We start from the raw sequence: 135381 nt of genomic DNA on the forward strand, positions 1-135381 counted from the left end.
ACCATGGCAATGCATTCCATGCGCCAACAGCTCTCTTTGTGAACAAATATTCCCCGAACCACGCTGAGCATTCTTTTACTGACAATTTTTAAACTAAAAACTCCTCCTCACTGACTTTCTAATCAGGGGAAATAATCTTTCACCAGTCACCCCGTCAAATTCCTTCCTCATCTGAAGCATTGCAATTAAATTAAAGGGTAGTCCCAATATCTCATCATTTTTCAGACATTAATATAGTTCAAGGCAAGCGGTCCTACAATCTCATTCAGTGGCCAATCCAACCCTCGGTGCATTCCTAATGCCATATTAAAGATCATTTAAGTTTTATTTATTTCCGTCCCACTAGTGGGAGGTGTTGCGATGAACTGGCAGCCACCAGATTGTGTGGTTGAGACTTAAAGCGAAGACTTATTGTGCAACAGATTATCCTTCCCACCTCTGGCTCCAACCTTTCTCAACCAGCAGCTTCCTTCTATTTTATTGATGCTACAACGGTCACTGCTCCTCTGACCTTTCCCCTCGTTCCTCCTAAACTCCGACTACATTGTGCTGTACGCCCTGCTGTACCCCAACCCAACCAAACCCCCGTGCTTAAAGTGAAGGAGCTGTCACCCGCCCGAGACCTGCGCTCGTGCTGCTGGATTCCTGATGTGCAGGTCTTGTGCACGCGGATCATTGCTTTCGGGCATTAGGTGTGGCGCAGTGCGGAGCACCCTCGCATCCAAGTCCGAAGGTTTTGGGTACAAGCACCACTCCAGCGATGTGAGCAGATAATCTGGGCCAGCATTCCGGTGCAGTATTGTGGGACTGCTGCGTTGCCGGCTTTTGAATGAGAGGTTAAATTGCGGTCCCGTCTGCCCTCGCGGGTGGTTGTAAAAGATCCCGTGGCACTGCTCAGTATTTTTCTCTCAACCAATGTCACTAAAACTGGTGATCTGGTCATTTATTTAATTGCGGTTTGCGAGACCTTGCTGTGTGCAAAATGGCTACAATTTGTCATTGACATGCAGTCACTGCTGGAAGATACTTCATTGGCTGTGAAACGCTTTGGGACATCCTCAGGCCATGAAATGCATTATATAAATGCAAGTTCTTTCTCTGTGGCGCTGGCTCAAGTTAAATATAAAACGACAAGGAGTCACGCAGACTGGCTGCAGGGAGGGCCTATTTTGAGTGGTCTTTACGAGTCCTAATCATTTGATGCTTTGTGCCTAACAACCCTGGGGCACTGGAGCAATAAAAACCCTTTGTGGCTCAATGCACTGTCTCTTACTTTCTTTCCAACTCATTCTTTCCCAGGATCTCAAAATAGCGGATCTTTAGCTGCCTTATATAATCTTCGTGCTTCTTTAAAAATAACCTTTGTACTGTATTGAACCAGCATTGTAGCCCATGTATAATCTGACCTAAGTTGTACACTGTGAGAACAATGACCACTAGGTGGTGAACTTGTGGGAGACACTCCTAACCTGGACCTTCAGATATAAAAGGGGAAGCTCCACCCACTTCCATCACTTGAGTGCTAAGGAATAAAGGACAGGTCACAGACTGACCTTCTCTCAAGCATGGGCCTCGTGTGCATTTATACTGTGTAGTAAGGATGTATCAATGGCGACGAGAAACTGGGATTTAAACCACGCGAGCATGGCCACGAGCAGAACAGACGAGAGGTACTGTGTTAAGGAATGGTTGGGACAGAGATTCAACATTGTTAAAGCAGCATACAGTTCTCCAGGCAGACAAGGGCAGTCAGGCATGCCCCAACATGTAATCGAACCCAGAGGGGGAGTTCGACAGAGACAATGGCAAGCTGAACAGCGATTCACGCCATTGCAAGGGACAATGCGGCCAGTAATGGGGCCATCAACACCTGTTAATGGTGCACTCAGGGACAATAACAGGGGCAGTCAGGGACGATCGACTGGCAAGGGACCTTTTGTTTCAAACAGCAGTTCATGTTGGGGGCGTGGAGTCACACACTCAGCCGGAGTTTGCAGAGATGAGCAAAATACCTGCAGAAATTGCAGAAATGAATGCTGGGGGAAATCGCTGGAAGCTGAAGTTCAGCGAGTTCGTGTGGAGCACGTATGCAGTTCATACACCAGGACACCACCGATAATGATGAAAGTGCTCCTCAATGGCATCCCAGTATCAATGGAGCTAGACACGGGGGCCAGCCAGTCCCTGATGGGTATCAAACAGTTCGAAAAATTGTGGGCGTCCAAGGCCAGGAGGCCAAAATTATCGCCGATTGACGCACAGCTACAGACTTACACAAAGCAGATCATTCCGGTGCTAGGCAGCGCCACGGTAGTCGTGACCCACAAAGATTCGGAGAACAGGGGTTGCCACTCTGGATTGTCCCAGGGGACGGTCCCGCACTACTGGGGAGGAGTTGGCTTGCTGTCATGAACTGGAAATGGGCCGATGTCAATGCAATTTCTTCTGTGGAGCAAGTATCCTGCTCACAGATCCTGGACAAATTTGACTCATTATTTCAACCCGGCATTGGCACTTTCATGGGGGCCAAGGTGGTGATTCACATAAACCTGGACGCCAGGCCAGTACACCACAAGGCCAGAGCGGTGCCGTACGTGATGTGGGAAAAGATAGAAGGCGAATTAGACCGCCTGTTGAGGGAAGGCATCATCTCGCCAGTCGAATTCAGTGACTGGGCGAGCCCGATTGTGCCGGTGCTCAAGGCGGATGGGTCGGTCAGGATATAGAAACATAGAAACATAGAAAATAGGTGCAGGAGCAGGCCATTCAGCCCTTCTAGCCTGCACCGCCATTCTATGAGTTCATGGCTGAACATGAAACTTCAGTACCCCCTTCCTGCTTTCTCGCCATAACCCTTGATCCCCCGAGTAGTAAGGACTTCATCTAACTCCCTTTTGAATATATTTAGTGAATTGGCCTCAACTACTTTCTGTGGTAGAGAATTCCACAGGTTCACCACTCTCTGGGTGAAGAAGTTTCTCCTCATCTCGGTCCTAAATGGCTTACCCCTTATCCTCAGACTGTGACCCCTGGTTCTGTACTTCCCCAACATTGGGAACATTCTTCCTGCATCTAACCTGTCTAAATCCGTCAGAATTTTAAACGTTTCCATGAGGTCCCCTCTCATTCTTCTGAACTCCAGTGAATACAAGTCCAGTTGATCCAGTCTTTCTTGATAGGTCAGTCCTGCCATCCCGGGAATCAGTCTGGTGAATCTTCGCTGCACTCCCTCAATAGCAAGAATGTCCTTCCTCGTGTTAGGAGACCAAAACTGTACACAATACTCCAGGTGTGGCCTCACCAAGGCCCTGTACAACTATAGCAACACCTCCCTGCCCCTGTACTCAAATCCCCTCGCTATGAAGGCCAACATGCCATTTGCTTTCTTAACCGCCTGCTGTACCTGCATGCTAACCTTCAATGACTGATGTACCATGACACCCAGGTCTCGTTGCACCTTCCCTTTTCCTAATCTGTCACCATTCAGATAATAGTCTGTCTCTCTGTTTTTAACCACCAAAGTGGATAACCTCACATTTATCCACATTATACTTCATCTGCCATGCATTTGCCCACTCACCTAACCTATCCAAGTCACTCTGCAGCCGAATAGCATCCTCCTCGCAGCTCACACTGCCACCTTAGTGTCATCCGCAAATTTGGAGATACTGCATTTAACCCCCTCGTCTAAATCATTAATGTACAATGTAAACAGCTGGGGCCCCAGCACAGAACCTTGCGGCACCCCACTAGTCACTGCCTGCCATTCTGAAAAGTACCCGTTTACTCCTACTCTTTGCTTCCTGTCTGACAACCAATTCTCAATCCACGTCAGCACACTACCCCCAATCCCATGTGCTTTAACTTTGCACATTAATCTCTTGCGTGGGACCTTGTCGAAAGCCTTCTGAAAGTCCAAATATACCACATCAACTGGTTCTCCTTTGTCCACTTTACTGGAGACATCCTCAAAAAATTCCAGAAGATTTGTCAAGCATATGATTTCCCTTTCACAAATCCATGCTGACTTGGACCTATCATGTCACCATTTTCCAGATGCACTGCTATGACATCCTTAATAATTGATTCCATCATTTTACCCACTACTGAGGTCAGGCTGACCGGTCTATAATTCCCTGTTTTCTCTCTCCCTCCTTTTTTAAAAAGTGGGGTTACATTGGCTACCCTCCACTCCATAGGAACTGATCCAGAGTCAATGGAATGTTGGAAAATGACTGTCAATGCATCCGCTATTTCTAAGGCCACCTCCTTAAGTACTCTGGGATGCAGTCCATCAGGCCCTGGGGATTTATCGGCCTTCAATCCCATCAATTTCCCCAACACAATTTCCCGACTAATAAAGATTTCCCTCAGTTCCCCCTCCTTACTAGACCCTCTGACCCCTTTTATATCCGGAAGATTGTTTGTATCCTCCTTAGTGAATACCGAACCAAAGTACTTGTTCAATTGGTCTGCCATTTCTTTGTTCCCCGTTATGACTTCCCCTGATTCTGACTGCAGGGGACCTACGTTTGTCTTTACTAACCTTTTTCTCTTTACATACCTATAGAAACTTTTGCAATCCGTCTTAATGTTCCCTGCAAGCTTCTTCTCGTACTCCATTTTCCCTGCCCTAATCAAACCCTTTGTCCTCCTCTGCTGAGTTCTAAATTTCTCCCAGTCCCCGGGTTCGCTGCTATTTCTGGCCAATTTGTATGCCACTTCCTTGGCTTTAATACTATCCCTGATTTCCCTAGATAGCCACGGTTGAGCCACCTTCCCTTTTTTATTTTTACGCCAGACAGGAATGTACAATTGTTGTAATTCATCCATGCGGTCTCTAAATGTCTGCCATTGCCCATCCACAGTCAACCCCCTAAGTGTCATTCGCCAATCTATCCTAGCCAATTCACGCCTCATACCTTCAAAGTTACCCTTCTTTAAGTTTTGGACCATGGTCTCTGAATTTACTGTTTCATTCTCCATCCTAATGCAGAATTCCACCATATTATGGTCACTCTTCCCCAAGGAGCCTCGCACAATGAGATTGCTAATTAATCCTCTCTCATTACACAACACCCAGTCTAAGATGGCCTCCCCCCTAGTTGGTTCCTCAACATATTGGTCTAGAAAACCATCCCTTATGCACTCCAGGAAATCCTCCTCCACCGTATTGCTTCCAGTTTGGCTAGCCCAATCTATGTGCATATTAAAGTCACCCATTATAACTGCTACACCTTTATAGCATGCACCCCTAATTTCCTGTTTGATGCCCTCCCCAACATCCCTACTACTGTTTGGAGGTCTGTACACAACTCCTACTAACGTTTTTTGCCCTTTGGTGTTCTGCAGCTCTACCCATATAGATTCCACATCATCCAAGCTAATGTCTTTCCTAACTATTGCATTATGTGGCGATTACAAGGCCACTATCAATCGGGTGTCACTCCAAGACCAGTACCCGCTACCGAGAGCGGAGGACCTCTTTGCGACGCTATCCGGTGGCAAACTTTTTTCAAAATTGGACTTGACCTCAGCTTACATGACCCAGGAGCTGGCGAGTGAGTCGAAGAAGCTGACCACCATCACGACACACAAGGGGTTGTTTGAGTACAACAGATGTCCTTTCGGGATTCGCTCGGCTGCCGCGATCTTCCAACGAAATATGGAAAGCCTCCTCAAGTCGATTCTAGGGACGGTGGTTTTTCAGGACGACATCCTCATCACGGGTTACGATACTGAAGAACACCTCCACAACCTGGACGATTTGTTACGCAGACTGGACCGGGTAGGGCTGCGACTGAAAAAGGCGAAGTGCGTCTTCCTAGCTCCAGAGGTAGAATTCCTGTGGATGAGGGTAGCAGCAGACGGGATCAGCCCTACTGCGTCCAAAACGGAAGTGATCCAGCGAGCACCCAGACCCCGTAACACGACGGAGCTGCGTTCATTCCTGGCGCTCCTGAACTATTTTGGTAGCTTTTTTCCCAAATTGAGCACGCTGCTAGAGCCGCTACACATGCTCCTACGCAAAGGTCGTGATTGGGTCTGGGGGGACAGCCAGGAAAGGGCTTTTAATAGAGCACGCAATTTGTTATGTTCCAACAACCTGTTAACGCTATATGACCCATGTAAGAAACTTGTGTTAACGTGCGATGCGTCGTCCTATGGTGTCGGGTGTGTGTTGCAGCATGTCAGTGCCAAGGGTCAGTTACAGCTGGTAGCTTATGCCTCCAGAAGTCTGTCCCAGGCAGAAAGGGGCTACGGGATGGTAGAAAAGGAGGCGCTCGCATGTGTATATGCGGTAAAGAAAATGCACCAGTACCTGTTTGGCAGGAAATTTGAGCTGGAGACCGACCACAAACCCCGAACGTCCCTTTTGGCCGACAACAAGGCCATAAATGCAAACGCATCGGCCCGCATACAGAGGTGGGCACTCACGTTAGCCGCCTATGACTACACTATTCGGCACAAACCGGGCACCGAAAACTGCGCCGATGCATTCAGCAGGCTCCCACTAGCCACCACTGAGGGGGCTACCGAGCATGCTGCTGAGATGGTCATGGCTGTTGAAGCTTTCGGAAGCGAAGGCTCACCCGTGACAGCCCATCAGATTAAAGTCTGGACAAATAGAGACCCTCTATTGTCTCTAGTCAAGAAATGTGTCCTGAATGGGGACTGGGCAGCCACGTACAGGGCATGCCCTGAGGAATTTAAACCATTTCACAGGCGCAAGGATGAACTCTCGATTCAGGTCGATTGCCTACTGTGGGGAAACCACGTAGTCATGCCCCAGATGGGCAGAGAGGTGTTCATCAGAGAACTCCACAAGGAGCATCCGGGCATTGTCACGATGAAGGCAATTGCCAGGTCACACGTTTGGTGGCCAGGGATAGACGCAGATCTGGAACTATTTGTTCGCAGGTGCAACACGTGTGCCCAGCTGGGCAATGTGCCCAGGGAAGCCCCCCTTAGCCCCTGGCCCGCCAAGCCTTGGTCACGCATCCATGTGGACTACGCAGGTCCTTTCATGGGAAAAATGTTTTTGGTTGTAGTAGATGCCTACTCCAAATGGTTCGTGTGTGACATTTTAAATTCAAGCACATCCTCTGCCACGGTAGAAAGTCTACAGGCAATGTTCGCCGCCCACGGTCTACCGGACATCTTGGTCAGCGACAATGGCCCGTGCTTCACAAGCACTGAATTCCAGGACTTCATGGCAGGCAATGGAATTAACCATGTTAGAACGGCACCGTTCAAGCCAGCCTCAAACGACCAGGTAGAACGAGCAGTGCAGATAATCAAACAGGGGATGCTCAGAATCCAAGGGGGTTCCCTACAATGCCGCTTATCACGCCTCCTGTTGGCCTACAGATCTCGACCACACTTGCTCACAGGGGTTCCACCCGCAGAGCTACTAATGAAAAGGACGCTCAAAACCCGGTTATCCCTTATACACCCCACCATGAAAGAAATTGTCGAGAGCAGGCGCCAGTCACAATATGACTACCATGACAGGAATGCGAGGGCGCGATGTATTGATGTAAATGATCCTGTTTTTGTCCTCAACTACGCTGCAGGGCCCAAATGGCTCACAGGCACTGTGGTTGCCAAAGAGGGAAATAGGATTCTGGTAGTTAAACTTACCAATGGACAAATCTGCCGCAAACATGTGGATCAAACAAAAAGGAGGTTCAGCAACCCCATAGAAGAAGCAGAGGAAGAACACGATGTAGAGTTCACTCCACCACAGGTGACCGAATACAGGAACCAAAGGGAGGAGAGCTCAGTCACTGTGGCAAGTCCGGACAGGCCTGAGGCACCGCAAACAGCAGACACTCAGGCCAGCGCCCAACAACCGGAGCCCCAACTCAGGCGCTCTACAAGGGAGCGTAAACCACCAGAGAGACTCAACCTGTGATCCCAATAAGACTTTGGGGGGGAGGTGATGTCATGTATTCAACCAGCATTGTAACCCATGTATAATCTGACCTAAGTTGTACACTGTGAGAACAATGACCACTAGGTGGTGAACTTGTGGGAGACACTCCTAACCTGGACATTCAGATATAAAAGGGGAAGCTCCACCCACTTCCTTCACTTGAGTGCTATGAAATAAAGGACAGGTCACAGACTGACCAAGCATGGGCCTCGTGTGCATTTATACTGTGTAGTAAGGACGTATCAACCTTGATGTTGCATAACCACTACTTGTTGATGCAACCTAGTTTTCCCTCAGATTCTTTGAGCACGTTGGGCGTTGACCTTTCACCTAGATTGCTCCATTAAAACAAACCCAGGGGTGGAAGAATGCCCAATCCCCCTCTGGAATAGAGGAGTGTTCCCAAGCAACTCAAATCTAAAGTGGCACACTGCTGTTTCACTGATGTTATTGTAAAATGACACAGAGCTTCATTTTGTTATTTAATTCAGTGCATTCAGTTATTTTATTTTTATAAATTGTTAATGAATTCATCTGGATTCACATACACATCAATTATTGAACTACAGTGAGACAGATGCAGTAAATTTTAATTATTGAGAGCAGATGCTCTCCTGCTGCTATAACCACACAGGTTTACTCTTGTTTATGTTTTGAAACGTTCAGCTTTCGCCCCAACTCCTCTCCGGAGGTTGCTGGCTCGGGCTGGGATATGGTTCCACGGACACCAGCAGCCCCTTCAGTACCTCGCCCCAACTGACCGTGCTTCATGTGGGACCCTGGCCAGGGGGTTGTCAGCTGGCTTTGCGACTTTAAGGAGCAGTAAAGCCAAGCTCAAGACCCACACCTACACGCACTTTCCAGCAGGGATGGAGACCCTTGCTGTTCTCCCCGGTCTAGCCCAGGGGTATGGAGTCGAATTGGAGGCCCCTGCTAGTGCACCAGTTGACTCAGCAGACCAGCGGTCGAGTGCCTGCAGCGTCTGTTCTGTTCAGCTCACAGGGGGACAGCTGATCTGTTCAATCTTCAGTGGAGATCGTAACTGCACGCAAACCACAAATACACAGCAACTTCCTTGCAAACAATTCTTGTCGTTTGAACATAAGCTTGGAGAGGCAAGCTTAACGACACGAGTTTGATCATTTCATTGCTTTCTATAAAATGTCTGGAGCAGGTTGACACTTCAGACTATTCCATGAATACAGTCACAATACAGTAGATGAAACATTATTTATGTTTTTTTTTAAATGTACAGGAAAGATGGGTTTCAAACTGCTCTCGTCTGGTGCTGAAGCTGTGAATGGGGAACACGGAGCAAGGGCTGGGAGTCACTTAGTCTTTTGCCTTCTGTCGTGGTCAGGCTGGAATTTCAAGAATGATGTAGCTTACTCGGTTTCAACTGGTATTGTCATGATCATCTCCAATGAGTTTGCGATGCTGGGATTTGCGGTGGATTCTGACACTGAAATACAGACGTGAACCAGTGATTCAAGGGAGAGGCATTAGATCAAGGGGCATTCTGGGCACTGCAGATCATCAGCTGCTCACCAATTGCTTTTTATACGTTACTCCAAACCAGCAAGCAGATAACCTCACAGCTAGTTCTACCGTCAAGCTCATGTATGTGGACATATAGGTCCCAAAGGACGTTTTAAATATATTGATTTGTAGAACATTCCTTATAAGAATATATTACACTCCCCTTGACAGCTGAAATATACACATATTTACAAGATGCTTTGCAATATGTCATCTGAACGTTCATTGAAATATAAATTAAAAAATGCTTTAAAAATGTAACGGAGATAAGTCTGGTGCAGCAGTGGTTTGACGGGGGGGACAGGGGATAACACTCAGGTGTCTATCCGAAAGGCCAACAGCTTCTCTGAGTGCATGTTGTTCAAAGTGCGGAGGTCTGGCAGTTTCAGGAGCAGTTTGGTGAAGCGTGAGGCCTCGTTGGGGTAGTTCTTCATGATCAGTGCTCTCAGTACTCGGATTAGTGTCTCTTGGAGCTGTTCCACAGAGTTGATGTTTTCAATTCCAGAACGATCTACAAACAGAGAGAGCGGGATGGTGAGCTCGACACAAACAGCATTTAAAACGGTGGGTTTGAAAATGATTGGTCAACAGCTGAGCTCACCGTGCATTCACTAATCTGACAGCATCATTATTTTTTTTAATGTTCTCTTCCTCTGAAGGCTGATGGGGGGAGGGGTGGAGGAGGGCCGAACAGCCCAATCCTGTCCTCATTGGACAACTGCTGTTTAGTCAGCAAAACAACACAATTTGGAGGCGATTTTAACCCTACTCGCTCAGCAGAAACCTGGCGGGCGGGCAGTTAAAATCGCCCTGGCTCTTACCTGTCGGAAAGCCACCATGATCGCAACATCTGCAATTTTAAGCAGCTCTCCTGAGCAGGTAGCAAGGACACCTGCCCAGAGCCAACAGGGTCCTTCTTTACATAGGCATGTTGCAGCCTGATGACATCATCGAGACCCAATTCTGGCCCAAACGGGGAATCCACCTGGGGTTAAAATCGGGGCAATTGTGTCGATAAAGTCTGATATCTAGTCAATGATCTGTGTGTTAAGCCTAGTTGACAGGAACAGGGGCTACTGGTCTTCAGGTAGAATCAGTAAATTATGGAGAGTAAACCTGCTAACAACAGTCATGTTTTCTATATGGTCTGGGATCAGGTGTACACCAGATGTCGGAGATCCCCATCCAGTTGTTATTTCCAGGCGGGCTGACACAAAATTACTGTTGGCATAGAATGAGGTGACAACACATCAACAGAGAGCTTGCCTGGATGCCCGAGGGGGACACGCACCCATGGTGTGCGGCTGAACTACACACATCACGTTTGATTCTAGGTCGGCACTGAATCAGCTGAGGCACCAATGGAGCCACTGCAATTGGCTTCAGCGGCTGTATCCAAGGGATGTAAAATCAGCCAGGATTCATGACGGAGTGCTGATCATTAGGACGGGAAGCTCAGTTCCCCCAGCCCTCACCTGCAGAGACCAGCACGACGGCAGTGAAAAGGCCCAGCTCTTCTTCGCTGAGGTGCAAGGAGCTCAGCTTCTCGCTGAAGTCGAACATGGAGTTGAGCAGGTCTCCCATCCCCATTCCCCGCAGCTCTTCGATGGAGTACGTGGTCCCGCTGATGAAAGTGACAGTCTGCTCCTTCATGTTGAACAGTGACGCAAACCTCACCATCAGGACCTGCCGCACAATGGGACAAAGCAATCATGTGTCAATCCCTTTCAGAAGTGGGCTTTTCCTGCAGAAGATACATACTGTTCTTAGTGAAAACACAACCTTTGGGTATTTTGTCTTCCTCCCGCTGTTATGGTTTAGGTCGTCTAAAATTTGTTTCTTCTGATTGAGAAACGGCTTCTCACTGACATCAAAATGTGTTTTGTTAATATTTATTTGGATTCTTGCTGTAACTGTTTTGTCGCTCACCTTTCTTTATGCCACCCATCCGCGGTTTCCCACTGGCGAGAGTGGGTAGCAGAGTGTCCAGGCTTTGACTGGAGCTCCAGTGCCCTCCTTCCCCATTGGGGAAGTTCCTGGAACCTCACCAGATGGGGAGTGGCGGTCCCGATCCCATGCCCTAGTGCTCTATGGCCCGTGTGTTCATAAACAGTGCCATCAGGGCACGCGGGAACTGAGTTACCATAGTGATGCATCTTCGTAGCTTATGCAAACCAGATCTGAGGCAAGCTGTCCTTGCAGTCCAGCATACGGCCACCCACTTTACACGGTGTATTGCCTGACACAAGTACAGGCAATGCAGGTTGAGAGTGATTCCAATCCACAGCAATTTGGATAGTACGTTCACCCAAAAGAACAAATTATTTAAATTAAAACTCCAGCGCAAGCAGGCATTACTGAATGGACTCAAAAGTTGACGCTGCTAAATTTCTGCCCTTGATTCACTCCACTCAAAAGTACAGACTGCACATGTCCAAGTTTGCCTTGTAATAGGTTGAGTAAGCCAATTAACATTTGCTATCCCAAGTTGTAGTAATTAACTTTTGCTTCGGTTATGGAATTAACCGAATTTTTGGTCATTAACTTTTCACAAGATGAATTACAACACTGTTTGTTGCATTTGCCACAGAAGTAGATCATGGAATCCCATTACTTACCTCAAAGGTGCCAGCTTTCAACAGAGTGACCTGGTCATGCTGGGACAGATCCTTGAAACCCGGAATAAGTTTTGCAAACTCCACCACTTCTTTGACAGCCGGTGTGAAACTCAAGGAAAAATCCTCCCAGATCTGATGCACTGATCGACTGCCATCCACATGTGGCCGTATGTTCATTGGGCAGGCCTGCAGAGAGCAAAACAAATGGGACATGTATTTTATATATTTTTTTTAAAAACGATCACTTGCACTCACTTTTTTTGCCTGCTCGCTCATCAGGGGAGGGCAAGAAGTTGACCAATAAACAGCGACTTTGCTCCGTGGTCATGCCGAGAAAAGAAGGTGAGCTTACAACAAAGGTAGCAGAACAGCATGTATTATGTTGCTCAGAAGTGGGTTACCCTTTCTCCATGCTGTATATTTATTAGTTGTCGAGCTGACTGCACACAGCTAATGGGAGAATTGACCACCGCTGGGAATCTGCCCCGAGAGTTCAGAAAAATGAAGCCAGTTCAGTGAGCGCTCTCCTGCTGATCTGATACAAAGTTACCTTATTCATGAATAATTAATAAAATGCAGGTTGTTCTCTCTCATACGCCTTGCAATTCCTGAAAGGGTTCTTGTGCAACTGGGCCACATGAAAAAAATGACACATTCCAGGAGACACGAGTAACAGAGTAATGCCATTCAAACATCTTTACAATCTTGTATATTTTAGATGTTAATAGCAATGTTTATATGATAATGCTAAAATCATCAAATTTAAAAAAAAATCAAACTCAACAAATGAGCAATTGTCACACAATGACAATTTGTATTAAATAATCTTAAATCCAAATAATTGTGATTTTTTTTTAAGCTCTTCTTATTTTTCAAAACCACCTTTATGCTTTAGAAATTCGGTATTCTACCCGATATCAGAGTGTAAGAGGGCAATTGCTGGGGTATTTGGCATCCAGCTCGTGTAACAACAGCAGTGAACTATGATTTATGGTGACCTTGTATTTTCTACAGATTGGGCCAACGAGAATGAATTGAAACTGTGTGAATAAGCTAAAATTGTATTTTATTCATCAGAGCTTCTGAAAGGAATGCCTCAACATTCTTTTCATATTCGTTAGATGAAAGAAAGTTTTGATATATTTGAAATGGATGGATTTCACATTCATCTTCTCCACAGGAAGAATATACAAAATTAAAATATTTGCTTTTTCAGATGAAGAAAATCAAAATTGTGAATTGTACAGTAATTATAGAACAAATAAAATTATTGAAGGAGATAATTTGATGGGTAGGGGGAGGGGGGATGGGATATATCACCAAAGTAAGACTTCTGAAGTGTTTCCAAATGAATGTTAAGTACTCTTGTAACAATATCAGGTTCTTACTCAAACCATCGTGCAGTGTAGACGTTTTAAGTTTGTTAGCAGGATGGGAAAGAATTTCAGTGGCTCGATCGTCCTTTAAAAGAGGGTCTATACTGTAGGAAAGTTAACTGAAGTGGGCATTATCAATTGGTTCATTGGGAAAATAGATGTTGCTGGTGAAAGGATTTGTGGATATGGTGCAAATACAACTAGATAGGTAGATGGAGTTGATCTATGAAAAAAGGATGGGCTTGTGGATTAGTCCTGTCCTGTTAAAAATTCTTATGTTCTTTCAAAAAACTATTTCTGTTGTAGATTTATAGTTAAAATAAACATCCTCATCAATTATGAGGAATGTTCAGTTTTAGTACACATGATCGTGTCTCCATGGAGATCTCAATTGCTTGGTTTATCAGTATTTTATAGGGAGAACAATTTACTCTCTACAAACATATTTATAATGACTTGTGCTCATCCTGTTCAAATGTCCACCATGTTTCATAAATCATGCACACATTGGGCAGTATCTTACCAGAATGACACTGTGTGTTCCTCTCCATGGGCAAGCCCCCCCATTGTCAATCTCGATCTCACCATTGGCACTATACGAGTTTCTAGTGTGCAATTTGTGGCCGTTGGTCTGATTCTGGTAATGTTCACTGATGTGCCCGTTGGAGAGGGAAGATGGGTAACACATGTTCTTCAGTCCACTGCTACTGGTCTTGTGGAAGATGTTGTTCTCTTGATGATAGATGGTGTTCATGCCATTGATGTGATACCCGTTCAGGCAACAATTGGCATTGTGGTTCATCAACTCTGTGTTGTGCTGGCAGACTGCTGTGGTTTGCTTTAACTTGTCATGGGCATAGGTGAAGGTCTCTTTGTGTGCTCTGGAAATGGAGTAGATGACCTCTTCCATTGAAGCTTCGCTGCTGGGGCAGTACAATTGCTGCTGTTGAGGGTGGAGACTGGGGGATGACTGCTCCTGATGTGGTGGTTGGGCAGGAGCTGTCAGTGGAGGCTGGAGTTGCCAGTTTTGCTGCTGGGGCTGGATTTCACTCTGCAGCTCCCCATTGAGCTGGTTGTTCACCATATTATTCATGGCACTTTGCATTTCTGCCAACATGCGCTGCTTCTCTCGCTTTGGAATGCGCCCAAAACGCACAGCTGCAAGAAAAATAAGGTAACACAGGTCATACTTTATTCAAGTTGTTTCTTCGCTGTTCATGCTAATTGGGACACCACCACATACTGGGCACTTCTGTTGCCTGGGTTTAATCCAGCCAGCCCAGCACTGTGACTCAAAGGTTTCCATCCAGTACATTAGGTGGGCCACGAGATACAATCTAGTGGTGAACTCCACTCCTTTAAAAAGAGTCAATCTTGCAGCCAATAAGAACAATTTTGAGCAATAAAGGAATAAAGGGTTATGGGGAGTGGGTGGGGAAGTGGAGCTGAGTCCATGATCAGATCAGCCATGATCGTATTGAATGGCGGAGCAGGCTCAAGGGGCCAAATGGCCTAATCCTGCTCCTATTTCTTATGTTCTTAAGTCCTTCAGCTTGGGAGCATTACTGAGGTGTAGTGTATTTGTAGGAGCAACTAGGAGGCGATAATGTGCACGTAAGTGACTGTAATGGAAGGGGAACAGTGCTATAAAAGTTAAAATAAAGTAAATGCTTTGGCTACTCTTGTCAGAGGGTGCTTTCTCACCACTCATTCTTCAAATCCACACAAATACCGGGAACAGGAGATAGCCGTTCCTGGTGGTGGTTTGTAGTGGGGAAATGAGAAGACAAGCAGGAGGGAATCAGAAAAAGGGAATACTATTGAATCTCAGGAGGTTGTGGGTAGCATTCATATGACTGGCCCAGGGGTAAAAGAAGAGAATGATATGGCTGCACTTGTACCAAGTGTATACATTTAGCATCAATGTCACAGAGAAGATTATGTCTCATGGATCCAACCTTCAGACTGAAGGAGGGGACACACCTATCCAGGAGAAAATACAGAGAAATATATGTTATTCAGAGAGAAAAGCAGGCAGACCATCAATTTATGTTATGTTCCAGCACTGCTAGTCACTTTAGCAATGAGCTTTATTGGTTCTCAACTTGAACCATAACAGATCGCTTGTTGAAAGTGGGATGTTCCAATATGGGAGAAACGAGAGAGAAAAGAATAAAACTGAAGGCAAAAGAACGAACTTGCATTTATATAGCACCTGTCACACATCCCAAATTGCTTTACAGTCAATTAAATAGTTTTTGAAGTGTAGTCACTGTTGCTTGTAGGTAAACGCAACAGCAATTCGTGCACAGCAAGCTCCCACAAACAGCAATTAGACAAATGACCAGGCAAATTGTGTTAGATGGGTATTGATTGAGGGATAAATGTTGGCAGGAGACCAAGGGAACTCCCCTGCTCTTCTTCAAATAATGCCATGAGATCTTTCACTCCAATGAGGGGCCAACAGGGCCATAGTTTAACACCTCATCTGAAAGACAGCACCTCTGACAATGCAGTATTCCCTCAGTACTGCATTGCAGTGTCAGCCTAGATTATGCGCTTAAGTCCTGCAGTGGGACTTGAACCCATGGCCTCCTGACTCAGTTGGAAGAGTGCTACCACTGGACCAAGGCTGACACAAAGGATAGCGTCTGTCCGCACTACTAGTGAGGCCCCAGTCAAGCAAGTACCGAATGGGATTGGCCACCTATATTTCCACTGCTTCACCCATGGGCTCAAGAGGCTGCATAAAAACAAGATGATACATGAATCAGTATCTATTTTCTTAAAAAAAAATACATCAGATAGGAAATAGAAAGGACAAAAAGAGAGACTCACCATCTCTGGACATGCCAACAGCAAGACACTTCTTAAAGCGGCATTGCTGACAGCGATTCCTGTTGATTCGCATAATGGTGCAGTTCTCATTCTTGAGGCACTTCTTGTACTGGATGTTCTGCTGAATGCTTCTCCTGAAGAAGCCCTGCAGGAGAAAAATGCCATGTGACACAAATTCAAAAATAAAATTACATTTTTAGCTGACTAGGAAGAGGTCGAGAGAATTTTCTTTTATTAAGCAACCTTGAAGGGTCAATGCCCAAATTGCCGGATACCACCAAGAAAAAAAAAAAGGACTTGCATTTATATAGCGCCTTACACGACCTCTGGACGTCCCAAAATACTTTATAGCCAAAGTAGTACTTTAGAAGTGTACTCACTGTTGTAATGTAGGAAACAGCAACCAATTTGCGCACATCAAGTTCCCACAAACAGCAATATGATAATGATCAGATAATCTGTTTTAGTGATGTTGATTGAGGAATAAATATTGGCCAGGATACTGGGGAGTACTCCCCCGCTCTTCTTCGAAATAGTAACATGGGATCTTTTATGTCCACCAGAGAGAGCAGACGGGGCCTCGGTTTAATGTCTCACCTGTAATATGGCACCTCCCACAGTGCAGCGCTCCCTCAGCACGGCACTGGAGTGTCAGGCTGGATTTTTGTGCTCAAGTCCCTGGAGTGGGAACTGAACCCACAAGGACGAGCAAGGGAGAAGACACATTAAATCAAGAAGCACTGGTTAAGTGACAGCACGCTTGGATTTGAAAGATGATGAAAGCATCACAGCAGGAAGCAGCCACCACCTTCATGGCCATTAATGGGCCCTCCAAAAATCAGACTAAGATTGTGATTTCTGTGCTTGTGTTGTCATCCGATCGGGCAAATAAAAATGGCTGGCGAATGAAACATCCTTCAATTATTCCCAATCAATACAGAGTCTTTGTCTAACTTGGCAATTTGGCTCAACACCAACCAGTCCAGCCTATACCAGTGACAGTTCATTCTTTTCTTTCTCAATCTCTGGCTTCTTGTAGCTGGGACGATCATACACATGAAAGCTGAGTTCAAGTAGGCTCAATTATTTGCTTAGCCTACTAGTTGGTCAACTTGTTTAGCAATTAAACTGAAACATTCTACTGCCTTGTATATGATGGTGTGTGTGTGCATGTAAATAAGCATTAAACATGAATACAGACTTGGATGCATATATGTACACATTTATCCATGTCTATGTGTTTGTATATATGCTGTATATGTGCACACACCCCTCCCCTAATCCTGTTCCTTCTTCTGAAAGTAGTGACTAATACCAGGGAATAGATTCAAAACAGCAGCACATCTCTGATGTCTTGTCCAAGTGGCCATTCTTCATGTTTGAGTCTAGGCATTGAGTGTTATCAGGCTATTCAGCTGTGAGAGCAATCACATTCAAGCAACCAACCCTGAAGTCGCCTGAAATCCACACATGAACATTTTCAGCAGTGTTCAGTGAGTAGAGATGGAAACTGGCAGATTTTACCCTTTGATCCTAGGGACCCTGAAGCCAATAGTAATATCCTGCAACCCCCCCCCGCTGAGATTGGCTACCTCAGTGATTAAAGCTGGAAACCTCTGAATGGTTGTGTTGCATCTCACACAATGCCTCTGCTAACTAAGCCTATTATATGTATGGGTATCCACAGGCACGTGTCTGTATATATGCATGGTTATGTTAACCGTAGTTGCATATTTGGATGCATATTGGGATGGTTTTCTCTTGTACAAATGGATGCAACTTACCTTGCAACCTTCACAGGCGTGCACTCCATAGTGGAAACCAGAGGCCACATCCCCACACACTTTACACAGCAGAATCATTCCACTGATTTCTAAGTGAAAGGGAAACAAATAGAAATGACGAGCGATTTCTTCAAAATTTAAATAGATTCCAATGGTTTATTATACAATCATCGTTGAATTGGAAATGGCTGATGCCTTTAGTATTGGACTGAAGCAGGGCCAATGAGAGAATGGGAGCCAGCCATAAAGATATGACTTCACTCTCCCGACACCGTACAGTGAGGAACTTGGCCACGGGGGCCAAGAATGAGGACCAGGATGGAGTCCCTGGTCTGCACTCTTAGCTGATCTCAGGTGGACTAGCTGTAGGGTTATTACAATTGGCCACAATTACTACCAGATTAGGGAAAGATAAATCAGCCAGGGTTCCTTCTCCTGATTGCTATCCAGTGACCTCTACTGGAAAATGTACATTTGTGAGCAGGATGGAGTTCATCCATTGACTCCTCCCCTCCTAGGTTAAAAGGCTTGCCATCCAGGCTTGTACATTTAAGCATGACCACTTGGGCAAGGTACAGGGGGAGGCCAGCATCCTTGGAAGAGTGCCCAGCATAGGTCAGCATTTGCTGGGGGGATGGGGATATTAAAAAAAAAAGATATGGCTCCCTTGTAAATAATCAACCATTCTATCTTTAAAGGAGCAAATGTCACCATCAGATAATGGAGATGAATTAACGCTAATTCAGCAAACAGTCATTAACACGAAGTGCTTCAACTTCTGCTGTGCATGTTAATGCATCTCTCCCATACTGTTAGGGGGATGGGCTTCCAAACTAAATGACTAACCCTACAAATGTTTGAAAGATAATTTTCCAAGTTGCCAAGAGTTGGAAATCAACATCATCAGGTCTCCCAGCTGGAAAAGAGCTTTCGGGATGGTGTGTCCAGTGAATTTCTCTGGATGGATCCCATTATGTTAAGCAAGGAGAGGCATTCACTGTCCTTCACCCACATGCTCCTTTCCAGCAGGAAGACACAAAATGGTGGATCTCTAACAGGGAGTTTCCGGACCCTGGACATATTTGGGAATTCTTCTCTGAGGCAAGAGAAATTTGGAAACTATTGTTCTCCAAAAAATATTTTAAGATTTGACTTCAGAGGGCATATCAGGAGAAGCAACGTGTCTCTAATGAAGAGATTTAGCTATTCAGTTCCGGTCTTTGATAAACCGGAGTTACGTTTTTTTTTACAACTTGCATGTTAACCAAGACGCAAGCTTGAAATTATACAACACCCTTCATGTAAAAGAATGTCTCAGAACACTTTACAAGATGGAGAAGAGGAGACTAAGGTATGAGACAGGAGAGATTAAGGGAGGAAACTGAAAGCATGTTTGAAGAGATAGATGGTTTTGGAGAAAAGGAGAGAGGTAGAAAAGCCATCTGGTTTTGGGAGAGCTTCCAAAAAAAGAGAGCATGAAATGCCATTCTTTATTATTGTCAGGCCAAATAAGAGTTTTTTTAAAGTGAGGAAAGGAGGAGCCATTTCACTTTAATTACACTCAGCGATATCAAAGAGAAGGAGGAAAAGATACTGGGATTACTTACTGGTGATTCCAGAGCTGCTTTTAGTGGTGGAAATTGTGTTTCCATCGTCCATGGAAAGCTTCAGGTTGCTGAAGGACCCAATGGTTGGACAATCCTCTCCGGATCCTGAAGAGCTACTTCTGTAGTGTTTGGCATCCTGGGAGCCGGAGCTGTTGGGAGATGGTGGCAACGAGGAACACGACTGGGACACAGACTGGAAACTACTGTTGGAGTTGTCACTGTACAACAGCACTGGGCTTGAAGAGGTACTGTTTGGTCCGATATAGGTGATTACTCCACCTGTAATGGGAGGACAGGAAGATAAACATATACAGTAGAGTTCATGGAATTAAGAGTTTGTAAAGCATTATAGCACTGCCTCAATGGCTCAGCTCCACTAGGGTAGAGAAAGGAAAATCAGTCAGATTTCATGCTCTAGCCATCAAATGATAGTATCAGGCTCATCTGTGATGCTCCAGTGACCGAATAGCCTTCCACCACTCCTTATAAAGGCTCACATGTGATTATATTTAGTGCTCCTGTAGTTTGATCACAAGAACCCACATCTACAGATTGGCTGACCCACACTTACATGACTAAAACTGGTTCCTTTATCCCCATTAAAATATCACGGCAAGGTTTCTGTGGGTCTACGAACCTACTGGTGGATGAGGCAGCCAGATGTAGCAGTGGAAGGGCGGGGAGCCAGCAAACAGACGTTGGTCTCCCGGGACCTGAATTACAGAAGCACTAAATATAAAAGCGCCAAATAATGGCCCTGTGGGCAAGGTAGCAGAGAATGCCCATCGCCTGGGGAACTATACCCTACCAAGGAGACAACACACTCAGGAGAGGAGAGAAGGAACAAAAGTTGGAGGAAAAAAATTGAAAATCACAACAGCAGACTTCAATTCATTGAAAGAAGGGCAGGGACACGGAGGCCTTGAAATTCGTGTCAGGCAGTGGCGCAAAGCGGGCGATAGCGGACTGGCCGCCCGTTATATCATGCGCTGCGTATAATGGGCGGCCAATCTGGTAGCATTCATTTTGTGATAAATTCCTGGGCTAGGATCTTGCCCCAGGAAAAGTGGCATAGAACAAGATTTGCATGTATACTCCCTTTTAATGGAATAGTCGTCGTGTATTGGCAATCAAATCGCTTACGCTATCAAGATTTTTTGTTTAAAAATATCAACACTACCAAGAAGCAGCTATTAGTCATCTCTGGCTGCACAGTGCCCTGTTATTATTCTGCCTAAATTGAAGAAAAAAAAAATCGGCGTTGACTCAGATGTAATACAGATACTGGAAATCTGAAAGCAAACACAGGAAAAGCTGCAATTATTCATCAGGTCAAGTAGCATCTGTGGAGACACAGAAGTCAGTCAGTTGACGCATCGGACCTGACTGGCTTGTTTGTCCACAGATGCTGCCTGACTCGCTTTGTGTTTCCAGCCGTTTCTGTTGACGGAGATGGGGTTTTGGGGACCCCACGCACTATTGCAGGATTTTGCTGATCTCTGTCCTTATTGCAACATTCCAGCCTGAATCAGAACATTATACCTCTGGCACCCTGTGGCTGAGCTAGAGTTTTATGATGTTTGGCCGTGCCAAGGCTTACATTACATGTTTACAGTTTCACCAATGGGATCGCTGCCAACTGTTTGAGGCTTGTTTGCTGCAAAACAAAAGTGCAGCAAAACATTTTATGGGGCACATCATAAAACTGTGTTTGGCTGCAAACCTTGTGTATTTGAGGTTTGTGCAGACCTCAGTGCATCTGCTGCTGAAAACCTCATCCAAGCCTTTTGTTACCTCGCTACTCAATTATTCCAATGAACCCCTGGCCGACCTCCCACCTTGCACCCTCTGTAAACTTGAGCTCATCCAAACTCTGCTACCTGTATTCTAACTCGCACCAAGTCCCATTCACCCATTACCCCATGTGCTCGCTGACCTACATTTGCTCCAAGTCTGGCAACGCCTCAATTTGAAAATTCTCAGCCTTGTTTTTATATTCCTCCATGGCCTCGCCTCTTACTATATCTGTAACCCGCTCCAGCCCTACATCCTTCAATTCTGGCCTCTTGTGTAGCCACGATTTTCATCATTCCACCTCTGGCGGCTGTGCCTCCAGCTGCCTAAGTTCTGGAATTCCCTCCCTAAAGCTCTCTGCCTCTCTACCTCTCCTTTAAGACGCTCCTTAAAACCTACCACTTTGACCAAGCTTTTGGTCACCTGTCCTAATATCTCGTGTGGCTCAGTATCAAATGTTGTTTGATAACGTTCCTGTGAAGTAGCTTGGGATGGTTTATTATGTTAAAAGATGGTATATAAATTCAAGTTGTTGTTTGTATAAATGGGGTTGACTATTCTGTACCACCAAGTGATTTCCTTTTACATAGAACGTAATGGCCAACCGGTAGCATAATCCCCTTTCCCCATCAAAGGGATTCAGTAGTCGGGGACATTATGAAATATCTCTTGCTGTGCTTTGGGGTGACTGGAAAGATTAACATATTGGGGTACCAACACATGTGAAGAACAGATTTGTATCCATAACTTCCCACATGCTGATATCCTAGTCTCATTACGCCTTAAAATGGGTTAAATAAATTGGCTATGGCTTGGAGTCTAGAGCCAGTGTAAATAGCTGAGACAGTTGGCCACTACCCTGAACAAAACCTCACCCAACCTACCCTTCACTAGTCAGGAAATGGCAAGTACAACAATGACTGAATCCAGCCCAGACTATTTAAATTCAAATCTTCTCTTTTGACATAATGCTAAGAAAAATGACTTTGGACAATATCAATCCTGTTGTCATATGAGGAGAGAGTGAGTAGAATGGGCCTATACTTTCTGGAGTTTAGAAGATACTGAGAGGGAATTGACAGGGTAGATGCTGAGAGGTTGTTCCCCAGGCTAGAGAGTCTAGAACTAGGGAGCACAGTCTCAGGGTAAGGGGTCAGCCATTTAAGACTGAGATGAGGAGGAATTTCTTCACTCAGTGTTGTGAACCTTTGGAATTCTCTGCCCCAAAGGGCTAAATCAATGTGCATATTCAAGGCTGAGGTATAGATTTTTGGACTCTAGGGGAATCAACAGATATGGAGATCGGGCAGGAAAGTGGAGTTGAGCTTGAAGATCAACTGTGATCTTATTGAATGTCAAAGCTGGCTTGTTGGGTTGTATAGCTTATTCCTGTTCCTAATTCTATTGTTCTTATGTTCCTACTGAGTTCAGACCATAGCACGAAAGTGTGCATTACACTAATTTGACAACAGCACTCAAACGGTTATAAGAACAGAAACAGAAAATGCTGGAAATCTCAGGTAAGGCAGCATCTGTAGAGAGGAAGCAGAATTAATGTTTTGGGCCGATGACCCTTCGTTACAAGAACAGCTCGTGTTAAAAGCAGAAATGTCACAATGGAATGGTCGAGATGGCTCGCCCTTCTCTGTTGCTAACCCTATGCTGGAGTATGGTTCCATGGGTGCAAACAAGCCTCTGGTACCTTGCCTACATAGTCATTTGTCATATGTGAGCTTAAATAGGAGTGTCAGTGGGCTATTTGACCACAGGAATGGGGTACTGAAGTTGCATGTTCAGCCATGAACTCATTGAATGGCGGTGCAGGCTCGAAGGGCCGAATGGCCTACTCCTGCACCTATTTTCTATGTTTCTATGTTTCTATAAGAGACATAGCAGCCAAGGCCAATCCCATTTTAATCCAATGTCCACACATGGCCACTTGCCAGTCAGCATCATGGATAGGAGTGATTGTTTTTCTGCTCCGAAGTCATCTGCATCACTCTCACCGAGTACAGCACTTCAAAAGCCCGCTGTTGTTGCTTTACGCCTTATGTAGCCTGTACTATACCCGAATTGGCAATACATAATGCCATAACAGTGAAAAAATATTCTATTCCTACCACTGACATTTCTTGCCTTCAATGCCACAAAATTCATCAAAGTTGAATTGCAGAACCAAAAATGGAAAATCATAGAAATTTACAGCCATCGACCCATTGTGTCTGTGCCGGGTGAATGTGTGCAAATGGTTAGGGGGATGGGGTTCAGTTACTGAGATTGGGAAATCAGGATGTAGGAATTCAGGGCACCACACTGTATCCTATCATAACCCCGCACCCCACCAAAAATTAAATGCTGAGTATAATGTTACACTCTTGAATCTCCTATTTAGAGATTAAATGTTGTGCACATGGAGACAATCTGCAGATCACACTGACACGGAATAAAGCACACGTTTGCAGCAAGCTGGTATCATTGAAAGCCTGTGTTTATCTCATTTCAGTTTCCATTGCTCTTCCCGACCAGCCGGCAGGGCGCGGTAAAAGGGCAAGCAAACAAGAAATCACGTTACTGCGCTTTCCAGTACCCAGTGAATGAAGGTTATTCCTGAGGCTTGGGTATTAATAGAATTGTGGAGGTTGAGTCACGGGCTGATCCACGTGTTGGCCGCAACTCGTGTGTCTCAGCAACCGAACCGTGCCGCCTCCAGAGGGCACGTGTTGGGCAAGTGGAGGAGGGCAAGAGCTGGGTCACCTCCCAGTGACAGATGTTGTTGCAAGCATCACGTGTACTCGGATAGGAAATGTATCTGTGTCTCTCAAACTGGAACGAGCGTTGAGTAACAATTATTTGTGGTTGAAATCTTAACTCCTCAGTCACAAACCCCCCCAAAAAAAACATCTTTGCAGTCACAGCCACTTAGTTTCATGGCACAGACACGCCTTTCCGCCCAGTGCAGAGTACCAGCACTTTGCCCGCCCCCTTGACCTGGATTGTGTGTGTGTGTGTGTGTGTGTAACGACAAGGACTGCAGCAAGCGGCTCGCTGCGGCTCGGCGATCCGACACTGCCAGCGCACAACCGCGGGGCGCTAGACGTGCATTCCGACCGAGACAAGACTGAGCCTCAGCACAAAGCTGGAAATAACACTGGCACAGCACATTCCCCGCCTCCTGACCTGGATTACTGCTGCATCACAGGCTGTTTACCCCCCGAGCAAACACGTTCCTACAGTGCCATTAACTGTTCAGGCGCTGGACGCTCGGAATTGGGCGTTTGTCTCAAACATGTTCCTTATGTGCTTCAATACTTGGGGCGAGGTGCAGTGCGGCGCAACAAGACTATTCTGCGCCCTCCCAGGATTACTACAAGCATCACATTTTTTTAACATTTAAGTGAACTGGAACTCCTATGCTGAACATAAAAGTGAATTTTAAAACTTGCATACTTAAATAATCAAATTGAGTGTATTTTACTGAGTTTTTAATTTTTTCCAAGGATTTTTAAAACACTGACAGTGGCTGTTTTGTCAAGTTATTCATCCAAAGCGGTACTCAGATAGCACCCAACACATCTGGTGGCGAGCACGGGCGGGGGTTTCCATGAAATGAATGGCGCTTTTGCATGTTTTCAGAGTGTAAGGTCAATATGAATCAGAAAAGTACTTTGACCTAAACCAATGGGTCTGCAACTAAATACTATTAGCCTGATTTTTATATTTTCCAGCAGTGGGCAAGTTCATTGAAAATATCATTTCTGTGAATGCCCCGAGCTAATTTTATTGATGTCTCTGGCATGCTGTGGAGAAAGAAATTTTAATTCATTTTCTATATCGCACAAGTTAAAAAATACGTGTATTGAATCAAATTCCATTGGTGTAAACCCAAATTGGAAATGCAATGATTTAGTTGTTTATTTGACCGTATAATATATATATATATTAAAAGGTATCGAGTAGATCCATGCAAATACTGCATGGCCACTCCATGTGTTCAATACTTCTCAATCTCTGCACCGACAGGAGAAAAGGGCATCGCAAGCCTCACAGGAACATTTAAAGCTATGCGTATTTTGGAAGAGTGGGGCAGAAAGAAATGAGCACATCTGGGTTTCCTTCTCTTTAGTTGGACATTACGTCATTCTCACTATGGGGAGGGGGTGCGGGTAGTGGTCTGACTCCGAGTCAGTCGGTACTTACTTGCCTTGGCCCTTTCTCACATCTCTATGTAGAATTGTGTAATTGAATGGGCGGGAAGAGGAGGAGCATAGACACAAGGTGCACATGGCTAAGGAGCAAAGTCCATGTGAGTTTCTGCAAAATAACTCGCACCTTACTCACACCGTGACCTACTTTATGGCACTTGGAAAAATCAACAAGGGGAAAAACACGGCTCACTACATCAACATCCCAGTCACACCAACACCGAGCTGTCACGGTCTTAAAATATGATATCAATCACAAAATAAGGGAGCGATCGTGGAGGACAGACACACTACACTACAATAATATCCCAGTAACACTAACACAGAAACGTCAGTCAGAAGCACACGTATCATGTATTATTCTGCGACATTAGAGAATATAAAATGTGACATCCTTATTAATAGCTGATCCTGCCAGCATAATGCAGTCCGGTTATCTCTAAATAGTACAGCCAATTCTTCAAGTAGTAATTCTAATGTAGAATTCGGACAAGATATAATGTAGGCCAACACAACTGTTTATATCTGTATGCACAGATATCGAGGAATGTAACCATAGAGACCACAGTTTAAACTACAAGCAAATTGTAAATATTAATCCTCATCTGCCACAGTCACCGCCGTCATTTGCTTAAACATAGTAATCAGGTTATCGTATCACGTTATACAGCAAGCTCTAGTTTAATGATATGGTATCAAAACACATACATTGCCTGTGTCAACATGGTGCTTTAAAACACAATTATTTCCAGTAAGTACCGTCAGACTTACTTCAGTAACATGACAATCAGGAGTTAAATATCTTTGACACACACTTTAAAAGTAAAGCTATTTTTTTTAAAGGAGTATTTTTTTCCTTACCTGTGTTGTTGGAATCCATAACTGTCCTCCTTCAGGATTTCTGTTCTCCCCACTGGCAAACTATTTCTAACCTGCGTGCTGACTGCTGGACAATTTGCCTGCAGCCTTTTGGTTTTGTTTTTGACTGCCAGCTCGGTGTTGGGAAGGAGTTGGCGAGTTGCTGTCTTGAGTCAGGAGTTTCTGCTTGTCAGTGCAGGCTTTTTTCTTGCACAGCTCCTACCGAAGGCACCGAAATCCTCCTGCGAGGACAATCTCTCAGCCCAGTAGCAGTTAAGACAACCTCTCTGGTTGGTTGGCCCTGTCAAATCTCCCTGACGGGGCAGGAAGAGGTTTCTTTAAGACAACCTCTCCCAGATTGGTCCTCTGCAAAACAAAACTACAGCACGGGAAGAGGTTCTTATTTCTTGCAAATCCCCTCCAACAGGGCAGCCAGCGTCGGTTGCTACTGAAACTAACGTGCACTGGCACAACAGGAAGAGAGACTTACTTGTAGCGAGAGTCACACTGCGGTGGAGCAGGCCGAGCAGCAGATGAGACAAGCTCTCTGATTGGTGGCAGTTATTGTTTCCAATACTTTGATTGAAAGCCAAAGATCAGGCAGAGTACAGAGTGTTGTGATTGGCTAATCTTTAGCTTTCATCGAATAGTATGTTCAGTAGCATTGCTGTAGGTAGAGTAGAGGTAAATAAGACTTGTTTAACCATAATATGCCTAATCTTTGAGATATAATTGATTTGTATATTTTTTTACCATAAATGGTTATGGGCCCACACTTAAATTTTATCCTGGGTCAAAACCGGACATATACAATGAAAAAAAACTTATTTTATATGACAGATAATACAGAAACGGTACTGCATGAAAAAAACTTGGTGTCAGCCGTGCCTCAGTGGGTAGCATTCTAGCATCTGAGTCAGAAGGTTGTGGGTTCATAGTCCTGCTCCAGAGACTTGAGCACAAAATTCTAGGCTGACACTCCAGTGCAATGCTGATCCTAAAAGATCCCATGGCACTATTTCAAAGTGTACGGGAGCTACCCCCGGTGTTCTGACCAATATTTATCCCTCAATCAACATAACAGAAACAGATTATCTGGTCATTATCACAATGATGTTTGTGGAAGCTTGCTGTGCGCAAATTAGCTTTTCTGTTAAGTCATCCTCGATACGAGGGACCACCTAAGAAGAGACACTTCAAAAAGTACTTCTTTGGCTGTAAATCGCTTTAGGATATCTGGTGATTGTGATAGGCGCTATATAAATGCAATTCTATCTTTCTAAAAAGATTTTGAGCTCATTCCTACAGGTAAATTTGAACTCTGACAGTTGTTTAAAACATCCTGGAATACAATTATAGATTTTGCCCTTCAAACTAACTTGTACCAGGAGATAGCATCTTGACCTGGATAACACTGTTGATGGTAGTGTAGGGGTTATTTGAAGCAATGAATTAAGAACAGTACTCAAGAAATGTGTTATGTATGTAAACTTTACTAGTGTGTAAGACTTGCCACCAGGGGGGTCACCTGTTGGAGACCCAAGGGTCACATGCACACCCCGGGCAAACAGGTATAAAAGGCAGTCTACCATGCTGCTTCCTCACTCTGGAGTTACATTAAAGAGAGCAAGGTCACAACAGTTTAAGCTTACAGTATACAGTCTTGTGGAGTTATTCTGAACATAACAAAATGTACTTTCATACTAAATCATCTTGGCTCAAGTGTGCTTTTCCCTGCAGTGTATTAGTACCAGTACTCTCAACACTGGGAATAATCTTCACTAAATTATACTAGGAGAGGAAACTTTGTTATAATGTCCCAATAGGAATATGCTTGTTACATTGTACTCAGAAGGAAATTCATGTTACATTGTCCTGTTGGGAAGTGACTATTACAACTCCCATCAGTAAAATGCGTGTTGTTAAAGAAATATTGGAATTATTACATTGTTCCTGATACTGAAATCCTTGTTACATTGTAGTCAGAGGCAACTACTTGTTATATTGTCCCACAAGGAAAATAGCTGATAGCCTTACAGGAAAAACCATGTAATGTTGTTATGAATGGGATGCATGTGTTACTTATACCAAAAGTCATGATGTTTTATCAACAGAATATAGAAGTTATTAATTTCAGCAGTGGTCCAATTAATTTATTATACCTTTAAGGTTTTAGTAGAAGGCAACCTCCCTTATTCAGGCTCAGGAAAATCTCTATTTAAGTCAATGATATCAGCCAGTGGAAAGACCCATCTTTATCCAATTGGGACTTTTCCAACCCAGGAAAATGGAAGTAGTTAGTCTCTACGAGACTGCTTTATCTCTGAATGAAACAACAAATATCTTCTGTCAGGGAGGAGACATGCATTGGACCTCTCTCCACCCACTCGTCCCATCGCAGTGTTTGTGAGCTGAGAGCTTTAGATTGAAAGAACACCCGCTCACTGGAGGACTGTTCACCATTAAAGTCTGAAAGTGAAAATATCTTGCAGGGTCTTCATTTGACTGAATATTTGGAACCTGAGCTTGATTTATTGGAGAAAAATTGAAAGAATGGAAGAACTCTGGGCCAAGATTATTTTTTCTCCATTTGATTAGAAGAAATAGAATATATCAGAAATGCAGAAGACCTGAGAACCATGATTCATCTTCTGTAAACCTGTCGATCACTGCCGTGCCTGAATGTCATTTCAAGTGTTATTGGAATGTTCAAACATTCTGCTTCTCACTTAGCAACACTTAAGCTAGTCTGTCTATATGACCTACATTAATCTGAAGGAATAAAATTGTTGCGATTTCTCCCACTTATGTCAACTAAACCGTTACTGTCAATTTATGATACCATCCAAATTTATTTTGAAAGGCATTACATGGGTAGAAACATTCAAATGTGTCTGAGAAGCATTGCTGCCTGACATTTAGTGATAGTAGGTCACTTTGCTGGAGTTTGATCCCTTGCCAAAAAATTCCGAGCAATGATGCAGCCGAGATATATTTATATGGGTGATCCTTTTACTTGTTCCTCCTAGTTCTACTCTGATTTCATGCTTACGGTGGCTTGGAAGAGTTTGATATAAAATGTTAAATGCAGTAGTTTTAAACTTGATGCAATAATTTTGATTGTTACAGATAAGAAAGCCTGGAATGGGAAGAGACCACCCGTCTCCTGGAGCCATTCCTTCTACAGTTCATGATCTCCCTTTCCCCCAGTCCCATATACAAGCTCTCAGCATTGCAGAGTATAATTGTATTTTATATACAGTGATGATTAGAAGTGACCATAAACATAGGATTCAACTGCCTTCTGTGAATTCCAACCGTGCACTGTCATCTTCCAGAACATTTTTGTAACTTTTTTGTTATTGGTTATGAAATGAAACTTCTGAAAAACATCTGAAGCCATATGATATGAGAACCATGGTTCACCTTCTGTAAACCTGATGGTACAAATGTGTCGATCTCTGTCATGCCTGAGTGTCATTTCAAGTGTTATTGGAATGTTCAAACATTCTGCTTCTCATTCAACAACACTTAAGAAAGTCTGCCTATATGGTAGCATAGTGGTTGTGTTGCTGGACTAGTAATCCAGAGTCTTGACTGATAATCCAGAGATGTGAGTTCAAATCTCACCATGGCAGCTGGGGAATTTAAATTCAGTTAATTAAATAAACCTGGAATTAAAAAGCTAGTATCAGTAATAATGACCATGCAATGTGAGGATTGTCAGAAAAACACAACTAGTTCACTAATGTCCTTTAGGGAAGAAAATCTGCCATCCTGGTCTGATATGTGACTCCAGACCCACAGATATGTGGTTGACCCTTAACTGCCCTCTAACATGGCCTAGCAAGCCACTCAGTTGTACCAAACTGCTACAAAGTCAGCACTGTGGGAGTACCTCCACCACACATCACTGCAGTGGTTCAAGGAGGTGGCTCACCATCACCTTCTCAAGGGCAATTTGGGCTGGGCAATAAATGCCGGTGTTGCCAGCGATGCCCACATCCTGTGAACAAATTTTTTAAAAGAACATTTGTGATTGAACCCGTCTGCCTGTTATCACATCTTGACTTTTCCATCCTCTGACCAATTATTCCACAGAAATGATCATATCAATTACAGATCTTTATTATGAAACCTGAATTCATTCGGGTTGTGTTCCTCTTGATGGCTGCTGTTCTACTTTGGTGTATTTACACAATAATATGTGTAAACAGATGTGTCACACATTTTTCACCAGTCTGATGTTCATAGCAGCATCTTAAAAGAATTATATTATATCCTGTTCAAAAATTGGATAATATATACAGAACAACTTGCATTTATATAGCGCCTTTAACGTAGACAAACATCCCAAAGTGCTTCATAGGAGTGTAATCAGACAAAAATTGACACCAAGACAAAGATGGAGATATTAGATGGGGTGGCTAAAAGCTTGGTCAAACAGATAGGTTTTAAGGAGGTTCTTAACAGAGATGGCAAGGCGGAGAAGTTTAGGGAGGGAATTTCCAAGCTCAGGGCCTGGACAGTTGAAGGCATGTCCACCAATGTTTGAGGCAAAGGGAATTTGTACGAGGCCAGAATTGAAGGAATGCAGAGTTTTCAGAGGGTTGTAGGGATGGAGAAGATTACAGAGATAGGACAGGTGAGGAGATGGAGGGATTTGAACACAATGAGAATTTAAAATTTGAGCTGTTGGTAGACCCAAAGTCAATGTAGGGCAGCAAACAATAGGGTGACTTGGAGCGGGACTTGGTGCAGGTTAGGCAAAGTTTGGATGAGATTGCAGAGTGTGAAGATAGGCAGCCAGCAAGGAGAGCATTGGAATAGTGGCATCCGGAGGTAACAAAAGCATGGATGATGGGGGCCGGTAGAGAACAATGATTTTAAAAGAGAGCGAGATGAGATGCTTAAATGAGGAGAAGGTGCCAAAGTAGCCATGGTGAGATTTGGTGATCATGGTCAGCCTGCCACTCTGTTGGTTTGGATGGGACAGGTGGTGCAAGATATAGCCAGACGGGGAGGCTTCAGTAAGGAGCAAGGTGCCATTATCCGTGATCCAAATTTCTATCAAAGCCACGGTGTCAATGCAACCATCATAAGGTCATGGCTGGCAAGGGCCTTGTCTGCAAGTGTACGTAATTCTGGAGGGAAATGCGAAGGAGGTCATCTGCTGGCACAGTCAAAGAGGTCAGTGGGATGATTGAGTGTGATGGGAAGGAGATTGACAAGATCAGCACCTAATGGATGCGCTGGATGGGAATGTTAGCAAGAGAGTAGGGTGGGGATGTTGAGGTTGTTGCACGTAAGGAGGCAGCGATGTGCCTCGATGGGCCCTTCGGAGAATGCCAAGAGAGGTACAGAGGGAAGCTGTTGGCTGGTCCAAAAGGGAGTCAAGCCTGGAATGGTGGCAGAAGAGTAGGAAGGTAGAGGAATAGTAAAGGGTTGTGGTAAGGATTTGGAGGAACAAAGTACCAAAAAACGGAAAACTGAAATCAGGTATGATTTTTGTTTTTATTTATTCATTCACGGGATGTAGGCATCACTGGCAAGGCCAGCTTTTATTGCCCAACCCAAATTGCCCTCGAGAAGGTGGTGGTGAGCTACCTTCTTGAACCGCGGTGGTCCTTGTGGTGAAGGTTCTTACACACAGATGTTTGGTAGTGAGTTCCAGGATTTTGACCCAATGATGATGAAGAAACAGCGATATATTTCCAAGTCAGGATGGTGTGTGACTAGGAAGGCAACTTGGAGTGCTGATGCCCTTGCCCTTCTAGGTGGTAGAGGTCACGGGTTTGGGAGGTGCTGTCGAAGAAGGCTTGGCCAATTGCTGCAGTGCATCTTGTGAATAGTACACACTGCAGCCACAGTACGCCGGTGGTGGAGGGAGTGAATGTTGAGGGTGATAGATGGGGGACCAATCAAGTGGCTGCTTTGTCCTGGATGGTGTTCACCTTCTGCAGCATTGTTGGAGCTGCACTCATCCAGGCAAGTGGAGAGTATTCCATCAAACTCCTGACCTTTGCCTTGTCGATAGTGGAAAGTCTTTAGGAAGTTGGGCTGGATCACTTGCCACTGAATACCCAGCCTCTGACCTGCTCTTGTAGCCACAGTATTTATGTAGCTGGTCCGGTTAAGTTACTGGTCAATGGTAACACCCAGGATATTGATGGGGGATTTGATGGTGTAATGTCATTGAATGTCAAGGGGATGTGATTCAACTCTCTCTTGTTGGAGATGGTCATTGCCTTGGTAACAGGAAGGGGAAGAGCCAGTAGAGAAGGATGCAAATGGGGTAAAAAGAAAAGAAAGGAAAAGGGAAGATAGAAGTAATGGGCTCAGGTCCGGAATAGCAGCCAAAATGCGCACACGGAGGTGGTCATAAAGGAAATTCAGGTTAAATATTTATGGCACAGGTAAGGATAGATATGACCTGATTGTAAACAGAAATTAGGGAGGAGACAGTAAGAGAGAGGCCAAAGTTAAAGTTAGAGGGTGCAGTCAGCTTGGAGCACTGACAAACTAATGTCAGAGATAGGAATAGAGGGTGAGTGAGTCCAGCAGCTGTTTGAGGGGCAGAGTATCAGAGTATCAGTGGACGCACTGCTAGAGGCTATCCCATCGAAAATGGAGAGGTGTGGAGAAGCGTCAATAAGCCAGCATAGGTTGATCCAGGGTTTCGGTGGAGCTGAGTAGCAGCCTCGGTAATTAGTAGTGCACACCAATGGATCCGGCATGCCACCAGAGGGAATGAATGGAGTCAACAGCAGCGGGAAGCAGGCGGAAAGTGGGAGAGCAAAGCTGGGCGATGGTATGAAGGCATGAAGATGCTACCTTAAACTTGAAGCGACTAAGTAGCAGAGCAGAATCATAGCAGCCGAATCTTAGTCTAGTAGATATGTGTAGTCTTGATAACAGCAGAATCCACGAGTCAAAATTAAATTTGAGCAGAGTTCCATAGAAACATAGAAAATAGGTGCAGGAGTAGGCCATTCGGCCTTTCAAGCCTGCACCACCATTCAATATGATCATGGCTGATCATGCAACTTTAGTACCCCATTCCTGCTTTCTCTCCATACCTCTTGACCCCTTTAGCTGTAAGGACCACATCTAACTCCCTTTTGAATATATCTAATGAACTGGCCTCAACAACTTTCTGTGATAGAGAATTGCACAGGTTCACAATTCTCAGTGAAGAAGTTTCTCCTCATCTCGGTCCTAAATGGCTTACCCCTTACCAGCCATTGAAAAGAACACAGTGAAAACAAGAACATGCAGGGTCGGGCGATAGGAAGGGGGTTCTGCAGAGGTAGCTTTAAACTTGTGTCTTGAACTTGAAGTTTGGGCTAAATTACACTCACTATAAAAGCGGGGGGATCTTAAGCAGTAGAAGAGAGGAAATGAAGGGGAGAAAAAGCAAAGGATGTCAAAGGTTAGAGTTCAAAGGAGAGGAACTCATTAAGGAGCTGCCCAGGACCCATCTTTGGAAAACCCCATATCAAATGGAATAAACTTTTCTGACAGTTCCCCATAGATCGCTCCATGATTTCTGATAGAGCACATTGCAGCTTACATTAGTAATGGAGGTATTTCACATACAGTTTTGCTGTAAATCTACCTCCATGGTTTGGTTGTATATATGTAACCTCAGACTGGTACTTAAGTATCCCTTTAATCTGTATTTATTAGGATAATTGTTGTGGACTATGTAACTTAGGGGCTAAATTCCAAACAAATATTTGGTTCAACTCACTTCTAAAGAACCTCGAATCTGTTTACCCACCAGTCTAATAACTACACTTTTATGGACTCTGGTCCCAAAGGTCAAATATGAAGCTCTTGTTTACACTCACCAGATGTGTTTATACTTCCAGTAATATGTGTTAGATCATTATCATTATAATTTATACACCTCAATAAAGAATTTAATTTAAAAAATCCCCGAGTTTATTATTATTTGTTTTGAACTACTATCTAGATAATATCATGTTTCTTCCCTCACAAATTTACCCTGCCCCTCTTGAAGGTTATGGTTCATACTAGGTTATGGTTCCACAGGTGGCAGGCAGCCAATGGTACAGCCAAGCGGCTATAATTCATGTGTTAGCCTTGAGAGGGAATGTTGGTAGCTTATTTAATTTGCAGAGGCTTTCAATGACAGCAACCTTCAGTTTAATTGGTAGGATAGCCTTAAAAATACAAGTATACAAAAAGAGCCGTTGTTTGTACATTATTCCACAGTTTTAATTGGATAGCTCCTGCAAAGAGCTGGCACAGGCACGATGGGATGAATAGCTTTGTTCTATGCTGTATGATTCTATGATTCTAGTTTCTGAAATGTTTCATCGCCTATTTTAAGGCACCCAGTCTCCTTTCTCTGTGTTAGGAATTATTTTGCCACATCAGATCTCAAAGCTATATTATAGTACTAAATTCATAATTTAACTGGACGTAGAGTGCCATATTATGGGAGTACACAGTCTACTCCTGATAATTCAAATGAAGACATAGGGAGAAAGTAACAGAGACACAGGGCGAGAGTAACAGAGACATAAAGAGAGAATAACAGAGTCAAAGGGAAAAAGAGACTGTGCATAGGGTAAGGAGTCATGAGAGAGAGATCATTCTATTGAGATCAACAACTGGGATTGAGGTTGTGCTCCATCCAGACCTCAATAAGATCAATTAATGAGATAGATGGATCTACTCTTGATATAATAGGGGACCCCTGCCATTTGTGTTCCTAGTTTATGTCTCTGTGCAGAATTTGTTTTTCAACTTGGCCATTGTGTGGGGAACAGCTGAAGAAATCTGGTATTTGAGGGGGAAAAAAATCCTTAAACTTTTAAATCATATAGAAACACTTTACATCTGTGACACATTTGTACAAATGTTTCAATATGTTTTTATTTCTAAATAAATTGATGCCTAAACACTGCATCTTTGTACCTGCAAAGTGTTTCCAGGTGCTTGGAAACCCTGTCACTGTCATCATCATAGGCGGTACCTTGAAACGAGGAAGACTTGCTACCACGCCAAAAAAAAGGATGAGTTCACAGATGTTTCAATGAAGGACCCGAACTACATTCTGAAGGGTGGTAGATGCCTGTGTGTGAATTTTTTTAACGTGGGGTGACCGTTGCACACCAGCCACCACACGTGCTTGACAGAGCTAGTTCTTGGTCCAGTGGTAAGGATTACCCAAGACGACTGGAGACCAGCTCTGCTGCAGGGACCTAGTGCGCACACGTATCGCAGTGTGGGCTGGCCCGTGCTGTCCCTGGGCCCCTGGCCCAGAACCCGCACCTCCCCTGGGCCCCGATCACATCCCTCAACAATCTCTCGCCGCTTCTTCACCCCGACCTCGCCGCTCCTGCTGTATCTACCCACGCTCCAATTACCGACCTGGATCTTGATGACGTCACTCTTCACAGCCGTCGTTCTCCTGCACCAACTCACTGATGTTCCCTCTCAGGTCGGGGCCTCCATGCTGCCCATGGCCGCTGCTCGCCGCTTCTTTTGTGGCCCTGACCTGTCACTGTATACAGACATCAGGCAGAGACTGCTATCTGTAGTGTAACAATACTCAAGGAACATCATTGAGTGCATTTACATGGAGCACAGTGAACTGTGAACAAATCATGCTCAGGTTTGCTGCTAGTTTAGATAAACGATTTACACCGGTCCCTCCAAATCCATTCTCATTTCCTCTTTTTGAAACTAATTTTCAAGGTCTGTTATATAGAATTATATTCAAATTAAAAGATGGAAAAATGCCATTTGGACCAACCAGTCTGGTTGATGTTTATCCTCCACAGGAGCAGTTCTAATCCCATGTGCCTGCCCTGTTTCCATATACCTTTATCCCCCTTTTCTTCAACTAGTTAAGAACATAAGAAATAGGAGCAGGAGTGGGCCATTTGGCTCTTCGCATCTGCTCCGCCATTCAATAAGATTATGGTTGATCTTCTACCTCAACACTAAGTTCCCGCACTATCCTGATGTCCCATAATTCCCTTAATTATCCCAAAATCTATCGATCCCTGTCTTGAATATACTCAATGACTGAGCTTCCACAGCCCTCTGGGGTAGAGAATTCCAAAGATTCACACCCACCGAGTGAAGAAATTTCTCCTCATATCAATCCTAAATGTTTGACCCCTTATTCTGAGACTGCAACCCCTGGTTCTCGACTCCCCAGCCAGGGCAAACAACCTCCCATCATCTACCTTGTCAAGCCCCTTAAAAATTTTATATGTTTCAATGAGATCACCTCTCATTCTTCTAAACTCTAGGGTAATGTAGGCCTAGTCTACTCAATCTCACCTCATAGGATAATCCCCCATCTCAGTAATCAATCTAGTGAATCTTCGCTGCAACTATCTCTCTGGCAAGTATCCTTCCTTAGATAAAGAGACCAAAACTGTGCAGAGTACTCCAAGAGTGGTCTCACCAATGCCCCATATTATTGTAATAAGATGTCTATTCTTATGCTCCAAACCTTTTATAATAAAGGCCAACATATCATTTGCTTTCTTAATTGCTTGCTGTACCTGCATGTTAACTTTCAGTGATTTGTGTACAAGGACACCCAGGTCCCTCTGAACACCAACATTTCCCAATCTCTCACCATTTTAAAAATACTCTGCTTTTCTATTTTTCCTACCAAAGTGAATTAACCTCATTTCTCCACATTATATTCAATCTGCCATGTTCTTGCCCACCATATCCCTTTGCAGACTCTTTGTGTCCTCCTCACAGCTTATTTTCCCACCTAGCTTTGCATTGTCAGTAAACTTGGATACATTACACTCGGTCCCCTCATCTAAGTCATTGATATAGATTGTAAATAGCTGAGGCCCAAGCACTGATCCTTGCGGTACCCCACCAATTACAGCCTGCCAACCCAAAAATGAACCATTCCTACTCTCTGTTTTCTGTCCGTTAACCAATCCTCAATCCATGTATATTAACCATCAATATTACCTCCAATCCCATGAGCCCTAATTTTGCGCAATAACCTTGTGTGGCATTTTATCAAATGTTTTTTGAAAATCCAGATATGTTACATCCACTGGTTCCCCTTTATCTACCCTGCTAGTTACAACCTCAAAAAACTCTATTAGATTTGTCAACATAATTTCCCTTTCATAAATCCGTGTTGACTCTGCCCAATCATATTACGATTTTTGAAATGCCCTGTTACCATGTCCCTAATATTAGATTCTAGCAACTTCCCTAACACTGATGTCAGGCTAACTGGTCTATAGTTCCGTTTTCTTTCTCCCTTGTTTCTTTAACAGTGGGGTTACATTTGCTAACTTCCAATCTGTGGGAACCGTCTAGAATCTAAGGAATTCTGGAAAATCAAAACCCATGCATCCACTATCTCTGCAGCCACTTCTTTTAAAATCCTAGAATGTAGGCCACCAGGTCCAGTGGATTTGTTAGCTTTTAGTCCCATTAATTTCTCTAGTGCTATTTCTTTACTAACACTAATTTCTTTAAGTTCCTCATTCTCTTTAGACATTTGATTACCCACTATTTCTGGATTTTTTTTGTATGTCTTCTTCCGTGAAGACAGATACAAAGTATTTGTTAAATATCTCTGCCATTTTTTTATTCCCCATTATAATTTCTCCTGTCTGTGCCTCTAAGGGACCCACATACATTTTCACGAATCTCTTCCTTTTTACATACCCATAGAAGCTTTTATAAGTCTCTTGCTAGTTTACTCTCATTTTATTTTCTCTCTCTTTATCAATTTATTGGTCATCCTTTGCTGAATTCTAAAATCCTCCCAATCCTCAGGCTTACTACTCTTCCTTTAATCTAATACTATCTTTAACTTGGTTTATTAGCCATGGTTGGATCATTTTCGCCATGGGGTTCTTATTCCTTAAGGGAATATATATTTGTGAATTATTAATTATTTCTTTACATGTTTGTCATTGCTTATCTACCATCATATCTTTTCATCTAGTTTCCAATTTACCTCAGCCAACTCACCCCTCATACCTACTTAGTTTGCTTTGTTCAGATTTAAGACCCGAGTTTCGGATTTAACTAAATCATCCTCAAACTCAACATAAAATTCTATGTTATGATCACTCAGCCTCAGAGGCTCCTTTACTACAAGGTTATTAATCAAGCCTATCTCATTGTACAATACTAGATCTAAAATAGACTGTTCCCCAGTTGGTTCTTTGACATACTGATCTAGAAAACTATCTTGAATGCATTTCATGAACTAGTCCTCTGCACTATTACTGCAAATGTGATTTGCCTAATCTATATGAAAATTGATGTCTTCCATGATTACTGTATTACCCTTGTTACATGCATTACTCCAGACCAAAGTACTTGTTCAATTCGTCTGCCATTTCTTTGTTCCCAGTTATGACTTCCCCTGATTCTGACTGCAGGGGACCTACGTTTGTCTTTACTAACCTTTTTCTCTTTACATATCTAATAGAAGCTTTTTCAACCTTAGCCACTCTGCAACCATGTCTCCATAATGGCTATTAGATCAAACCCATTTATTTCTAACTGTGTTATCTAAGTTACTGTTGATGTGGTTTGCGCCTCAATGACTAACACTGGTAGTGCATCTCACAACCTGTGTGTAAAAGGGTTTCTCCTGCTCTCTGTCCCAAATCTCATACAATTAATTTTATATCTGTTTCCCAGATTCTGGACCCTCAACCACTGGAAACAGTTGGTTTCTATCTACCGTGTCCCATCTCTTCACAGTTTTAACCACCTCTATCAAATCACATCTGTTCTAACAAAGAAGCCCCAATTTCTCAGTGTTAGAAGATTCCCTTCAATGGGAAAAAAAAAGTTTGGAATACAATCTGTTGAAAACCACGGTCAGGATCAAACAACTGCAGTTCATGTTTGAAATGCTTGGCTCCTGGGGGTTACACATTGCAGGTTTAAGTGTGATGGATGTATTCCTGGAGGTTTCATCATCTAATCTCCCATCTCCCACTCCCCTGCCTCTACCTTTGGTCTACCAACACATCCATCCTCGCAGTGCACAGTCTTCCTACGGCCAATCTGAATGAGCGATTCTCAATTTCATTCCACCCACCCCTCCCTTATCCAATGTTTTTTTTGTAACAAATAAGCAAAAGTGTTCAAAGTAAATTAAAAAAACACAATTTTTTTTGATGTCCTGATGATTTCTCTTCAGGATTGCTCGCAGCTGTGCCCCGGAGATTAATCTTCAATTCCTGGAGACTCCAGGATAATCCTGGAGGGTTGGCAACCCTAACATCAAGTAGCTCATCTGACTCTGTGTCTACACTCCCAACTTTAACATTGCAGAAACCGCTTCGCTGGGATGGTAACGTTGGCATGTAAACACACCCTTCCTGTTCCACAGTGACCTAAGATTCAGATCCATCTGCATGGAAATGCCTTTTGCCTTGCTCAACCTTTAATCAAAAAATGAAAAAGATGCCCATTAATGTGGCGTTGCACTTATTCACACACACACACATATATATATAAAGTTACTGAAGACGTTTATTATTACACCATTTGGATCATGTGGAAAAGTTGATTGTTTTTCGAGTCTGCAAGATTACAATTGATGGGCTCTATGACACTTTGCAAAACGAAGCAGTGTGATTTCAGTGTTAACAAAAAAATAAGGACTCGCGTGTGTGTCCCTGTGACTGGACCGGCACTGCAGCCCCCGGGGTCTGTGTGCGTGCGGTTGCAAAAAGCAAACAGTGAAAAAGAAGCACTGTACCAAACCGTGGCTGCATATGTGACTCAATTTTGGAAAATAAAATCTTACAGTTCAAAAACAAGATGCAATCCAGATTGCAATGCAGTTTAAAAAATACATCAGATTGTGTAAAAGGAAGTTTCCCGAGACTTACAAATCTGGGTGCCTATGTAAAATTGAAACTCATGAATGTGTTCGGGGGGGCTGTTGGAGGACATCACGTTGCAATGCAGAATACAGCGTGTGGGCTTGTTAGAAAGGCTGATTTAAATGTAGGTCATGCTGCCGGATCCCTGCTCCTGCTAACCTACTGTTCGCGTGACTTGCATAAAAAAAAAGTCTCGACAACGCAGGCACTGAACTGATGGTGTTGCTAAAAGCAGCCCCGTGAGCTCAAAGCAATCTAATCGGGTTTCACTTCCACCGCTAAAAACTACAGTCAAAAGACAAATATTGCAGCATTCTTCGGGCAGGCTGCCCGGCTTTGAAAGGTCCTGTGAGGAATGCAAGGCGGTCAGCGATATATTTATTTATTCAGTCGGTTTCTGTGGCTGTTTTCGCAGTGCACAAAAATAACCATGTGGTGTTGGTAAAAAAAAATGCGGTAATTTGCTCGGGTTTCCTGAAATAATTCCAACTCTGCCCCCAATAGCAGTGGCATAATAATAACGCCACTAATGATTTGACTTTAGCAAACGGGGATGTTTAAAGGAAACGCTATGTGTGTGAGAAAGAGCAATGAATACCGAGCGTTCCCCTTTAATGTGAAGACATTTCAGAGGCACAGATAGAGATCGCTGGTACACGTGGCTCCACAATGTGAGCTGACAGCTCCTTTTGCGCTAGTTTCCCCAACAAGTAATTCCAGCGGACTGGTGCAGAACGTGGGTGCTCCATAATAAAGTCTGGCTGTGAATCACACAGCGGAAATCAAATCGAGAGCTTCATCTTTGCCAGAACCCACTCAAGCTTCACTTTCTGAAACCCTTCATTAAATCATCTTAAATCCTGCGGGCAACCGTCCTGATTGATACTGAATTTGTTTTTGAGGGGGTTGGAGGAAGAAGGAAGAGATACCATATTTCGATTAAAGCTGCTAAGACGATGTCATTCCTTTAAACGGAAATACAGAAAGACCCACTCGCTTACTCGTGGTTTAATGTTATTACATTTTTATTTAAATTTAGTTAAAACGAGCTGTGCCTTTAATTTTGCCCCGTGGGCAAGTTTTATTTTCGGAATGACATTGAGAAATTGGTATTGGTTAAAATTAAAAGTACGAGAAAATGCTGCATGCTACCTTTTTTTTTAGGTAACCTAGTTTTAGAAGATAGGTTAGTGTGCTGCTACATTAACTGTATCCCAGCAAGAACCAATGCCTTCTGTCGAGGGGAGGAGAAAATGGAACATCATGCAGGTTTCTAATTTCAGTGTTTTGATACCCGACTACAACCCATCCAGCTAGAACTCCCCTTCAGGGCCAAAGAATGGAGCAGTACGTTTACTTCCAAACTGCACCCAAAAGGGTTCTCCTTACAGATAAGTGCATGCAATAGCACGAGAGCATGCAGACTAGGAAGGGTCAAAGTCTGATCTCAGAGACTGTATAGGGCTGCTACACTTGACTACAGCTTACCCCAGGAGGAAATAGACTAATGTTCTTACTAGAGCCCACTGGCCCTCAACCCTTCCTGGAAAAATGCACGCACAGAAGGTTCGCTAGATTGATTCGCGGGATGAGAGGGTTGTTCTATGAGGAGAGATTGAGCCTATACTCTCTGGAGTTTAGAAGAATGAGAGGTGGTCTCATTCAAATGTATAACATTCTTAGTGGGCTTGACAGGGTAGATGCTGAGAGGCTGTTTCCGCTGGCTGGAGAATCTAGAACTAGGGGTCATAGTCTCAGGATAAGGGGTTGGCCATTTAGGACTGAGATGAGAAGACATTTCTTCACTCAGAGGGTTGTGAATCTTTGGAATTCTCTAATCCAGAGGCCTGTGGATGCTCAGTTGTTGAGTATATTCAAGACTGAGATTGATAGATCTTTGGACACAAAGGCAATCAAGGAATATAGGGATAGGGTAGGATAGTGGAGTTGAGGTAGACTATCAGTCATCTTATTGAATGGCAGAGCAGGCTCGAAGGGCTGTATAAACATAATAGGAGCAGGAATAGGCCATTTATATGGTATGGTATATATGGCCTACTTCTGCTCCTATTTCTTATGACCAAGACATGTTTGAACTATGATTTGATTATCTTCTCTTCTCCCCCCTCCACATCAAGTTGAAGCTGACCCTCACAAGCTGCTACTCAAGAGGACTGTCATAGAACTGCATTAATCAGTGGCAGCTTGGCTCAATGGTGGCACTCTCCCCTGAAACAGATGGTTCTGGGGGTCACACCTCACTGCAGGACTAAAAGAACATATTCCAGGCTACCATTTCAGTGCAGCAGTGATGCATTCTTTCACACGAGATGTTAAACATGTCTGCATGTGTAGATGAGATCCCATAGCACATTTTTCAAAGAGCAGTGTCCTGGCCAACATCTTTCCCTCAAGCAACACCATTAAAATAAGTTATCTGGTTATTTAATTGATTGTTGTTTATCAGACTTTGCAGTGTGCAAACAGAACTGCCATCTTTATGCTACAAAACTGTGATTACACTTCAAAATTATCGACTCTGAAGTGTTTTGGGAGGCCCCGAAGACACATGCCAGCCGTGGCTCAGTTAGTAGCACCATCGCCTCGGAATCAGAAACCTGAGCACAAAAATCTAGGCTGACACTCTAGTGCAGTATTAGTGCCGTCTTTCAGATGAGACATTAAACCGAGATCCCATCTGCTCGCACAGGTGGACTTAAAAGATCCCGTTGTAATATTTCAAAGAAAAGCAGGGGAGTTATCCCTGGTGTCCTGGCCAAGATTTATCCCTCAATCAACAATCACTAAGTCAAGTTATCTGGTTTATCACATTGCTGTTTGTGAAGTTTGCTGTGCGCAAATTGTCTGTCGTGTTTCCTACGTTACAACAGTGGTACGACACTTAAAAAGTACTTCATTGGCTGTAAAGTGCTTTGGAATATCTGGTGGTCATTAAAGGCGCTATATAAATGCAAGTCTTTCTTTCCATAAACACAGGATCATCTAATTCTTACTTTTAGGAAAGCCAACATAAAAAGCAGGGGGTGGGGGGGGGGGTGGGAGAAAGAGAAAGAGAGAACTGCCCTTGTGATTTCAACTTTATGGCACCAAAGATGGAGTTGCTTTTGATGAAGGATCACACAAATTTTAAATATATTCTGGATACCAAACATAAGAAAATGGTTCTGTGCGATTATGATGTGAGTTTACTCAAGGAAAGTAACAGGAGTACAGAAGTTACCTGCCATGTTTATTTGTGCATCCACCAAAACATAAGTTACAACATTCAAACTGGAGGGGTTTCTTTTAAACTTGAACCACACAGAAATTTTGCTGAAGGGCTTGCCTATATTCTTCCTTTCAGTACTTGTGTGTTCATTAACTGAAAGGCAATAGTGCTGGGGGGGGGGGGCAGGGGAAACAAAATCTCATTTAGTACCCAGTAATGCACCAGCCGCAGGTTGGGCACAGCGTGAATCAGAACAATTCACAGCATGCCCTCCAATACATCGCAGTCCAGTCAGGTAAAACCACTACCGACAGGATTTTCCATGCCTCTCTCTACCACTATGGTCTATCTATTGTCCCCCACCCCTCTCGCTCATTGCCGACAGCTGAGGTGTGTGTTGTGAACGTAGATCTACTGGATTCTGAGCCACTTAAAATTAAATTTCCACTTAAAAGACCCTTAGCTATGAAAAATAGCCAATTCTTCTTGGGCTCAGCTAGATTCAAACAGGTCCCAGAAGTGAAAAGGCATGGTTTTCTGTAGTTTGTATTATTCCTTCATCAGCCACAAGATGCTTAGTTTTCTCTACTCCTGGGCTGAATCTCAACACAGGTCCCAAGTGAAAGGGCAGCATACCGCCCATTGTGAGAACAAAGACATTTACATCTTCCACTTAACCCATTTTCCAGCCCAGATCCCAGCGTTTAGAAGAAAGGGACAGTGATCTGTCACATTGAATTACTCAACGTTCCCCCGGGCTATAAAGGAATGTTGGCAAATACCAGATCTGAACTACAGGTTCAATAAGCTGACAAAAGGAATACCATCTCCTTAATATGTTGTCTTAGTCAACTTTTCAGGGCAGGTATTATCTGGAAAAAACACAAATAACTGAATCCGAGAAAGCAGAGCTGTTTGCAACATCTTTACGTAACACAAACATTTTTTTTAAAAAAAGGTGCGAGATTGCTGTACAAGATCTCAAATCTTTCTGTACATGGTCAAATCTGCAGAATGGACTAAAACAGACCAAAACTCACTGTCCGAATTCAACAGACAAATACAGGAAAAATAATTGATTTTCACTTCAATAAGAGAAGCGAAAGTATAAAGGCAAGAGACGAGACTATTCAGTTATTGATATAGCGACGATCAATTATAAACATCAATATAAACACTGAATGAGATCCATTAGCCAGGCGGTCCTTCAGAAAACCCACAGATCTCGCTGCCGGTCAGCATCCTAAGTGCTGGCTTGCAGTACAGTTTGCAACTCGGGCAGTATACAAGTCAGATTTTTGTCCAAAGCATCTATTTGCGGCATGTTCGATGTGGCGTCTGTTTCTTCTGTATGTCTATCCTGCACCTGCTGCGTTCATCCAACCACGGTAACTCGAAGTTCCTGCAGAGAGGACGACACGTAAGTCCCAGACGGTTTTATTTTGAGACGATACAGGGCTTAACTTAAATCCAATTTTTTCCTCTCCTTAAAAAAAAATGTGCTCATTTTCAGACAACTTACTGTACCTTCAAGAATGTGATGCCAACACATCTACTGGGGTGATCCCAGATCACCTATGCCAGCCCCAACCACCAATGTTGCAGGAGGGGATACCTGGACCCAGGTGATTTTATGCAGGATGAGGGAATCTGTTCTTTGGAGGCGGAAATGTATGGAGAACATAATTTGAGAACGGTTTTCATAGTTGATGGCATTCAGTTGGTTTACCTTTCAAGTGTTTAACTACATTATAAAAAGTTAGAAGAAAAAGCAACTAGAAAATTTCACATGCCCAAAAGAAATACTTTCATGCACAAGACAGATACAGATGAATGAGGCCATTTGGCCCATCTAGCTCATCAATCCAGGAAGAATTTCATTCTTCCTACGGCAACATCCAACTGTTTCTTAAATGATTTAGTCTTAAATTTGCCTTTTGAACATGTGCCCTTTTACCAATCATAGTTTAATTTGTATTTCATATGTATCTTTTGTATACTATATACCATCTTGTATACCTTTAAAGTTGCCTCACTGACCAAAAAGTAACATTTCCTCAGTATTTCATTATGATGACCAATATTCTCTCTAATTTTTATTTTAAGTACGCAATCCCTTTAAATTTGCTGCACAGTATCTTTTCCGACGTTACCGCTGGTGAGTGGCCTGTGCGGGACACAGCCGCGGGGGGGGGGGGAAGGATCATTGATGATGACCCCTAGCATTAAGGGATTGCATTTCCTGGCTCTTCTCTGTACCTTCACTTTTGATTAAAAACAAAAAAGTAATCATGTGTAAAATGGATTTCAGCATTCCCAATCCAACACAGCACAAAATAGCATTAATTGCCAGACTCATTCCTACAACTTGATGGCTGGTATGAGAACTAGAAACGTGTCATTGTGGTGTAGTAGGAGTTGTATTGTTGAGGTTGGGAACAGAGTAGAGAAAGCGAGAAAGCTTTATATTCGTCATCTTGATCATAAAAATATACATAAAAAGTCCAATGTATGATCATTAATGATGCATTAAATCACAATGAATGGACACAACAACATTTACAAAATCAGGTTATTTTATAGCACGTCAATGAAAAACTTACTGTTGCGATAACTTAGGTAGAGGTCTCCCAAAAGCCACCACGGGTAGAAATGGGGTAATTACCAGAGATTCCACTGCAGAATAAGGAGAAGACTGTTATTTTTTTATTGCGCACTAAAATATTAAGATCCTCTTTTAATACAAAAGGTCAAATTTGTTGGGGTCACTTGTGGTTTTACCAAGGCTTGGTTCCCTGGAAATGGAAGTGAGTGTCCCATTTGTGAAGTTTTTCTCTCCAGCACATCTAGAAGTTGATATTATCTATTACTGTTTGGAACTCACAGTATTTAAGCCTACCATCATCTGGTTCAGGGAAAAAGGAGAGGATTTCTGGTTCCGCTTCCTGAATTCCTTTCTTTTTATACATCCGCAGTTGCAAACGTTGCAGCAGCCTTTGTTCCCTGATCCGCTGAATATCCCACCTGAAGAAAAAACACAATATAGGAGGTTAAAGAAACCATCAGAAGGACACGCAATTCCACTTGGAAGTGGTTCCACAATGTGCTGCAACACTTGGTGCTGTGGAATCTGCACCGCAGGGTACCTAAGGAAGGATATACTTGCCATTGAGGGGGTGCTACGAAGGCTCACCAGACTGATTCCTGGGATGGGGGGGGGGGGGAATTGTCCTATGAGGAGAGATTGAGTAGACTAGGTCTATATTCTCTAGAGTTTAGAAGAATGAGAGGTGATCTCATTGAAATATACAAAATTCTTACAGGGCTTGACAGGGTAGATGCAGAGAGGATGTTTCCTCTGGCTGGGGAGTCTAGAATCAGGGGTCACAGTCTAAGAATAAGGGGTGGGCTATTTAGGACTGAGACGAGGAGAAACTTCTTCACTCAGAGTGGTGAATTTTTGGAATTCTCTAATCCAAAGGATTGTGGAGGCTCAGTCGTTGAGTATATTCAAGGCAGAGATCGATAGATTTTTGGATATTAAGGGAATCATGGGATATGGGGATAGTGGAGGAAAGTGGAGTTGAGGTAGATCAGCCACGATCGCATTAAATGGCTCGAGGGGCTGAAAGGCCTACACCGCTCCTAATTCTTATGTTCTTATTCCACAGCACCAGACCCAGGAAATAATTGCATATGTACTGCTGGCTTCTATGGTTGCCCATAGGTCATAAAAAATAAATGGTAGCCAGTGCTTCTAATTATATTAATTGCTGCCCTGGGAGGCAAACCTGGAAAGCCATTTCCTCCCAGCAGTAACAGAGATAATTCCTTTACATTACAACGCTGTCACCAAAATCCAGGCTATAAGCAGCAGTACTGAAATATTTTTTAAAAATCTCTCAAACAGTTAAATGGGCTAACCAGATCATACTCAGATGAAATTAACTCTCACTTTTCCCACAATTTATTCTAGGTGGTCAACCTCAAACCGGTTTTGTTTTTTGCAGTATCTGTACTGAAGTCTTCAAAATCTACTTAAAGAAGATTAACAATGGACATACAGGTGAATTGAGTGTACAAGTTCATACCATCGTAATTTTTTTGAAACTTTCAAGTGGCAATCTGCATTTTTTTTTTAAATTATCCCAAGTATCACCAATATTCTTTGCGATGAAGTAACTCATGTGTGTGAACACATTAAGGAACTTTAAATCTAAAGTGTGTGAAAATGACCTAGAAACTGAAATGACTTCCGTATTTCTATAAAAAGTAGGACAATAGAATTAGGGCTTTCCCTTATCCCCAATGGACAACTGTACTAGTTCTCAGCCTAGCCTCCAGACTGAGTGTCTCAAAACTGGAAAGTGTTCCATGTCAGTAGAATAGCAAGGTATCTGCCCAAGAGAAAATAGGTACCACTCCTGCCTCTTAAAGTGCACCTGCTGTTTGATTGAGAGAGAATAGCACCGTGTCAGATATGTGCAAACCAATGATCCCTTTAAGCTGCGTGGTCGCATAGCGCTCTAAAAGGTCCCACGCAGCTGGATTCTAGAGAAAAAAAAACGCGCATGCGTGGTATCTTGAATGGGCCACGTTGCCCATTAAAAGGGGCCAAGCGGCCCCTCAAAAAATGACAAGGAAACGGTTCAGACCAGTCTGTCCGGCTTTCCTCAGTAAAGGTGGATGTAGAAAGATGGAACTAATAAGAGGGACAAAAAGTATTCATTGCAATATTGCTGAAATTCCTCTCAGCGACAAACACAAGAATGCCTACCTTTCTCCAATTAATCTGATAAAATAGTATTTTCAGATATTGCGTGTTTCAAAGTTGCGGCCCTCACAATTACATTAGAAGTTAAGAAAAATCGAGTTCTCCCATTTTCTTGATAAAGTAGAATTAACATAGAAAATAGGTGCAGGAGTAGGCCATTCGGCCCTTCGAGCCTGCACCGCCATTCAATAAGATCATGGCTGATCATTCCCTCCGTACCCCTTTCCTGCTTTCTCTCCATACCCCTTGATCCCTTTAGCCGTAAGGGTCACATCTAACTCCCTTTTGAATATATCCAATGAACTGGCCTCAACAACTCTCTGCGGCAGGGAATTCCACATGCCCACAACTCTCTGAGTGAAGAAGTTTCTCCTCATCTAGTTCCTAAATGGCTTACCCCTTATCCTTAGACTGTGACCCTTGGTTCTGGACTTCAACATCGGGAACATTCTTCCTGCATCTAACCTGTCCAATCCCGTCAGAATTTTATGTTTCTATGAGATCCCCTCTCATTTTTCTAAATTCCAGTGAATGTAAGCCTAGTCGATCCAGTCTTTCTTCATATGTCAGTCCTGCCATCCCGGGAATCAGTCTGGTGAACCCTCGCTGCACTCCCTCAATCGCAAGAATGTTCTTCCTCAGATCAGGTGACCAAAACTGTACACAATACTCCAGATGTGGCCTCACCAAGGCCCTGTACAACTGCAGTAAGACCTCCCTGCTCGTATACTCAATTCCTCTCGCTATGAAGGCCAACATGCCATTTGCCGTCTTCACCGCCTGCTGTACCTGCATGCCAACTTTCAATGTCACCCAGGCCTTCCTTGTTGCACCTCCCCTTTTCCTAATCTGGTTCGGCCCCAGCTGGAGTATTGTGTCCAATTCTGGGCACCGCACCCTAGGAAGGATGTCAAGGCCTTAGAGAGGGTGCAGAGGGGATTCACCATGGCTGATCATGCATTTCAGTACCCCATTCCTGCTTTCTCTCCATACCCCTTGATCCCTTTAGCTGTAAGGGCCACATCTAACTCCCTTTTGAATATATCTAATGAACTGGCCCCAACAACTTTCTGTGGTAGAAAATTACACATGCCCACAACTCTGATTGAAGAAGTTTCTACTCATCTCGGTCCTAAATGGCTTACCCCTTATCCTTAGACTGTGACCCCAGGTTCTGGACTTCCCCAACATCGGGAACATTCTTCCTGCATTTAACCTGTCCAATCCTGTCAGAATTTTGTGTTTCTAGGAGATCCCCTCTCATTCTTCTAAATTCCACTGAATACAAACCGTGTCGATCCAGTCTTGCTTCATATGTCAGTCCTGCCATCCCAGGAATCAGTCTGGTGAATGTTTGCTCCACTCCCTCAATAGCAGATTAGGAGACCAAAACTGTACACAATAATTAAGGTGTGGCCTTACCAAGACCCTGTACAACTACAGTAACCCACAGTCGTTATCCTTTAGCTTCTGGGAAAACTGGCAAACATGGTGCAGAATGGCAAGGCTCGAGCTCCAATGTACCATTTCAATACACGTGGCCATGTCTATGGCAGACACCATTTAAAATTCCAGTTCACTGGATTTAGCTGTCAATCTATTTAATCTAACTGCCTCAGCCTGGTGATCAGTGAATAACTGGTAAAAACAAGCTGGTCCTAAAATTGGCAATGTTCTTTTTATAATTTAAAATACAATGTTCTCAGGTAGATGAGGACGTCAATTACCTTTTCCTTCTTTTTTCATCAAGCTCAAGTTTTGCATGGCGTTTCGTAAACACACAGTCATCTAAATTCTAAAATAAATAAAATAGGTTAGCGAGCGATTTCACTTTAAAGCACTACCGTTAGCATTCCCAGATTGCTGCGCAGCTTACAGTTGAACCAGCCTGTAATAGCAGCAGTCAGAGGTGGCCGACGACAAACGTTTTATGGATGTTCCCTGTAGCCTCGGGCGGGAGGTGAAGGAACTTATGCTCGGCAGAGAATGTGTTACTCTAAACAATCCGTATTTCGAGCACTTGCGTGGGAAACAGACAATTACACATCAAAGAGCTACCAGAGGTCTTGATGCATTTAGGTACAGCACCGCGCCAAGAGAAATTAAAATATGCATCCCCCCACCCCAATATCATATTAGGATACACATTCACATATATACATATACATGCACACAGCAATGTCACAAATGTTTCCATTGCACGACTGACCATAATTCATTTGTGCTTTTATAATTTGTGAATTCTCTGGTCAGACTGACTAAGATAACCACAACACACTGGTAGCCAAACCATTTCTTCTCATCTTCAACTTTTTGTGCATATTTTAAGTCACCAAGTTTTTTCAATACCTGTAATATGCAGTTTTTCTAAAATATTACATACTCAGTAAGGCTACTTTGCAGAAATGTGTGGAGGTCAACACTTCCACATCAATGTGTTATAATGAAATAGCAAGAAATTAATTTTAGAAGAATCAAAAGGTACCACGTTAGCTGATTTCAGCCGGGCGTTCCAGTTCCTGACTACTATACAGTGACCCCCTAAAGAAAATACATGTCTGGGGGTATCGGGTAAGGACAGAACTGTAATCAGCTCTATAGGTGGAAACCATCTGGCACTCACCATCAAGCTTTACAAATGAATGAACAGCAGCCACTTTGGGCAAGGAAAACAAGTGCCGTCTGTGCAAATGTACTCCCAACGATAGATTCAGTGGCTTCAGGAGAGAAGGAGATGAAGTGAGAAAATTGGGAAAAAAAAAAAATCGAATCAATTGCCTCTGTAGATAGCAATAAAACTGAAAGTGATTATTTGCAACTGGTAAGTATGGTAAACAGGGCTTTGGAAACTAATGGAGTTGTCATTTCAAGCATTCTACACGAGTGTGCAGCACACACAAAAAAAGAGAACTGACTGCTCTGAAGGATGTTATAATGACAAAGTGCATCCTGCTAAAATGCAGATAAAGTACGAACATTAGTTCAGTAATGATGAAACATCAGGAAGTTCAGAGTGCGCTGACATCCCATTTTCATCTGCTACACCGGATACTATATTCTGCAGGAGACACTTCAGCTGATAACGGAAGCAAAATGAGGGCCCAGAACCTGCTGTTGAAATCAACACTAGTAAAATCAGTTAACAAAATGAGGAGATAGTTCAATGTTGGCGCTGAAAGGTAATGATCAGTGCCTTCAGTCTGAAGGCGTGATCTGGATACTTATTGCATTATTAGGAATTGTCTACTAGTTGTTTCCAAAACTGTCCTTTTAACCGTAACCTCCCAGCCAAAGCACAATCTGAAAATTATACCAGTGAGGTGATCTAGTTTCTTCCTTTCCACACCCCCCTTAAAAAAAAGTTGCACAGAACTCTGCAGCTAAGCCTCGGGCCTGCTTTAACTTTGATCCAGATGATTTGCTAACAAGACCGACACTTCTAATGATACCAATAGATGTTTTCTATCATTAGTCGTGGAAAATCAACAAAGTATTTGAAGCACCTTTAAGTTCCTATGAAGCACTGCAGTTTTGTAAAGCATATATGGTGCGTGTCTGTGAGGGCGGATGACAGCACCTGAATTTTCAACTTCAACATACAAGCAGCCTGTACAAGTCACTGATGCCTGAAGTACCAACTCAGAAAAATGCAAAGTCATATCTACTATTCAAAGGGCTCTTCATAATTGCAATCATTTGTTGAGTATGTATTTGCTTAAAACCTCTAATGTTTACATGCCTGGGTTAAATTATTTTAAAATAATTAAGTACAGTAACATTTAACAAAGTTTGAAAGGAGTCTTAGTTCTGTTTCCCTGAAAAATAGTGATGCGTTTCCAGTTAGCTTTTCTCTAACCAATAGGAAGTGAAACTATTGGAAGAGGGCTGCATCAATGCTCTCGATGGCAGACATTTTATCTACATTACATTATTTGTGTCACGTTGTAATGTTGCAGCAGCATATTCCTGCCACTAGAGGTTCTCCTAGTTATCTGTAAAAATAGAATTCCTTTACTGCCAGGCGACCAATTCTGTTGCATTGCAACATTACACCAGATTCGTGGATCTGAAAATTGTTCACTGACAAACCCAGTGATTGAACCAGAAGTAATAAAGCAGCGAACAAGCATTTTAATTACATAACGTGATTTCAATCTGTACAAGTATGATACAGTGCAGGACATCTCGAACAATGAGTTTCATGTATTTTATGGTGAACATGTACAAGTCATTTATGTTGCAACCATTTGCAAAGAACAAAAAAAATGAAACACGACTCAAGAGTTGAAGGAGTTAAAGAATCTGCACCAGTGGCAGCCAGGTAACTTCCAAATAATGACAGTGGCTGCTTCCCATCCAGATGGCCACTGGTTGATGCAGTGGATACACCAAGACTGCTGACAGTCAGCTCCATCTGCCACAGCCACCAAGCTTGTGGAACCTTTTGTGTTTAACCACCTCAGTCAAATGGAGCAGCAATCTGATTTATAATCTTTTCAAATATGGAGGAGACTAAAAGGAAGCCAGGACAAGCCTGGAAGTAGGTTGCCGATATTCCATTTGTTAACAACAAACAACTAGCAGTCACACAGCCTACTTCATCGAGCAAAATGTCCCGTGGTTCTTTATACTGTGTGGGAGGAAGGGAGGGGGTAGGGACAGCAGTGCACACCAAGCAGTTGGAGGAAAGGCCATTATTAAAGATGCAGGTACTGAGGAGGCTCAAAGTTGGTGAGGGAGGTAGCAAGGCAATGAGAGTTTGGAAGTAACTACAAGAGTGCACAAGCATGTACAAGTATTCAATTGTATTTTCCAGCAGAATTTAATTTTATAATTTTCCAGGTTTCAACAATTCTTTCTTATTCCAAAACTCACATTTTCAATAAAATTCAACCACTTTGGTCAGAAAGCATTAAAAAAGGGGTACTTATTTCAAATGTTTACAAAATTAGAAAAAACACCAGCTATTGCTACTAACTGTGGATACTGCTCTCCTTCAGCTGTATATCAGAAGGCACTGCTCACAAACTCTGGCCAGGTCCACCATCTTTATATTTAGTAAACATTAATTGTTATTTCTTCCCTATTCTCCAAGGTCACACGACCCACATTTTCAATGAGGTGGCCTGGATGCTGTGGACATCTCCAGGCACAATGAATGATTTGGATCAATCAGCTTGGGAGATGAGGGGAAGCAGGTGGAGCTACCCCAGGGTGCAATTACCAACCAGAGATGGGTCCTATTTATCGAAGACGATTCATCGTGTGAAAGTGCTCGAGGTAAAAAAAAACACGGACAAAATCAGTCTGGAAAGCAAGAAAAACAAAAGACCATTAGGTGCTCCCACATTTTGTTGCTATACCTCAATTATTTCATCGGGCTGCGGGTCTACGAGGGGCTCCGCCGAGTGTTCTTTCCAGGATGGAACTACAAAGAAACAACAAGATTTGAGAGAGAAAAAAAGACCAGATTTAAATGTCTGCTTCGAAACACTTGACGGCAGGGTTCAGTCAAGCTTACTCAGTCAGTGCTGCACTACAGAAGGTGACCCATTACACTTAATTTCAACCACAATACTTCTTACCTTTGATCACACCTCTAAACCACACAATCAGGGACATAGCCCACAAAAAGTCAGGAATGCTGGTGGGTGTGCCACCTTGTGTATCAATTTTCATACCTCTAACACAATAATCCACCTCTTCCTCCCTCAGCCCACTCAAGAGTATTTTGCCATTTTGTTTTATTGGTATAGAATTTAAAACTCAAAGTATCATAAACAAGGCAGAAAAATGGCACCCCTTTACTCCAGCCAAGCATGCAAGCTTTCTAATTCAACAAAGGCCTTTGTTGGACTCACTGTGCCGCACTCCAGATACTACTAGGGGGAATCAAGGGGTATGGCGAGAAAGCAGGAATGGGGTACTGAAGTTGCATGTTCAGCCATTAACTCATTGAATGGCGGTGCAGGTTCGAAGGGCCGAATGGCCTACTCCTGCACCTATTTTCTATGTTTCTATGTAATACAAGTCTGCTCTGGTCAATCAATAAAAATCGCACTGACTGATGAAGGCTGGTGAGCATGACTCTATTTATGTGCTCGAGTACGTATGCGTGGAGCTCTGCCTTTCCCAACAGTAGGAAATAAACTTGGTTTGTTCTGTACTGCTCTGAAAATTGGGCTGAGAGAGAGAGCTGGGCCAATTCTGTATTTCTTGGTGAAGTATAGAAGTGACATTAAATGTACTTGTGTCTCTTCCTGGGACTTACTGTTCAACACTTCCTTCCCCACCTCCCATTCCTCACTTCCCAGAAAGACAATGCTACAGATCCTGTAGTTTTAAAACACAGCATTACCTTCGTGGTGACGGCTGGAATAGCCCCATCTCCATAATATTCTCTTGCATTCTCTGCCTGAGGAGCAAAGGTTTATGAATCTGGGATGTGCTAGTGCATTCTATGAGGCAGGACAAATTATTTTTTGAAAACTGCTTCAGCTCACCCGATAGCTCAGTGAGTTTATCTATGCAAGTATCTGAGCAACACATAGCAGGAAGGTCATAAGCTCAAACCTCCAGTCTTGCTGAAATTAGATGATCACAGCCAACGCAACATCCGCCCTTAGTGCCCTGGGTTAGGAAGGGAGGAGTGAAAGTAATTTTTAAAAAGCCATGGTTGCCACTTTTTGTAGGTATTCAGCAATCCCACACACTAGAGGTGCACGTGTGCAAAAGCGGAGGGTCTCAAGGACTGGACTCGGCCACATAGCCCTCAGTAGGCTTACTGACACTCAACTGTGTCTCACTTTCGTACACTGTGTTGAGGTTCACGTGTGCATAATAGACCAATTGGGCAAGATACAAGAAGCTAACTGGTGCTCCTGGTACGACATCCCAGCAAGGATTCAAAACCTTCAAGAGACATGGAGAGGGGGGGGGCGGGGGAGAACACTAAAAATTAGAAAATTAGGTTATACTAAATGATCTGTGACAGTTGAGCTGCACCTGTGATCTCGGCATCTTTAAGCTAAAAACTAGAGACTTCTGCTGTGACCGATTAAATCACACAAGTCTGATAAGAGTGTAGGGTCTTATGGGGAGTGGGCAGGGAAGTGGAGTTGAGGAGAAGATCAGATCAGCCATAATCTTGTTGAATGGCGGAGCAGGCTCGAGGGGCCAGATGGTCGACTCCTGCTCCTATTTCTTATGTTCTCCATTGCATTGTGCCTAGTAATGTGGAGGAATTACATTGTCACCACTGATATAATCTCATAATACGTTACAACTAGATCAGTTAGATTGACAAACCATGCCAGAAAACAAACCTGACCGTTTCTCACCTTTCTGTTCTGTAACCAAAAAATAGCACCTACTTAAAGACTTGGACTTTTCCCTTCATTATCAGGCCACTAGATTGTCAAGCTCTTTATACTAACTTGCTACAGTTTCTTCCTTCTTGGGTGAAGGTTCTCGTAGAGGAGAGGGCGGTCGCTGATGCCACCGACACAGGTACATCTCAGTGGTACAGAGGCAAGGCTCCTCTTCAATGTCATTAGAAACAGGCTGTTCTTTGCTGGTGGGCAGACCCGGAGTCTTTAATGTGGTAGAAGGTTTGTAGGCTCCCTCAATCTGTGATTTGGATTTCTCCGGAGTTTCTTTACTTCGCAGTTCTCGTTTTGAAACTTTGTCGGGTAAAGGGCTGCTGGAGGCCCGTCGGAGCGGAGAGGATTTGGCCAGTTTTGTCCGCACTCTTGAGAATTCAGCTGCAAGCTTTTTCACGGGTGCTTTTCTTTCTGTTGTTCCTAGTGCAGATTTCCTGAATTCAATGCAAGATTCATAAGTAGTTTAGTTTTTTTTTTAAATGACTTACCAAGATATATGAAAGACATATGTTTAAAAACAACTCCACAAGAGCCAGAGACTCCTATTGTATAGCCATTGCTCAGGAGGAGATAGAAGCTTCTAGGTGCATGAAGTGGAGGCTTATAAGTCTATTAATAGCAATTATTCTGCATTGGTTTTGGAGAAATGTCTCTGCTGGAGTAGTGCAGTACACTAACACTGTAACATGTGCCACAGCCTGGTCATCAGAGATAGGCAGCCAATGGCCTTTCATTGTGTATGTCATGGCGGGGGGGGGGGGGGAAAGAGACGGAGACAGGGGGCAAAAGAGGAAAAAGCATGAGAACAAGAGTTACTTTGACCTGCAAGTGGAGAAATGAGGGGGGTAACATTTGTATCAGCCTTAAACACAGCTTTCTATGTTGCAATGTGGGCCTACTGGCAAGAATCACATTACATGAATTAGTAACTGCGACCTAGTAGTACAGCAGATAGGATTCTTATTTCCCACTGCCCCAGATCAGATGCTGAACTCCTAGCACCTGCTGAAATGCGAATCCACCAACCACACAGCTACTATTGCTGCTGCATGGGATACTCTACCTGAAGAAAGGAGCAAGATCAATGTGGGGTTTTGTTTTCTTGACCCATTTTTACCTTTCCTCAGATGTTATGGTAAGCTAGCACAAGGGAGAGGGGAGAATAAGGTGGAGATAGACAAATTTTTGAAAGGTAATGGAGTCAAGGGTTATGCAAAGCGGCGGGGAAGTGGAGTTGAGACTAAGGTCAAATGGCTGACTCCTGCTCCTATTTCTTATGTTATGAGAAGATCCATACTAAGTAATAAGCTCAAACAAAAAAGACAAAAGTATTACTTATATTCAATGCCTGATTAAAACCTTAGCTGTGACAAGTAGAGAGAAAAATCCATGAATACCAGCACCTTAATCCCTCCCCGCTGAGTAAGGAGCTGGACTCTATAGTTGATGCACAACCATGGCTAGGAATGCGAGATTTCTAGGATCTGGAAAAGGCTATTAGATCCAAAAAGCTATCCTTTTTTGATCAACCTTAACGCACCTAATTGAATTCTCAGCATACATTTTAATTCCCTCTCCCATCATGGGTATATCCAATTCCTACTTCACCCCAAAGAGAGGAATTATTCGACTGAAATGCATGCATGGATGGGGATAAGTTACTAGAACATAAATTGTCTAGTTCGTCTAAAGCGAGCTCACTTGAGAAATGACACCATAAATTACTCTATTGCCACGGTGACCATAATAGCTCTTTTAATAAGTGCTGTATTTTTGCAATGTTAAACCACCGGTCATAATGGATCAGACAACATTTTACATTTCAGTTTGAGTTCTATTTTCACTGTATTGTTCTGTAATGTATTTTATTTATTTTAATCTCTAAACCAACATTTGTCAAATTTAATCGATGGAGCTGGTATGGGGGTAGGAGGGAAAAAAAGGAACACTCCTGCTTTTTTCCACAAATTACAAACACCTCACTAGCAGCTCCAAATCAGCTTCCGCAAACATGTATTAAACTAAATTTGAGAGTCTGCTTACAAGTACGGAGTACCTTTTGTAACCCTTCCCAGAGTGCGTTTCCGTTCGATTGCTCGGCACCTGCGCGAGGGGCTGCTCGGGGGTCATCTGTTGATGCTCCGGCTGGATTTTCTCCAGTTCTGTTGCATTCTTCTCCTCGCTCCCGTCCACGACTTGAACAAATCGGTGCTTGTCCTTTTCATTCTCTTTTTTCACCAGCTGCATCCTCCTTTCCATGCGCTCAAGACGAGCCAGAAGCTAAAAAAACAATTAAAGACCTGAAGTGCCCTGTATTTTACGAGTCAATATCCAGTGGAATTGCACATGGGTAGTCAAGACCAAGTGTAGTCTTTCGGTGAAGCAGGGTTACAGGGCAGATAATACAACCAGAGTAGGAGATGTAATTTAGCCCCCATTTTAAAGTCATACATGCTGTTCTTATTTTCATATTTCTGGTATAAACCCCTATATCCACATTTACGATGGAAACTGGCTATGTAAATATATGATGCTTACTGATACCCTCCCAGCGGTAGAGCTGCTGTAGTGTCCCCACTGGCAGGAAAGTGTGATTAAAGCATGACAAGTTTACATAGACACTTTTCATTATAAATTTGGAGACAGGAATTTATAATGCAAAACTTGACGGGAAAAGCATTCAGACATAATGCATATTTAAAACCAAAATAATTTAAAAAATGGAGATAGCCAATATTGGAAATTCTGATAACAGGTCACATCTGAAATATTAATTTTTCCTCTGTATATTTTCAGTTTTGGTTCAGATTTTCAGCATTATTTTTAATCTTTACTGAAGTAATAAACTTGTTGAAGCTACACTGCATAAACATGAAGATACAATATATCTAGTTATCCCCTGCCCCCTCCCCTCCCCTCCCTCCCTCCCCTTCCCCACACACTGATTTTGGTACAAAAACAGGATATTTTTCAACTTTGTAAAACTAGCACACGACAATCACCTGCAAGTATTGTAATGTCTCACGCCACCTGCAGTTAGCTAGTTCCTGGGCATGATGATTGAAAAGTATACAAAGCCATTTTTAAACGTTGAAGTCCCAAGATAAAACTGAATTTGTGCTGCTCGGGACTGATCAGGTGCTTTCTTGTGGTCAAAGTGTACTGCACAGCTTTTTATTTGCTCATTTTGAAACCCTGAAGGAACCCGGTTTTGCCAGTTCCTATACAACCTGCAAATACAATGCTGCAGTTTTATCGTGGCCAGCTTTCGAAAAGTAAATTTCCTTTAACTCAACGCGTTACATTTTCCATGGGAAAAGTGCTCTGCTCCACAACAAACTAAAGTCCTTCACATTCCCAATCAAACCTTAAGGTAAACACATCGCACCAATGATGTTGAGTCCAACTGATCAACTTTCCCACTGGGATTTTTCAAAAGAGATTTTTCCTAATAATACACAATGGTTATCTGAAATTCTTCCTGGGAATAACCAACACCTCTTTTCATTTAATAGTCCTTTTAAAATTTATTTTTGCATGCATCAATGCGAGAGTTGAGAGATGGCACAGATTTGATTTCTGATGCTATTTCACACATCAGCCTAAATTACAAATTTAGTGATACTTTTGGTCTGTGCTGATATTCAACCCAACTGAGACCGTTAAAACTCTTTTTTTATATAGAACCCTTGCAAACAACTGAAAGATGCAACTTTTATCCCATCAAGCTAGGCTGAATTTGAATTCAGGTTCTCGAGGTTAGTATTTGACCCAACCACCCAGTTTCTTGCCCCCTTCCATTTTATCTCCTTTCAAATTGAAAAATAAAGGGATATTCAACCCCCTAATTAACACAGAAATAACCCACTTTTTCAGTAAGATAAACAATTTTAAGAAAAAAATCCTATTGAAAATGTTGATCATATGAATCATGAAAATGCAATAGTTCTTACTTTAATTTCTCTCCTCAAAATATATTCTGCAATACGTCTTAACTACTGTTACATATTTCAAATAGCTGATATTCATTGCCAGTTCACTGTAGCATCATCATTATGAACATGCACTACAGTACTTAGTGCAGGAGAAGTTTCAAACCGGCATGGATAAATTAAAAAAAGGCTTTTCGATCAGCCAGAATTTCTTGCCTTCTAATAGCAGAATTGCTGAGCTTCCTCAGGATTTGGGATTCGCTATATAAATTGTTGCTGTTGTAGTAACTTAACATTGGAGATGTAAAAATCATTAGTACAAAATTTCTAACCTGGTAGAGAACATCCACAATTGATATTTTTGTGCATAAAGCAGATTTCTACGGCAGTGTTTGCACAGAACCTCAGGAATCTAACTTGAAATTAAACAAAATGGCTTGTGCACAAGGTGCTCGTTTGAGAGAAAAGCATTACAGAAAAGCAATGTTGCAGAATTTTAATAGCAAATTTTTTTTAATGATCATTTAACAAAATAAACCTACCAGTGAACACATTAGCATTGTAAATAAATTATACAGATGACAGCACAATGTATTTGTGCCCATATTTATTTCTTAGATATCAATTCAGCCAAGTTTGATGGTTTACACAACTTCAATACTCTATTGCAAAATAGACAATGTAACCAAAAAGTGTCCCATATTATTGATGACTGAACACAAACCATTCAGAATTATTCAATTCTTAAACAGAAGAGTTACAGCAACATACTTGTACATAGGAGGCATCTCTGTAAATGGCAAAATTACTGAAGAGCACCATGGGCAGTGCTAATTAAGACCTATAAAGGGAAACATATATGCAGAAATGTAGCATCTGAAGCCGCACTTTCGTCGGGTTTTTACAAAGAAAGGAAGAAATCGAGCTCTTTTTTTTTCTCTCTCTCTTCTTCCCCCCCTCAAAAAGACTTTGAATTACAGGCCAGGCAGGAAGATAGCTTGAGAGCTAATGACGTCACTAACTCCGCGACAAAACTGGCTGTCCAGCTTGTCGCTCGCCCACCCCCCAACAAGGGGGGCGGCCTGGGAATTGTAGTCCTGCTCGTTGCGTCACGCCGCCCGGTACCAAACAGCAGGCCCGACTGCGAAGACTACACCTCCCAGCGAGCCGCGCGGCCGGAGCCGCCCGCCCTCCGCCATTTTACAGAATCTAAGATGGTTTCCCCCCTGAAGCCCCGGCACATAACGCCCGTCATTGTTAGCAGCCGGCAAGCGGCTCCGCCATTTTTATTTTCCTCACCGTCTCTTTCTCCGCCTTCAGCTCGTCGATCTCCCGCTCCTTGAGCTGGAGCTGCTGCTGCTGCTGCTCGATCAGGTCGAGCTGCAGCAAGACGATCTGCTTGAGGCGGGCGCTCTGGCTCGGGCCCGGGCCCGGGCCCTGCTGGTGCTGGTGCTGCTGCTGCTGGTGGGACGATGGCGGCGGCGGCGGCTGCAGCCGCTGCTGCTTCTTCACTTTGCCCCACTGCAAGGCCTCCAGGCCGGGCACCGGCGGGGCGCCTTCGCCGGGCCCGCGGCCCACACCGCCTCCTGTTGCGTCACCACCGGCCGGCAGCGCCGCTCCTCGGCCCCAGGCCGCCCGGCTCCCTTTGCCCGCCGCCCCCGCCGCCGCCGCCGCCTTGTTGTCGCTACCGTTCATCTTGCGGCCGGCTTTGGGAGGAGGAGGATTATTATTGCCGCCGCCGCCCGCTTCTCCGGCCTCGCCGCCGCCATCATCGCGTTCCTTTGTCCCCGCCGTCGAGTAGTCCGCCGCCCGCTTCTCGGCCTCCGCCACCCCGCCCGGCTGCTTCAACAAGCCCGGCTTCATGGTCATGGCCTGTCGGGGTGTGCGCCGGCTGCGGCCCGGACCAGGCAGCGGCTCGGTCCCGGCCCGGCGGGCGGCTTGTCGCCGTTTCCTTCGGCGGCCGATTTCTCCCCCCCCCTCAGGAGACTCGGGAGCCTCTCCCGGGGCTCGGCCTCTCGCCGGCGGATCTGTCGGGGCGGAGTCGCCCCCGCGCTGCGGCCCAGCTGCTGTTAGTCAGTGTTTTTTTGTTTTTTTTATTTTTCATTCATGTCTGTGCTTGTCCGAGTCTGCCCCCGGCCAAGAGGGCCTCCCATTCTCCCCCCCCCTCCCGCCCCAGCCCCAGCCCCTCCGCAGCGCCCTGCCGCCCGGTTTGTTTTCCTCGGCCTCCGCTTAAAGAGATCGTCCCGCCACTGCGCATGCCCCCGGATCCCCCCCACGCACGGTCACGTCGCACGCAGCCACCCACGTGGGAGGAAACAACACCCGACGTTCAGTGTGTCCCCCCCCTGTCTCGGGATGATGCATTCAGACCGCCCCCCCCACCCACCCCCTGCAGTCTGAGGCTGATGCATTCAGTCACTCCCTCTGCTGCAGTCTGAGGCTGATGCATTCAGACCCCCTCCTGCTGCAGTTTGAGGCATTCAGACCCCCTCCTGCTGCAGTCTGAGGCTGATGCATTCAGACCCCCTCCTGCTGCAGTCTGAGGCTGATGCATTCAGACCCCCTCCTGCTGCAGTCTGAGACTAATGCATTCAGTCACTCCCTCTGCTGCAGTCTGAGGCTGATGCATTCAGTCACTCCCTCTGCTGCAGTCTCGGGATGATGCATTCAGACCCCCTCCTGCTGCAGTCTGAGGCTGATGCATTCAGTCACTCCCTCTGCTGCAGTCTGAGGCTGATGCATTCAGACCCCCTCCTGCTGCAGTCTGAGGCTGATGCATTCAGACCCCCTCCTGCTGCAGTCTGAGACTAATGCATTCAGTCACTCCCTCTGCTGCAGTCTGAGGCTGATGCATTCAGACCCCCTCCTGCTGCAGTCTGAGGCTGATGCATTCAGACCCCCTCCTGCTGCAGTCTGAGGCTGATGCATTCAGTCACTCCCTCTGCTGCAGTCTCGGGATGATGCATTCAGACCCCCTCCTGCTGCAGTCTGAGGCTGATGCATTCAGCCACTCCCTCTGCTGCAGTTTGAGGCTGATGCATTGTCACCTCCCCCCCCCCCTCCCCCGCCCCTTTGCAGTCTGGAGCTGATACATTCAGTCACACTCAGGCTGACTTACAACAAGTCACTTTTTCTGCTACTACCCCAATCTGAGCTACTCTTGGCTGCTGACACTTGGATCCAGTCATTCTCCTTATCTGTATGCTGCTGCTCAACAACATCATCCATCAACATGAGGTCAGCTTCAATTTCTATGGCAATGACAACCAACTGTTCCTCTCTGCCAACACCCTTAATTCCATAACCACAGCCATGCTCTCTCCACCATCAAATCCTGCCTGAGGCATCGTAAAGCAGGAGGAAGTTCAAGGAAGGGAAGAGCAGAATAGAAAGGTTGTAGTTATTGATGATTCAATAATTATGGGGCTAGATAGCATCCTCTGCCATCATGATAGACTCCGGAAGGGTGTGTTGACTACCTGGTGCCAAAGTAAGGGATATCTTGAAGTGACTGGAAAGGGAGGGGAAAGAATCAGTTGTCATTTTCACACAAAGAATAGTAGAAATCTGGAACTCTTCCCCAAAAGGCTGTGGATGTTAGGTAAATGGGAGCTTTCAAAACTGAGATACATAGATTATCGTTGGGTAGCGGGATATTTTTCTATTCGTTCCTGGGATATGGGCGTCGCTGGCAAGGACCGCACTTATTGCCCATCACTAATTGTCTTTGAGAATGCCATTGACCTCCAACAACCCTTTGTGTTAGGTATGACTCCAACCAGTGGAAAGTTTCCCCCCTGATTCCCATTGAATATGGAGCAAAGGCAGATAAATAGAGTTGAGATGCAGATCAGCCATGATCTAATTGAATGGCAGAGCAGGCTCGAGTGGCTGAACTCATGTTCCTTAGTAAAAATGTCTTCAACTCAACATTGGCAAGACCAAAGTCTTCACAGTTAGTACCCACCAGAAATGTTGCCCTTCAGGCAATGTCCCATGTCCCTTCTAACTGCTTGCTCAGACTGAACCCATTCTCTTCTACTGTCTCGTGCTTATACTTAAACACAATCACTCTTTCAGCTACTGTCCCAGCTGAGGCCCAAATCAACTCTCTGACACTGACTTTTACTTACAACCAATTGCTCTGAAAGTCACTCAGCTACTGTCCTATGATGATAACTCACTTCCAGTCAACTCCCTGCTACTCTTTAAGGCCACTCTTTTACCCACTAACTTTTTAATTCTTGCCTTAGGCTGCCAGTCTCGGACTGATGTGTACATCCAGAAACTTTTCTACAATGCTCAGGAATTAAAGTGGCTCTGTCCTACTTGCAGACTGATGTTGTAATCTTTTATTCAGAGTAGCTGCTGCTCACTGCACTATTTCTCTTCTAAAATGCTTTGGAATGTTTAGTTCTGTGAAAGGAACTAATAACTATGTGATTGTTCTTGACTTTCCTTCTCTGTCAGGACAGTGCCTGGCCTCCTGGCTTCCTGCTCGTAATGACAGTGCTGAGACCTGGAACTTGCTGTGTGTGACACAAATGGTTGGAATGCCAATATGGTGTGCCCCATCCTGCTGATTGAGTATCTTTAACACCTCAATAGGACAGCTGAGTCATCCAAATGCTGATGCCTTGAAAATGCAGAGTGAGATTTTATTTTAAAATGTATCAGTGCACACTATGCTCTTCTATTTAACAGCAAGCAAACAAAGTGACATGTTTTAAACTGCAGATTACCAATGGTTGTCACTACACTACAGAGGGATGGAGGCAGGCAAAGCTCCCTTAACGCAGCATGGAAATTATGACAACAGAATTTTCAAAAACGGCCACTTTGCAGTCAACAGACCAATAATGCCAGAAACTTAACATCATCTCATTTCTATTGTGCTTGCGTGTGTATTTATTTTGATTAGAAAAACTAAATATAGTTACTAGTGATTCATAGAAACATAGAAAATAGGTGCAGGAGTAGGCCATTCGGCCCTTCGAGCCTGCACCGCCATTCAATGAGTTCATGGCTGAACATGCAACCTCAGTACCCCAGTCCTGCTTTCTCGCCATACCCCTTGATCCCCCCCGAGTAGTAAGGACTTCAGATGCTTTGGAAGCTGTTAGGGTAGGTGACACTTAATCTTAATCTTGTGTGTTTGACTTTTTCCTCTCCATCAAAGAGAAAGCGGAGACCAAATCATGTCGGAACTGTGAAATAAAGATATTAAAAACTATTAAAAATTCAATTATCAGTAATGTTGAATCTTGCTCAACTTTGCATCTAAACACTACATTAAACTCTTGCCCCTCGTGGGTGGATGCAAAATGATGGCTACACAATGCAGATCTATTTGCACCAGTTAGTTTCTTATCACTTTACCACACAGCATAAGTTTTAGTCTCTCAGATCTGTTAATAGTATTCAACTGGCTGAAATTAACTTGCAGGTGGTTTCATGTTGGTGTCTTTGAAACTGTTATTTATGACAGTGAAGCAGCCAGTTACAGCTCACAGTGCGTTGTGGTGTGTATTGCTGCATCCTGTTACCGTTGTGGGGAGTAACCAGAATTGAAGACTTCAGGGGTGAATTTCCTTCTATTGATAACTTGACTAAAACAAAATTGAGTTCAAAACGGCTCAGTGACTTTTTCCGCTGTGATTATTTAGAGAGTTGAATTTAATCTCTTTTACTTTCAGCTTTCAAGAGTAATGCATTTACTGTTTAGAATATATTACATTTCCTGTGTATGATGCACATTTGGGCAGCACCATTCTGTGATACAATCATGCCAGCAGTTGCATATTTCTACCACCAGATGGGGCTTCCAGGGGAGGATTAAGAAAAAAAAGGGACACTTATGTCATATACCAACGGCTAAATACTATAGAATCTTTAGAGGAATATGGAAAGTTAAGAGGCAAAATTAAAAAGGAGGTTAGGAATGCTAAGAGAGAGCACGAGAAATTCTTGGCCGGTAAAATTAAGGAAAACCCTAAGATGTTCTATAAATATATTGAGTAAGAGGGTAACTAAAGAAAGGGTAGGGCCTATTAGAGACCATCTTTGTGTGGAGGCGGAAGATTTTGGTAGGGTTCTTAACAAATACTTTGCATATGTTTTCACAAAGGAAAGGGGCAATGCAAATACTGCTATCAAGGAGGAGTGTGATATTCTGGATGAAATAAATATAGTGAGAGAGGAAGTATTAAGGGGTTTAGCAGCTTTGAAAGTAGATAAGTCCCCAGGCCCAGATGAAATGCATCCCAGGCTGATGAGCGAAGTAAAAGAGGAAATAGTAGAGGCCTTGACCATAATTTTCCAGTCCTCTTTGGATCTGGGCATGGTGCCGGAGGATTGGAGGACTGCTGATGTAGTACCCTTGTTTAAGAAGGGAGAAAGGGATAGGCCGAGTAATTACAGGCCTGTCAGCCTAACCTCAGTGGTGGGAAAATTATTGGAAAAAATCCTGAACGACAGGATAAATCTACATTTGGAAAGGCAAGGATTAATTAGGGACAGTCAGCACGGATTTGTTAAGGGAAGATCGTTTTTGACTAACCAGATTGAATTTTTTGAGGAAGTAACCAAGAGGGTCAATGAGGGTAGAGCGTACGATGTAGTATATAATGGACTTTAGCAAGGCTTTTGATAAGGTCCCACATGGTAGACTGATCATGAAGGTTAAAGCCCATGGAATACAAGGCAAAGTGGCAAGTTGGATCCAAAATTGACTTGGAGGTAGGAAGCAAAGGGTAATGATGGATGTTTTTGTGACTGGAAGGATGTTTACAGTGGGGTTCCGCAGGGCTCAGTACTGGGTCCCTTGCTTTTTGTGGTATATATCAATGATTTAGATTTGAATATAGGGAGTATGATTAAGAAGTTTGCAGACGACACTAAAATTGGCTGTGTGATTGATAATGAAGAGGAAAGTCATGGGCTGCAGGAGGATATCAATCTACTGGTCAGGTGGGCAGAACAGTGGCAAATGGAATTTAATTCAGAGAAGTCTGAGGTGATGCACTTTGGGAGGGTTAATAAGGAAAGGGTATACACATTAGGCGGTAGGCCACTTAATAGTGTAGATGAACAAAGGGACCTTGGAGTGCTTGTCCACAGAACTCTGGTTTTTGCCTCTCCCAGGAGATCACATGGCTCCGGTTGGGGTGGAGTGTAGAATGTTTCAGTATAAGGGGTGTTGCAGTTGTGTGGGGCAGACTGGTTGGGCTGGGTGCTCTTTGCCTTTCCGTCATTGTTCATAGGTTTATATGTAACCTTCAGGGCTGCTGACCAAGGGTCGTGCGGCTCTTTGTCGGCCGGCGTGGACACGATGGGCCAAAATGGCCTCCTTCTGCGCTGTAAATTTTTATGTTTCTATGTTTCCAAAGTTCCAGCAGCTGCAGCTCCCCATACCAATACCTACAGCGTCATTAATGCACCGAGGGAAAGTTACTGACCTGATATTCTGTTGACAAAGCCACAGAAGATCCAATAATGCTTTTATTAACTACGCCAATTTTCTTTCTTTTACTTTCCTTGCCCCTCCAGTGCTGTCCATCATCTCCAAAACATGCCACAATTTTAAATGAGTTCAGCTTGGCTCAGCTGATAGCACTCAAGCCGCTGAGGTAGAAGGTTGTGGGTTTATGCCCTACTCCAGGATTTGACCACATAATCTAGGCTGCCATGCCAGCGCAGTACTGAGGAAGTGCTGAATTGTTGCAGTTGCTATCTTTTTGGATGAAATGCTAAGTCCCATCTACTTATTGAGGTGTCTGTAAAAGATCACATGGCACTTCTGAAGCAAAGCAGTGAGTTGTCCCAGTATCTGAGCTAACATTCTTCCCTCAAACAACACCACCATCAACAGATTATCTGGTTATTTATTCATTTGCTGTTTATGAGGCTTCACTGTATGCAAAACATCTGCTTAGATAACAATAGTGTCTACATCTCAAAGATATATTTATGTAAAGAGAATTTGGGACATTCTGGAGATGTGAATCATTTATTTTCTTTATTCTTTAGTTCTAAAGTATGAAGATTCTGTCACAATAATACCACATGGTCTTGTTGGCTAAAAATAATATCCTAGCTTTACAGAACTAACAGCCAAAGTTGAGATATATGTGTTCCCAAACCAACAATGGTTGAAACAAGACTTAAATGGGAGGTTTCATTTTCACTGGGAGGCTTTGGATAGTGTTGGTTCCTGGATCTGATATCTCTCAAAGCCACCATGTTAGACTCTGCAGCATCTCCATGCAGCAGCAAAAATAAACTACACCCTGAACCTTTTCAGCTTGATTTTATCTTTTTTAAATCATTGTTTATAGTCTAACCATAAATAAAATGAATACAGTAGGTAATAGTCATTGTGACCCTGTTCACTTTTGCTCCAAACTTCATGTTAGAAACTGTCACCACTTATTAAAATTGAATAATGCATTCATAGAATTCATATCATATGGTACAATAGCAATATACATTGTCAAAGTTCACTTAGGACTCACCAGCTTTCACAGCAGTCACCAGCTTGTCTTATGCCCTCTATTGGATTGTATGTTGGAGCTATTTATTGCTTCGTCTATCCAGCTGCCTTTCTAGGTATCCGCCTTGGCTCAGCAGTAGCACACTTACCTCTGAGACAGAAGGTTTTGTGTTCAAGTCCTACTCCAGAGACTTAAACACATAATCTAGGCTGGCACGTCAATACAGTACTGAGACTGTTGCATGTGCTGTTTTTTGGATGAGATATTCAACCAAAGCTCTACCTGCACTCTCAGGTAAACATAGAAGATCCCATGACACTTTTTGAAGAAGAATAGCAGGGTTCTCCCCGCATCCTGTCCAATATTTATCCCTCAACCAACATCGCTGAAACAGATTATCTGGGCATTTATCTCATTGGAGTTTGTGGGACCTTGCTGTGTGCAAAATGGCTGTGGTATTTCTCTACATTACAACAATGACTACACTTCAACAGTATTTAATTGGCTGCAAAACACTTTGGGATTCTCTGACATCTATGAAAGGCACTACATAAATGCAGATTCTTTCTTTTTGTCTTATAAAATTGTTACATAGAATTACATAGAATATACAGCACAGAAACAGGCCATTTGGCCAAACTAGTCCAGCGTTTATGCTCCACTCGAGCCTCCTCCCATCCTTCCTCATCAGCATAACCCTCTATTCCCTTCCCCCACATAGGCTTATCTAGCTTCCTCTTAAGCATCTATAGTATTCACAACTACTCCCTGTAGTAGCGAGTTCCACATTATCACCACTCGCTGGGTAAAGAAGTTTCTTCTGAATTCCCTATTTGATTTCTTGGTGACTGTCATGTATTCAACCAGCATTGTAACCCATGTATAATCTGACCTAAGTTGTACACTGTGAGAACAATGACCACTAGGTGGTGAACTTGTGGGAGACACTCCTAACCTGGACCTTCAGGTATAAAAGGGGAAGTTCCACCCACTTTCATCACTTGAGTGCTAAGGAATAAAGGACAGGTCACAGACTGACCTCTCAAGCATGGGCTTCGTGTGCATTTATACTGTATAGTAAGGACGTATCAGTGACTATCTTATATTGATGGTTTATAGTTGTGTTCTTCCCCACAAGTGGAAACAAGCTCTATATGTCTACTCTATTAAAATCTTCCATAATTTTAAAGAACTCTATTAGGCCACCCCTTTTCAAGAGAAAAGCGACCCAGCCTGTTCATCCTTTCCTGATAGGTACAACCTCGTAATCCTGGTATCATCTTTGTAAATATTTTTGAACCCCCCCTCCAGTGCCTTTATATCCTTTTAATAATATGGCAACCAGAATTGTACACAGTACTCCTAGTATAGTCTAATCAAGGTTCGGTAATAGTTTAGCATAACTTCTCTACTTTTCCATCCTTCGAGAAATAAACCCAAGTGCTTGGTTTGCTTTTGTTATGGACTTAGTGATCTGCATTGCAACTTTTAGTGATTTGTATATTTGTTCTCCCAGATCCCTTTGCTCCGCTACCCCATTTGGATTCTTATTTTCCAAGTAATATGTGACCTTATTTTTCTTACCAAAATGTAATACCTCACATTTATCTATGTTGAAATTCACTTGCCAATTATATGCCCATTCTGCAAGTTTATCAATGTCGTAATTTATTGCAGTCCTCCTCAGTGTTGACAATCCCTCCAAATTGGTGTCATCTGCAAATTTAGAAATTGTACTTTTGATTCCAAAGTCTAAATCGTTAATATAAATTGTGAACAACAGTAGTCCCAGCACTGATCCCACTTCCCACCTTCTGCCGCTCTGAATAGTTATTTACCCCAACTCTCTGCTTCTGTCTTGAAACCAGCTAGTTATCCATTCTGCTACTTGTCCCCTGAGTCCGCATGCTCTGACCTTATTCATTAATCTCGTAAGTACCTTATCGAAGGTCTTTTGGAAATCTAGATATATTACATTTATTGCTTTACCATTGTCTATTCCCTCTTTTACTTCTTCAAAGAATTCAATGAGGTTGCTCAAGCAAGAGTTTCCCTTTTGAAATCCATATCGACTATTCATTATTATATTTTTGGTTTTTAAATGTTGTGTCTAATGTGTGATTGGTCCATCACAATTGAGATATTACATCTTCTATGTCACACTTTGGGTCATCAGCATCATCATAGGCAATCCCTCGGAATCGAGGAAGACTTGCTTCCACTCTTAAAATGAGTCCTTAGGTGGCTGAACAGTCCAATATAAGAGCCATAGACCCTGTCACAGGTGGGACAGATAGTCGTTGAGGGTAAGGGAGGGTGGGACAGGTTTGCCGCTTGATTTCTGCATGCTCTCGGCGATGAGACTCGAGGTGCTCAGCGCCCTCCCAGATGCACTTCCTCCACTGAGAGTGCTCTTTGGCCAGGGACTCCCAGGTGTCAGTGGGGATGTTGCACTTTATCAGGGAGGCTTTGAGGGTGTCCCTTGTAACGTTTCCTCCGCCCACCTTTGGCTCGTTTGCCGTGAAGGAGTTCCGAGTAGAGCGCTTGCTTTGGGAGTCTCGTGTCTGGCATGCGGACAATATGGCCTGCCCAGCGGAGCTGATCAAGTGTGGTCAGTGCTTCAATGCTGGTCTGGTTGAGGATGCTAATGTTGGTGCGTCTGTCCTCCCAGGGGATTTGTAGGATCTTGTGAATTTCATGCAGCTTCTTGGTTCAAACCAGGTACTCATAAAATATCAATGAACCACAACTGAAGAGTTGGAAAATATTTGAATCAAATGTGAGCAAAGTGGATAAAGGCCCAATGAGGAATGCCTAAGGACATATGAAAACAATAAATGAAACATAACCGGTCACTAAAATCTATCAATAAAAAAAAACAATGTAATTGCTCTACAAAATCTTTCTGGAGCCGTCTTGTTTTCTTCACTAAGCAGCAGATTTAATATTGAAAATAAAGTTTATAACATAATAAGCACATAAAAAATTACTAAATTTACAAGAAAATTATTAAACTCACCTACACAATAGCATTTTCAGTTTCTAAAATACCTTCAATTATGTTTTTTGTCAGAAGCCTGAATCTTAAGTTCATGTGGGTTCTAGGTTTACCATTGCTACCCCTCCAAGATTGTACTGGAGTCTCTAGGAATTAAAGATTAATCTTCTGGACACTGCTGCAAGCAACTCAGGAGAAAAATCATAGTGGCTTTTTATCATTTTCTTTGAAAACTTTTATTAGGTATAAAAATGTTGGAGGTAGAAAAAAAGGATGTTTGACTGGGAGTGGCAGATGGAGGCAGGAGATCTTGTGATGACATCTCCAAGGACATGTCCAAGCATAGTTGGCAACTCTAGTAGGCTCCCAGTGCTATCACTTTCACCTGAAGAAACTCGACAACATAGCAAATTGTAGCACCATTTGTGCCTACTACAACAGCAAGACTGACCATTCAAAGAGCATGCCAGGACTTCCTGTTTCTATGTCCCATCCTGCTGTGTATTACTGAAAATTTACAGATAAAGAAAACAGGGAAATCAGGAGTGATAAAAGTAACCAGTGTCATGTATTCAACTGTCATTGTAACCCATGTATAAACTGACCTAAGTTGTACACCGTGAGAACACTGACCACTAGGTGGTGAACTTGTGGGAGACACTCCTAACCTGGACCTTCAGGTATAAAAGGGAAAGCTCCACCCATCTTCTTCACTTCAGTGCTGGCTAATAAAGGTAACTGGTCACAGAGTGACCTTCTCTCAAGTATGGGCCTCGTGTGCATTTATACTGTATAGTAAGGACGTATTATTGATGACGAGAAACTGGGATTTAAACCACGCGAGCATGGCCACTAGCAGCACAGACGAGAGGTACTGTGTTGGTGATGATTGGGACGACTTTATTGAGAGACGACAGCAAAGTTTCATCATGAAGGAATGGCTGGGACAGGATTCAGCCGACAAAAGCAGGGCTCATCTGACGGTTTGTGGATCCAGGACGTACTCCCTGATGAAGGACCTTCTAGCGCCAGAGAAGCCGGCGGACAAGACTTTTGAAGAGCTCAGTAAGTTGATCGGGGAACACTTTAAACCGGCGAGCAGCATGCACATGGCGAGACACCGGTTTTACACGGACTGGCGGCGAGAAGGGCAAAGTGTTCCAGACTTCGTGGCAGACCTCCGGCGACTGGCGAGCCTATGTAAGTTCCCAGATGCATGCAGAGCGGAGATGCTGTGAGACTTTTTTATTGAGGGCATCGGGCACGCTGGGTTTTCAGGAAACTGATTGAGACCAAAGACTTCACCCTGGAAATGGCGGCTTTGATGGCCCAGAAATTTATCTCAGGGAAGGAAGAGACCAGAATTATGTTTGACAAAAATCTTGGTTTAAATGGACAGAAGTCAACATTGTTAACGCGGCACACAGTTCTCCAGGCAGACAGGAGCAATCGGACATGCCCGAGCATGTAGTCGAACCCAAAGGGGGAATTCAACAGAGACAATGGCTAGCTGATCGATGATTATGCCATCGCAAGGGACAATGCAGCCAGTAATGGGGCTATCAACACCTGTCAATGGTGCGTTTAAGGACTGTTACAGAGACAGTCAGAGACGATCGACTGGTAATGGACCTTTTGTTTCCAACAATGGCTCATGTTGGAGGTGTGGAGGCAAACATACAGCTGGAGCTTGCAGGTATCAGCAATATACCTGCAGAAATTGCAACGTCAGCGGTCACTTGGTGCGTATGTGCAGGAAGCCTGCAGCCAGGTTGATGTACGAGGAGGACGGGCCCGATGTAAGCCCTACGAGGCCAAATGGACACTGGGGGAAATCGCTGGAAGCTGAAGTTCAGCGAGTTCATGTGGAGCACATGTAAAGTTCATGCATCAGGACGCCAGCGATATGATGAAAGTGCTCCTCAATGGCACCCAGTATCAATGGAACTAGACACAGGGACCAGCCAGTCCCTGATGAGTATCAAACAGTTCGACAAGTAGTGGGCGTCCAAGGCCAAGAATCCAAAATTATTGCCAATTGATGCACAGCTACAGACATATACAAAGGAGATAATTCCGGTGCTAGGCAGCGCCACGGTAGTCGTGACCCACAGAGATTCGGAGAACAGGTTGCCACTCTGGATTGTCCTGGGGGACGGTCCCGCACTGCTGGGGAGGAGTTGCTGTCATGAACTGGAAATGGGGCGATGTCAATGCAATTTCTTCTGTGGAGCGAATATCATGCTCACAGGTCCTGGACAAATTTGACTCACTATTTCAACCTGGCATTGGCACTTTCATGGGGACCAAGGTAGTGATTCACATAAACACGGATGCCAGGCCAGTACACCACAAGGCCAGAGCGGTGCCATACATGATGCGGCAAAAGTTAGAAGGCAGATTGGACCGCCTGCTGAGTGAAGGCATCATCTCGCCAGTCGAATTCAGTGACTGGGCGAGCCCGATTGTGTCGGTGCTCAAGGCGGATGGGTCGGTCAGGATATGTGGTGATTACAAGGCCACCATCAATCGGATGTCACTCCAAGACCAGTACCCGCTACCGAGAGCAGAGGACCTCTTTGCTACGCTATCCGGTGGCAAACCTTTTTCAAAATTGGACCTGACCTCAGCTTACATGACCCAGGAGCTGGCGAGTGAGTCGAAGAAGCTGACCACCATCGCAACACACAAGGGGTTGTTTGAATACAACAGATGTCCGTTCGGGATTCACTCGGCCGCCGCGATCTTTCAACGAAATATGGAAAGCCTCCTCAAGTCGATTCCAAGTACGGTGGTTTTTCAAGTCGACATCCTCATCACGGGTTGCGATACTGAAGATTATCTCCACAACCTGGAGGAGGTGCTACGCAGACTGGACCGGGTAGGTCTGCGACTGAAAAAGGCGAAGTGCATCTTCCTAGCTCCAGAGGTAGAATTCCTGGGGATGGGGGTAGCAGCAGATGGGATCAGACCTACTGCATCCAAAACGGAAGCGATCCAGAGAGCACCCAGACCCTGTAACACGAAGGATCTGCGTTCATTCCTGGGGCTCCTGAACTATTTTGGTAACTTTCTTCCCAAATTGAGCACGCTGTTAGAGCCGCTACACGTCCTCCTACGCGAAGGTCGCAAATGGGTCTGGGGGGACAGCCAGGAAAGGGCTTTTGATAGAGCACGCAATTTGTTATGCTCCAACAATTTGTTAATGCTATATGACCCATGCAAGAAATTTGTTTTAACGTGCGATGCGTCGTCCAATGGGGTTGGGTGTGTGTTGCAGCATGTTCGTGCCAAGGGTCAGTTACAGCCGGTAGCTTATGCCTCCAGAAGTCTGTCCCAGGCAGAAAGGGGCTACAGGATGGTAGAAAAGGAAGCGCTTGCATGTATATATGCAGTAAAAAAAATGCACCAGTACCTGTTTGGCAGGAAATTTGAGCTGGAGACAGATCACAAACCCCTAACGTGCTTTTGGCCAAACAACAAGGCCATAAATGCCAACGTGTCGGCCCACATACAGAGGTGGGCACTCACGTTAGCCGCCTATGACTATACAATTCGGCACAGACTGGGCACTGAAAACTGTGCCGATGCACTCAGCAGGCTCGCACTAGCCACCACCGAGGGGGCTACCGAGCATGCTGCTGAGATGGTCATGGCTGTTCAAGCTTTCGAAAGCGAAGGCTCACCCGTGACAGCCCGTCAGATGAAAGTCTGGACAAATAGAGACCTGCTACTATCTTTAGTCAAGAAATGTGTCCTGAATGGAGACTGGGCAGCCACGTATGGGGCATGCCCTGAGGAATTTAAACCGTTTCACAGGCGCAAGGATGAACTCTCGATTCAGGCCGATTGCCTACTATGGGGAAACCGAGTAGTCATGCCCCAGATGGGCAGAGAGACGTTCATCAGAGAACTCCACAATGATTACCCGGGCATTGTCATGATGAAGGCAATTGCCAGGTCACACGTTTGGTGGCCAGGGATAGACGCAGATCTGGAACTTTGTGTTCACAGGTGCAACATGTGTGCCCAGCTGGGCAAAGCACTCAGGGAAGCCCCCCTTAGCCCCGGTCCTGGCCCGCCAAGCCATGGTTACGCATCCATGTGGACTACGCAGGTCCTTTCACGGGGAAAATGTTTTTGGTTGTAGTAGATGCCTACTCCAAATGGATCGAGTGTGCCATTTTAAATTCAAGCACATCCTCTGCCACGCTAGAAAGTCTACGGGCAATGTTCGCCGCCCATGATCTACCAGACGTCTTCATCAACGACAATGGCCCGTTATTTACAAGCATTGAATTCCAGAACTTCATGGCAGGAAATGATATCAACCATGTCAGAACCGCACCGTTCAAGCCAGCCTCAAATGGCCAGGCGGAACAAGCAGTGCAGATAATCAAACAGGGGATGCTCAGAATCCAAGGGGGTTTCCTACAAAGCTGATTATCATGCCTCCTGTTGGCCAATAGATCCCGACAACACTTGCTCACAGGGGTTCCACCCGCAGAGCTGCTAATGAAAAGGATGCTCAAAACTAGGTTATCCCTCATACACCCCACCATGAAAGAAATTGTTGAGAGCAGGCGCCAGTCACAATGTGACTACCATGACGGGAATGTGAGGGCACAATGTATTGATGTCAATGACCCTGTCTTTGTCCTCAACTACGCTGCAGAGCCCAAATGGCTCGCAGGCACTGTGGTTGCCAAAGAGGGGAATAGGATTCTGGCAGTTAAACTTACCAATGGACAAATCTGCCGCAAACATGTGAATCAAACAAAAAGGAGATTCAGCAACCCCATAGAAGAAGCAGAGGAAGAACACGATGTAGAGTTCACTCCACCACAGGTGACCGAACACCGGAACCGTGGAGGAGAGCCCAGTCACTGTGGGCAGTCCGGACAGGCCTGAGGCACCGCAAACAGGAGACACTCAGGCCAGTGCCCAACAACCGGAGCCCCAACTCAGGCGCTCTACAAGGGAGCGTAAACCACCAGAGAGACTTAACCTGTGATCCCAATAAGACTTTGAGGGGGAGGTGATGTCATGTATTCAACTATCATTGTAATCCATGTATAAACTGACCTAAGTTGTACACCGTGAGAACACTGACCACTAGGTGGTGAACTTGTGGGAGACACTCCTAACCTGGACTTTCAGGTATAAAAGGGGAAGCTCTACCCACCTTCTTCACTTCAGTGCTGGCTAATAAAGTTCACTGGTCACAGAGTGACCTTCTCTCAAGTATGGGCCTCATGTGCATTTATACTGTATAGTAAGGACGTATTAACCAGGGTTTATTTATTTTGTCTTCTTGCCTGTGATTGCCTCATTATTGAAGGTATGTCGACCTTTGATACTGAATCGGCAATATCACTCACTGGTGAGGCACATTTTCACGACAGTGTTAAAAGGAAATCCTCAAAGGAATACTGTGTTCATAAAATGTGTTTGGTAGATCTTTACAGTTATCACTCTCAAGATAAAGACATTTTTCCAGTACCTTGCCAAATAGCTGGCTATGGTACTGCATTAGCAGTACAATGGTCATGAGATCAAGTTCCATCACAAATTGAATTCAATAAATTGCTAAATTTTGGCCTGGCACCAAGAATACTGCTGAATTGCAATAAAACCCTATCAGTCATACCCAATCTAGCATACACAAGACTTGGGTTACTTATTTCCTTCTGAAGTGGCCTTACAAACCACTCAGTTGTAAAAACAATCGCTAGGAGAAGTTCTCAGGAGTGGGATGGGACTGGCAATAAATATGACCTTGCCAGTGTAGCTCACATCCCAAGAACAGGCTAAAAAACCTCAGCATAGTCACACCCTTAGCAACAGGGTTTAGTCTCTTCCGCGGTCTTGTCCGCATCCAGATGGCCCTGGGGAATGTGCACACAGTGTCCACTGGTACGCGTGAGGCCTTCCGCGTCCGGTGGACACGACAGGGACTGGAGTGTATACTGGACACTAGTTTTTAAAAATTCGTTCTTGGGATGTGGGCGTTGCTGGCAAGACCAGCATTTATTGCCCTTGAGAAGGTGGTGGTGAGCTGCCTTCTTGAACCACTGCAGCCCCTGTGGTGAAGGTACTCCAGCAGTGCTGTTAGGGAAGGAGTTCCAGGATTTTGACCCAGTGACGATGAAGCAATGGTGATATATTTCCAAGTCAGGATGGTATATAACTTGGAGGGGAACTTGCAGGTGATGGTGTTCCCATGCACCTGCTACCCTTGTCCTTCTAGGTGGCAGAGGTTGCAGGTTTGGGAGGTGCTGACAAAGAAGACTTGGTGAACTGCTCCAGTGCATCTTGTAGATGGTGCACACGGTGCGCCAGTGGTGTAGGGAGTGAATGTTTAAGGTGGTGGATGGGGGGCCAATCATGCGGGCTGCTTTGTCCTGGATAATATCAAGCTTCTTGAGTGTTGTTGGAGCTGCACTCATCCAGGCAAGTGGAGAGTATTCCATCACACTCCTGGCTTGTGTCTTGAAGATGGTGGAAAGGATTTGGGGAGTCAGGAGATGAGACACTTGTTGCAAAATACCCAGCCTCTGACCTGCTCTTAAAGCAACAGTATGTGGCTTGTCAAGTTAAGTTTCTGGTCAATGGTGACTCCCAGGATGTTGATGGTGGGGGATTCAGTGATAGTAATGCCATTAAATGTCAAGGGGTAGTAGTTAGTCTCTCGCTTGTTGGAGCTAGTCATTGCTTGGCACTGTGGCACAAATGCTACTTGCCAGTTATCAACCAAAAATTGAATGTCATCCAGGTCTTTCTGCATTCAGGAATGGACTGCTTCATTGTCTGAGGAATTGCGAATGGAACTGAACACTGTGCAATCATCAGCAAATATTCCCACTTCTGGGGAAAACCAGACTGGGAAAACCCATTGTCTCCTTTTGGTTTTATTAAGAAAAAAGGCTGTCATGTATTCAACTGTCATTGTAACCCATGTATAAACTGACCTAAGCTGTACATCGTGAGAACACTGACCACTAGGTGGTGAACTTGTGGGAGACACTCCTAACCTGGACTTTCAGGTATAAAAGGGGAAGCTCCACCCATCTTCTCCACTTCAGTGCTGGCTAATAAAGGTAACTGGTCACAGAGTGACCTTCTCTCTAGGATGGGCCTCGTGTGCATTTGTACTGTATAGTAAGGACATATTATTGGTGACAAGAAACTGGGAGTTAAACCATGCGAGCATGGCCACTAGCAGCACAGACGAGAGGTACTGTGTTGGTGATGATTGGGACGATTTTATTGAGAAACTACAGCAAAGTTTTGTCACTAGGGAATGGCTGGGACAGGATTCGGCCGACAAACACAGAGCTCATCTCCTGACGGTTTGTGGATCCAGGACGTATTCCCTGATGAAGGACCTTCTAGCGCCAGAGAAGCCGGCGGACAAAACTTTTGAAGAGCTCAGTAAGTTGATCGGGTAACACTTTAAACCAGCGAGCAGCATGCACATGGCGAGACACCGGTTTTACACGCACCGGCAGCGAGAAGGGCAAAGTGTTCCAGACTTCGTGGCAGACCTCCAGCGACTGGTGAGCCTATGTAAGTTCCCAGATGCATGCAGAGCGGAGATTCTGCGAGACTTTTTTATTGAGGGCATCGGGCACGCTGGGGTTTTCAGGAAACTGATTGAGACCAAAGACTTGACCTTGGAAACGGCGGCTTTGATGGCCCAGACATTTATCTCAGGGGAGGAAGAGACCAGAATGATGTTTGACAAAAATCTTGGTTTAAATGCAGCAAATGGACAGGGAGTCAACATTGTTAACACGGCACACAGTTCTCCAGGCAGACAAGGGCAATCGGACATGCCCCAGCATGTAGTCGAACCTAAAGGGGGAATTCAACAGAGACAATGGCTAGCTGAACGGCGATTCATGCCATCGCAAGGGACAATGCGGTCAGTAATGGGGCCATCAACACCTGTCAATGGTGCGTTTAAGGACAGTTACAGAGACAGTCGGAGACGATTGACTGGTAATGGACCTTTTGTTTCCAACAACAGCTCATGTTGGAGGTGTGGAGGCAAACACACAGCCAGAGCTTGCAGGTATCAGCAATATACCTGCAGGAACTGCAATGCCAGCGGTCACTTGGTGCATATATGCAGGAAGCCTGCAGCCAGGTTGATGTACGAGGAGGACGGGCCCGATGTAAGCCCTATGAGGCCAAATGGACACTGGGGGAAATCGCTGGAAGCTGAAGTTCAGCGAATTCATGTGGAGCACATATACAGTTCATACACCAGGACGCCACTGATAATGATGAAAGTGCTTCTCAATGGCATCCCAGTATCAATGGAGCTAGACACAGGGGCCAGCCAGTCCCTGATAAGTATCAAACAGTTCAAAAGGTTGTGGGCGTCCAAGGCCAGGAAGCCAAAATTATTGCCGATTGACGCACAGCTACAGACATATACAAAGGAGATCATTCCGGTGCTAGGCAGCACCACGGTAGTCGTGACCCACAAAGATTCGAAGAACAGGTTGCCACTCTGGATTGTCCTGGGGAACGGTCCCGCACTGCTGGGGAGGAATTGGCTTGCTGTCATGAACTGGAAATGGGGCGATGTCAATGCAATTTCTTCTGTGGAGCGAATATCATGCTCACAAATTTGACTCACTATTTCAACCCGGCATTGGCACTTTCATGGGGACCATGCTGGTGATTCACATGAACCTGGATGCCAGGCCAGTACACCACAAGGCCAGAGCGGTGCCGTACATGATGCGGGAAAAGTTAGAAGGCGAATTGGACCGCCTGCTGAGGGAAGGCATCATCTCGCCAGTCGAATTCAGTGACTGGGCGAGCCCAATTGTGCCGGTGCTCAAGGCGGATGGGTCGGTCAGGATATGTGGTGATTACAAGGCCACCATCAATCGGGTATCACTCCAAGACCAGTACCCGTTACCGAGAGCAGAGGACCTCTTTGCAACGCTATCTGTTGGCAAACTTTTTTCAAAATTGGACCTGACCTCAGCTTACATGACCCAGGAGCTGGCGAGTGAGTCGAAGAAGCTGACCACCAGCCCGACACACAAGGGGTTGTTTGAGTACAACAGATGTCCGTTCGGGACTCGCTCGGCCTCCGCGATCTTTCAACGAAACATGGAAAGTCGCCTCAAGTCAATTCCAAGGACGGTGGTTTTTCAAGACGACACCCTCATTACGGGTTGCGATACTGAAGAACACCTCCACAACCTGGAGGAGGTGCTACGCAGACTGGACCGGGTAGGTCTGCGACTGAATAAGGTGAAGTGCGTCTTCCTAGCTCCAGAGGTAGAATTCCTGGGGAAGAGGGTAGCAGCAGGCGGGATCAGACCTACTGCGTCCAAAATAGAAGCGATCCAGAGAGCACCCAGACCCCGTAACACGACGGAGCTGCGTTCGTTCCTGGGGCTCCTGAACTATTTTGGTAACTTTCTTCCCAAATTGAGCACGCTGCTAGAGCCGCTACACATGCTCCTACGCAAAGGTGGCGAATGGGTCTGAGGGGACAGCCAGGAAAGGGCTTTTGATAGAGCACGCAATTTGTTCTGCTCCAACAATCTGTTAACGCTATATGACCCATGCAAGAAACTTGTTTTAACGTGCGATGCGTCGTCCAATGGGGTCGGGTGTGTGTTGCAGCATGTTCGTGCCAAGGGTCAGTTACAGCCGCTAACTTATGCCTCCAGAAGTCTGTCCCAGTACCTGTTTGGCAGGAAATTTGAGCTGGAGACAGATCACAAACCCCTAACATCCCTTTTAGCCGACAACAAGGCCATAAATACAGAGGTGGGCACTCACGTTAGTCGCCTATGGCTATGCAATTCGGAACAGACCGGGCACTGAAAACTGCGCCGATGCACTCAGCAGGCTCCCATTAGCCACCACTGAGGGGGCTACCGAGCATGCTGCTGAGATGGTCATGGCTGTTGAAGCTTTCAAAAGCGAAGGCTCACCCGTGACAGCCCGTCAGATTAAAGTCTGGACAAATAGAGACCTTCTACTGTCTTTAGTCAAGAAATGTGTCCTGAATGGGGACTGGGCAGCCACATACGGGGCATGCCCTGAGGAATTTAAGCCATTTAACAGGCGCAAAGATAAACTCTCGATTCAGGCCGATTGCCTACTATGGGGAAAACGAGTAGTCATGCCCCAGATGGGCAGAGAGGCGTTCATCCGAGAAATCCACAATGAGCACCCAGGCATTGCCATGATGAAGGCAATTGCCAGGTCACACGTTTGGTGGCCAGGGATAGATGCAGACCTGGAACTTTGTGTTCGCAGGTGCAACACGTGTGCCCAGCTGGGCAATGCGCCCAGGGAAGCCCCCCTTAGCCCCTGGCCCGCCAAGCCTTGGTCACGCATCCATGTGGACTATGCAGGTCTTTTCATGAGAAAAATGTTTTTGGTTGTAGTAGACGCCTACTCCAAATGGATTGAGTATACCATTTTAAATTTAAGCACATCCTTTGCCACGGTAGAAAGTCTACAGGCAATGTTCGCCGCCCATGGTCTACCGGATGTCTTGGTCAGCGACAATGGCCCGTGCTTTCAGGACTTCATGGCAGGAAATGGTATCAACCATGTCAGAACGGCACCGTTCAAGCCGGTCTCAAACGGCCAGGCGGAACGAGCAGTGCAGATAATCAAACAGGGGATGCTCAGAATCCAAGGGGGTTCCCTACAAAGCCACTTATCACGCCTCCTGTTGGCCAATAGATCCCGACCACACTCGCTCACAGGGGTTCCACTCGCAGATCTGCGAATGAAAAGGATGCTCAAAACCAGGTTATCCCTTATTCACCCCACCATGAAAGAAATGTTGAGAGCAGGCGCCGGTCACAATGTGACTACCATGACAGGAATGCGAGGGCGCGATGTATTGATGTCAATGACCCTGTCTTTGTCCTCAACTACGCTGCAGGGCCAGAATGGCTCGCAGGCACTGTGATTGCCAAAGAGGGGAATAGGATTTTGGTAGTTAAACTTACCAGTGGACAAATCTGCCGCAAACACGTGGATCAAACTAAAAGGAGGTTCAGCAACCTCATAGAAGAAGCAGAGGAAGAACACGATGTAGAGTTCACTCCACCACAGGTGACCGAACACCGGAACCAAGTGGAGGAGAGCCCAGTCACTGTGGGCAGTCCGGACAGGCCTGAGGCACCGCAAACAGCAGACACTCAGGCCAGCGCCCAACAACCGGAGCCCCAACTCAGGCGCTCTACAAGGGAGCGTAAACCACCAGAGAGACTCAACCTGTGATCCCAATAAGACTTTGGGGAGGGGGGAGGTGATGTCATGTATTTAACCAGCATTGTAACCCATGTATAAACTGACCTAAGTTGTACACCGTGAGAACACTGACCACTAGGGGGTGAACTTGTGGGAGACACTCCTAATCTGGACTTTCAGGTATAAAAGGGGAAGCTCCACTTCAGTGCTGGCTAGTAAAGGTTAGCGGTCACAGAGTGACCTTCTGTCTAGTATGGGCGTCCTGTGCATTTATACTGTATAGTAAGGACAGGGTTTAGCGAGTTGAATAGGAGAATTAGAGATGTAGTTTTGAAACCCTGCTGTGACCACTATTCCCAGAACCCTCCGCGCGGTGGGCGGCAACGCATGCGCTGGCCGAGCATTGTGGGACCTGTAGTTCGCACGCACGCTGCGATGCTGAGCACGCCCACAGAGCTGGGCGCCGCGCGTCACCGGCGCCCGGTGTCTGCCGGGAACCGTAGTCCTTTCTGCCTTTTCCGGCTGGCTGCCCTGCCTCCATCCCCCAGCGTGCGCGGGTGCCTTGCGGACTTTCCGGTGGCCTCGGCACGGAAAGATGGCGGACAGGCGGCGGAGGCGCGCGTCTCAGGACACCGACGAAGAAGACGAGGATGTGCCGCGGTCGGAGGTGGAGGTCGCCCCCTCCGTCCCGTGCGTCTTGGACTTGTCCGGCGTCCAGGCTCGCGAGGCCGAGTCTGAGTGTGTGAGTGTCGCTGGAGGCGGCCGGGGAAGGTAGTGAGCGGGGCCCGGGGCCTGGGGCCTGGGGCCTGGGGCTCCTGACAAGGCCTGGGGCTCCTGACAAGGCCTGGCCGGATAGGGACACCAGTCCAGCGTGCGGTCCGTGGCCGGCCTTCGGTCGGTGTGGCCGCCATATAGAATACAGAGCTTGATTTTTAAAGGCGCTTGATTTGAATGGTTCTATAGTATAGTTTGAGCATGCATTGGTCGAAGAGGTTTCAGGACAGCGGAGTAGCTGAGAGTTTAATTCAGTCCTTAGTTGAAACTATTTTCTTCTGAAACCGTCTGCAGAGTGACACGGAAGGTCATGTCTATGCTAATTGTTAGTTATATGTGTTATAAACCAAGCCCGGCCTCATTAGGGCTGGATCCAAGTTTCTGAGGCTTGTATACAAGATAGCAATCTGTCCAAATTGCGGGCTAGCTCTGCACTTTGTTGTTTTCTTTCCTCCCAAGTAGTGCAACGTGTTTTATGTTGTGTACTGCAGAATAAAAAGGTCCTTGGATCCCAAGTTTAGTCCACTCCTGTACGCTGGCTTTTTCCCCAGGTGGCGACTTGCTGATTTTGGGTTGTGTTGTTAAGTTTGAGGAAGGATGGTTCTACTTCTGGTAATGTCAATATTGAGCGGCATTGGCAAGGGATATGGAAATGGCTGTAATCCTCTTAGTCCATGATTGCATGAGCTGAAGTTTATGGATGAGAGCTGGAAAGCTACAAAATAAATAGATTTATAATCATTTGTGCGTGTAGTATTGCTTGTTACTGACAGGTTAAGCTTACTTGTATGCATTCATAAGAGTTGTTGAAAGCATGTCTTTCAGCAATAGATTAGTAGACTTTCAAATTGTAACATTTTGTTAAGATTTCTGCCGATGCTCCATGTAGATGTAAGATTTTCTGTTTAGCTGGCCTAACAGTGTACATAGTTTCATAAATGTCTTTTGCAATGCATTAGTTTGCATAAATTTATTTGTTTTAATTTCTGGTTACTTTTTGATGTGTTTTAATATGGGCTACAAATGAGAAGATGTGCGTTGGGTATTTACATATAAAGTACATCATTTTGCTGTTGGCTTTGTTCCTATTCAAAGCATTAAAGCTTTGGCAGAAAGAGTTGGGTGCGATGTAATTGAGTAGGAATAGTGGGAACCCTTCTTAAAACAGACAAAGTAAGGCCAGTGCAACCCTTTATAAGACTGTCCGAAACAAAGGGAGGGATGAGCAACAGCTCGAGGGTCGCAAATACAATCATACTAACTATAAAAGGATAGCCAATAGTTTAATTGTCTGGAAACAGATTTTTTTTTAAAAGTTGGAAAGAAATGAAAAATTCTCAATGATTATGCATACGTCATCTCAATCAGTCAACCATGTCATATAGGATATTAGTCTTATAAAAGGGCTTACCGGCCTTATTTTTTTCAGTTCTGATGAAGGCTCTCCACCTCTCTTCTTTGAATGCTGGTGGACTTGCTGTGTACTTCCAGAACTTTGTTTTTATTTCAGCACTTTTCTTTTTAGCTCCAGTGTAAAACAGGAGGGTTTTATATACTGCATTAGATCACAACCATCAACATTATTCAGCTCATGTTGTATATGACATTAGAAATAATATAAAAAGGATTCACTTCATATTTTCCACCACTTATAGGTGCAGTGAATTGGATCCATATTCTAGCTTTCAGTTTACAAGGGATTTTAGTTCTGTTCTCAGCAGGGTTTGAGGAACTCAATAACGGTGCACATGGAGATGTGAATGATAAGAGTGAGAGTTACAAAGCTTGAGATACTATTAAACTTCTTTGTCTTTCTGTATCGTTTTATATAAATATTTGTTAAATCACCAAATACTAGTGACGTGATCAGAGGATCTGACTTGTGCGAGGGAGATAAAATAATATACTGTGGCACAGTGAGTTACTAAATTAATGACTTGTTGCATTTCAGTTGTCCAGATTCTCAGCTATATACCGCCCCAAGCCTAAAGTTGTCAGTGATACTGACTTCAGGCAGAACTTCTTGGAAGTCAGCAGCCATAGAGAGGATGTTAATCCATAATTTTAAAACTGTTAAAGGGTCATTGCTGGTGAGACTACTTGTTTAATAGGTATATGCGGTATATCATGTTGCTATGATTTGTTTTTCCTGTAATTGATTGCATTTGTAGAATATGTGCAAAGATGACAATAATAACTTCATTTGGACTCTGAACAAATTCCAGTAAGCTGGACGGTCTATTAAGAAGTGCCTGTGGTGATTGTCCCCCACTCTTGCATTTGCTGGTCTTTGTACCGCTTGTGATTGGATAAACGTGCACTCAAGGTTACCACAATTTCTAAGCTATCCAAGCTCATGACAAAGAGCTGGTTGTGGCTTCTAAAGATCTGTGGACCGTTGGGCCTGATCTACTTGGGAAGAAGACTGCAGGATAATAATGTGATGACAGGAGTCTTCCACTTTTTAATATTGTGACGTTGCCATTGAAGCTCAAATTGCTAGCCTGCAGCCCACTAATTCAGCTCCCTTTTGGTTGGCTGAAGGTTTCTATGGACGTTGGCTAATTTAACCAGGAGGCTATCCACTACTTTCTCTCAGCTTTGAGTACTGTGTGCTGAGAGCGTGCCAAGCTGGAAAATTGGAAAACCATTGTTTAAAGAGCTAAACAGTGCTGCTCCTCCTTGTGTCATGAGGAGAAGTTTTCAATATGAAATGCACACCAGACCAGAATTAATAGCCCTAATCGCAGACCAGTGGGAGGTTCATGGTCACTGAATTGGGCTGACATGCCTAGGCAGTGTTTCGTATGAACAAACTAGTCTTCTGCCAGATTTTACATTTTCAGTTTCTGCCATATTGGCAGAGCAGTCCATTTTTGTTTTATGGACAAGAGACTTTGACAAGTGCTGTTCATAATGCCAAGTATTTGCTTAAGAATCATCGATGGACAACTTTGAAGATTGCGATTAAAGGATGTTTCCTAACAGAAGCTCCCCAACGAGTTCAATATGAGAAAAAACAATATTAATTGTTTCACTGAAGTGTTCTTAACCAGACTAGCTCAGTTTCTGGTCTGTCTAGTCTTTCACCATTAAAATCACTTCTTATAGTGGAACATACAGTGTAATCAGCAAAGCAAAGCAAGTGTTCCAGACGGTCTTAACATCTTACTGTTTCTGGGCTGTGACTTGATGTAAATGGCTCACCATTCAAGTAGTCCTTTAAATCTCCTGCCCTAGCCAATTGTAAACCTATCCATGAGACTTTCTCTGCATTGTAAAATGCATGGCTTGGAGAGACTTTAAAGATGTGTTGTATACAGTAATCTTCTGTAAGGTTGGTATATTTTGAGTTCTTGACTCTTGTATTGAATTGAATCTGCAAGAATTGCCTGCCGCACGAGTCTCGTAAACTGAATTTTTCTGTGTGTGCGGGATTCAAAATAATTTGTATTTTGAGAACCTACAGGTAAACATTTCATGGATTACTTGTGCTAGTATTTAGCAACAAAAAAGACTAAAATGTTTTGCAGTGCTTTAACCAATGATAAAAGAGGAATTTGTTTAAAAAAAAAAGTAAAGCAAAGTTTGCTAGTAGTGAAAATTCATAGTGCCTTTTTGTATAGCAGCTATGTGGTGAGGTATGAGTTGACAGTGTTTTGGATAGAACAATGTGCTTGAACAAGATTTTGCTGGAAGCTATTAAACCCCTGAGTCTTTGAATTCCAATGTCAATATTGTAGTATTAGAATATGTTGAACATAGAAATGTTCTGGCTACTGGAATTCTGCTGTGTATACTTAATTCAGATTTTAGTCATGGTAAATTTTTAGTAATAATATTTGTTTCCATATAATTGAATGACTCATTGACTGGTGATTTTACATTGGTAGCTGTCAGTTATAGAGTTTTCAATTGAGAATAAGACATTGTAGACATCGTAAAAATAAAAAAGGGAAGGTGGCTCAACCGTGGCTATCAAGGGAAATCAGGGATAGTATTAAAGCCAAGGAAGTGGCATACAAATTGGCCAGAAATAGCAGTGAACCCGGAGACTGGGAGAAATTTAGAACTTAGCAGAGGAGGACAAAGGGTTTGATTAGGGCAGGGAAAATGGAGTACGAGAAGAAGCTTGCAGGGAACATTAAGACGGATTGCAAATGTTTCTATAGATATGTAAAGAGAAAAAGGTTAGTAAAAACAAATGTAGGTCCCCTGCAGTCAGAATCAGGGGAAGTCATAACGGGGAACAAAGAAATGGCGGACCAATTAAACAAGTACTTTGGTTCGGTATTCACTAAGGAGGACATTAACAACCTTCCGGATATAAGAGGGGGAGGAGGGTCTAGTAAGGAGGAGGAACTGAAGGAAATCCTTATTAGTCGGGAAATTGTGTTGGGGAAATTAATGGGATTGAAGGCCGATAAATCCCCAGGGCCTGATGGACTGCATCCCAGAGTACTTAAGGAGGTGGCCTTGGAAATAGCGGATGCATTGACAGTCATTTTCCAACATTCCATTGACTCTGGATCAGTTCCTATCGAGTGGAGGGTAGCCAATGTAACCCCACTTTTTAAAAAAGGAGGGAGAGAGAAAACGGAATTATAGACCGGTCAGCCTGACATCGGTAGTGGGTAAGATGATGGAATCAATTATTAAGGATGTCATAGCAGCGCATTTGGAAAGAGGTGACATGATAGGTCCAAGTCAGCATGGATTTGTGAAAGGGAAATCATGCTTGACAAATCTTCTAGAATTTTTTGAGGATGTTTCCAGTAGAGTGGACAAGGGAGAACCAGTTGATGTGGTATATTTGGACTTTCAGAAGGCTTTCGACAAGGTCCCACACAAGAGATTAATGTGCAAAGTTAAAGCACATGGGATTGGGGGTAGTGTGCTGACATGGATTGAGAACTGGTTGTCAGACAGGAAGCAAAGAGTAGGAGTAAATGCGGACTTTTCAGAATGGCAGGCAGTGACTAGTGGGGTACTGCAAGGTTCTGTGCTGGGGCCCCAGCTGTTTACACTGTACATTAATGATTTAGATGAGGGGATTAATGTAGTATCTCCAAATTTGCGGATGACACTAAGTTAGGTGGCAGTGTGAGCTGCGAGGAGGATGCTATGAGGCTGCAGAACGACTTGGTTAGGTGAGTGGGCAAATGCATGGCAGATGAAGTATAATGTGGATAAATGTGAGGTTATCCACTTTGGTGGTTAAAAACTGAGAGACAGACTATTATCTGAATGGTGACAGATTAAGAAAAAGGGAAGTGCAACGAGACCTGGGTGTCATGGTACATCAGTCATTGAAGGTTGGCATGCAGGTACAGCAGGCGGTTAAGAAAGCAAATGGCATGTTGGCCTTCATAGCGAGGGGATTTGAGTACAGGGGCAGGGAGGTGTTGCTACAGTTGTACAGGGCATTGGTGAGGCCACACCTGGAGTATTGTGTACAGTTTTGGTCTCCTAACCTGAGGAAGGACATTCTTGCTATTGAGGGAGTGCAGCGAAGGTTCACCAGACTGATTCCCGGGATGGCGGGACTGACCTATCAAGAAAGACTGGATCAACTGGGCTTGTATTCACTGGAGTTCAGAAGAATGAGAGGGGACCTCATAGAAACGTTTAAAATTCTGATGGGTTTAGACAGGTTAAATGCAGGAAGAATGTTCCCAATGTTGGGGAAGTCCAGAACCAGGGGTCACAGTCTAAGGATAAGGGGTAAGCCATTTAGGACCGAGATGAGGAGGAACTTCTTCACCTAGAGAGTGGTGAACCTGTGGAATTCTCTACCACAGAAAGTTGTTGAGGCCAATTCACTAAATATATTCAAAAGGGAGTTAGATGAAGTCCTTACTACTAGGGGGATCAAGGGGTATGGTAAGAAAGCAGGAATGGGGTACTGAAGTTGCATGTTCAGCCATGAACTCATTGAATGGCGGTGCAGGCTAGAAGGACCGAATGGCCTGCTCCTGCACCTATTTTCTATGTTTCTAGTCCACTCCAATTAATGTCAATTTTGCCCTTTAGTTAAAAATCTGAAGTTTGGATAATTTGTTTACATTTAATGGTTTAAAATATGATTTGAATCTGTGTCTGAGATGTTTCATATTGTTTAGGGTTCTCTGCAATGTCAGTCTTTCAGGTTTTGACTCGAGGTTTGAACTTGATGTGTGTCCCAGAAAATAAATGAGGATAGCCGGGTAGTCAATACTGTTTTTGTTCAGTGGCAGAAGTGTTGTTTGCTTAGTCATTTACTCGATGTGTGAATTACAGTGTTATGAACAACTTTCAGATAGAACCTATGCTGGGTGTGCAAACCGTACACTTGCAGGTTTGGTGCATCCATTTCTTTGTTACAGTGGGGGTGTCTTTCCGTGTCTTACTGGAGTTGCTAATTGTAATGTTCTGTGCTAGTTCAGTATCCCAGCAGTTATGGGGGCGGGGTGGGGGGAGGAAGGGGACGGGTTCAATCTTTTGCCAGTCTTTCTGTTACTAGCAGGGGTCTACATTTTTGCGATGTGTATGTATTTGTGAAGGTTGGCAGGGGTGGAAGATGTAAATATGGTGTTGAATATCAACTACAAGTAATACTTCTGAGTCACAGGTGACAGGGCCCATCTACATAAATTTTAAAATAGAAATCATAATAGAATGGATACTAATAAAAGTCTGTTTCTTTCGCAGGAGAGTGAAGATGGCATAGGAGGTGATGGTAAGTACCATGGCTACACACAAGCCTTATTGGTTTCAGGCAAAAGCCATTATAATATATTAGGGCATCACTTTAGGTGCTGCTTGTCCTCCTTGTATCTAATTTGGATAGCAATTCCACTAATTAAAGGAGAGCTCAGGTTGCAGATAATTTACCATTTTATACAGATGAAAGGCAAGTCTTTGCCCTTCCTCTCCCAAAGACACTAACTAATGCTGGAGTATGCCACCTTCTGTGGGACCAATGAAAGTTGGCAGGTAATTTTACCATGGAGTGTATTACAGCACAAACCAATCTTGTCCTTGCATGACATTCACAGCACTTTACAGCAGGAATCATCATGTAGTAACCAGCAGTACCTTCCATTCCACCCCACCCCCCCCACACCCCCAAGCCTATCGATTCTGTAGCCCTCATCCTCCCCACCCCCCCAAAAACCCTGCATCTCAGATCCTAGTGACGCTGTGTTCTTCATTTACTCCTCCCCAAGGGAGGAGCCAGCGCAGCACAGACCAGGGATTGAATCGGGGCCATTAGTACCACACCACATAGTGCATTTACCCATTGAGCTACCAGAAAATCTCCAATTATTATGTTTTCTGGTGATTCAAAGTTGACGAGTAGGCTGTTAGTTTAAAAAAATTTTTGTCCGTGTCCATTTTATTAGTACTGTCATAATGTGTTGTAGTGCTTTTACTTTTGTTACAAATTTGCTAATTTTTGTTCTTTGATTTCAGCTGTTGTACTTTCAGACTATGAAAGTGCTGAAGAGAATGGTTCTCGGAAATCTGTAAGTCCAGCCATTGATCAGTGCAAAGCCTGGAACTGTGTAATGGGAGGAATAGCATTGTATCGTTCCTGTACTGGTAGTGGACAGGAGGTATTCTACGAATATTATCCTTGTGCTGCTGGTGGCAAGGCAGGATACTATTGCTGTGTCGAAGATGCAGTACTGTCCTGTATCCTACCTGTGCTGGTAATAGGAATGTTACCAGTCTCATTTGATGGCAAGTACTACCGGTTGCCAAATTTGCAGGTTTATTTTTGGTTTCCATTATTTGTGTGCGTTGGCGTGAGTGACAAAAGTTCGAGCAGTTCTGTGGTGCATTCGCTCCTTGTGGCCTACCACCAATTGGTTGCACTCTTATCTCCCTTCTCTCCTGGCTCTACTCTACAGCTCCTGCTTCTTGCCTGATCTCCTTTTTGTCTTTCTCTCCCTCGGTGAGAAATTGCCTCCTGGTTTCATTGAGCCTGTTTCCTTTCTCCTATTCCTGAGCAGCCTGTTTTGTGTGATGTCTCCCGAGTGGTCTCTGCTATTGTTTTGGCTTCTTCGCGTCTTTCTGATGAGCCTGTCTGTCTCATCTCCAAGTTCCTTTTGGCTTATTTCCACGCAGCATTTCAGCTGCACTTGCCTCTGATCTTTTTTTCAAGATCCAACTTGTTCTGCTCTTGATTCTTATTTCGTTTGGCAATCGGAAGTATGGTTGGCAGCTTGGGTTTGAGAGTTCTGTGTTTATAAATCAACAGTTTTTTGTTGCAATGTATTTTCAGATTTTATGTGATTGCATAGAGTAAATTTCTAGTGAAAATATAATTTTAAATCATTTGAATACCTACCAAGTCATGCAGCATACATTTTTAAATTAAGTATTTGGGAATAAGTGTACTCAAAAACAATGATGCCAATGTCAGAAATGGTGGTTCTAGATGTGTAACCTTTTGGGGTGTTGGGGAGTTAACCTTGGATAAGGTAGCAGGCAGATGCAATTTTTAACAGTGCAACATGTCTGATAGAAAATTTCACAGCAGATACATTTTGTACTTAGTCATCTCAAATATTGTCCTTTGTCCATATTCGATGAGCCATATCTGCAAATTTGGCTGGGCATGTATTTAGACACTGATGGGGGAGGAAATGTGCTGACTTACTATTGAGCAAGAGAACAATAAAAACAATGTACTGTATCTTAAATGAGGATTTTGTCAGTTGTATGTACAATGTGAATGTTTAGCTATATTGTCTGCTGGCTTCTAAACAGATATAAATCACTATTTAAAAAGTAAAGCTCTTGACTATTCAACAAGTTCTGGAATACTGTGAAATTCCTGTTGCTCCCAGCGTGTGCATTCCTGTATTGCTGTCTCCATAGTGACGTGTTTGTGGATTGATATTGTCATGCCACAGCTCATGAGTTAGGGAGACAAAATGTTAGCCGGAAGTCCTGCTGCCACAGTGACTAGTTGTAAAAAGTGTGTGTACGTGGGTGGCTGGGCTCACCTGCATCTCTCCACGCAGTCATTAATGCTCACTGTTGTGGTTCACACATGAACAGTGGCCACTGTGGGGGGCAGCGGCGGAGGGTGCCAGAGAGCTGCTGGCACCTATAGAAGCCAGTGAAAGTCACAGTACTGAGGAACAAGGGGAGTGGTGGTGGCAGCAGGGAACAAAGTACCGCAGCTTTTACTACTTTGCGGAGGGGAGGGGAGTCAGGAGAACATTTTAGTTGTAATGGTGTTGAACACAAATGAGCATTAATGTGATTAAATCATTGTGTCGTGCAAGCAAAACAGTTTTCTGACCGTTGTGTTTTGAAGGCAGTTACCTCTTTTAACATTTGTAGGACTTGTGCTCATCGTTCTTGCACTCAGTCACTTCTGATGCCAATGTCCTTTTATGCTTAGTGCATAAAGGACTACTTCAATACTGCAGAAAGTTAGCAGTATTTGCAATTTTATTTAGTGGGTTTCAATTTATTCTTTTGATTTTTATGGTATATATATGTAAGACCCAAATAATGCTAACCCTAATAAAAGTAACAGAGCCAGCTTTCCTGCAGTCGTGCTGATATTGTCCATTTTCACCACAGCATCTGTTTGGTGAGGGAATTCAAGAGCATGTGACCTATTTATCTAGCAGCGCTATTCTGTTTTTTCGGTGTTCTAAGGTAACACTGTTCCCTCCAGAGGCAGCACAGTCACCCCACTAGCAGTGCAGCTTTTGCTGTCAGAAGCCAGATTACAATCGTTTCTAATAGCTGCCAGTCTAAACAAGCCAGTGTGCCTGATGAGGCCAGCAGTATATTTAGTTTGTGAGCTAGCGAAAGCAGGTCTTCCCCGTCGGGGAAAGCACAGCAGCTAGAAACTAAGTTTCGAGTTATGACTCGGTTGAAGTGCAGATGGACAGTTGTGGTCCTAGTTCTGGTGCTGTGGAAAACAAATGGAGTGTTTCTACATAAGGAGTCTTGGGCAGCTCCTGGTTTTTTGAAGTGGTCCTACAATGTAAATACATCTGTTGGAAAGGGAGTAAGTAGCTCTGTTGTGGCAAGTGTGATTCCTGTCGACTGAAGATGGATCTGTATTGGTGTGGGTGTTTGAGGGAGGGGAGGGGGTTACTTCAGTAAAAAAATGTCCATTTGTCATGATCGTACAAGATGTTTGATTTGAATTGGTTGAGGTGTGTCCTTATTACCGATGGTTGACAAATCTTTGCCTGCAGGGGGAAGAAGTGGAAGATGGCGAATATAGCGATGAGGAAGTTCCAAAGGAGGAAATGAAAAAATCAGGCAATGAAGGGGAAGATGATGAATCATTGAAAGAAGGAAAACCTGAAGAGAAAGGAGAGATTACCGGAGAAAGACAAAGTGGGGATGGACAGGTATGTTTCTGCTTCTTACCGCTATCCATTGACTCCTGGTGGAAGTGTATGTGTGGAAGAGCACCAGGCTTGGCTATGATGCTCTTGCTTTAGAATAGCCAGCGTACACTTGCTGTCAGACTTCACATATGACAACCGGTCACTTGGGTAAGATATCTGTGGAACTATGTCGCCAGCAAGAAGTCAGTTGGTTCAGGAGTGAAGACAATTAATAACATTTTTAAAAAATACATTGGGGCCAATAACCGTCCATATTCAGAGTGACACAATTTGGCACGGTGACAAACTGGCTACGGCTATAAGCTTTTTAAAGACAATATCGATGGAAGCTGCTTATTTCCTGTTTTGCAGAATGTTGTTTTCATACCAAGTCATTTCATCTTTCCTCTTTTTTTTTCCTGCAGGAAAGTACAGAACCTATTGAAAATAAAATAGGTAAAAAGAACAGGCGGCAACTGGACGACGATGAGGATCGTAAAAATCCTGCCTACATCCCACGCAAAGGTCTCTTCTTTGAACATGATCTCCGAGGACACACTGAGCCAGAGGAAGTGAGGTTTGTACTGGATTGTCTTCCTGTTTTAAGTTTAAACCTGAGCTCTAAATGGACTGGAAAAATGAGAAATCTTAAATTGTTGTAACGTTCAGATAACCAGATCACTTTGGGGAAGGGGTCTATTCATGAGGAAAAGTGTGTTAGCCCCATAACTAAAATTGTAGGATGCTCAGACCTCTTTTTTTTGAAGAAGGCAGATATGTAAATCCAGCTATACGTCTTCCGATAAATACGTACCTAACTAAAGGATTAACAATTAGATTAAGCCACTTCCCATAAAACTCCTGATTACTGGATAACATACAACAACTTGCATTTATACCGTGACTTAATATCGAAAAATGTCCCAAGGCACTTCACAAAGGGGTAATTGGATCAAGAACGCCATCGAACCAAAGGAGATATTAGTTGTGCCTAAAAGCTTGGTCAAAGAGATGGGTTTTAAGGCGAGTGTTGCAAGGGAGGTGGTGAGGCATAGGGGATTAATGAAGGATTTCCAGAGCATGGGGCCTAGATGGCTGAAGGCACAGCTGCCAATCGTGGGCCTTGGGGAATGGGAATACATGAGGAATATGGAAAGTTCTGATTGGGGGTGGTGGGGAAGGAGAAATTTTAAATTGAGGTGTTCATGGACCCGGTCCAATATAGGTCAGCATGAACAGTGGTATTGGGTGAGCGGGACTTGTTATGGGATTGGATACAGGTAGCAAAGTTTTGGATGAGTTGGAGTTTATAGAGCCTGGAGTATGGGAAGCTGGCCATTAGGACATTCGTATCACTGGGTCGGAGGTGACCAAAGCATGAATGAGAGCTTCAGGAGCCGATGGGTGGAGGCAGATGATAGAGGTGGACATGAACGGTCTTTATATTGCACCTAGTCAATATCGAACAAAGCATGCATATTGTTTAGAGCAATTGATTTGTTGTCACTTAGATTTTTTTAAATGCAAAATTGGAGCAATTCAGTTAATCAAGTTATGCACAGTAAGTGCAGATATTTGTAGATGTAGTGCCAAATTGCTTACTGCGACAATGGCTCACTTTTAACAATCACAGGCCAGATGTAAAAAGGCAAACAAAACAAGCTAACATGAATATTTCCTGATTTACAAAAGTTTGTTTTTCCCCCTCTCTCCTCCCCGCCCCCACTCTGCCCTACTTCCAAAATGGGATGGGCTGTGTTTATTACAATTGCGCTCACTACATATTATTGATATTGGACTTTCCCATGTTCCTCATTGATCCTTCATTAAAGGCGCTGCATATCTCAAACCAAGGTCTGATGGCCAGCTGATAAGTTAGGGTCAGTTTCAGAGGGGTAATTATGGTAAACGCTGAAAGTTTTGGCGTATTCTAACTGAGGTCTGACTACGGTCTTGTGCAAGGACAAAATAGTATGCTTTGTTTTAGTCAATTGTCCTATAAATGGACCCCTAGCCATTGCTTCACAGCAAAGCTCATGAACCTTTAGCAATCTATGTACTAGAACGCCCAGATCGTGCTCTTTCTCCACTTGCTTTAATGCTTTTTCTTGAAGGGTGTATGTAGTTTTGGATTTTGCCGTACCCACATGCATAACACTGCACTTAAAGTTAAACATTATTTGCCAGCCACAAGCCCAGTGCATCAAGATCTGGCTGAAGCAGTTGGGCATCATGTACAGTCCTTATTTGCAAACTTACAGATTGTTCTTCCAACACCTACATCTAGATCATTAATAAACATAGCAAAGAGCAATGGTTCCAACACTGATCCCTGCAGGACACCACTGGTGACCGGTCTACAACCAGATCCAAATCCATCTATAATAACTTCCTACCTATGACCTTCCAGCCAGTTCTCCCATCAAGCTCAATATATTACCACTAATACTGGAGGCTGTAGAGAAGCCTCTGAGGTACCTTGTCAAAAATATTTGGAAGTCTTAAGTAAACAATATTAATGGGTTTCCCTCATCCACCATCTTGGTGACTTCTTCAGAAAATACAATCACATTTGTAAGACGTGATCTTTTTTTTGGAGCCATGTAGGGTGTACCCAATAGGAACAGGAGTACGCCATTTAGCCTCTTGAGCCTGTTCTGCCATTCAGTGAGATCGTGGTTGATCTGTGACCTAACTTTGGCCCATATCCCGTGTGTTTGTGTGTGTGTGTGTCCTGTGCGTGCGTGCGTTACAATTGTCTTGGATCCTCTTGCCATTGGACCAAGACTGTGCTCTGTCAAGTCTGTACGGTAGCTGGTGTACAATGGCCGCCCCACATTAAAAGAAGTCACCCACAGACATCTTCCGCCCTTTAAAATGAAGTTCGGGACCTGGCCAGCATTGGTCTCATCAGTCACCTGAGAACTCATTTTAGTGTGGAAGCAAGTCATTCTCGACTCTGGGGGACTGCTAAGAAGAAGATATTCTAGTGAAGACCCTAATTTACTGCAGTGGGTTGAATACATGGGGCTTTTTAAACAAACTGCCTCCACTTATGTCCATTAGTTAAAAGTTTTGCTGTCAATTTTTGTATTAGTGGTCCAGTGGGTTTTCCACACATTGAGTTTTGTTAGCTGCTGTTGTGAGCCTGCAAGCCCTGCCATGAATGCACAATTTAAGATTGAAGCATGCAGTGTGTTCCTCCACAGGTGCAGACCAAGAGTTCCAAAAAATCTGTGGGTTGTTTCCTATATGTATTCATTATGGTCTGTTCATGTTTGAGTCAGCGTGAATCTTTCTCTTCCCGTTTACAGGCCCAAAGTCCGCCAGCGGAAGCTCTGGAAAGATGAAGGTCGATGGGTGCACGACAAGTTCCAAGAAGATGAACAAGCACCTAAATCTCGAGATGAACTTATTTCCCTGTACGGTTATGACATTCGATCAGACAGAAATCCTGACGAAATAAGGCCGCGAAGGATAAGGAAGCCAAGGTTTGAAGAATTTCAGGAGTCATTGAGGTTTTCGTGCATTCATGGAAATAAATGTGTATAAAATGTGCAGCTATACTCCCTCAGTTACATATATTTCCTTTTCTTAAAATGCATCAATTATAATTAATTATTTATAAATATACTTTCTCCTCCCTATCACTGCCCCTCTCTTCTCCACTCAACTGCCATTCCTTTACTCCCTCCCCCTTAGCGCTCATCTCTCCTTTTTTGCCCTCCATATCTTCCCCCTCCCCCCATGGTAGCATTGAGGGAATGGTCTAGGCTTCTGTAACACTGGGTAGGAGTTCTCTGGTTTGGTGCACTGAGAGGAACTCCTACGGCTGGAAAAATGTGTGGGAGGGTATGGGGTCGGTCAGTAATGAGATAAGGTGCCTTGGCTGTGGCAGCACTGGAGAGAACCACTCGGTAAATCCCAGAGTCTGGCAACACTGGGAGGTGGATTCCAGGCCATATGGGAGTCGGTGATTGGGAGATGGGCAGGCTGCTGATTTCTGAGGCAGCTGAGAAACCACATCTACCCCAGAGACAGGAACAGGCGAAAGACAGCAGGAGCGCATGGTGCAAGCACAAATGACCGAGATGAATGTTCCGTTTATAAGAATTTGAGGATAAAAATTACTTAGAAAAACATACCTGCAGACCGCAAAAGCCTCCCTTGGGTGTCCAGAGTTCCATCTTTGTTGGAGATGGATCTAGGAGTTCTCGTAGGTAAATGGCTAACTGCGCCACCTACCTTGGAGACCAAGTATGGAGGACTGAATCAGAAGCAACCAAGAGGCAAATGCTAGTGTGACAGGAAGCAAGTGTGACCCTTGCATGCAGTGTGCACATATCCAAGACTTTTGTATTATAGACGTAATATAAAAACTTCTTTGTTTTCTGTCAGTTTATCCAGTTACCAATTCGAGTTGGAAGAACAAGCCTGCCCTCACAGTTGGCTGAAATTGGTAGTAACATATATATCTTAACTTGCTGTAATTCTGCTTTTTTTAAATGGTATGAAAGGTTTAGGAGCCCTCAAAATCGAGAGCCTGATTGGATGGATGAGCCACCTCCCAGGCCTTACCTGCGGAAAACTGCCAGTAATATACCTTCGACAAGAACTTTCAACCGAAGAATGTCGGGTCCAGAACGGAGATCTCCACCAAAGAGCTACTCCAAAAATGCTGCTTATAACGAAGACCGCGAGAATATGAAACCAGTTGAAGTAAACAGTTCAAGAAGTTATCACTCTTCAGGCGAGTTATCCGGCAGTGAAAATAAAATGGACGTGAAGAATCTTGAACAGGGTCATATGAGGGAGAGTGTGATTGTGACAGACAATTTACCGTCAGTGAGGAACAACAGTGTGGCAAGAGAGGATGCCCCCATACAAAATCAGTCTCTCCCTTCCGAGACTGTGCCGCAGGTACAGGAGAAAATGATAGAAAAAAAATCCTATTCTCGTATTCGGAGGACCAGGAACAAGGTCACCGAGGTAGGAAAGCCACTGGCGGTGGAGGACACTCCTGTACCAGGTTTGGAGGCTCCAGCTCAGCAGCTTCCTGTTCAACCTGTCCCATCTCCGGTGCCAAAGGCAGGCCCCTGGGAGACCCCATCTGTGGAGCCCGCTCTGACTGGGCTAGAGCGTGAGATGACCCAAATTAATTTATCGGGGAAAAACTGGACGTCGAGTGGTCAACCACAGTATGTACAACCCAGAGAACTCCGAGGTAAGTTCTTTTTCTATTTTCTGCTTGAGCATTTTGAAATGACTTGCACTAGCATCACAACTTGGGGCGGGGGTAAAGTGCCGGGTTTAATATTTTTTAAACAGTGCAATGTTGAGTAGGAATGATTTTTGTTGATGAAAAATGTGGGAATGTTGTAATGGACATGTCTTGGCTCTTTTCTCTCGGTCCCACCTCTTTACTCCTCTGGTACTTACTCCTCTTGAGCACTTCACCCTTTACTGGCCCTCTTAGCCCCCCACCCCATTCTTCATAGACCTTATCATCTGCCTTTAAAAACACACTCCTTGTGGTCTGCCACAACGCATTACTGCTGTCCATCTTTGAAGCCTTCAACCACAGCAGGTCTGTCTCAGCCTCCCATTTCTGCTGCTCCCCCCACCCCCCCCCCCCCCCCCCCCCAACCCAATCTCTCCCCACTTCTGCACACTCAGGTTGTGGGCCGCAGACTTCAATTGATTGCAGCAGATGGTTAATGGCTGTCCACTGCCAAATCTGGTTGTACCAGTGTAAACAGCGTTGTCTCCCTCTCCAGGCCAATTCCTCTTGCTACTCCAGGCTAATCCCAAACTATTCTCTCGACAACAAACTGCGACGTTCGACCCCTTTCCTCTGCTCTCTCCATCATCATCATGTGAGGAGCTTATGGATTTTTCATCTCACTGGTTGAGATCATCCTCATGTATCTTGGCTTACTGAGGTATTCCTAGGAAATGTATTTTTTTTAACATTGAGAGCTCAATCAGCCATTGCAAGTTGATTAGAATCAAGTTCATTTAAAAAAGAAACGTGTTTTTTTTTTGTAGTTTTACTTTGAGTTTTAATAGTTTATTTGGATGGTGATGGGAGTTTTCTATCCCCAATATTGTTAGTGTCAGATACTTTGTGCATGCTTCACTCGATTAGCCATATAACATGTATTGCACTATTCATTCCATGTTGCTTGTTACGGGTTCGCCGTCTAAAATCCGGAGTTCCAGAATCCAGAATATTCCGGAATCCGGACACCGGGCCGATCCGTGGTGGGGTCATCTGGAAACCGGAAAATGTTCCGATATCTGGAAACCCCCCCCCCCCCCCGGCCTCGGCGAACTGACCTCATCCCGCCCCGACTTCGCGCAGCCCAACCTCGGCCCGGCCCCCATTCCCTCCCACCCACCCACCTACCTTGGCTGCCCGACCCCAACTACCTCTGGCCAGACAAGGAACTCCTCCACGGTGGCGGGCCCCGCCTGATCAGTCCTCTTCGGTGGGGGCCCACGCGAACACTCGCAACAACTCATCGACGAGCACCCCCCCCCCCCCCACTTTCTGGCGTTCCGAAATCTGGAAATACCTGAACCTGGGTATTTCGTGACGCCAGAAAGACGTTCCAAAATCCGGAACAGCCTCGGTCCTGAGGGTCGTTGCACCTGTATTGTGTTCTTCACTCTAGCGCAGTTGAGCGACAGGGTTTGCTTTTTAGAAACTGTCTGTCTTTGCTTGACAGTTTTGTATGAAAAGCTCTTTATAGGGGTAATGTTCCAAACAATTTTTTCAGAAAAGAAAAACGTGCATTTATATAGCACCTTTCACAACCTCGGCATACTTTTTGAAGTGTAATGTGGCACCCAATTTGTGCACAGCAGGGTCCCACACTTAACAATGTGATAATGAATCATAGAATCGTTACAGCACAGTAGGAGGCCATTCGGCCCGTCGAGCCTGTCCCGGCTTTCTGCGGGAGGAATTCAGCTAGTCCCAATCCCCTGTCCTTTCCCCATAGCCCTGCAATTCTACAGGTTCTTATCTAATTCCATTTTGAAAGTCACAATTGAATCTGCCTCTACCACCCTTTCAGGCAGTGCATTCCAGATTCTAACCACTCGCTGCGTAAAAAGATTTGTTCCTCCTGTCACCTTTGGATCTTCTGCCAATCACCTTCAATCTGTGTCCTCTGGTTCTCGACCCTTCCACCAATGGGAACAGTTTCTCTATCTACTCTATCTGGACCCAGCATGATTTTGAACACCTCTATTAAATCTCCTCTCAATCTTCTCTGCTCTAAGGAGAACAACCCCAGCTTCTCCAATCTATCCACTTAACTGAAGTCCCTCATCCCTGGAACCGTTCTTGTAAATCTTTTCTGCACCCTCTCGAAGGCCTTCACATCCTTCCTAAAGTGTGGTGCCCAGAATTGGACACAATACTCCAGTTGTGGCCGAACCAGTGTTTTATAAAGGTGGTTCACAACTTCCTTGCATTTGTACTCTATGCCTCTATTTCTAAAGTCCAAGATCCCGTATGCTTTTTTTAACTGCTTGCTCAACCTGCCCTGCCACTTTGTGCACATATACCCCCAGGTCTCTCTCTTCATGCACCCCGTTTAGAATTGTACCCTTTAGTTTATATTGCCTCTCCTCGTTCTTCCTACCAAAAGGTATCACTTTACACTTTTCTGCATTAAACTTCATGTGCCTCGTGTCTGCCCATTCCACCAGTCTGTCTATGTGCTCTTGAACTCTATTCCTATCCTCCTCACTCTTCACTATACAGGTGTGACCTCCCAAATCCAGAGTTCCAAACTCTGGAATGTTCCGAAATCTGGACATCGCGCAGATCGGTGGAGGGGGTCATCCGAAATCTGTAAAAATATTCCAAAATTCGGACATTTCTTTTCACAACAATAAATAATCCCTCCCCTCTCTTCCCCCCCCCCCCCAAATTTTTTTTTCGCAAAACATTCACAAGCCACGTAACTATCGAATCGCTGCAAAATAATTCAAAAATAAAAACTTAACTTTGCTTTTTTGCAAAATTAAAGCACATGGTATTGGGGGTAATGTACAGAAATGGAAAGAGAACTGGTTGGCAGACAGGAAGCAGAGCTTCATTTCCCCCCTCCTAATTAGACCCTTTGTCCTCCTCTGCTGAATTCTAAATTTCTCCCAGTCCTCAGGTTTGCTGCATTTTCTTGCTAATTTATATGCCTCTTCCTTGGATTTAACACTATCCCTAATTTCCCTTGTTAGCCACGGTTGAGCTACCTTCCCCTTGTTATTTTTACTCCAGACAGGGATGTACAATTGTTGAAGTTCATCCATGTGATCTGTAAATGTCTGTCATTGCCGATCCACTGTCAACCCTTTAAATATCATTTGCCAGTCTATCCTAGCCAATTCACGCCTCATACCATCGAAGTTACCTTTCCTTAAGTTCAGGACCCTAGTTTCTGAATTAACACCGTCACTCTCCATCTTAATAAAGAATTCTACCATATTAACAGTAACCAACACAATATTGATCAATAGTGGTAGTATACACTGTTCCGTGTTGAGAAATAGAGCCATATTAATGGAGGCAGAGGTTATGGGGAGAGCAAAATGACTCAATGTTTAGTGATTGTAGACCAAGTTTGCTTTTGCTAAAGAATAAAGGTAAAAGCCATCTCCATTAGCCTGATGCCTATCTTGGTTAGCGTGGTACAGCATCACATCAGCATATTTAAGGAAGAGCACTTAAATGACCAGATTTTAAATAAAAATATAAATCGGTCCTTTTAATTCCTACATGATCTGATTTATCAGATATGAACTGGAGCAACATTTATGATATGCTTTAATAGTGATATTTATTACTATGTTGGAAAGATGCTTACTATAACAAGCCAAAAGGGGTGCAGTGCAGGAAGTGGTTCTAAACCATGCTATATCGGCAGGGGAGAACGTGTAACTTGAACACAATCATGCCAGTGTAACAAAATTCACAGCTGAAAGTGCTTTTGCTTTTACTGGAAAACAAGTCCAGGGAGAGAGACTGCAGTGGGAATGCTAATTGTGTGATAATTAAGAAGTGCTCCATAGAAATAAAAAGTCAACCAACTGACAAAAAAAAAATGAAAAACAAATGGTCTGAGTTCTGTTTTTAAAAGGAATGCTGCTGATGCTCCTTTCTTTAAATGCTATTTGTTAAAGTAAAGTCATGCTACTGAAAATAACTGATGCATAATTGTTAGATGCAGTATAACAGGTAGGGATTGACTGCTGTGTTCCTTTCAGGAATTCCCAATTCACTACACATTGGTGCTGCTCCTGCTCAGTATAGCCGAGTTGAAGAAATGGTAAGCTGAATAGCATTTGTCTTCAGTTAGTGTAATTTTTAGACTATTAGTAATACAATTGTGCCATGAAGGTTGAATGACTAGCTATAAAATCATTGTGACTGTTAAATACCCTAGGAACACACTTTTTGTAGACTCTTTGTCTAAGCTTTTTTATGATCTTGTTAGCAGAAATGAGTTGGGCAATATTTAAAGAATTCTTGTAGATATTAAAAGGAGTGGTGTCATTGACAACTCTAAATCTTCGGGCAGTCCAAAAGATTGTGTGTGTATTTTCATTATATGGTATGCATGTAAAAGTGAAGAAGATAGCTTGTGTACTTCTATATATTACAGTGTCAATTTGGTTGGCATTAAGCGGAGAGAAAATCTGAGAGCAAATCACGGTGGACATCAGTTTTTGCACCTCACGACGGCTCCCTTCGGTGTATCTCTGCACCAGCCCCCCTTTCTGCCTCTCTCTCTGGCTCTCCTTTTTCTGTTTCTCTTTGTCTCTCCTCTATCTGTACCTCGTTCTCTCTTTACTACTCCCTCTCTCCCTCTCTTCCCCCTCCCTCTCAATATAAATAATGTAGGGTTTCTGAGGTGGGGAAGTGACAAAACAGATTGTCACAGGTGGAGAAAGTAAGGGATGGCGCAATGATTTGTTGTTCCACGGAGTAGATGAGTGCAGTTTTCACACCTCTATTGAGTTGATTTCACGTGAGGAGAATGTAGCTTAAATAGCATCAAATGGTTGAATGTGTTGCAGGATAACCAAGGAAGACGAGCAAAGCGTTACTCATCTCAACGGCAGCGGCCAGTACCTGAAGCAGTACCTCCTCCTCCTCCACCTCCTCCTCCTCCTCCTCCTCCAGCACCTACACCAACCCTCGGACCCGCCCCGGCTCCAGCCCCTGCACCTATGCACATCGGCCTCATGGAAGGACACTATTATGATCCACGTAAAGGGATTTGTTTTTCATTTTGCTGTATGACATGGTCTTCAAAGAGCAACCCAATTTAAAATGAGCTTAACTGTTGAGATCATAAAATACCAACTGAGATTATTCAAGTAAGATTTTTGTGAAGTTCATAATTTGACTCTCCAGAACATGGAACAATCAAAAACCTGCTTTTAAATGGATTTATCACCAAACTAAATATTACTGAAATATGTAAGGTTTTAAAATGAGTCCTATAATATTTTCTATTGGATTGAAAATAGCTTTTTTTAATTATAAGATTGCTATGTGACTTTCACAGCTATAGTTCATAAGTGAGAATTACTTTGAAGTTTCTACACACACGCAAGCTCACCCTATTGTATATTATGGACGCACACTTAAAGTCGGAGAGGGGACGCAACAATTTGAAGAGTAAATTGTTTTCCTTGGGAAATATAATCTTATACTTATGAATAACTTGAGGATAATTATTTTTTCACAAACATTTTATTTAAGCAGTTGTGACGCAATAAACATGAAAAGCAGATTTTGAAGGATTGAAATGTTATGCTCATGCAATACTCCTGAAAAATGAACCTTACAGCAATTTATTGTGAATGATATAAGTACCCTTAAGCAGTTATAAATGCTCTACTCCTGAGGCTGTGACCTGTCAGCATAATCTAAACTGTGCTTTCTGTTTGCAGTACAATTTCAAGGACCAATATATACCCACAATGAAAGCCCAGCTCCTCTGCCACCGCAAGGCATGATCGTCCAGCCAGATATGCACCTTCCTCATCCAGGTATATTACTCTTGAAACAAGAATGGAAGATTGACTATCATTCAGATATAGTCATAGGGGGGAAGAGAGAGAGAGAGAGAAGAGTCTTAATCGAAAACCCATGAAGATAGACGATCTGGTTTGGATTCATGTTTGACTACTTCAAGAGTCACCATCGACTGAATTTTTTCTTGATTAAACACTTTTTACCTTTTAGAATTTGTTGATTATATTGTTAGATGAAACTGGCTTGAGCGAGATATTGAGCCTGATTGTGTGAGGGAACTGAATTAGATACTATGCATAGCCATTAACAGTGTTTCAGAGATCTTATTTTAACTTATTATTTTAACTGTTGAGGTCAGTGTCACCTACCTCAAATTATGGTGGCCTAACCATTCTTTTGTTTTTTTTATTCACCTCCACATCAATACATAATGCAAAATGTACCTGTAAAGGTATTAGCGCTGGAGAATGGAATAGTTTCTCATTTCAGGCATGGTTTCAGCATAAAATCACTGTTCTGAGGTCAAGCATTGCATAGTTAGCTGTAGAGTAAAACTCTTGCTACATTGCCTCAGCGATGAGCCTTGGCTCCAACCTCAAACGTGATAAAGCACCAGATTATTTCAGTTTCCTGCTCGTTGTGGCATTTTGGAAAGTGGCTGTCAGTTTTATGCCAGTTTAGAATTCAGGGCAGATGTGTGCTGTGAGTCGACGCCCTCCGAGAAGTAGCTTGTGACTGCTCAAACTCATTTCATAAAGGAGTCTTGTAACCAGCTGGGAAAGGAGACATTTCATCCGGCCAGTCAGGAAAGAGAGGAATTAGTGCCCCTTGTACTTAACAATGCACGATGATCATATTGGAGCCATTCTACGTTCATTGAGCATTGTGGAATTGGAAGATGACTTAGAAGTGCTGGATGCGTAATCTTATCTTTTTCAGGTCAACGGTGAAGTGCAGGGAGCTTGTTCCTACAACATGCTGCCCTCCTGTTGGTTGTTTTTTTAACTTCTCTGTGCTCCCATAGCATCCCATATTATAGTGCTTTTTTGCCTTGTGAATTACCTTGTGCTTGTTCCTTTATCTAACCCTGCCGATCATTCAGTTCCAGGTTTTAATCACCACCAGTCGCCCGGCCACCTAACCAACCCTGCTCTTTATGCTCCGCAAGTCCCAATGCCAGCTGGACAACCACCTCCACCTCAGGTGCTGCCCCCTCCCTTCTTCACACCAGGCATGATAAACTATGGAAACCCCAGTTATCCATACACAACTGGGGGCCTCCCACCTCACATTTATCCAACCACTCAGGTGAGAACACCTGCAGGAAATGGTTAGTATGTAAGAGTTTATAGATCGAAACATGTGGTCCTTCGATTATTAATGTGGGAAGTTTTATCATAAGAGCAGAAACCTGAATACTTCTTTGGAGCAAATCCAACAGTTTTTTAAAAAAGACAAACATTTTTGCTGCTTTTACTTTTAAGCATTGCCAATGTCTGCAACATCAATATTTTCAAACCAGACTGGTGCATAAGCAAATTTCATTCTTGCCACAATGCATTAGTGACTGCACTTCAAAAAATAAAATCAATGGATTTAGACCATTTTGGGGCATCCTGTGAGACACGTTAAGATGCTATATAAATGCAAATGTTTTGTTTTTCTTTATTAGTGTTATAATTCTTCAGAAAATACATTTACACTCCCACAACGATTGTAAAAATTAGGCCGCTAAAGCTTTCTTGCCTTTTGCACACAACTTTCCTGGGTGTGCAACGGTAACATAATTGGCACCAAGTTGTCTTTGCTGCATATATTTACTGTCGGCGTTAAACCAGTTCTAATTTTGAGGCTCTTGTTGCACTTTGTAAGCTATTATTCTGCCTTATTTCACCCACCGCAAAAATAGTGACAAGCCAATGAGAAAAGCAGCTTCTTGAAAAGTAGAAAGGTATTTTATGTTTGATGTTGCACATCCTATTTGTCATTGGCGATAGGAAATTTCTGATATTAACAGTTTGTTGTATGTGGTCAGGCCCAGTCTCAGGTCTTTGGTGGAGTCACATACTACAACACTGTACAGCAGCAGGCCCTGCCAAAGCCATCACCTCCGCGGAGACAATCGCAGCCTGTTACTGTTAAACCGCCGCCACCCGAGGTACTTGATACATCCGTCATCTGGTTTCCATGCAGCTTAGGTACAACACCATCTGAAGCTGCAAAATACTATGTTGATATGAAGATAACTTGTATAAATCTGTGTATCCTCATAATATCTTGCGTCTCGTTAAGTTTCTCTCCTCGCCCCATTCCGATATTTCCTTTTTAAGTGCTCTTCAGCATCCTGGCCCCCCCCCCGCAAAATTCACTCTTCATTCTGTTCTCTTTGCCCTCCCAAGTTGCCTGTGCTGTTCTTTAACTAGCTGATTAATTTCTTCTCTCTCTCTCTACCCTTCTCTCTTGCTCCCTCCATCTCTTTTCCTGTCTCTCTTGCTCCCTCCATCTCTTTCTCCCTCTTCCACTTTTTTTTTTTAAGATAAAGATTTATAAATTGTGTGTACAAATAATTTTGTGTTTTTTAAGGAATGTTCTGTACAGAGTTTTCAAAATGTTCATATAAAACAAAACTACATTAAGGGTTTCCTCATGACTGTGTGCCAATGCACTATCTGGTATGGTACTGAGCTATACAGTCTAGGTGTCCTTTGATACCAATCAAGTGAGGACACTGTGATTTGTTTCTCTGGAATGCACATGTACAGCTTCCAGTAATGGTCACTGGATCGTGATCAGGAGTAGAAGCCCAGGATGATTTTTCTTCTCCCTAGCCCACAGACCTTGAGGCTAGTTGTACTGTCCCAGAATGCTCATGCTAAATATAATCAAATGACTTTCATTAAAATTGAAAGAAATATAATTTGGGCATTTGATTTTTTTTTTTAAAGACATTTTAAAAGACGTTGTTCCAGTTTGTTGTGTTCTGAAGTTCTCCCAATTTTTTTCCAGGACAGCCGAAATGACAAGCAGAAAGAAAGGACTGAAGTTTAGTAACACGAGAAGTTTATCGAAAAGAATCCACGGAGAAGTGGACAAAACTTGACTGATAATCTGAGTCCTCTGTTCATGGCGTTGAATGCCCTGCAGACTCCATGGTGTTATGTTGCTAATGTTCACAACCGCCATTTAACTCTGGCTGCAGGACTTATCAGGCAGTCTTTGACACAGCATGGCAATGCACACAATTGACCCCTTTTGGCTCTTGAACAGCTTTCTGTTACTGTGTGAATAGTGACATTGCGGTAAACCAGCAGTCAGTTCCACCAAGGTTTGATTTTAAGTTTGAGTCCCATGTGATCAAGTGCAACTTGGTAGTTCCAAAAGAGTACAGCAATAATCTCCCAACCACTGAACCTTGATGTTGATTGATTTGTGGGCCAGTCTGCTCTTGCCTTCTGTTTCTGATCCTTCTAGTACACACTTACCAATATATAATTCAAAAGTTTATTTTGCCCAGGGTATGGTCATATACCTAATATGGGGAGGCAATTAACTGATTTTGTCTTTTACAAGGAGAGGAGCAACGTAGGCAGATACAGTGTATGTACAGTTTAGGTTTAAGCCTGACCTTTAAATTGCACCTGCAGGTAGAATATTAGTTCAGAAATCTATTTCTCTCTTGCTTAATTTTGTTTTTAATTCACTCGACACCCTCCCCTTTCCCCAAGTCGGATGCCACGGCCATACTGCCATATTATACACCTTGCTGCATGGTCTTTTTTTAAAAATCAAAAACCTGTTGCCTCCATTGAAATTAATTTTACTTTTATGATGTATTAACTTTTGAAAGAAAAAATATTTTTTCATGCAAAAGAAAAACAATGAGCGAGTGAGTACAAGCTGGTGAAGTGCAGTTGGCTTGTGCTATTGCAAATCGGATTGTGTTTCAGTTTCTGAATACCATCTGCCACCACTGAGGGATAGATGACTCGATGACTTTTATCCCAATTGTAATTACAAAACCAACCTGAAATCTTGATCTGTTCTATAAATAATACATTGTGTATTCGCTGTACAGGATAGAGCTGACATGACCATGTGAATGCATCTCCGTGCGTCAACTCATCTATATAGTCGCATTCATGCTGTGTAAGAGCACTTTACTTGGGTTTATCCTTGACTTGTTGGTTTGAGGCAATGTGACCATTGATACAGCAAATGGAAATGTGCGCAAAATAACATTGCAGAGAAAGGCAAGGCAGTTCTAGGTGTTGAAAGTTCCATTGACCAATGATTTTTCAACCTGTTTTTTAGGTCAAGACGGAAGATTATTGGTGTAAGTTTAATGAATGAGGATTATGAGTAGTGAATTGTAGTGTTACATTATCCATTCTGCCATGGGAGCTTGCTACCATTTATATGTCATTGCTTACCAGGAGGCTCTAGTGGCTAAAATAGGTGTTGTCACTGCAATTACCAGGCCACAGGCCTGTATGTTTCTTTGTTGTTTACAGACCTGAACATTGTCACTGTTAACCTGGATTAATGTGTCCACTATCCCTGGGGTCTGTCTAGCCTGTACCTGTTAGGCTGCTTTAGACAGACTGTTTATATGTTGAATGCTGACTAATAAGTGTGTAATTATTCCTTTGTAACAGGCATTTTTCTAGTTTAAAAGAAATATGTCAAGTATTGCAGAGTGTAAACACTTTTCTAAATGTTACATTTAAATGTAATAAAGTTTTTTTTTTTCATTTTTTGCCTTAAAAAAAATTTAAATGTATTTGTCAATTCCACATATCAGTTGTGACACTAATCTAGACCCCAGAACACTGTGATGGCTAGTTTTTAATCTTCTTAGAAATGGAGATTTGTAATCAATATTTTTGTTGCCATTTGGTGGACACAGTTTTAATAAAGTGTGTAAAAAAATTAAAGTTCTTACACTGGAGCTTGTTTTACCAAAGTGACAGTCCAGTCTTTCAGGTTTCTCAGGTCAACTCTGTGCCTGTATCAACTAGGCATCTTTGCTCTTAAGCCAGATACAGCAGTGCCTCAGGGTTACTTGGTTACCGACTACTTTCCCGCTGCAGATGATGTGCTCGACTGACGCCTAGCATTTCCTTTACATAATGCAATTCTGAGCCCAGGAACTGGTGGGGAGCCCTGCTGCTGAGGATCACACAATCTTGCCCGTAAGCATGCTAGAAACACGGATTAGCTTTCCTAATGACCTGGTGAGTAAAGGCGCCCTCTAGTGAGCCATGCAGACCAAAAGATCTCGGGTCCAGTTTCCCACTTGCTGCTGAATTAACTGATATCATCTGTGGCGGCAATTGACTACAGAGTGGAACAAAAACCTGGAGGATTACCCACTTTTGATTACCCCTGCTGGAAGTGCATGTATGTGGATGGCAGAATCTGGCTCTGCTGTGAAGTCGTCTACTGTTAATAGCCTGCCAGTGCTAGGGACATAGGAACAGGAGTAGGCCATTCAGTCTCTTGAGCCTGTTATACCATTCAGTTAGCTCATGGCTGATCTGAACCTCAACTCTATTTGCCGCCTTTGATCCATATTCCTTGATACTCTTGCCTCGTAAAAATCTGTTCTCCGTCTTGAGAATTTCAATTGACCCAACATCCAGAATGTTTTGGTGGAGATTACCCCTTGTGTGAAGTGCTTCGTGACATCACTCCTTAATACCTAGTAAGATTATGCACCCATCTTCTGGATTGCCCCACCAGAAGAAATAGCTTATCTGTATCTACCTACTGAATATTTTTACCATTTTAAACGCCTCAATTAGATCATCCCTTAACTTTCTGAACTCGAGAATACGAGCCACGATTATATAGCCTGTCCCCTTTTTATTAAATCCTCTAAGCCCTGGTATTCTGGTGATTCTGCGCTGTATTCTCTTGAATATATTCTCATTCATGAAGAATGGCAAGGTAATGGAGAGCAGTTGCTGACTGGTACTGTATCCCAGTAAGTATCGGCACCTTCAAGGGAGGAGCGAAGCAAATTAGCTGTATGGTTCTGGTATTCGAGAGAAACCAGACTCTACTTGCAGCCACTGTCCCTCAACATGCTAACCATTCTTCAGATCTTCATTCACGACCTGCCGCGCTGTGAGATGTTATGAGTTTAGATTATGTTGCCGTTTGCTCTCATCAGCAAAGAAGGCAAGAGGACTTCTTCAATTTTAACATTCATCAAGAAAGTAGAACAATTCATTCTGTTTAATAGAAGAATTGATCCCATGATTTTTGCTCCCTTCCTATGGGACACTGCCAGTATGACACAGTTGAAATTGGAAACTCATCATGTGGAGAGCTGCAGGTGCAGCCATACACCTCATCACTATGGTGCGCCATGCTGAAATATTCCTGAGTGTGGCCTTCAGGAACTGTAATCCTTAGGTATTTGGCCCTTGAACCAAGGATAGGGGCACAGGAGCCTTTTGGATAGGTCTTCAAACTTGTTTTTGTTAAATTTGAAGTACGGTTAACTTGTGTATGGGAGATGAGGTCATGGCTGACTTGCGACCCAGAAATGAAGTCCCAGAGTGGTGGTACATATTTTTTTTTTCTATTGCCTCCAACCCTCTTTAAGGAATGTTGTGCCTTCAAAAAATCTTTCACATGTACACAAAGGAAGAGCTAAAGGAAGAAATTAAAGTACAAACCTGAATTCAGGCACAGACCATTAACATAAAGTTACATGTCCTGTTGAAGGTTTTGTTCAAGTAATAAAATGTATTTTATTGTAGGACAGAACAGTTTCAGTTAACGTTGGTTTGTCCAAAATCTTGCAGTAACGTTTTTCGAGCAGAGCCAATGGCAATGGTGGGATTTGGGCCAGTGGCTTTTGCAGTAGTAGACCTTTTTCAATATAGGGAGACCTACAATCAGAATACAACTCCCAAGCGCTGTTAACAGGACTACTAAACCACTTGTGAAGAAAGTGGGGACCATGTTATTTTGTGTATGACAACAATTGGTCAGATTTTATGACCAGACAGTTTTAGAGTACTGTTTCAAAAATAAATGCTTAGAAATAAATAGTGTCTATTGAGTGACAGAATGATGTGTATGTGAGGTGTTTGTGTCTGTTAACAGGTCTAAACCTACAAAACACATACAGTATATATTGGGGGAGTAGGCTCGAGGGGCAAATGGCCTACTCTTGCTCCTAATTCTTATATGAACTGGTAGTTGTGCTGAGCTTTATTTTGAGACGCCCTATATCATTAATGTGTCATTGCTAAATCCTGCTTAAAACTGTCCCTTTCACTGCCTCCAGAACTTAAAATTGTACAGCAAGTCAAGCTACCTGTGATAAGCATATAAGCATGTGAATCTTTGATATTCTCTGCCCCAAAGGGCTGTGGATGCTCAGTCATTGAGCATATTCAAGGCTGAGATAGATTTTTGGACTCTAAGGGAATCAAGGGATATGGGGATGGAGCGGCAAAGTGGATTTGAGGTCGTAGATCATGATCTTACTGAATGGTGAAGCAGGCTCGAGGGGCCCTATGGCCTACTCCTGCTCCTAATTCTTATGTTCTTGTGTTAAAGCTGCAGGATTTGTCACGCAGTGAGTTTCCCTAGGAAGTGCCAAGCTGCTCCTTGACCAAAAATTTATCACACATGTAGTTAGCTTCGGTTTAATTGGTCTGCAAATTCCTTGTGTATGACTGAGACACATCGATTGGAGCTCATATTTCAGTAATCCTCCCACCTACAGTTACAAAACAATCAAAGTGCGCAGGAATGATTTATGAAAGCTTTGGGTGCTATCTGATCAAGGGAAGTTAGTAAACAAACACTTGAAGCCAAAAAGATTACAAGATAATTATTGCTTGTTATGAAAGAAGCAGGGTCATTGATACAGTTCAATGGAATCATGGTTTTAAAACAAAAATGCTTCTCGGAATCTTATCTGCTTCTAACTATGCCCAATTTGAGCATCCCTGATTATGATTACTCAACCATTGGTGACCGTGTCTTCTATTGCCTTGGTCCTAAGCTCTGGAATTCCCTGCCAAACCTCTCTGCCTCGCAATCTCTCCTTTTAAGACGCTCCTTAAAAACCTACCTCTTTGACCAAACTTTTGGTCACCTGCCCTAATTTCTTCTTGTGTGGCTCGGTGTCAAATCTATTGCCTTATAGTACCTCTGTGAAGCACCTTGGGATGTTTTTCTACATTAAAGACACTATACAAATAAATACAAGTTGTTCATGTCACTGGGCTCTGACTATGGTCTTAACGCAATAACTCATGCTGAGGTAGAGTTCCAAAGATGTGTGAAAGGCTATTGGTCAACTGTAGAGCATCACTGGATTCCACATTATCCCCACCTGCTGTGCTTGCCCGTGTGTTTGTATGTTTGGTGATTTTTGAATTCCAAGTGGGAAGGTTTCACTTTGGATTTTGCATGTTGCCAAGTCAAATGTCCACAGGATGATGGGGTTAAATCCAGTGAGCATTACAGCTAGTAAACCTCACTGTTCTGTACCTAGAGAGCAGTTCGAAGAGGCATAAACCATTAGTGAGATTCTGTCTGCATGGAGTACTCAATTTACAGATTAAAAAGGAAAATCCCAATTACTGGAAACTTAAATTTGACAGAAATGCACAGCAAGACTATTAGCGTTTGAAGGAAAGCTTAGAGTATGACACTTCTCACTCAATCTAATCTGCATTTCTACCATTTTCCGTAGATTGTGTCTGGTTTGGGCAACATGATCCGTTGGGAGTATCTACTGCAGTCACCTGCTGATATTGGCTGGCACTACATAATGCAGAAAGACACTGGTGCTCCTGTGAAAACACACGTGAAAAAATTACCTATCGTGTTGATGCTGTTTTTCCTATTGAGACTGTCACGGGCACAATAGTAATGCATATGTTCTTAATTGGATGTATTTTAGTCTGAAAACTTATAACTGAATATTTGCTTTGTTTCCCAGACAGTAACCTTCAATACAGGCCCGCATTTATAGAGAATGCCGGGAGAGTTAAAGCCTGGTTCTCTGCATTAAATACGAGTTCTTTGTTTTCTCATTCACTGGGTCTCCCTCCAATCGCGTAAGAAATCACATTTTTAATATCACCAATTATAAAAACAACTGCAAGATATTTGCATTTTTTCTGTATCAATTTCAATTTTAAATACATTGAGTTTGTCCTTTGTAAATTTAAATACTCCTAGGATAAACTCAGCGATCCAGGCTATGTGTGCCTTGTATGGATTTTGATATTCCACCTTCTGTATAGCAGAAATATCAATGATTGTATTTTCAAAACTAGCAAATACAAAGCTGCAGGATGCAGTTACAAGATTCATCGTGAGCAGTCTTGATTTATTGGCAAGCTATAAAATGCCTTTATTTTCTCTGAACCATCCATAGGTTCAATCGCCTGTCTGTGCTAAGTTAGCTGATCTTGTCAGGCCAGTGGTAGAGGCATTACAACTGTCTATACACCCTGGGTTAGCAAGGAGAACATTGGCCAAGGTTACCACTTCTGCTAGTGTGTGTACTTCTCTCGTATTGAAAGATGACTGCCATCCATGGGACAAGACTGGATGGGGGTTTGTGGACTGGAGAAATTGTCAAGAGTTGAGAGAGGTTTAAGAGGCTAACCAATTTCTCAAACAGATTTCAGCATTTGAGTTTAGACTTGGTACAGATAGTGAGATACCTTATTCACAGTTCAATACTTAAGATGACTCGGGTCTCATCTTCCATACAAAGGATTTTTTTGTTTCTTACATTTTTGATCTAATTTTTAATAGCCATCTTTATTGTGACCCTCCTGCTCCATGGTTCTGTTGTCAGGTAGAAGAGACCTACTGCCAAGATCTGATACTTTGTCTGATGCCAGTCTCCTTCTCTCCATTGTAAAGCATCTTTGACTTTATAATTCTGCAAAACATATAATTCCTGGGATCAGCATTGCAAGGACCCTTTTTAAAAGTAGATATTCAAGTATCTGGCTCTGGCTCTGATACCTTCTATGACCAAATGATCTGTCTACACTCACTGTCAAGGTACACACACGCAGAATGCACACTGAGTAAGGGATCGGTGGGTTGCTGGTTCTCAAGGAACTAGACCTCAGCCAAAATCAGCATCTTCAGGAAAGGAGGGGAACTTAGAAAAATAATTTTCCTAATAATTTCCAAATCTAATGTTTTTTTGGTATACAGCAACTTGTGTTTATATTGCGTCTTTAATAAACATCCCCTGACACTTCATATACATATACGAGAGAGACTGGCCACACAGTGGAGGATTGTGGAGAATTGGTCAAAGGCACAGTTAAAAAGATAGAGGAGCCAGAACTTTCTTCAACATTGGCAGGACTTAAGCCATTCTATTCACCTCCTGGCTGAACAACTGAGCTTCAAATCCTACCCCATTGCAGTCCATCACTAAGACTGTTTATTTCCATTTTCATGCTCACATCTTGTCCCTAATTCAGTCTCACTGTTGCTGAAACTCTTATTCATGGTTTTGTATTCTATGGCTTGAATTCTGCATTTCTTCCTTGGATTACCCCTGAAACTTCTAGACAAACCCCAATTCAACCATAGAGACATAGTAAAATAGGTGAAGTAGGCCATTCGGCCCTTTGAGCCTGCACCACCATTCAATAAGATCATGGCTGATCATTCACCTCAGTACCTCTTTCCTGCTTTCTCTCCATACCCCTTGATCCCTTTAGCTGTAAGGGCCATATCTAACTCCCTCTTGAATATATCCAACGAACTGGCATCAACAACTCTGCGGTAGAGAATTCCACAGGTTAATAACTCGCTGAGTGAAGAGGTTTCTCCTCATCTCGGTCCTAAATGGCTTACCCCTTATCCTTAGACTGTGACCCCTGGTTCTGGACTTCCCAAACATCGGGAAAATTCTTCCTGCATCTAACCTGTCATGTCCCATCATAATTTTCTATGTTTCTATGAGATTCCCTCTCATCCTTCTAAACTCCAGTGAATACAGGCCCAGTCGATCCAGTCTCTCCTCATATGTCAGTCCTGCCATCCCGGAAATCAGTCTGGTAGACCTTCGCTGCACTCCCTCAATAGCAAGAACATCCTTCCTCAGATTAGGAGACCAAAACTGAACACAATATACCAGGTGAGGCCACACCAAGGCTCTGTACAACTGCAGTAAGACCTCCCTGCTCCTATACTCAACTCCCCTAGCTATGAAGGCCAACATGCCATTTGCCTTCTTCACCGCCTGCTGTACCTGCATGCCAACTTTCAATGACTGATGTACCATGACACCCAGGTCTCGTTGCACCTCCCCTTTTTCTAATCTGTCACTATTCAGATAATATTCTGCCTTTGTGTTTTTGCCCCCAAAGTGGATAACCTCACATTTATCCACATTATACTGTATCTGCCATGCATTTGCCCATTAACCTAACCTGTCCAAGTCATCCCGCAGTCTCTTAGCACCCTCCTCACAGCTCACACCACCACCCAGCTTAGTGTCATCTGCAAACTTGGAGAAATTACGCTCAATTCCTTCATCTAAATCATTTATGTATATTGTAAATAGCTGGGGTCCCAGCACTGAGCCCTGCGGCACCCCACTAGTCACTGCCTGCCATTCTGAAAAGGACCCGTTTATCCCAACTCTGCTTCCTGTCTGCCAACCAGTTCTCTATCCACGTCAATACATTACCACCAATAACATGTGCTTTACTTTTGAACACTAACCTCTTGCGTGGGACCTTGTCAAAAGCCTTTTGAAAGTCCAAATACACCACATCCACTGGTTCTCCCTTGTTCACTCTACTAGTTACATTCTCAAAAAAAGATTTGTCAAGCATGATTTCCCTTTCATAAATCCATGCTGACTTGGACCGATCCTGTCACTGCTTTCCAACTGCGCTGCTAATTTAATAATTGATTCCAACATTTGCCCCACTACTGATGTCAGGCGAACCGGTCTATAATTCCCCGTTTTCTCTCCCAACTTTTTAAAAAGTGGTGTTACATTAGCTACCCTCCAGTCCATAGGAACTGATCCAGAGTCAATAGACTGTTGGAAAATGATCACCAATGCATTCACTATTTCTAAGGCCACTTCCTGAAGTACTCTGGGATGCAGACGATCAGGCTCTGGGGATTTATCGGCCTTCAACCCCGTCAATTTCCCTAACACCATTTCCTGACTAATAAGGATTTCCTTCAGTTCCTCCTTCTCATTAGACTCTCAGACCCCTAGTATTTCTGGAAGGTTATTTGTGTCTTTCTTCGTGAAGACAGAACCAAAGTATTTGTTCAATTAGTCTGCCATTTCTTTCTTCCCCATTATAAACACACCTGATTCTGACTGCAAGGGACCTATGTTTGTCTTCACTAATCTTTTTCTTTTCACATATCTATAGAAGCTTTTGCAGTCAGTTTTTATGTTCCCAGCAAGCTTCCTCTCATACTCCATTTCCCCCCTCCTAATTAAACCCTTTGTCCTCCTCTGCTGAATTCTAAATTTCTCCCAGTCCTCAGGTTTGCTGCTTTTTCTGGCCAATTTATATACCTCTTCCTTGGATTTAACACTATCCCTAATTTCCCTTGTTAGCCACAGTTGAGCCACCTTCCCCCTTTTATTTTTACTCCAGACAGGGATGTACAATTGTTGCAGTTCATCCATGTGATCTTTAGTGTTTGCCATTGCCTATCCACCGTCAATCATTCGGCAGTCTATTCTAGCCAATTCGCGCCTCATACCATCGAAGTTACCTTTCCTTAAGTTCAGGACCCTAGTCTCTGAATTAACTGTGTCACTCTCCATCTTAATAAAAAATTCTACCATATTATGGTCACTCTTCCCCAAGGGGCCTCGCACAACAAGATTGCTAATTCTCATTACACATCATCCAGTCTAGTTGGTTCCTCAACATATTGGTCTAGAAAACCATCCCTAATACACTCCAGGAAATCCTCCTCCACCGTATTGCTACCAGTTTGGTTAGCCCAAACTATATGTCGATTAAAGGCGTCCATGATAACTGCTGTACCTTTATTGCATGCATCTCTAATTTCTTGTTTGATGCTGTCCCCAACCTCACTACTACTGTTTGGTGGTCTGTACACAACTCCCACTAGTGTTTTCTGCCCTTTGGTATTCCGCATCTCCACCCATACCGGTTCCACATCATCTAAGCTAATGTCCGTCCTTACTATTGTATTACTTTCCTCTTTAACCAGCAGCGCTACCCCACCTTATTTTCCTTTCTGTCTATCCTTCCTGAATGTTGAATACACCTGGATGTTGAGTTCCCAGCCTTGGTCACCCTGGAGCCATGTCTCCGTGATACCAATTATATCATATTCATTAATAACTGCCTGCGCAGTTAATTTGTCCACCTTATTACGAATACTCCTCACATTGAGGCACAGAGCCTTTCGGCTTGTCTTTTTAACACACTTTGCCCCTTTAGAATTTTGCTGTAATGTGGCCCTTTTTGCTTTTTGCCTTGGGTTTCTCTGCCCTCCACTTTTACTTTTCTTCTTTCTATCTTTTGCTTCTGCCCCCATTCTACTTCCCTCTGTCTCCCTGCATAGGTTCCCACCCCCCTGCCACATTAGTTTAACCCCTCCCCAACAGCATTAGCATTGGTTCTGGTCCTGCTCAGGTGCAGACAGTCCATTCATACTGGTCCAATCTCCCCTAGAACCGGTTCCAATGTCCCAGGAATTTGAATCCATCCCTTGGCCACCATATTCAATCCTGCACTAGGTCACATTCACCCCTATGCTTGCCAACTCCTATTAACCTACCACATCACCTCCACCCTTATTCCCCAGTGCAGTGATTTCACTATTTTACAAATCTCTCTCTGGTGTTGTTCTGCCCTAACTCGGCAATCTCCTCCTGACCTATATCCCGGCTCACACCCTACACTTATTAAATTCTGGTATCTTGTTTGGTGCCACCCCATATCTCATTGGGTCCACCATCATTGGCAGAACCATCAGCCATTCCCTTGCATTCTGGAATTTTCTCCAGACCCCTTTGTCGTCTACATTTCTCCGCATATGCAAAAGTCTGCTCAAAACCTATCACTGCCATGCCCTAACTCTTCACCCACTGAGCCCGTTTCCTCTTGTCACGTGCCTTCAGCTGTTTTGCTTTGTAGAACTATACAAGTGCAAGTTATTGGTGATTGAGGTGATTGAATTTATCCCCTTCAATGAGTATGGCCAGACTAGACATTTTGCAGTTTTATTGGCACCGCTTTTAATGTTTTGGGGATTTTGGGAACAGCATGTTCAATTTTCTTTTCACCATATCCCTTGCAGTATTTAGCAGTGTTTTAGGAATGCTGCAATGCCAAACAAACTTGGCAAACAGGATGGTTAATTAGGAACAGCTAAAGAAAATTAAAATCCTGATTGCAGTCGCCTTCGATAGTGCTAAGCAATGTGAATTTTTCAGAGTTCTGATAAAATTTGGATTCTAATCCCAAGAACATTATTATCCCCATCATCATCATAGGCAGTCCCTCGGAATCGAGGAAGACTTGCTTCCACTCCTGAAGTGAGTTCTTTGGTGGCTGAACAGTCCAATATGAGAGCCACAGACCCTGTCACAGGTGGGACAGATAGTTGTTAAAGGAAAGGGTGGGTGGAATTGGTTTGTCGCACGCTCTTTCCACTGTCTGCACTTGACCACTTTGGTAGGAAAAGCAGAATATTTTTTAAATGGAGAGAGATTGGGAAATATTGGTGTTCAGAGGAACCTTGGGTGTCCTTTTTGCACAAAAGTGAACATGCAGATACAGCAAACAATTATGAAAGCAAATGGTATGTTAGCCTTTATTATAAAAGAATTGGAGTATAAGAGTAAAGAAGTCTTACTGAAATTATATAGGGCTTTGGTGAGACCACATCTGGAGTACTGTGTACAGTACTGTGTACAGTTGTGGTCTCCTTACCTAAGGAAGGATATACTTGCCATTGAGGAAGTGCAACGAAGGTTCACCAGACTGATTCCACAGATGGGGGGATTGTCCTATGAGGAGAGATTGAGTAGATTAGGCCTACATTCCCTAGAATTTAGAAGAATGAGATGTGATCTCATTGAAACATAAAAATCTTTCAGGGCTTGACAGAGTACTGGGAGGATTCACTAAGCCCACTGACTCCCACAGCTACCTGGACTATACTTCCACCCACTTCATTCCATTTTCCCAGTTTCTCCATCTCCGTCACATTGGCTCTGACGACACCACCTTTCACACTAGTGCCTCTGATATGTCTTCCTTTTTCCTCAATCGAAGATTCCCCTCCACCATGGTTAACATGGCTCCCCTCCCCTCCCAGCATTCCGAAGGTACTGCTCCCTCTGCGACACCCTGGTCCACTCCACAATCATCCACAACACCCCCTCCCCTTTCCCCGGCACCTTCCCGTGCAAGCACAGGAGATGCAACAGCTGCCCTTTTACCTTCTCCCTTCCTACTGTCCAGGGCCCCAAACACTCCTTCCAGGTGAAACAGTGATTTACTTGTACTTCTTTCACTGCTCACAATGTGGGCTCCTCTACACTGGGGAGACCAAACGCAGATTGGCTGACCACTTTGCAGAACACCTCCGTTCAGTCCGTAAGTGTGACCCTGAGCTCCCGGTTGTTTGTCACTTTAATTCCCCACTCCACTCCCACTCCGACCTCTCCGTCCTCGGCCTCCTACACTGCTCCAATGAAGCTCAGCGCAAGCTCGAGGAACAGCACCTCATCTTTTGTTTAGGTACTTCACAGCCTTCTGGACTCAACATCGAGTTCAACAATTTCAGACCAAAACCTCTGCCCATATTTTTTTTCCCCTTTTCTCCTTTTTTTTACAACCCCCCTTTTTTCTCTTTCCCACGGCAGCTGGTAATGATTCTGCCATTCACACCATATCTAGGCTCATCTTTTGTTTCCTAACTTGTGCCATTACCACCTCATTTTTGCTCTTCATTCCTTTTGTCTCTTAAATTATTCCTGCCTTCCACCTTATCACAGACCTTCCTTTTGTTCTTTTCTCCTCTCCCCCTTTCAGTGCCCCTATACTTCCTAAAGAATGTGTTTCATCTCGAACTTTTGCAGTTCTGACGAAGGGTCGCAAACCCGAAACGTTAACTCTGTTTCTCTCCACAGATGCTGCCTGACCCGCTGAGATATCCAGCATTTTCTGTTTTTATTTCAGATACTGGGAGGAAGTCTCCCCTGGCTAGGGAGTCTAAAACTAGCAGTCACGGTCTCAAAATAAGGGGTTGGCCATTTATGATTGAGAGGAGGAGAAATTTCTTCACTCAAAGGGTTGTGAATCTTTGGAATTTTCTACTCCAGAGTGCTGCTCATTCATTGAGTTTATTCACGACAGAGATCGGTAGATTTTTGGATATTGAGGGAATCAATAGATATGGGGATAATTTAGGAAAGTGGAGTTGAGGTAGATCGGCCATGATCTTATTGAATGGCGGAGCAGGCTCGAGGGGCCGAATGGCCTACTCCTGCTCCTATTTCTTATGTTCTTATTGTTAAAAATCCCAAGTAACAAAAATGGAATTCAACTTTTTCTGTCAGTGTAAGCCAATGGCCCCAGTGATGCGTTTGTTAAATTCTCAGCATAGAACATTGCTGAATTATATATTTATTCATCATGCGCTGTGGATATTTTTAAATTTGCTGATTCTACAATGTGCTTATGCAAATACTACTTCCAGATGGCTATCTGCATGCAATTCCCAGCCCAATAGTCACGTGAAGGACATCAAGTTGAGCTGCACAATGGAAAACAAATGAAATGCAAAGAAAAAACTGCAATCGCTGGAAATCTGAAACAAAAATAGAAAATATTAAAAACACACAGCAGGTCAAGTCAGCATCTGTAAAGAGAAAAGACAAATTAACTGAAAGAAAGCTGTTTTTTCTCGCTACGGATGCTGACTTGATCTGACACATTTTGAGTATTTTGTATTTTGGTTTTGGAAATTCAATTAAAAAAAATAAATTTTATATTTGGTCGTTTTTTGATTTATTTTGTTTCTCCGGGAGAAGCCAAATCAGTTGTAGGAAATAAAGCGCATCCAATTTTATGTCAATTTGTACTGACATTTTGTTCTGTGAGCATGTACCCTTTAATAAGTGGATTAATGCCCACCATGCTCATTTCATCCAGGATCTGTACAGCTGGAAAAGACAGAAAACGTTCATCAGCATTCAAGCTCAACAGTTGATGGGTATGTCCTAACCCACCGTACAACCCAGTCCCCACAGTTTATTTTATCCCAGGCAGGTGCCACAGTATGCCGACAAAGAGCTTGTGTGTTGAAGGGTTGTGGGGCTGAGGGGTCATCTATATATATTTCCATCTCCCGCGCTCTCCATCTCCTGCTAGACACCAAAGATCAGGATATCCTCAGACTCATTTATCATTCTGCCCACTCTATTTTTGGAGACTATTAATCATGTGTATGCTTTTTACATCTATTAATCTCACCGATGTCTTTGAGAGGTACACTTGGTGTTACATGAGTTTAAGCAGAGTCTGTCATTTTTTTAAACTTAATTTTCTTTACTGACAATCCTCGGTGAAGAGCTGAGGCCCATAATGAGCCATGGTTGAAAAAAGTGAGAGGGAAAATGAGGTAAATCGAGAATGAATGGTTAAGTGATGCTAAGTTTGGATTTTAAGAGTCTTCAGATTGTAGGAGAGAGGGAAGGTTGAGTGACAGGGGATTTGTGCAGTCTCGATGACTTGACCATTTAACTTTTGTGTAAAGTCATGAAACATATAAACATAGAAAATAGGTGCAGGAGTAGGCCATTCGGCCCTTCTAGCCTGCACCGCCATTCAATGAGTTCATGGCTGAACATGCAACTTCAGTACCCCATTCCTGCTTTCTCGCCATACCCCTTGATCCCCCTAGTAGTAAGGACTTCATCTAACTCCTTTTTGAATATATTTAGTGAATTGGCCTCAACAACTTTCTGTGGTAGAGAATTCCACAGGTTCACCACTCTCTGGGTGAAGAAGTTTCTCCTCATCTCGGTCCTAAATAGCTTACCCCTTATCCTTAGACTGTGACCCCTGGTTCTGGACTTCCCCAACATTGGGAACATTCTTCCTGCATCTAACCTGTCTGAACCCGTCAGAACTTTAAACGTTTCTATGAGGTCCCCTCTCATTCTTCTGAACTCCAGTGAATACAAGCCCAGTTGATCCAGTCTTTCTTGATAGGTCAGTCCCGCCATCCCGGGAATCAGTCTGGTGAACCTTCGCTGCACTCCCTCAATATCCTTCCTCAAGTTAGGATACCAAAACTGTACACAATACTCCAGGTGTGGCCTCACCAAGGCCCTGTACAACTGTAGCAACACCTCCCTGCCCCTGTACTCAAATCCCCTCGCTATGAAGGCCAACATGCCATTTGATTTCTTAACCGCCTGCTGTACCTGCATGCCAACCTTCAATGACTGATGTACCATGACACCCAGGTCTCGTTGCACCTCCCCTTTTCCTAATCTGTCACCATTCAGATAATAGTCTGTCTCTCTGTTTTTACCACCAAAGTGGATAACCTCACATTTATCCACCTTATACTTCATCTGCCATGCATTTGTCCACTCACCTAACCTATCCAAGTCACTCTGCAGCCTCATAGCATCCTCCTCACAGCTCACACTGCCACCCAACTTAGTGTCATCCGCAAATTTGGAGATACTACAGTTAATCCCCTCGTCTAAATCATTAATGTACAGTGTAAACAGCTGGGGCCCCAGCACAGAACCTTGCGGTACCCCAGTAGTCACTGCCTGCCATTCTGAAAAGTACCCATTTACTCCTACTCTTTGCTCCCTGTCTGACAACCAGTTCTCAATCCATGTCAGCACACTACCCCCAATCACATGTGCTTTAACTTTGCACATTAATCTCTTGTGTGGGACCTTGTCGAAAGCCTTCTGAAAGTCCAAATATACCACATCAACTGGTTCTCCCGTGTCCACTCTACTGGAAACATCCTCAAAAAATTCCAGAAGATTTGTCAAGCATGATTTCCCTTTCACAAATCCATGCTGACTTGGACCTATCATGTCACCTCTTTCCAAATGCGCTGCTATGACATCCTTAATAATTGAGTCCATCATTTTACCCACTACTGAGGTCAGGCTGACCGGTCTATAATTCCCTGTTTTCTCTCTCCCTCCTTTTTTAAAAAGTGGGGTTACATTGGCTACCCTTCACTCGATAGGAACTGATCCAGATTCAATGGAATGTTGGAAAATGACTGTCAATGCATCCGCTATTTCCAAGGCCACCTCCTTAAGTACTCTGGGATGCAGTCCATCAGGCCCTGGGGATTTATCGGCCTTTAATCCCATCAATTTCCCCAACACAATTTCCCGACTAATAAGGATTTCCCTCAGTTTCTCCTCCTTACTAGACCCTCTGACCCCTTTTATATCCGGAAGGTTGTTTGTGTCCTCCTTAGTGAATACCGAACCAAAGTACTTGTTCAATTGGTCTGCCATTTCTTTGTTACCCGTTATGACTTCCCCTGATTCTGACTGCAGGGGACCTACGTTTGTCTTTACCCCTCAGTACAGATTCACACGAGGCATGTAGTGAAGTCAAGGTCACTCTGGACCTGCACCTTTATTTCACAGCTCTGGAATGCTGTACTTGCCTGAGACCTGTCCTTATATACCTGTCTCTTGCAAGTGCACCCCTGGTGGTAAGGTATGCTGGTGGTTACAGGTCATATCTTATTACAGTCATGTGTAGCATGTTAGGATACAGTTATATATAATAATGTAAGATACATGACATCACCCTCCGCCCAAGGTCTTATTGTCTTTATAGGTTCAGTCTCTCAGGTGGTCTACACTCTCGCGTGGAGCGTCTGAGTTGCGGTTCAGTTGTTTGCCTTGATGTCTGTTTTTCTTTGGGTGTGGTTGCTGGTATCTCACCTGGGCTGTCTGTTTCGATTGGTGTGATTGTTGTTGACTCACCTGGGCTGTCTGTTGGGATTGCCCTTTCCTCAGGTTGTTCCCTCTGTCTGTCCACCAGGTATGGTGCGAGTTCCACATTGTAGTCTGCCTCTGGTTCCGCAGTGTTGTTGGTAAATCTGCTTTTGACTTGGTCTACGTGCCTCTAGCAGGTTTTGCCATTGTCCATTTGTACTACCAGTAGCCTGTTTCCTTCCTTGCCCGTTACTGTCCCTGCAAGCCATTTGGGACCCCTGCCATAGTTTAGTACAAACACTTTGTCCCCTATCTCATTCTATCTCCCCCTCGAATTTCTGTCATGGTACTCAGTCAGCTTACGGTGCTTTGCCTCAACGATTTTGTGCATGTCTGGGAGGATTAATGAGAGCCTTGTTTTTAAAGTCCTTTTCATCAACAGTTGCGCGGGGGGATCCCAGTCAGTGAGTGCGGATGAGATCTGTATGCCAGCAGCAGTCACGACAGGCGACCCTGCAGCGTGGGACCTTTTGATTTTAAGCATGCCTTGTTTAATGATTTGCACTGCTCTCTCCGCCTGGCCGTTGGAGGCCAGCTTGAACGGTGCCGTCTTGACGTGATTTATGCCGTGGTCAATTATAAAGTCTTGGAATTCTGCGCTGGTGAAGCACGGACAATTGTCACTGACCAATATGTCTGGGATTCCGTGCGTTGCAAACATGGTTGCGAGGCTCTCCACAGTGGTGGAGGTTGTGCTCGAGTTTAAAATGGTGCATTCGATCCACTTTGAAAATGCATCTACAACTACGAGGAACATTTTGCCCATGAATGGGCCCGCATAGTCTACTTGCACCCGCGACCACGGTTTGGTAGGCCAGGGCCAGGGGCTCAGTGGAGCCTCCCTGGGGGCATTGCTGAGTTGGGCACAAATTGTGCACCTTCGGATGCAGAGCTCCAAGTCCGCATCAATACCAGGCCACCAGACGTGGGATCTGGCTATGGCCTTCATGAGAACGATCCCCGGGTGCTCGCGGTGGAGCTCCCGGACAAATGCCTCTCTGCCTCGCAGAGGCATGACTACTCAGCTGCACCACATCAGGCAGTCTGCCTGTAGTGATAGCTCATGCATGCGCCTGTGAAAGGGTTTTAATTCCTCGGGGCAGGCATCGCGAGCCTCTGCCCAGTCACCGGTTAGGACACATCTTTTTATTTAGGATAACGTGGGGTCGCTGGCCGTCCAAGCTCTGATTTGGCGAACCGTCATGGGCGAACCTGTGGACTCAAAGGCATTGATTGCCATGACTATCTCACAGTCCTATTCGTCAGACCCTTCCGTGGTCACCAGGGGTAGCCTGCTGAGCGCGTCGGCACAGTTGTCTGTGCCTGGTCTGTGCCTTATTGTGTAGTCATAGGACGCCAGCATGAGTGCCCACCCTTGAATTCGTGCCGAGGCGTTGCCATTTATTGCCTTGCTCTCGGATAAGAATGACGTGAGGGGCTTGTGGTCGGTTTCTAACGCGAACTTGGCCCCGAAAAGGTATTGGTGCATCTTTTTGACACCGTATACGCACGCGAGCGCCTCCTTCTCTACCATTCCGTACCCGCGTTCCGCCCACGAAAGTGACCTGGAGGCATAAGCTATGGGTTGTAATTTGCCCGCACTACTGACATGTTGCAAAACGCACCCGACCCCATACGCTGACGCATCGCATGTGAGAACTAGCTTTTTACCTGGGTCAAAGAAAGTCAAAACACTGTTGGAACACAGAAGGTTGCGTGCCTTATTGAAGGCACGTTCCTGGGCGTCCCCCCAAAACCAATCGCACCCCTTCCTGAGTAGCACGTGGAGAGGCTCCAGCAGTGTGCTTAAGTTCTGCATAAAGTTCCCAAAGTAATTGAGTAGCCCGAGAAAGCCGCGCAGTTCCGAGACATTCCGGGGCCTGGGTGCCAGGCGAATTGCTTCTGTTTTGGACTCTGTTGGACGGATCCCATCAGCGGCAATCCTTCTGCCCAAAAATTCAACCTCGGGTGCGAGAAACAGGCACTTGGATTTCTTGACTCGTAGGCCTACCCAATCCAACCGCTTTAGTACTTCCTCCAAATTACGGAGATGGGAGTCGGTCTCCCTGCCCATGATAAGTATGTCGTCTTGAAATACAACCATCCCCGGGATGGACTTGAGCAGACTCTCCATGTTGCACTGGAATATAGCAGCTGCTGACCTGATGCCGAATGGGCATCGATTGTACATGAAAAGGCCTCGATGTGTGTTGATGGTGGTGAGTAGCTTGGATTCCTCGGTCAATTCTTGTGTCATATACGCAGATGTGAGGTCTAATTTTGAGAAAAGTTTACCTCCAGCCAATGTGGCAAATAAGCCCTCCGCTCTGGGCAGCGGGTACTGGTCCTGTAGGGAGACTCTGTTTATGTTGGATTTGTAGTCCCCACAGATTCGTACGGATCCATCAGGCTTCATGACTGGGACAATGGGACTTGCCCAGTCGCTAAATTCCACAGGTGATATAATGCCTTCCCGCAGAAGCCTGTCTAGTTCGTGTTCAATCTTTTCCCTCATCACATAGGGTACAGCTCTGGCCTTGTGATGGACCGGTCTAGCATCCTGTGTGATGTAGATTTTGACTTTGGTCCTTTTGAAAGTGCCCACACCTGGCTGAAAGAGATGGTCAAATCGCTTTATAACTGTTGAGCAGGAGGTCCGTTCCTCTAATGACATGGCATGGACATCATCCCATTTCCAGTTTAATTTTGCCAGCCAGCTTCTCCCCAGCAGTGCTGGGGAGTCTCTGGGGACAATCCACACGGGAAGTCGGTTCACTGTCCCTTTGTGTGTGACAGAGAGCATGGCGCTGCCGAGGACTGGTACGATTTCTTTGGTATAGGTCCTTAGTGTGGTGTCGACCCTTGTGAGTTTTGGTCTGTCTCTTTTATGCGGCCACAGTTGTTCAAATTGTTGAGCGCCCATGAGAGATTGATTCGCTCCCGTATCCAGCTCCATGTTGACAGATATCCCGTTGAGTAGGACCCTCATCATTATAGGAGGCGTCCTGTTGTAGGAGCAGCGGCCATTGATCGTGTTGACCCGCTGTACATCGGTGTCCCGGGTACTGTCCCCACCATCTTCTGGGCCGCTTTCCGACCCATCCGATTCGTATACCAGCCGAGCTGCCGTTTTTTTGCACATGCAGGCCAAATGCCCTGTATATTCACAATTTCTGCAAACAACCTGCTGATATCAACATCCCCTTGACGAGTGCCCACCCCCACACCTCCAGCACAGACCTGTTCTATTGTTTAAAGTGTTCCCAAAGAATGAGCTGCATCTGGCTGATCTCTCTTGAACTTCTCTCAGTTTGTAGTTGATTGCTCGCATTGTGGGTTGATGTGGTATGAACGGCCGTTCCTATGGCCCTTGATGGCTTCTGCTTGCTGTCGAGAGCCTGTTCTCCCAGTTTTGTCTGTGTGTGGGGGTAGCAGCTTGTTTAGTGCTGTGAACTTCTTGTTCCAATATTTCGTTGGTTGTTGTACCTGCATTGTAAATCAACCTCATTTCTTCTTCCCCTACCAAGAATGTCTGTGCAACCAGTGCTGCTGCCTCTAAGGTCAGGTTCTTGGTCTCTATGAGCTTTCGGAATATGCCTGCGTGGCCTATTCCTTCTATGAAAAAGTCTCTCAGCATTTCTCTCCTCAGTTCATCGGAGAACTCACATAAACTAGCCAGCCTCCGAAGTTCCACCACGAAGTCGGGTATGCTCTGGCCCACACAGCGTCTGTAGTTGTAGAACCTGTGTCTGGCCATGTGTAGGCTGCTCGCTGGCTTCAGGTGGTCTCTTACCAGTGTGCTCAATTCTTCAAACAACTTGCTTGTTGGTTTCTCGGGTGCCAACAGATCCTTCATTAAAGCGTATGTTTTCGAGCCTCAGCTGGTCAAGAGATGGGTTCTTCTCTTGTCTGCCTTATCTTCGCCTAACCAGTCTTTGGTTACAAAGCTTTGCTGGAGCCTTTCTATAAAGTCCTCCCAATTGTCTCCCGCATTGTACTTTTCATCTGATCCATTGTTCGCCATTTTGTGGATTCTGTAATCCCGTAACCCGTCGCCACTGTAAAGTCCTGTCCCCTCAGTACAGACTCACACGAGGCATGTAGTGAAGTCAAGGTCACTCTGGACCTGCACCTTTATTTCACAGCTCTGGAATGCTGCACTTGCCTGAGACCTGTCCTTATATACCTGTCTCTTGCAAGTGCACCCCTGGTGGTAAGGTATGCTGGTAGTTACAGGTCATATCTTATTACAGTCATGTATAGCATGTTAGGATACAGTTATATATAATAATGTAAGATACATGACATTTTGTACACCTTTATATGTAACTTGATTGTGCACTGTTGTTTACTAAACAAAATAGACTTAAAATGAAGTGAAACATTGGCTTTTCAGATAGAGGACCAGCAGTTTAAAATGTCTTGGCATTTCCAATGTATTTATTTCTACTTTGTAACATTCAGGAGTAATTTACATGAACATTAGATTTGCTTCACAAAGAACAAATTAATTACAGAATTATGCACATACCATGAGAAAGAAAGTGTCTGGTAGGTCAGTGATTTTATGTTTGTGTTTCTGTAGAATTCCTATACTTGTAAGTGGTTGATAAACAAACCCCTTTGGACTGCTTGGCAGCGATTGGAGAGCATGTCCAACCAGAAGATCCAAACTGCAATAATGTTTTTTCCTGTCCAACACAACCAATTGAAACTCAAGTTCAGGTTGACAAAGATTTCTGTCATTGGTCCAAGTAAACACCAGCTAATCTCTTCATGAGTACAAAACTGATAGTGAAAGGGTGGGTCTAAACACTGATTTCAAGTACCAAAGGTTAATCTATTCGGCACAAGCTAGTGACTCAATTTGAATTCAAATTGTGACAGAACAGACGTCTCACAACAAGGACCCCCCAATCTTCCTCCCAGCCCGGCAAATGATGGATACAAGTATATGTATGTGAAGAGAAGACTGAATCAAAAGCTTTCTTCTGTATTTTAGGACTATCTTGTCTATTTCTGAACGATCATTTGAAATTTAGGAATGGCTTTGGGGTTCTCAAAAACCTTCAATGTTCTTGTGCTGTGTGCTTTGCTGTCTTCTGGAAGCACACAATGGTGGAATCCATTTGTCACTCAGACAAAATCTACAACTCAACCTGTAAAAAGTGCAGCGATTCTAGCCGCAGAAACTGCACCTACTCTCCCCACAGAACCTGCAGCGACTCTACCCGCAGAAACTGCAGCGACTCTACCCGCAGAAACTGCAGCGACTCTCCCCACAGAACCTGCAGCGACTCTACCCGCAGAAACTGCAGCGACTCTCCCCGCAGAAACTGCAGCGACTCTCCCCGCAGAACCTGCAGCGACTCTCCCCGCAGAAACTGCAGCGACTCTCCCCGCAGAAACTGCAGCGACTCTCCCCGCAGAAACTGCACCTACTCTCCCCGCAGAAACTGCAGCGACTCTCCCCGCAGAAACTGCAGCGACTCTCCCCGCAGAAACTGCAGCGACTCGACCCGCAGAACCTGCAGCGACTCTCCCCGCAGAAACTGCAGCGACTCTCCCCGCAGAAACTGCAGCGACTCTCCCCGCAGAAACTGCAGCGACTCTCCCCGCAGAAACTGCAGCGACTCTCCCCGCAGAAACTGCAGCGACTCTCCCCGCAGAAACTGCAGCGACTCTCCCCGCAGAAACTGCAGCGCCTCGACCCGCAGAACCTGCAGCGACTCTCCCCGCAGAAACTGCAGCGACTCTACCCGCAGAAACTGCACCAACTCTACCCACAGAACCTGCACCAACTCTACCCACAGAACCTGCACCAACTCTACCCACAGAACCTGCACCAACTCTCCCCGCAGAACCTGCAGCGACTCTCCCCGCAGAAACTGCACCAACTCTACCCACAGAACCTGCACCAACTCTACCCACAGAACCTGCACCAACTCTACCCACAGAAACTACACCAACTCTACCCACAGAAACTACACCAACTCTACCCACAGAACCTGCACCAACTCTACCCACAGAACCTGCACCAACTCTACCCACAGAACCTGCACCAACTCTACCCACAGAAACTACACCAACTCTACCCGCAGAAACTACACCAACTCTACCCACAGAACCTGCACCAACTCTACCCACAGAACCTGCACCAACTCTACCCACAGAAACTACACCAACTCTACCCACAGAACCTGCACCAACTCTACCCACAGAACCTGCACCAACTCTACCCACAGAAACTACACCAACTCTACCCACAGAACCTGCACCAACTCTACCCACAGAACCTGCACCAACTCTACCCACAGAACCTGCACCAACTCTACCCACAGAACTTGCACCGACTCTACCCGCAGAAACTACACCAACTCTACCCGCAGAAATAGCAGCGCCTCGACCTGCAGAACCTGCAGCGACTCTACCCACAGAAACTGCACCAACTCTACCCGCAGAACCTGCACCAACTCTACCCGCAGAAATAGCAGCGCCTCGACCTGCAGAACCTGCAGCGACTGTGGGACAAGTTGGCCAAGTTACTGAGCCTACCACTCTTGCCACTAGCTCTGTGACACAAACCACCCAGCACATCGCTGCAACCTTAGAGATTCACAAGCATACCACACATGATATTAGCAAACAAGAAACTGATCATGATATGGGAAGTGGAGAAGAAAAAGTGGGACTTGAATTGTTCAGCTCAGTTTCAACATTAACTGGTAATGTCACAACCCCAGCTCCAGAAGATAAAGTGCCAACTCTACCAGGTTAGTGATATTACACAAATCTTTCTCTCTTCCCCTTTCTTGTCCACTCTCTTCATTCTACGTGCGGAAAGCTACTTTCTCTTCGGGTCATTTTATTTAGGTATTATTGAGATGAACAAGAATTGTAACTTTTCTCAGGACATTGTAGAACACGGAATATATGATGTTATTCTCGACATGAGGCTTACCTCTTATTCCTCCCCCAGTGTCTTGTTTTTCGGTTAGGAGGTCACATTGTCCCCTCACCCCCACCAATGAATCTGACTTATTTTCCTGACTCCAGTCTACTTGAGCCACCTGGACATTTTCCTCTGGCCTCTTTCCTTCTCTTGATTCTTTCAACTGTGACAGTCTATTTCTCTTCTTCCCTTACCCACTGTAATCTATCTCAATCTGAATTTGTAGCTCTAATTTCCAAACCTAACATTATTGCAAAGCTGCTACTGTTATATGGCAAAAGAAAGTTTACCTGGATGAGGTTGTGCCAGTTATTTGACAGCTTCTCCCATCTCTCTCTGGACCACAACCCCACTACTGAACACCTTGTGACTTCCCATACAGTTACCATTCTTATCTCTTCTGCAGATCGCTATCCTTGTCCACCAAACCCACACAACCTCATTCTATCTCGTTCCTCAGGTCCACAAACAAGACTGTCTTGACAGACCGATTATTTAAGCCTACTTCTAGGAAATGAAAATGATGAGAGCACGCAATCAGGAATTGCTGGCAGATGTTTAGCCTGTGGTGTGATTGGAATTGCTAAAGAATGAAATATCTGTAGAGGGTGGGGAATCGACATTGAAACTCACCCAGATTCTTGGCCTGACCACCATGGCCAATTGAGCTGCTCCCCTCGTGGCCAGGCTATGTAAATGAGGCGACCTCCTCCTGGCCCCACAAACGTTGGCAGGGTCAAAGGGTCAGCTCCTGAAGTCATAGGTGAGCGGCTCCTGACATGAACTAGTTTCTTCTTGATTTTGTCTCCCCCTCCCTGCCCCCGGACCAGTTTGTCCACATCCCACCCACCTACATCTGTGACTCCTCTGATGTCCTTTGCTGCTTTTGCTTATTTCGGATTCTCCAGCCACAGTTGTCTTTTCCCCATGGACCTGACGGCCCCTCTATGTCCCTCACAACAGCAGTTTCCAGGCACCCCATTTCTTCCTTGAACAATCAGCTTGCCACCACCTTCCTCTGTCTGGCTGAACTTGATCTCACTTGGAACAACCTCTGTACTAACCTCCACCAGATGAAAGGAGTGGCTCTGGGAATAGAGCTCGGGTGCGAGGGTAGAACTTGGGTATGCCTTCCTTTGTCTAGGATACATGGAACATTCTTAGTTGCAATCCTAAATAGGCCTTTCCTGACCTCTGCTTCCTCCATTACACTGACAATTGTGTGGATGCAGCTTCCTGCTTCCCCACACCGGACCTGGCAAACTCCCCCAGATTCTTGGCCTGACCACCATGGCCAGCACCTGAGCTACTCCCCTAGTGGCCAGGTTATGTAAATGAGCCCCACAAACTTTGGCCAAGTCCATGGTGTGCGACTCCAGGCATTTACGTTGGGATCAAAGGGCCCTAGGTTTTGGGCCCATTGTTTGCAGGTTACACGGCACTTGTAGATGTGTACCTTGAAGGCCCCATACAGTTATATACTTCTTCATATTGGGTGGGCTCATTAGATGGTAGGATCAAAGTCTTTCCTTGTCAGGAGGATCATCTCCCTCCCCTGTGACCTATACCACCAAGAAGAGCAATGTCGGAGGATCACCATCACCTCCAAGTTCCCCTCGAGGTCACACACCATCCTGACTTGAACACATTGTTCCTTCGATGTCACAGTGTCAACATCCTGGAATTTCCTGCCTAATACTATTGTGGGAGCGCCATCACCACAAGGATTGCAGAGGTGCAAGAAGGTGGCCCATCAGCACCTCCTTAGGACATCTAGGGATAAGCAATAAATCACCCACACCCCGAGAGAAAATAAATAAAATAGTCACGCTCTCAAGGCAAATAAGGGATCTCATTGGGAGCATAGGTTGGTAGTTGGAATTGGTACCTATGGGAGATGAGGGGGCTGGTAGTGGGTGGGGATTTATCCAATCAGAGTTTGACCTTGGAATCACTTTGGCCGGAGCGGCTTGGGACAGGGATAGATGGATCTGCAGGAAGGTGGCAATTAGGTATATACCAAAAGTTTCAGATAGGTGGACCAAATAATTGCCACAGACTAGATTGCACTATTTTCTTTCTCACACGAAGTCAAGGACCTCACATGGTGTATCATCATCATCATCATAGGCAGTCCCTCGGAATCGAGGAAGACTTGCTTCCACTCCTGAAGTGAGTTATTTGGTGGCTGTACAGTCCAATACGAGAGCCACAGACTCTGTCACAGGTGGGACAGATAGTCATTGAGGGAAAGGGTGGGTGGGACTGGTTTGCCGCACGCTCCTTCCGCTGCCTGTGCTTGATTTCTGCATGCTCGCGGCGTTGAGACTCGAGGTGCTCAGCGCCCTCCCGGATGCACTTCCTCCACTTAGAGCGGTCTTGGGCCAGGGACTCCCAGGTGTCAGTGGGGATGCTGCACTTTATCAGGGAGGCTTTGAGGGTGTCCTTGTAGCGTTTCCGCTGCCCACCTTTGGCTCGTTTGCCGTGAAGGAGCTCCGAGTAGAGCACTTACTTTGGGAGTCTCGTGTCTGGCATGCGAACTGCCCAGCGGAGCTGATCGAGTGTGGTCAGTGCTTCAATGCTGGGGATGTTAGCCTGGACGAGGACGCTGATGTTGGTGCGCCTGTCCTCCCAGGGGATTTGTAGGATCTTGCGGAGACACCGTTGGTGATATTTCTCCAGTAGAGGTGTCTACTGTACATAGTCCATGTCTCTGAGCCATACAGGAGGGTAAGTATCAGTACAGCCCTGTAGACCATGAGCTTGGTGGCAGTTTTGAGGGCATGGTCTTCAAACACTCTTTTCCTCAGGCGGCCGAAGGCTGCACTGGCGCACTGGAGGCATTGTTGGATCTCGTCGTCGATGCCTGCTCTTGTTGATATGGGAAGTGGTCCACGGTGTCCAGGGCCGCGCCGTGGATCTTGATGACTGGGGGACAGTGCTGTGTGGTGAGGACAGGCTGATGGAGGACCTATGTCTTACGGATGTTTAGCGTAAGGCCCATGCTTTCATACGCCTCAGTAAATATGTCGACTATATCCTGGAGTGCAGCCTCTGTATGTGCGCAGACGCAGGCGTCGTCCGCATACTGTAGCTCGACGACAGAGGTTGGGGTGGTCTTGAATATGGCCTGGAGACAGCGCAGGTTGAACAGGGTCCCACTGGTTCTGTAGTTTAGTTCCACTCCAGCGGGGAGCTTGTTGACTGTGAGGTGGAACATGGCGGCGAGAAAGATTGAGAAGAGGGTTGGGGCGATGACGCAGCCGTGTTTGACCCCGGTCCGGACGTGGATTGGGTCTCTAATGGATCCGTTGGTAAGGATCACGGCCTGCATGTCGTCGTGGAGCAGGCGGAGGATGTTGACGAACTTTTGGGGGCATCCAAAACGGAGGAGGACGCTCCATAGACCCTCGCGGTTGACAGTGTCAAAGGCCTTTGTAAGGTCGAAGAAGGCCATGTATAAGGGCTGGCGCTGCTCCCTGCATTTTTCCTGTAGCTGTCGCGCTGCAAAGATCATGTCCGTTGTGCCCCGTAGGGGACGAAATCCTCACTGTGAATGTGCATCATTTCAAAGCCTTTGTTGCTTGAAGTGGAGCTGGTGATGCTTTACCACAATTATTCAATAATTTCTTACATTATTCAACAATTTCTTACTTGCACACTTATTGCCTTGTCAATTTGCATTTTGCTTATTTAGACTTT

At 44.2% G+C, this 135381-nt stretch overlaps 3 protein-coding genes across 12 annotated transcripts; 1 reads left to right on the forward strand and 2 right to left on the reverse strand.

Annotated features, from left to right (window-relative positions):
- Positions 1-8434: 8434 nt before the first annotated feature.
- nr1d1 (nuclear receptor subfamily 1, group d, member 1) lies at positions 8435-27039 on the reverse strand. Of its 3 annotated transcripts, XM_070864279.1 has the most exons (8): positions 26559-27039; positions 19702-19980; positions 18095-18183; positions 16311-16455; positions 13996-14630; positions 12097-12282; positions 10954-11164; positions 8435-9989 (listed from the first exon to the last, which is right to left on the reverse strand). In XM_070864279.1, the coding sequence occupies exons 1-8, from the start codon at positions 26575-26577 to the stop codon at positions 9793-9795; spliced, it is 1761 nt and encodes a 586-aa protein (XP_070720380.1). In that variant the 5' UTR covers positions 26578-27039; the 3' UTR covers positions 8435-9792. The 3 variants fall into 3 exon arrangements, with proteins under 3 accessions (XP_070720380.1, XP_070720381.1, XP_070720382.1); XM_070864281.1 differs by lacking the exon at positions 10954-11164 and having other exon boundaries at positions 9852-9989; XM_070864280.1 differs by lacking the exons at positions 18095-18183; positions 26559-27039 and having other exon boundaries at positions 19702-19833.
- A 16638-nt stretch (positions 27040-43677) lies between these two features.
- On the reverse strand, positions 43678-61936 carry LOC139233775 (male-specific lethal 1 homolog). Of its 4 annotated transcripts, none has more exons than XM_070864284.1 (9): positions 61061-61933; positions 57886-58109; positions 55884-56263; positions 54806-54862; positions 53811-53875; positions 50175-50242; positions 46558-46697; positions 46277-46349; positions 43678-45075 (listed from the first exon to the last, which is right to left on the reverse strand). In XM_070864284.1, the coding sequence occupies exons 1-9, from the start codon at positions 61628-61630 to the stop codon at positions 44985-44987; spliced, it is 1668 nt and encodes a 555-aa protein (XP_070720385.1). In that variant the 5' UTR covers positions 61631-61933; the 3' UTR covers positions 43678-44984. The 4 variants fall into 4 exon arrangements, with proteins under 4 accessions (XP_070720385.1, XP_070720386.1, XP_070720387.1 ...); XM_070864285.1 differs by having other exon boundaries at positions 46573-46697; positions 61061-61931; XM_070864286.1 differs by lacking the exon at positions 54806-54862 and having other exon boundaries at positions 61061-61936.
- Positions 61937-83051: 21115 nt separating this feature from the next.
- Positions 83052-113834, forward strand: casc3 (casc3 exon junction complex subunit). 5 transcript variants are annotated; one of them, XR_011588214.1, is made up of 14 exons: positions 83053-83243; positions 89966-89993; positions 90731-90783; positions 93490-93648; positions 94053-94204; positions 96942-97118; positions 98145-98851; positions 102907-102968; positions 103720-103912; positions 104602-104700; positions 105789-105994; positions 106722-106884; positions 107693-109920; positions 113412-113834. XR_011588214.1 is itself a non-coding variant. In XM_070864288.1 (13 exons), exons 1-13 carry the CDS (start codon positions 83097-83099, stop codon positions 107704-107706), a joined length of 2160 nt encoding a protein of 719 aa, XP_070720389.1. In that variant the 5' UTR covers positions 83053-83096; the 3' UTR covers positions 107707-109974. The 5 variants fall into 5 exon arrangements, 4 of the variants coding, with proteins under 4 accessions (XP_070720392.1, XP_070720389.1, XP_070720390.1 ...); XM_070864288.1 differs by lacking the exon at positions 113412-113834 and having other exon boundaries at positions 107693-109974; XM_070864289.1 differs by lacking the exon at positions 113412-113834 and having other exon boundaries at positions 106722-106844; positions 107693-109634.
- The last annotated feature ends 21547 nt before the right edge of the window (positions 113835-135381 follow it).

This window comes from Pristiophorus japonicus, chromosome 21 (assembly GCF_044704955.1).
Source record: "Pristiophorus japonicus isolate sPriJap1 chromosome 21, sPriJap1.hap1, whole genome shotgun sequence".
Taxonomy (NCBI): domain Eukaryota; kingdom Metazoa; phylum Chordata; class Chondrichthyes; family Pristiophoridae; genus Pristiophorus; species Pristiophorus japonicus.

What these genes read in the sequence shown, in the direction of transcription:
- nr1d1 (XM_070864279.1), bottom strand. An exon ending in TGTTGGCATGTCCAGAGATG is followed by an intron (nt 14,631 to 16,310) that starts GTGAGTCTCTCT and finishes TTTTTCTTGCAG; the next exon opens with CTGTGCGTTTTGGGCGCATT. An exon ending in GAACACACAGTGTCATTCTG is followed by an intron (nt 12,283 to 13,995) that starts GTAAGATACTGC and finishes TGCTCTCTGCAG; the next exon opens with GCCTGCCCAATGAACATACG.
- LOC139233775 (XM_070864284.1), bottom strand. Translation starts at nt 61,630, where the DNA reads ATGACCATGAAGCCGGGCTTGTTGAAGCAGCCGGGCGGGGTGGCGGAG. An exon ending in TCTGGGAAGGGTTACAAAAG is followed by an intron (nt 56,264 to 57,885) that starts GTACTCCGTACT and finishes CATTGAATTCAG; the next exon opens with GAAATCTGCACTAGGAACAA. An exon ending in GAAGGAAGAAACTGTAGCAA is followed by an intron (nt 54,863 to 55,883) that starts GTTAGTATAAAG and finishes TTTGCTCCTCAG; the next exon opens with GCAGAGAATGCAAGAGAATA.
- casc3 (XM_070864288.1), top strand. Translation starts at nt 83,097, where the DNA reads ATGGCGGACAGGCGGCGGAGGCGCGCGTCTCAGGACACCGACGAAGAA. An exon ending in ACAACCCAGAGAACTCCGAG is followed by an intron (nt 98,852 to 102,906) that starts GTAAGTTCTTTT and finishes TGTTCCTTTCAG; the next exon opens with GAATTCCCAATTCACTACAC. An exon ending in AGGACACTATTATGATCCAC is followed by an intron (nt 103,913 to 104,601) that starts GTAAAGGGATTT and finishes TTCTGTTTGCAG; the next exon opens with TACAATTTCAAGGACCAATA.